Genomic DNA, 144,179 nt, shown 5'->3' on the forward strand with positions numbered 1-144,179 from the left:
TATAACAAAGAAAAAACTCTTTGATATTTTGTAAATTTCTTTTAAGTCAAGCCTAGTATATTAATATTATAAAATAATAATGTTTTTAATACAATATTATGATTATATCATGGAATAATATATTGCAAATGAGGTAGTTTTGAATAATTTGAACGCATTTTTTTCGAAATCCTGACGTGATGGAGAAAAACTAAGTACAGGGCTGTGATGAGCACCTTCCAATTACTATAGGAGACCTATTGAGCTTAAAACACTTTTTCATGACCTCAAAAATGTCGGCCTGGGTTATCTAACATATTGTTTTGTAGTAAGGTTTGCAAACAAGAGTCTTATTTCTTAACATTGTGTTTGAAACTCTTTTTCAAATGTCAAAAAAACTAATTTACTTTTTATAGTGTACTCTTAGGTGTCTATTTTTCAACTCCTGATTTTACAAATCTGTTCGTGATGGGCAACAACAGAGTTCAAATTCAAAATCAGCGTGCCCGAAGTAGTTAGCTGCAGCTCTCAAGTTAAAGTCAACAATAATAATATCGGCCTGTGTTATTTTTGGGTCGATCCATATTTAACAAATACCTAAAAATTGTTGTTATAATATTTATGTATTGTTTTACACAACGCCATTAGAAAACTATGGAAGATGGATAAAATCACAGTTTTACGCATCGAAAATTTTATAGCAGAGCACGGAAAACAAAATGTCAAAATGTAAGCGATGTAATTTGCAATGATATTTAAATTTTTTATTTATTCTTATTTTCTAATATAGTGGAAAGCAGCGTACGCCAGATTGTAATGGTCGACTAACTAAGAAAGGTAAATCGTGGCGGCGCATAAATACTATTTTTTTAAACTTTACTTGTTTAATAACCCCACCTATATCCATGATACTCTTTCATTTAATTAACGAAACTAAAATTTGTTATTCAAATTACACATATTATGTGCTTATCTAACCACAAATGAAAGCAAAGCAATCTGTCCCATTGATTTATTCCTTTCGCAAAACTCAACGCTGGTCGTCTCGCCGACTTAGGTATACCATGCACCAGTAAAACAAATATATTTTAAATTAAAAATAACAAATTCACTTTTTTATTTATGAAAAATTCCGTTCACATAATTTTTTGTTTGTTTTTTTTTATTTACAGATTGTGTGTATGTGTGTGTTTACTTAAACAAACAAAAGTGTTTATTATACCCTTGCAAAAAGAGTATATTAATTTTGGTCAGAAGTGTGCAAAACATAGAAGGTAGCATTTCCGACTATATGAATATATATATTCTCGACCGTTAGAGATACAGCGCTTGTATAGACTGCACAGTTTGTATATCTCGGGTTCAGCCGGATCGGACCACTATATCATAAAGCTCCCATACCAACGGCAAAGTCACGGACAGTGACTTTCCCCAATAACTTCGTTATTTTCTGAGCTATTGCTATTGTAAATTAATATTGGCTAGTTTATCAAACCTATAAACGATTGTGCCAAATTAAATCAATTTTTTCCGAAGAAAACGAAAAATGAAAAGAAAAACTTTGCTTAAGATTTAAAACTAACTATGTATATTAACTAATGGGAGAAAAAGAAGGTTGGTGGTCTCCACCAACATTCGCTGTCGGTATATATGGAGAGATTTTATGGAAAATGGATATAGTACAGTCGAATCTTTTATTTCTACTACAAAGTAGGTGTCACTTTCCAAGAAAGGGCCTTTTATTAAGGTATTTTCCGAAATATCTAAACATCTTCTGACATGGTTTCTTTTCGAATTTATTATGTATACGTCGATTCTGCAAATTGCTGCTGGCTTGTACTTCGTTTGAGTAAAATTTAATAAACATACTTGTGGGAGATCTGCACAAGGATGTACAGGCCCTTAGCATTTTCCTTTCAAATTAGCGAATTATTTCCATATAGGAACGAGATATATTCCACCATATAGGGCAGCCATAGGTTAATATAGTCCTGATCAGCGCCTGGTAGATAATTATTTTGACTCTACTGCATTTTATGCTTAGATTCTTCTGTATAAATGAAATGTCTATCGAAATAGAGAAATCTATTCAGTATAATTCCCAGGTACTTAGTAGAGTATCCTAAACCGCCTCCAAAATTTTTAACATTGTGGTTTCATTTTTATAATGGGGGTTCATCTTTAGCTGCCAGTGTTTAGCAAATCTAGCCAACGGATTCATTTGCATTCTTCATTTATCTTATTTATTGTATCGCCAGAATGAAAAATAACGATGTCATTAGCTTAGGCAATAATGTTATCAATCTTATGCATTGAGTCCAAGATATATATGTAGAATAAATAGTGTAGGCGCATTTACCGTACCCTGCTGTAAGCCATTATTTACAAAAAACTCTTAAACTAAGGACCTGGTTGGTGTGAACCTTGAGTTTCTTATTTCTCAATATATTGTCTATTAAAATCATTATATGGAGAGGAAATTTGAAACTCATGAGTTTCACTACTAAGCCTTGTATCCATACTTGATCGAGTGCTTTCCCGTTCAAATTTTGTATTCCAAGCCATTTATTGGGTGGATTGTTGAATTCGCGTGCTTGAATCCGAACTGTTTACCACTGATTAGATTTAGTTTCTCTATAAGTCTGTTTATGTTTATAATGACTTCAAAAATTTTACCTATGTTAGGAAACAAACTAATGGGTCTTCAATTTTCTAGGAAGTTTTAATGTGATTTTTTTTTTTTTTTTTGGATGACAATTAGTTTAGCCGGTTTCCATTGATTTGGGAAATATTAGTTGTTTAACATATAATTAAATAATGTACAAAACTCAAAGATATTATCAAGCTCGTTAGCCTCAATAAAATAAGAGTCTGTTTTTTTTAAAGCACTGAAGGAAATGATCTGTACGCCGCATCGACCATGCGGTGCACTTCAATGTTCGTATCAATCTGTTTTGCAGAGTGAAGGGATTGAACGTCTCGCCGACTATTTCAAATTTATAATAACAAATGCATTAATGTATTTATAAAAATTCTGTTTACATGCTTTTTCGAACACATCCAATCCCTTCCTATTTGGAAAACGGTTATATGCCCAACTCGGGTACTTTATGCCGATTTTAATCAAATTTTGTATTGCTCTATATTAAAATCAAATTTATTTATGCATAAGGTAGAAAATTACGTGAGGTAATCGGCGTATGTGGCGAAGGCGGGGTAAAATTTGTAACATACAACATCTGCCTTTACTAAGCGAGTATACATACAAAATATCATGTCTGTAGTAAAAATCTGAAGTCAACTAGATCACGTTACTTACTCTACATATAAAATTTTGCGGCTCTAGCTTTTACAGTCTCCGAGATCTAGGTGTTCATACGGACAGACGAACGGACAGACGGACAAGGCTAGATCGTATCGACTGTTGATACTGATCTAAAATATATGTATTTTATGGGGTCGGTAAAGCTTCCTTCTGCCTGTTGCATACATCTTGGCGACTTGGAAATACCATTTCACCCTATGCATAGCTATGGTGATTATGATAATTAATATAACCGGAAAACTGTGATACTTTTTGGACATCGCTGAAGCACACTACAACCAAAAAAAAATATACGAGGAAAAGAGAAAACGAACAACTGAAGTTTTAGGATTCTGAGCTATTGTCTTGAAATTATATAAATTATAATAATATTGGTGAGTTTATTACTCCTATAAGTGACTGTGCTAAATCTGAAGACGCTCCCAAAGGAACGATCGTCGAAAACAGTGACTTTTGTTAATAACTTCGTTACTTTTAAATAAATTGTCAAAAAATTTATATTTCTGAGTTTATCATAGCTATATGTACCTATTGACTGTGATAAATTTTATTAATATCAGACGACAATATCACATAGCTCCCATAGCAACAATCGCCGGTAAACAGTCACTTTGACCAATAATTACTTTATTTCCTATGGTAAGATTATAGGCAGTTTTTATCATAAACATAGGGCTTTAAAGATACGACGTTTTCCACTCTGATGGCTATAGGTAGGGAAAGATTGACAAATAAACTTGCAAGGTATGCAAACTTTGGCGGGGTCGAAGTTAGCCCCGGCCCTCTGGTTTTTCTTACAATATAGAATCCTATTTGATTCATCCATAATGGAAAGAGAAGCTATCAGTTATCGTGCCAGCTGATATTTCTATCAGTTTACAGTGAACCAAAAAGTGTGACCAAAAATAAGAAAGTTGTTATTTGTGACACCAGCATTTCATTTCGTAGATTTCAAAAACAAACTGCCTCGAAAATTTTAAAGATTTCTGTGACACCAGTGTGTTTGCCAAATATATTGTTATTTTATTATTTCGATTCAAACGATCGATATTATGATTGCGGATTGTATCAGTGCAGTTTTATTTTTGGAAAAACTACTCAAAGTGATTGTGTATTTTAAAGTAAAAGAATAATTTTCACCAGCTTGTTCCAAAATGTAATTAAATAAATGCTGACATTAGAGTGCACTTTAAAGCCTGTTATTAACACTTCTGCCCATTCTCTTTACATTTTTTAATTAAAGCCAAATTTGAGGTAAGAAATTCTGTCCTACTGAATGTGTGGGCCAATTAAAATGAAATTAACTAAGAAATTGTTGGCTGGATTGTTGGTAAAATGCATTGAATGAGTTTAATCGTAAAATAGCTTTTATGCTAAAATCGTCAAGAAAAACTACAATTTTTCAAATATTTTGATAGAACCAAAAATTCAGCCTAAAAGTATGCAAAAGAACATTATTTTGTAGTTTTAAAGAAATTGGGACAAATGCCGCTCTGAGGCAGTTTCATGTATGCAGGAAGTACCTCAGCTTGGTGCAAGCGGTGTAAGTCAAAAGTCAACGCACATTAACAATAAATTCTTGTAACACACTAAAAAGACTCAGCGACTACACCACTGACATTCAATTAGAACGCGTAACTATAATTAGAGGGCCGGGGTTAACTTCGATCGCGTTAAAAGTTGTATACCCTTGCAAATTTTTTGTTACTTTTTCCTTAATTATAGGCGTCAACGAGAAAAAAGATTTTACATATATGTATAAAAAGTCGAATGTTTGCGAAAGAACGGCCTATATTAGCATGGCAAATAAAGAAGTTATGTATCAAAGTCACTGTTTTCCCCCGATAATTTCAATGGGAGCTATATGATATTGTCACTCGATCTTGATTACAATTAGCACAGTCATTAAAGGCTATGGTAAACTGAGAAATATAAATTTTTATGACGATTGAGTAAAAAGTAACGAAGTTATTTACAAAAGTCGCTGTTTTCGACCGATCGTTTTTTATGGGAGCTATATGATATAGTCTCCCGATCTTGATAAAACTTGGCACAGTCGTTTATAGGTGTAATAAACTAACCAATATTAAATTTCAATAGCAATAGCTCAGAAACTGGTACGAGTATGGAAATTCTCCCATCGAATAAATGGAATTTACTTTGAAGCTAGCCTACTCTTCCTCGGCCAGGATAAGCAAAAAAGGATAACACACCTTGTGAGGATGTATATAGAAAGAAACAGGTGCATAAAGCACAAGCTGAATTCTTTCGGATGTAAGGATTAAAAGTTGACTGCCCAAAGCACGATACGGAAATACGAATTATGGAAACACGTCAATTAGATTTCTGGAAAATAATAAAATGACATGTTTATTGACAGCTGTTATTCATGAGAACATTAATAGTTTGCTGTTATCCTAAATGTTATAAAGAAGCTTCTGACTGAAGTGTATCCGCACAAAAAGTTACATGAACGGCTCACGGAAAGGACTCAATAGAGTATCAGTGTTTAAATTGGAGAGCTTGCCAAAAAAGCACAGGAATGCAAAATCAAGGACTACAAATGGTTCACATACACCACTACAATGAAAACCTTTATCCTTATCCTGAAAGGATTTACAAAATAGCAACTATAGTGCCGAAAGGAACTATGTAAATATTAATGATTATTCATGAGAATCAACAATAGCAAATATTGATAATTAACCATAAAAAAATAAATTTTTTTTTTTTTTTAATGGGTGCATAATATAAAAACATGCTAGAAAATATTTTCTGACTTTGGCCTTGTTTACAGCACCACGAACACCGAACACTCTTGGGAAACATTCATTTTGCAGCTTGAGGATCAAATGGTTGTAAAATTTTTTAACCATACACCCATAGGCTAAAATGGTATGAAATAAAGTCGCCAAAATGTATGTAACAGGCAGAAGGAAGCTTCTCCGACCCCATATATATATTCTTGATCAGTATCAACAGCCGAGTCGATCTAGCCATGTCCGTCTGTCCGTCGGTCAGTCTGTCTGTCCATCTGTCCGTCTGTATGAACCAGCAGATCTCGGAGACTATAAAAGATAGAGTCACCAAGTTTGGTATGTAGGCTTGTGTAGTAAGTAAATTGTTTGAGTTTATTTCAAATTTTTGCTACGTCCCTTTCCGTACCGTAATTTTATTTTCCGCAATTTAAACAAACTCGATTATCTCCGGGATTTTCTACCTCGTGCAATCAAATTTGGCATATATAAATTAGATAATAATATTCAGCAACATACACAATTTGATCGGACTAAAGATAGTCAAATTATGCATATCAACGTTTTTCCATAATGCCGGAGTTGGCCGTTGGCTGGTGGGGGCGCTAGTCATTAACAGATACTTAAAAAAGATGGGAGCTATATGAAATAGTGGTCCGATTCGGCTGAATCCGAGGTATAAAATCTGTGCAGTATATTCAAGCCTACATGAAAAACTTCAATCCAGACGTACAAGGAAGGCTTTTTGAATTCGTCTCGTCAAATATACTCACTTGCACACTTTTCACCAAAATTAATTTACTCCTATTGCAAGGGTATAAGAGTTCGAGACCTCCAGTAGGCACTACCTAAGCCCCTCTGGGCAATTTCAATGTCTCATTTTGTCCCTCACTGAATAAACCACCGGATGTTGAGTCCGGGCCCGTTGTCTTTTAGAGGGCGGTGAAAGCCCACTCAGTGGTTTTGTAATAAAAACACCCCTTAGGATTATATATTTATTATTAAACAGAAAAGCCTCTGTGATAGCTTGATAGCATTAAGAAACGAAATAAACTCTGTTTGTCTGTTTTAATTATAATTGAAAGGCTACAAAGAAATATTAAGTAATTGGAAAGATTCAAGTACAAGGATTCCATATGGACTATCGATGTTAAGAAAAATGCACATAAAATAATAAATACTGGGGTTGTTTTCTCTTTCAGTTTTTGCATCATTTCAACTACAGCGCTTCTTGTCTCGATTTGAGAGGTATAAAGTGCACACATAGATATATCGACAATTTTTCTTTGTGCCTACTTCTGGTATACATCAGGGCAGATAAGAGATATATGTATACGGGCCGTGTCGGGCTCGGGCGTAGGATAAAAGGTCGAAAGGTCCGAAACTTTCACAGGCCGAAAAAAATACTGTCATGACTTTTCCACTTAACAAACGATATGATGGCTAATAAAATATCAGACGTTTTACCCATCAAATCAGAATATATAACACCATTTTGAGTATGCTATCCTCCCCGTCCAAGGTTTCCCTGGTCTGCTATATTTAGTCTTGCAAAATGGGCATATTAATTTTGATCAGAAAAGAGATAATCCGTTATTTTAAATTAGTTGGTCGAGAAACCTTTTTACAGAACCACAACATGCGCTTCTTCTAACAGATTTTGAAAGAAATTACGTGTTATTTAAATAGCAGGAACAGAAGAGAGAGAAATTCGAAATAAACCTGATTACCATAGGTACTACAGGAGTCTTCGAACCAAATTTGAGGACTCTTATATGTTCCGTGATCTAGGTGTTCATGATCATTTTTAATGGGGTCGTTGACGACTTAAATGTACCATTTCACCCTATGGGTCTCGAATCCACGACCCCTTTTGGATAGACATTGTGGACCTGATCCTCCCATAATAAAATCGAGCTAATTTAGGACATGCCTCAGGCAAATAGACCTCGACCAGTGCCGACAAAACTGCTGGTGGGCTACTATTTTTGTCAGTCGCTACAAAACTGACGGAAAAGCCGACAGGAAAACTTTCATCAATGCCGGCAATACTGATAACTGACGGAGAGAATGGTACGGCTTCATCGGCACACAAAATATTTCGGCTCTCTTTTCTATATTTTCTTGAAAAATCGCGTTTAATGTTATAGCTTCGGTGACTTATAGGTAAGACGCCGAGTGGTCTTCAAGCAGCACGGCGGTGTAAGGGGTAGAGTTCCTGCCTTAAAGTGAAAATAGACGAATTAATTTCTGCCTTTACATTTTTTGTTGTGATATACATCATAAAAACATGAAATACAACATATCCAAAATTCATCCAAATTGATGATTCGCATACCTGAAGTTCCCATTGTTAGATCGTTTATTATTTGTGTGTGGGAGTAACTGAAAAACAAGGATATACAGTCCCGGTGTTCTTCTTCATTGTTTGCCTGATAATATATGTATGTATATGAAGTTTGAAATGTCATTTTGTATAGTTTGTTTAAATATTCTAATATCCTTATCTTTAAGTAAATAAATTTGATCAAAAATACCCTTTTTGGATTTTTAAATCATCTAAAGCAACTATAATTATATACAAATGTTAGATACCCGTTAACCGAATAAGAACCAAAATAGAAATCAACCAGAGGGCCGGGGCTATCTTCGATGTATACCCTTGCAACTTTTTTTGGTAACACTTTCCTTACCTATTAGCCATCAATGTGGAAGAACATTTTATCTAAAAACGCTTATGTTTGCGAAAGAATGGCCTACAATCATAGGAAATAACGAAGATATTGATCAAAGTCACTGTTTTCCACCGATCGTTCCTATAGGAGCTATATGATATAGTCACCCGATCTTTATCAAATTCGGCACAATCACTAACAGATATATTAAACTAGACTCTGGCAGAAAGCAATTAAACATTTGGTACAGATTTGTCAATATTTTTTTCCTACTTTTGCAAGTGGAACTTTTCTATAGTAGTCACAACTCTAATTTGGCATGATTTCGGAATGAAAGAAAATGATCTAAAGATCAATTTCTTTTATCTTTCACTTGAATTCCAGAAAATTAAAATTTAACTTATTCGCTGGATGAAGAACAGGTTGACCTGATTTTTAACGAGAAAGAACTCCTCATAGGATTAAAATTGATAAATTCCAATACTCTGGTGGTGTGCATTATTTTTACTTTCTGCAATTAAAATGAATTTGGTAGAAAGTATTTGTATTTGTGTGTTTTTATGATGAAGTTTTAAAGTAACCGTGATGAACAATGAGCTTTGAAACAATTATGATTTATAAAAATTCTATTGTGTGCAATAAGGGATATGCACACATGCTGAAAAGATGCTACATTTTCCATGCTCACTCATTTTTTGTTGCATCTTTTAAGGGCCATCTTAATTCATTGATGTATGCCATTTGGAACAAAAAACCGGTTTTGATATGTGGGACCACAGGGCATATCATCGATGACTACATTGGTAGTGTAGCAAAAATCTCTAGCGATTTCGGTACAGTTTGTTTTTGAAATCTCGCAACTAATATTAACATTATTTCTAAGACGTCTGCAACGGCTTTTTATTCAAACGCACCTGTAAAAAAACGTCCAAGCCTGGGCAGGCGACATTTACCGGTGAAAACAAATTGAAAGTTAAACCAGAGGGCCGGGTCTATGGTTTATATGGGAGCTATATGATATAGTCACCCGATCTTGATCAAATTTGCCACAGTCGTTTATAGGTGTACTAAACTCACCAATATTATTTAATATTATTTTCACAATAGCTCAGAAAATAACAAAGCTATTAAGAAAAGTCAATGCTCGTGACTTTGCCGTTTGTATGCTAGCTATATGATTTAGTGGTCCGATCCGGCTGAATCCGAGATATACAACCCCTGCAGTATATACAAGCCTACATGCAGAAGCAGCTCTGTAGCTCTTACGGTCTAGGGGGAGTTCGCGTTGATCCAGACGGACGGACGGACGGACATGGCTATTTGAATTCGTCTCGTCAGCTTTTAACGACTGTGCCAAATTTGATTAAGATCGGGTGACTATATCATATAGCTCCCATAGGAACGATCGGTCGAAAACAATGGCTTTTGTCAATAACTTCGTAACTTTCGTCGCCATTGGTATTAAATTAAACTTTTGTCAGTTTTATGTATCTGTTAATAACTGTGCCAAATTTGATCAAGATCGGGCGACAATATCTTATAGATCCTATAGGAACAATCGGCGAAAAACATAGACTCTGATTAATAACTTCGTTTTTTCCCATGTATGCCTTTGTTTCGCAAACATTTGACATTAAAGAAAAACGATAAAAAGTTTTTTTTTTACTAGGTAAGGAAAGAGTCACAAAATACTTGCGAGGGTGTTTTTTGTTTAAGTTTGTAACTTGAAGAACATTTTAAGTAAGTCGGAGGAAAACTGAGAATGTTATGGTACTTCAACTGATCAGCCTCCAGTAAAGATGTTCCAGTAAAAAACTATCAGGTGTGTCACAGAAATTGATAACAACCTAAAACCAACCAACCAAAACCAAAACAGTTTTTTGATCTCGCTGATTTTCCTCCAAAATTTGGATAATATTGCGCTATAATAAAGTGCTGTTAAAATAAACATTGATTATTTTGGATCGAAATGCATTCAGGCAATCGATAAGAATGTTTATTCTTATGTGAAATTGATTGTTTTATTAAATCGCCAACCTGCTGGAACTAGTACGTTGCTATAGAAAAAAGGAACCAGGTGGACAACAATGTCTTGATATTGGCCCGCCAGAAGAAGCAGAAACAGCTGCGAATAGTTAATAGTTATGCCGCCCTTCGGAAAAATTTGATTTTAAATAATTGAATTTTTTTATAAATACATATTTTCAAATAAGAATTCAAGATACATAAATGATCGAAGAGAACAATACAACATTTTTCTTGCTACCGCTCAATTCCGTTCAAAGACCCCATAATATAGCAGAAGTAATTCGAAAATACATATAACGTTAGTAGGTTTTGCTCTACAGTGGGATTAAATTTTTGTCAATGTCAAGTCAATTTCAAATGTAAATAATAGGGTTGTCAATTCAACGACTATATTGCGCGGGATTGATATTTAAATTTAACCGTTTACCAATTTCGCAAAGTTTTTCTTGTTTTTTTTTTTTTTCTTTTGGAACATGATTTGTATACTTCCATTTACGTAACGTATAACAACGTTAAATTCAGAAACAGATATATTTACTTTTGCATTGCGCATAGCTGATATCGGTAATCGTTTCTACTAATTTGCCAATCGTACAGTGATTCCATAAAAAGTTCCTAAATTAAAATATAATGACACCAACATTTGATGTGGTAGATTTCAAAAACAAACTTCCTCAGAATCAAGATCTGGTGAATGATCGTTCGAAAGCAGTGCTTTTATAAAAAACTTCGTTACTTTTGACGCGATTGCTGTAAAATTAAACATTTGATAGTTTGATATATCTGTTTATGACTATGCCAAATTTGAGCAAGATTGGGTGACTAAATATAGCTCCCAAAGGAACAAACGATAGTAAACAGTGACTTTGATCAATAATTTCTTTGTTGTGTTTATTTATATATTTATATATATAGTTCAAAATTATAATTATGCTAATGATACTTGAAGTGTCAATTAACTATATGTTTTGAAAAGAAATAATCCAGATTATTCATTTCTGTACAAAAAACTTTAAAATGTGATTTTTAGGTCTCTAAAATCCTGGGTTATGCATAAATGAAGAGTTATAAGTTGAATAAGTTAAATTTAATAGATCGCTTATAAAAATAAGTTTAAAAATATAAATTTTTTTAAATTTTCATCTTTCGTTGACAGCCCATAATATACGTATGTATATATATTTTTTATCATCACTGTAATACCAAATCTCTTTTCGGGGGTTATAAATTGTAGTGCCGAAAATGTACATAAAGAATTGTGTGTACGGTATTAACTTTATTAACTGTCTTTCATAGTAGGTTTTTATCATATATGTATTTATAAAGTCCAGGAAAAGCTTAAAAATATATTTAAACCTGCCATTACATACCATCTTAGAGTTTACATTGTTTGTATATATTACCCTAAGGGCCTTGACGATGAATAATATATTTTACATATTTTAAATACATATGTACGTACATCAATTGCTGAACAAAACAGATATATCGATTTACAAGTATTTGTTTGTGGCAGGAACCGTAATCATTATATGTAAGTTGTTTAAAAAAGTACATGATAATTTTTACACTTAATTTTTATACCCTTGCAGAGGGTATTATAAAATTGATCAGATGTTTGTAACGCACAGAAGCAGACGTTTCCGACCACATAAAGTATATATATTCTTGATCAGCATGAGAAGCTGAGTTGATATAGCCATGTCCGTCTGTCCGTCCGTCTGTGGGTACGCGTTTTACTCAGCCGTCTTAAGAGCTATCGGGATGAATTTTTTTTTTCGGGGGTTTTTATTACCCGGCAAAAATAAAGTATGAAAACCAACAGGATCGGACCACTATATCATATAGCTCTAGAAGAACTAGAAGAAACATTTTCATAAAAATCGAGTATGCTATGAAATTTACATATGTATGTATGTGATAATATTGGATATAAAACCCCATATCCCAAAATTTGAATGTGATCGGATAAATATAACACAAGTTACAGTCAATATAATAATCGGCTCTGCTCCCAGCTCTGCCGGCAGCGTCATCAACAGAGTACATGCATACACACATAGACGCAACGGTACATGAACTGTATGTGTATGTGTATGCGTGCGTTGCTTTGCTTTGGAAATGAGGGAAGAAGAAGAACAAATTGTAAAATAGAGAGTAAAATTGTTTTGTTTGTATGTATATTGACGAATTGAGTTGCAAAAAACAAATTTTGAATATGTAAAATTATTGTTACCAAGGACTGCAAGGGTATATAAACTTCAGCATAGCCGATGTTAGCTTCTTTGATTTTTTTTTTTTATATTTTCGTCAAAAAAGGTCATTAATTTTCCAACAAAATTTTCAAATTGATTAAAATAAAACCTACTTTTCGCAAATATATCGCTTAAGAATAGAATACAGATTTCACCATCAAGTTCTTCGACTCCAGGACATGTCTTCCGATCGGAGGTTCACTCAATGTCGTTTCTTTTTATAATGACTATTGTATGAATTTTTTAAGTGCAATTGGTTAATTTTGAGCTGCTTAATTTTGGTCAAATTACATTGCATATTTTTCCGGCTGTTTCCCCGTAAGAATTTCGCATATTAACTAATTATTTAATTTTTGACATTTAAATTTTCAATACATATCTATGTACTTAAGTATATATGTACATATGTGTTATTACACAAAGCTTATCGTTGGTGTAGTTTTATATACATATGTAAGTATTTATACTGAGTCTTGTTGCCTCGGATGAATCATTGCGAAATCTACGAATAAACAAAGAAATAGTTAGTATTATGTAATTATCATTTTATCTATATTCAGCATGCAAATGTAGAAACATTTAAGCACAAACCCAACAAAGTAATAACCGATTCTATGAGTCGTCCATTCGTATCTGAAATAAATACAAAACAAATGGTTTTATGGTTTACAATTGCAAAATATGTAATAGTTAAAAACTAATATTGAATTATTTTAGCTATTTTTAGTCCGGTCGCTGAAAAAAAAATCCGTTTTTTTCGAATAACGGGGCCTGTATAGTAAGTGAGATTGAGTCGTGGCTCAGTTCTGATAGTCTTCTACATACATATGTATGTAGGTATGTATGTACATATATGTTAACGTATTTTTATACCATACACCCATAGGGTGAAATTGCATTTTAAAGTCGCCAAAATGTATGTAACAGGCAGAAGGAAGCTTCTCCGACCCCATAAAGTATATCTATTCTTGATCAGGATCAACAGCCGATACGATCTAGCCATGTCCGTCTGTCCGTCCGTATGAACCAGTAGATCTCAGAGACTATAAGGGATAGAGCCATCAAATTTGGCATGTAGGCTCGTGTAGTATGTAAAGTGATTGTAATGTATATTTGCTTAATAAATGCCCCCCTTCCGCCATCGTAATTAAAAAAAAACCCGATTATCTACTGTAATTTTGTACCTTATGCTATTAAATTTGGCACATTTAAATTTGCTATTAATATCCAACATATCATTTTTATGTCCAAATTGGACAAAAATGCATTATAAATTTAAAATATATTTGTTTTACTGGTGCATGGTATTCCTAAGTCGGCCAGACGACTTACTTACTTCATTATGTTTACCTACATCAAATTTTGTGTAGTTTTCGTTTCTATATTTTGCTCTTGCTAGATTTATAGAATGCGCTCGTTTACCAGATTTAGGTAACACCTAATTGCACTTCACTTCGCAATGTGGGGAGGGTGCTCCTATTATATTAGGATAAAAGCGGTAAATAGACAATTTCATAAACGTTAAGTATTTGTTAAGAGCAAACTATTTTTTTCATTCCCTGTATGATAGTTCTACAGTGGCAGTTTAAAAAAAGTACAACGCTAGCTGAGCAGCTGCTTATGAAGAACGTGATAAAAGAAATATATGTGCATTCTTTCCATTTTTGCGACTTTAATATGCCATTTCACCATATACATACATATATGTACATAAACTTCCCAAATTCGGCCCATACATATCTGTTATTATTAATAGAAAATAACTAATAAGTTATTAGTAATAACGGTTATGTTTTGGGAATAAACGTTGAAATTTTGCATGTACGATTGTATATACTGCAGGGGTTGTATATCTCGGATTCAGCAGGATCGGACCCCTATATGATATAGCTCCTAAACAAACGGCAAAGTCACGAACATTGAATTTTGTCAATAACTTTGTTTTTTTCTAAACTATTGTTACGAAATTTGTTATTGGTAAGTTTATTACACTTATAAACGAATGTGCCAAATTTGATCAAGATCGGGTGACTATATCATATAGCTCCCATAGAAACAATCTGTGGAAAGCAATGACTTTGATCAATATCTTAGTTATTTCCTATGCTGAGATTGTAGTCCATTCAGCCTTTTGGTTTTATTTTATATTAAATTTTAATGTAAACTTAACATAAATGAAGAAGGTCGTCTCGCAGACTTAGGTACACCATACACCGGTAAAGCAAATATTTCAATTTTATAAAACAAATGCATTTTCACATGCTTTTTACAAGCATATCTTATTGTTAGTATCTCGCTCACTGAAGCATACGAGCACCCTAGCGCCCAAACCAGCCAACGGCCAACTTCCGCCTTTTTGGAAAAATGTTTATATGCATAACTCGACAATTTTTTGTCCGATTTTGATCAAATTTGGTATTTTGCTGGATATTAGTATCGAATTTGAGTGTGCCAAATTTGATTTGATTTTTGCATAAGGTAGAAAAATACGGGAGACAATCGAGTTTTTTAAAATTACGGGGGCGAAAAGGGGCGTGGCAAAATCTTTACACATACATAATGTGCGCATTTACTAAGCCAATATACATACCAAATATGGTGTCTCTAGCTTTTACAGTCTCCGAGATCTTGGTGTTCATACGGACAGACGGACAAAGCTAGATCGACTCGGCTGTTGATCCTGATCAAGAATATATATACTTATGGGGTCGGAGAAGCTTCCTTCTGCCTGGCGACTTTAATACACCAATTCACCCTATGGGTGTATGGTATAAAAACCAAAAGTTTTCTTATTAGGAACAGTTATTTTACTTTGATTACTAAACCAAATTGTTTTCGGAAGACGCACAAGAGCAAAGTAAAATTTTTTTAAGCTTAATGGCATTAATAAACATATTTAAAATGATACTACTAACAACATCCTTTTTATTTAGTGAGTTAGATTTAAATGTGGGACTGATAAGGGAAAGGAATAGTGTTAAGGCATAGAAACTAACCGAGCAACATTGGCTTGTATTAATGTTGAAATTTAAAATGCATCGGCATTTATTTCGTTCTGATCTGAATTTTAAAGGTGATCCGCCACGAGATAACGTGTTTCCGGCCAACCAAAGCAAACCACTACACTAGTGGAATAAAAATTAGGTGTAGGCCCGGTGAGTCAATAAGATTTTATTGTTTGTCAAGAGCCAACAAACATATGTATGTACATGGTGTAAAAGATGTGATATTTAGCCCGTAGGGCAACTCGACTATGATTAATAATTGTAAGGTACAGAATCGATAATCATCGAAAAGAAAGTACTTAATTTGGATTAATTAATTCCTTCAATAAATTCCTTCTACAAGATAAGCAATTTAATTTTCTTGGAGGCCAGCGAATCGAAAACTACAAAATCTGAGATGGATAATAATAAAGTTAGTAATATAAGAATATAAAATATTTGTTCAATATTTTTGCCCCTTTCGGTCAGATGCTTGTTAGAAAGTATGAAAAAATTTTGTTTATATGTTATTATAAATTTTAAACAGTTGTTTCACTCGGTGCGTGGTATACCGAAGTCGGCGAGATAACTTACTTATTTAATTTATTGTATACTTTGTTTTGCCCAAAATAGGTATCTTCTTATTTAGTTAGTGTTTATATTGTTCGTCTATTGTACTATTGTATTGTTTTATTTTATGACAGTTAAACTTACATTTCCCACAACAATTAGTTGTTTGTTCAGAATACCAAATTAATTACGAAACGAGTTAATATAGTCATGTCGGATCGCCTGGATCAAGGTAGACAGGGAAAGCAGTGCCTTTTTCAATAACTTCGTTATTTTCCGGGCAATGGTGACAAAAATTAGCATAAGGCAGTATGCAGTCATTAAGCTTTGATGAATGTTCCCAATTCGATCAAGATGGCGTGACTTACATACATACATATGTATGTATATCAAAGAAATTATTTACTGTAATGATCGGTCGAAAAATATTTTAAGTATTAAAGTCGCTGGACTAAATTATATGTACCTATATATAGTTGTCATTTTCACTTCACATGGATTATTTTTGAAAAAACTTATTAGGTCTTTTTCCAATACCCTGGACGTGTCTGTAAGCTGCGGCACTGGGTACGTAACAAAAAAACTCATAAAAAACCCTCAATATATTTAAGATCTTCGAAATAAACACTTCGAGTTGCATCGGTTCCCTACACTTTATGGCCACCTAATTAATGACGTTCCTGGGCTGGATCACTCGTTCTGAATGGAGCGGTGTCATGTTTGATTCCCTTTTCTTTTTGTTTTTTGTGTTTATTTTATTTTTTTTTTTTTTTTTTTTGATTTTTTGCTCTTGCGTTGGTGACGATGTCGTAAGTAAGGTGCCAATAAAAACGGAATTTACTTCATCTCCTGTTTCACATCTCTCAAAAGATTTCAGATGTGGGTCTTTTAATAATTTAACTAAATGACGTGTACAGTACAATGAGTTCTAATACGATAAATACTGTTAAAACTAGGAAATAATCGTGTGTGAGTGTGTATGTATACATACATGTGTGTGTCAGGCAAATTCATGATGCTTATCATTTCCATCGGCCATCAAGATGCCGCTCATTAATTTTAAAACAGGCGGGTTTTCAGAAAGAGCTAAAAAAAAACCCGAACCCAAATATATTGCCACGGTCATTCTAGTGTTGCCTCCGGTTCCTGTCTCAGTCACGGTGCATTTTATTGCGACCGTCATGAGTGCATAAATTAATTAAGTCGGTCGGAATGTGAACATGTCGACCTTTTGTCTGGCACTGTAGCAAGGTTTGTTGCTGTTTGGCCCGCACGTTGTCGATGGCAGTAATGGTTGACCCTTTTAGAGCCTCAGTTGGTTGCAGCCATCGTGACGAAGCGGGACCCAAGTTATTCAGGTGGCCATGCATGTGTTGGTGCTCAACTTTTAGTCCAAATGGTTGATACGATGTTGCAAATTAAAAGCCGCGGCTGGTCCTTTGTACAGGTCCGACTCAGACTCACATCGACTGAGTCATTTACATTTTGGTACTGCTAGTCTGATTATTAAAGATGCTGTGTGGGTGATAAATTGTCGTGTCGGTTTCGGCTAAAATCCAAACGACCGAACCCCCAAAAATGCTCTGTGTTACATTTTCAAATCCAACCGAAATGTTTGCATTTTCAACCCCTGCACCAGCGCAAGTGCCAGCTCGTTAACCCCTTGCTGTGTCGTCGGCTGGAGATTAGCCGACCTGCCAAATTTATTCCTCCCTCTACCATTGCTTGCTGCTTCAGCCCTAAGCAGCGCCAGCATCAACACAAATCTAATAGATTCCGATTGAGATTTAATTATTTCACTTAATTTTCTAGATGACTTGAAGCCGCCGACTTTGCGCTTAACTTTCATGTCGACGTCCTTTACCAAGTTAATGAAGCGAATAAATTTCTTGGCAATTATTTTGTGGACTGCCTTAATTGACCTCAAGATGTTAGCTGATGGACCGCAGTGTCTAAGCCGATCAACGTAGTCACATGGAATGACGTTGAAAGCAGACCTTTCCATTAATTTGTATGTTTCTTATTGTAAATATATGTATATTGTTTTTTTCACCATTTTTTCAATACATAATTTATTTTAAGGAATTCGCGGAAATTTTATTTAACGTTAGTTGTCCGTTAATTAATTAACAACTTCCCCTATCTGATAATTAATCTATCTATGCATCTGCAAACTATAGAATGTAGAAGAAAAACTTGCAGTTTTCACAAATCCCAAATCCTTGTTAACATATTTTGAAGTAGAGTGATAACTTGGCAAAACTTTCATTTGAGAGAAAAAGAATTTTCTGATACCACTGGCCTAAAGTCATGTCTGAGAGCATCTTTATTGCCGCTGGCACTGAATCGGTCTAAAAACTTGAGTCTGGACGCTTTGTTTATGATGAGTGATTGTTATGAGTTGTCAAAAAGGCATGCGACCAAACCACGCACATAGATAGAAACATACATATGTATGTACATATGTACGTATGTACATATGTAGTGGGGGTTGTTCAGCAGGAAATCCAGCAGGATTTGTTAGACTATACCGCCAACATATGCAAATATATTTGCTTTGCAGAGAAGAGGCTGAATTGAAAAGCTAAGGAGATGGTATAAGTAGTCAGTATGCAGTAGACAACGACAACCACCACGTGACGTCGGTGTCGTGTTTCCACCCTCTCTTTGATAAAAAGTTGCCAAAGTCGACGCTATCGTTACCGCCCCTAAAGAGCAGACAACCCTGTTCAGTACTTCAGACTTTCAGTCATACTGAGAATTTACTTTAATGTTTTGACAGTAAAATAAACATATAAAGTACTGCTCTTAACACAAGAGTTTGGGTGTGCGGATGCTTTTATGTGTGTGTGTGTGTTTGTGTGTAACTCGTAAATATTCAATCTCACATGAAGACTAGCACATGCCGAGAAGTGAGTGAAAGCACATAGATGTCAAATATAATTCATCATTCATAGAAGCATCAAAGCCAACTCCTGCCTACCCCAGCCCAACTCAAGCCGAACGGCTGGACAAGTGATTCCCCGGGGCCAAGACCCATCGGCGTTTGCAAACACAAAATCGCCGACAGCATCATTATCAGTTTTTGGCGAGTGTTCTTGTTGCAACAGCAGTTCCAAGTACCCAATAACGTGTGCTTGTTAAGTCAAATTTAGATTTGATCAGCGGCTTGGGTGGTGAGTTATAAGCCAATGAAGAAGTATGATGACGAGCCGACTTGTATAAATACCTTATCCAAACTTAATTAAATTTTCATTTAAGTAGGATTCCCTTAAATCCGGTAAAGCAAATACTTGCCATCCAGTTGACTTTTTCCAAAATAATTCTATTACATACACATAACGGTCAACACTGTCCTTGTTTATTTATTTAAAAATTATTTTTTTTATGCTGCTCTTTGTATTTTGAAATACTGATTTGGTTGCTTATGAATAATATGCAAATTGTTTAATACAAAATATGTATTTACACCCGTAATAGAGGTCCGCATCCGTATACTTAAACCTGCAAATGATACCCTCATGCTTTAATAAACTTAATAGAAACATAGAAACACATAGATATATGTAGTTTCGTGAAACGTAAGTCAATTACAAGAATCAACGATTCTTTTTTGATGTGTTTGTATGTCGAGCCGAGTTGACGTGTCTCTCTCAAGGTCTTGAAGTTAAAGCTTTGACGGCGTCACCGATTTTGACTTAACTCGTATATATTTTAGGGCAATCAAATGACATGACAAATTATTCTAAATTTTCCGAATACATCGAGTTCGAAGAATATATTTTTGGTGACTTATATGTAATAAAATGTGAAAAATTCAAGCAGATCGTGCTTGAATTAATTAATTAATCGTGTTCCTTAGCCTTTAGTCTCTTTAAATTAAGATTATTAGAATGTTGTATTGTAATTTTTGCTAATATTATGCATTTGCAAAAAAAAGGGAATAATTTAAGTTTAAAATGATGGACGCAAATTGATATTTCAAAACCACACTTTTCTTTAATGCCAATCCCGCTGGTTGATATGACACCACTTTTGGGGTAAATGGGTAAATACGCTAAGCTATAGGGCCAATGGAGAAATCTGTTGATCATATATATATATATATGTATATTTTGCTGTTTTTTTTTTGTTTTTCTATGCTAACATCAGTAGAGAGATTTGGAGTAGAGAACCACTTGGGGACATTATTTTTTACAGAAACGTAAAACATTTCGACATTTCGAAAGAAAAGCAATGTTTTCGAAATGTTGGAGGAAAAGTCGGACAATTTTAAAACTATCAAAAGACATTTCTATGATATCCCACAATTGCTTTGGGTTGGGTTAAAGTTAACGGTTTCTGTGACAACCCTGTATAAATATAAAAGCATTTTTTTGTCGCCACACATTGATTAAGAAAAATTATATTGAAATCAAGCCAGCTGAGTAATATTTTTATTTGAATTACTTTTGTACTTTTTATACCCTTGCAGAGGGTATTATAAAATTGGTCAGATGTTTGTAACGCACAGAAGGAGGCGAACCCATAAAGTATATATATTCTTGATCAGCATAAGAAGCTGAGTCGTGCGAATGCGTTTTACTCAGCCGTCTTAAAAGCTATCGGATTGAATTTTGTTCCTGTGCTGTTTATTACCTGGAACAGATCAAGTATGCAAATCTTGAGGATCGGACCACTATATCATATAGTTTTATATGAAAAGTAGGTGAAGCAGTTGGACTATCGCTATCGAATTCACACATATTGGATATAAAACCACAGATCCCAAAATTTGAATCTGATCGGACTGTATGTAAACCGTACGTGTATGCGTGCGTTGCTTTGCTTAGGGAATGAGGGAAGAAGAAACAAAATTTTTGTGAAAAGAGTAATAATGTTTTGTTTTTTTATTAATGAATTAAGTTGCAGAAAACAAATTTGAACATGTAAAAATATTATTGCTAAGGACGGCAAGGGGACATAAACTTCGGCATAGCCGAAGATAGATTCTTGATATTTGCAAATGGAATTAAGCATTTTCCTTTTGCTTTGGGTTTTATACTCTATTCGAAGGGTTTTGAAAGTATTAATTTCGCACTAGAAGGAATGCATTTTATTCACAAAATTCTTATTCAATAGCATTGTTTTTATTTTTAAAATATCTCTAATTTTCTTGGAAAATACAAATATATGGCCAATTGGCCTTTTCACAAAGAATTGCCGTTTGCATACGGAGATTGAATGATGGTTTAAAATCGCAGAGATTGAACTGTTCTTCACTAAACACTAGCAAGGCAAGCTGAAACATTTTTACCGTACTTTGTAGCCGAGGGTAGAGGAACAATTTAGTCAAAAGATTCTCATGACGTCCTTTTAAATAATTAATGCCAATTAGAGGTGAAGCTAACTTTGGCCATCACACTAATTGTAAGAATGGTTTTGGCACTGGAAAAGGTATTGTCCTGACGCAGCAACTCTCAGCACGGCCAAATCCGGATCCTGGACCTTCTGTCATAAATATTTTATTACATCAATTACGAAGCACTTAACTTTCATGAATTTAATACGAAAGATGCCGACGATATCCAACGCAGCACGACACAGATGCTCATTTATCTCATGTGCAAATGACAAACAATCAACACTCAACAGAATGAGCAATCACTTTTTCGTTGTTGTTTTATTCACTGGGACAAGTGTAAGCTGGGAAGTACCCAGACACACACATATTCTTATATGTATCATATCGTACCTCATACATGTACACTGAATTTATTTGTATTGATACCAAGTATGTGTTGAACAATACCAACCCAGAATATTGTAGGACTCCGGCTCGATGCGCAAGGGACTAGCAACCCTCAAAACTACCACAAAGTGCTCAGCAGCGGCTACGTCTTGATATCTATGTACCTACATATGTATCTCTGCTCGGCAAAGTATGGACAATATTGAAACGGAAGTGATTTACTTTCCGTCCCCGCACAAAGAAAAGAAAAAAAAAACAAAGTAAAAAAGTAAAATACGGGGAAAAAATTAAATTCGCATCAGGGACACAAGTGCTTAAGACCCGCCCGATCCCAGACCCCCAAACGGCAGTTCCCCTCGGGCTTTGCCATTAAAGGTCTGCCGACGCCGATAAAAACAATATCAATACACACACCCAACGACCACGTGAACGGGCTGAGGTCCTGAAATATCCACACTTATCCACATCAGTATCGGTGGACTTGAGCGCGTGCCACTGACGCACAATCACAATCCCCCATTGATATTCATGGTCGATTTTGGCGTGCCACAATATTGTATAAAGGAAAACACAAAACAAAACGGAACACACATAAATAAATAAAATTTATGGCAGCCAGTATCGATAAGCTACGGGCACCTTCTCAATTGGATTGTGTAATGTACAATATTGGATATGTCCGATTACGTCTTTCTATTGTTTACTTCAAACAGAAATGTATCAATCTTCGTATTCCCAATTATTGCTCTTTATTTGTAGTTACTTATTTATTACATATATTACATATATGTACATATACATATACATATACATATACATATACATATACATATACATATACATATACATATACATATACATATACATATACATATACATATACATATACATATACATATACATATACATATACATATACATATACATATACATATACATATACATATACATATACATATACATATACATATACATATACATATACATATACATATACATATACATATACATATACATATACATATACATATACATATACATATACATATACATATACATATACATATACATATACATATACATATACATATACATATACATATACATATACATATACATATACATATACATATACATATACTATATACATATACATATACATATACATATACATATACATATACATATACATATACATATACATATACATATACATATACATATACATATACATATACATATACATATACATATACATATACATATACATATACATATACATATACATATACATATACATATACATATACATATACATATACATATACATATACATATACATATACATATACATATACATATACATATACATATACATATACATATACATATACATATACATATACATATACATATACATATACATATACATATACATATACATATACATATACATATACATATACATATACATATACATATACATATACATATACATATACATATACATATACATATACATATACATATACATATACATATACATATACATATACATATACATATACATATACATATACATATACATATACATATACATATACATATACATATACATATACATATACATATACATATACATATACATATACATATACATATACATATACATATACATATACATATACATATACATATACATATACATATACATATACATATACATATACATATACATATACATATACATATACATATACATATACATATACATATACATATACATATACATATACATATACATATACATATACATATACATATACATATACATATACATATACATATACATATACATATACATATACATATACATATACATATACATATACATATACATATACATATACATATACATATACATATACATATACATATACATATACATATACATATACATATACATATACATATACATATACATATACATATACATATACATATACATATACATATACATATACATATACATATACATATACATATAATTATAATAATACATAATTTTGGCTAAGAAAAAACTTGATCGAGTTATGCATATGTTTTATAAATTGCATTCGTCAATTCAAGGAAAGGATTATTTTTAAATTTTTTTTTATCTATTTAATTATTTATATTTATATATGAATGTATGTATACACTGCACAATGTACAGAATATAGCTCTGTGCGTTGTGTTTACATAAATGTTGCATTGTACTTTTAAAATGTCCCAAGAGATTTTTTCAGGCGTTGAAGCGTGCCACCCCGGTTATGGACCAAAAAAATGCAGTGGTTTCCGGATCGACAACGCCCCGGCAAGGCAAGTCATGGGGTGACGCTGACGCGGCTAGTGGGGAGTTAATTCGCCAAAGTCAGTAACCTCATCAAAGAAGCGCTAACCGTCTGTCTGCTTGGGCGCGCGCTGTGGGGTGTCGTCTACCACCGCCACATTAAATTTGCGCCAAACGACGTGAGGCGCATATGTTTATAAGTCTCGTCGAGATTGAGTAGTCAAGGCATATGCAAGGGCATACTCATGGTTAACCAAAAACGAAACAGGACGCGTTGCGCATAAAAGCCTCGTGGTCACCGCTGCCTTTTGCCGCACTCTGCCTGTTAATGGATTTTGTAGTTGCCGCTGCCACCGTCGTATCCAATTGAAGGGTTAGGGTTGTGAATGCTTGGGTAGCCCGCATCGCAGCATGCTTTCAATTTACTTCCTCTTCCTCCACCAAACACCCTTCAGTGTCATTGTTGTTGTTGCTGCTGTGTTTGTTGCTGTGACTTACGCACCGTGAATGAATGCTGTTAGAGAGGCAGCCTTTGCTTGGGGGAAGTTTGGGTCAGGGTCTTGGTTTGGATTGTTGGGGTTTTGAGCGCACGCGACTTTCACACTAACGTAATAAAGAGCTCAACGACACTCAAATTGAATACGTCTCATGGTGTGAATGGCGTAATGATTTTCTATATGGAACTAGATGCGGATAATGGTACAACACCCACTCTCACACTCCCATATCATCCCTTCGGTCACATCCGTATGTAGTCACTCCTACCCTATGCAGTGGTTGTAGCTTGGGTCCGTGCCACCGCCTATGCCTGTACTTGGGACTGGGTGGTTTTGTTTTTGTTTGCGTGGTGATAGAAATTAACCCCTCAATTGAGGTTGAATTTAATTTGGCGCAAAATAGCAAGAGGGTGTATGTCTGCGTTGGGTGAACCGAGACGATGCTCTTTTAGTTCAGTCTGTGCAGTTGAAAATGATACCGCTGTTAACGTTAAAGGGCCATTGTCAAATTGTCTCTTATTAATTATGATGATGCGTGTTTCGCTTTCAAAGGGGTGGTGCGGAATGCAAATTTGCCTGAGTTTGGCGTCGACGTCTTTAACGTAATTTATTGCGGGATGCTGGCAAGGCTTAGAGTGAAAAGTTAATTCCAGAAGACTGTTCAGATGTCTGCATGAGGAATTTGAAGTCTAAAATGCCATGGAATGAGAATAGGGCAAGGACGCACAAGTCGACGAGGGGAATCAGGGGGAATCGATTTGGGTACAAAGCTATGTATGGCATGCAGGCAAAGTTTGCTTAATTTGGAATGGACAATAGCAATTGAAAGAACAATGCGGCACAATAGCTGCTAAGTAATGGAAACCTCACAGCCTGGCCGTTTTCAATATCGTTTCCTATTTTCATGCCCTCTAAACCTAGTCCCTTTAAAATAACGGTATTTATAAAAGAAATAAACCTGCTTTCCAACGTATAAGCATGTTAGTGGAAATAACTAATAACTATCGAATAGTAAGTATACACATGACAAATTAATAAAATACAATCATAAACCGAATCATCAGACTCAACAATTCCATTAAGTACCTATCAGAGTTAATAAGGCTTGTTAAAATACATAATTTAATTTAAAAAAAGAAATAATGAAACTTAAAACCAAAACTTTTTGACCGGACTTTTGAAAAATCACAGTATTGAGACAAAAAATAAGGTAAATGTATAAGGTAAATGTATTCTTGAGCACCATCAACAGCCGAGTCGATTTAGCCATGTCAGTTGGTCCGCCTCTCTGTATACTCTGTATTTGTACATCTCGGAGACTGTAAAGGATAAAGCCACCAAACTTAGTACGTAGATATCATCAAATGAAATAAAACTAATTTTCTCAAAGACTATGTTGTATATATAAAATAAACAGGAGTAACATTTTGTATGTATGCTGGCTTCGAATGCTCGAAGATTTTTGCCGTTTGAAAGTTTTGCCACGCTCCCTTTTGCCCCCGTAGTTTAAGGAAAGCTGCCTATTATTAATATTATTATACAGTTTTTGACAATTAATTCTTTTTATTGCCAATTTCAGGAGTCATGTTTACCTGACCTTTTTGATTGGAAACATCACATCGAGTGTCACACTAGCCCTGGTTTTTGATTTGAACCGATTCTGAGCCAAAATATTCCGCTTAGATTTGTTTGTCTTTCGGGCGGTAGTCTTCTGTAATATGGTGAGAACAATTAGAGTTATTAGTGGATATTCAAAATTGTTTAAAAATTTAATACATTTCTAAGGACCAGAATCAAAGTAGTTTGAAAACCATTTACAAATGAAACCTAAATAATTTAAGCAGATACGAAAGTAAGAACAGCGTTTTCTCATGTCAAACAAATAAAATTTAAATTTTTCTCAAATCTTTCCCTAGTAAGTATGTATACTAAACACAAAGGTCAGAACCTTTGTAAGAAAGTCGTCTCGCCGACTTCTGTATGGCATGCACCCAGTTTTAAATTCTTAAGGCCAAATGTAGGTACAATGTATGTATGTACATAAATTGCTTTTACATCCTAGCTAAATGCTACAAGCACTCTATTGTCCCCACCGGACAACGGGCAACTATGTACAGTTGTGTTCAAAAATATAGTAGCGCATCACCTTAAAAAATTTAAATTAATTTTTCGACATGTTAAACCTTAGAAATGGAATTTTTTTTTATTTTTCAAAGAATAGGATATAGAGATGAGAATATGACTAGATTCCGTTTGTTTTCCATTGGTTTTTATAATATTTTAATGACTTTTGCGAAATACACCAAAAAGTGCCTGTTCAAAATAATAGTAGTGGCTACAAAGGAGTGAAAAAAAAAAAACAGTTTAATTTAATTCAAAAGTGATTTTTATACCCTTGCAAAAAGGGTATATTAATTTTGGTCAGAAGTGTGCAACGCATAGAACGAAGCATCTCCGACCATACAAAGTATATATATTCTTGATCAGCACGACGAGACGAGTTCAACTAGCCATGTCCGTCCGTCCGTCCGTCCGTCTGGATCAACGCAAACTCCTCCTAGACCGTAAGAGCTACAGAGCTGAAATTTTGCACGTAGGCTTGTATATACTGCAGGCGTTGTATATCTCGGATTCAGCCGGATCGGACCACTATATCATATAGCTCCCATACAAACCCCAAAGTCACGAACAGTGACTTTTCTCAATAACTTCGTTATTTTTTATGATATTATCGTGAAACTTAATATTAGAGAGTTTACTACGCCTATAAGCGACTATGCCAAATTTGATCAAGATCAGGTGACTATATCATATAGCTCCCATAGGAACGATTGGTCGAAAACAGTGACTTTTGTAAATAACTTCGTTACTTTTAACGCGATTGCTTTTAAATTAAACATTTCTTAATTTAATATATATGTTAATGACTGTGCCGAATTTGATAAAGATCGGGTGACTATATCATATAGCTCCCATAGGAACGATCGGTGGAAAACAGTGACTTTGATCAATATCTTCGTTATTTCCTATGATTGTAGGCCTTTCTTTCTCAAGCTTAAGCCTTTTTAGATAAAACGTTCTTCCACATTGATGGCTAATAGGTAAGGAAAGAGTTACCAAAAAGTTGCAAGGGTATACAAACTTTGACGCGGTCGAAGTTAGCCCCAGCCCTCTGGTTTGATTTATTCTTACTTAAAAATGCATAATACTTTGTTGTATAGCCTTTTTTTCAAATTCCGGCATCGCATCGCCGTATCATTGACTCGATGAGGTCCTGGCAACGCTTTAAGAGGATTTGCGACCATGCTTCCTAATCTATTTGCCAAAGCTCAGATTTTTTTGAAGGATTTGATGTTGCCACAACCCCCTGAACAGCTCCCTATAAGTCCTCGATCAAATGAATTATTATTTCTTTTTGACTTACATAGTGAAACCCGTTTCCAGACATAACTTGGCTAATTATACCATCCATCCATAGGGTGGAATGGGATATTAAAGTCTGCCAAACAGGCAGAAGGAAGCTTTTCACACCTCACATACTCTTGATCAGTATCAACGACCGAGTCGATCTAGCCATGTCCGTCTGTTTGTCCGTATGAACTCCTAGATCTCGGAGACTATAGCCACAAAATTTAGTATATAGAGTTCAGGTTTATTTTAAATTTTTGCCACGCCCCCGCAATTAAAACAAAAGTGTTTTTCCTCAAAGATTAGCTGGGTCGCCATTTTCGGTGTGTATATTCGCTTAATAAACGCGCAGAATTTGTGTTAAAGTTTTGCTCAGCCCCCTTTCGCCCCCTTAATTTCGATTATCTCCCATACCTTACCTTATGCATACATAAACTAGACAACAATATTCGGAAACATACACAATTTGATCGGACTTAAAATAGTCAAGGTATGCATATAAGCGTATATCCATAGGGCCGGAGTTGGCCGTTGGCTGTTGGGGGCGCTAGGGTGCTCGTATGCTGAGTTGAACGAGACCCTGAGATATGCTTATAAAAAGCATATGAACAGAACTTTTTATAAATACACAAATGCATTTGTTATTATAAATTTCAAATATTTTTGTTTTTTATGATACATGGTATACCCAAATCGGCGAGACCACTTATTTACTTCATTTTAATCTGGCTTTAATCAAATATGGTATTTTAATTTTGGTAATATTTATAAGAAATATTAGCGGGCAATATTTAATTTAATTTTGATGTTTTTTTTTTTGATGTTGATGTTAATCAAGAAAATATATGTATTCTGGGACAGGTATGTACATACATACATACATAGGTACAACAACCAATGAAATTTGACGTCAGTTGTACTGTTGTCGAATCGAGCCAGTCTAATCGGTTGTTAAACAAATTAGCTTTAATCCAACCATCAACTTACAACTGCCCTCTAAGTCTAAACGTTAACTATAAATCCAGCTTATTAAGCATATATTTACCTAAGATTAATAACCAACCAGCAGACACCTTTAGTTGCAGGGTGCCAACACTCTGAGGCGCCACAATTTACAAAATCGCAGGAAGCCACCACAGCGAGCGATTCTCCTGGAACACACATTTTTCTTAGCCGTCTCATTCACTTGCGATATTTCATTTATATATTAAGTCTCTGTCATATTTCACGACTGCGGGCGCCAGCCTTATTGATGACTGCATTGCGAAGTGCATTTAAATAAATATAAAGCCGATGCTTTCTCGCACTCCAGCAGCCAAGGCACACTGCGATGCACAGCTGGAGCTTGTTATTGTGATGTATTCGGTCTGGATGGGTCTGGGCAAGCAGACGTTTGTATTTATACCATGCACCCATAGGGTGAAATGGTATATTAGGTCACAAAAATTAAGTTATTTATTTATTTTATTTGTAAGTTTATTTAAAATTTTTGCAACGCCCCCTTCTGTCCTCGGTAATAGAAGAAACATTTTTTTTTTCTCTAAAATTTAACTACCGCAATCAAACTTGGCATAACGATTTTTATGTATTATAATATAATTCATTATAAAAAATCTTTTTGGCCTTTGGCTGGTGCCCATGCCCTTGTTGGAGTAGGCGAGATAGTAAATACTTCCCATGCATTATGCAAAAAGAATTTGATATATTAATGTACATACATATATAATTCACTAATACGAATTTTTCTCATGGAGCATGGGATACCGAAGTCGACATGATTTAGTTACTTTATTTAAAGTAAGTATTATTTATCTCTTGCACTAGAAAGTTTAAAATTAGAAAACAAAAACAGAGTGCCGCTGCTGACTTCAGCCAAGCCGAAGTTTGTTTACCCTCGCAGGTTTTTTTGTTACTCTTCCCTTTACCTACCTAATCTACAAGATTAATGTATGCGAAAGAACGAACTACAATGCGGCGTATGTGGCATGCTATTTTACCGTATGTGTGTATGAGAACTATTTGATAAAGCGATCCGATTTTGTTAAAACTTGACACAGTCATTAATGGGTAAATTCAATATATACATACATACATTTTAAAGGGAATCGCGAAAAAATAACGAAATTATTGATGAAAGTCCGTTTTCGAACCATCTAGCCTGTTTGAGCTACATGATATAGTCATTCGATATTGATCAGAATACTACAGTCTTCAATAGGTATTTTAAGCTGACAATTATTATTATGTCAATAGCTTGAAAAATAACGAAGTAATTGGGAAAAATCTGTTGCAGATTTTGTTCATTGTATGGATGAGAGTTACATGTGTATGATATATCCGAGAATCATCATCTCCGTAGCTTTAACGGTCAAGGAGGAGTTCCCGTTGATCCAGACGAACGGAGAGACGAACATGGCTGTATAAACGCGTTTCGTCGTGCTGATCAAGAATATATATTCTTCTACGGCCATAATTAAAATGCCGATTGAACACATTACCTCTTCAACTATTCTATACTTATTGTATCCCTTTATATATTTTCCAATTTGTTAAGGTAAATTGATTTAAATTTTAGAAAAATTTGCCGAGCGAACAACAATATACATATGAAAATTTGGTGAACATTTTTTTGTAGAAGCGTCTCGACGATTGTTGCCACCGCCTATTAGACATACATATGCGCGCCTGCGTGACACATGGACATCAATCAAAGTTTTACCCGTTCCCATTACGTGTGTGGGTGGATGTGGAGGGATATGTGGCAACGTAGCGTTTGGTTTTGGGCGTGTATTGTATTTGTGGGTATATCGGCTGGGTTGCACGAGCATAAAAAGACATTTTGACAAATTTAAGTAGCGCCATCTACATTTGAATTTAATGGCTTTTATACTGCTTGTCACGATATTTCATCAGTCACTGTGCAACCCAACCAAGACCAGCGTAAAAAATAACAACACTTAATACAATGGCACACATGACACTGGCAGCCAAGGCCGGAACAGTTAATGTAGAAAGACGGCGGCGCAGTAGCGCGAATTTTATTTGATGTTATTTTCATTTGGAAATGAGTTATTGGTACTTGGATCAACCCCCAAAAGTATCTTTCAGCCGAAGGTTGCCGTTCAACCGCAGAACCAGAACTAGCTCTGTTTCCGCCCCTATCCCCGACATTGGCCAGAGCACAAGCCCAGGACGATGTAAGAACGATGGGTTGCTGTTGCCGGACTGGGAGTGTGCATAAATTTTTTTGGTGCCAAACAGTGCTCCCCATTGTTTTCGAAACCCCCTATTACATGCATGCGTTGATTTAGATAGCGATTTCCTTTTGCTCGTACGATTTGATTTATTTTATTTGTTTTGTATGACACCCGCAAGTGCTTCCCCAATGGTTTATTAATTTTGTAGGCGTTGCTAGCAGCGTCAAATGTTTATAGGCAAAATTGATTTGCTAGTACATACATACATACCTACTTATACACTAATTCCTCACAAACTGTTAATCAAATATTTTTGGTATATTCTTATAATAACGAACGGAACGAATGTTTGTGTGCAATTTGTTAAATAAGTGGTCTCTGCCTTTAAGAAGTATATCATAGTTAGACTAATTGTAGTTGAATGGTTTCCCCTCTAAATAAGCTAATCAAATTGCATTTGCCCGACCGTTTCTGAACCATACACCCATAGGGTAAAATGATATGAGGGCGTTTTCGTCATACACATTCAAACATAAAAAATGTTAGAACACGACGCTTTTTTAAATAAATTGTTACTTTATTACATCTTTATTAAACACTTAAGAGAATGTATGCTGTAGTCTATTTTTATACCATACATGCATAGGGTGAAAAGTTATATTAAAGGCACCAAAATGTATGTAACAGGCAGAAGGAAGCATTTCTGACTCCATATATTCGTGATCAGGATCAACAGCCGAGTCGAACCAGCCATGTCCGTCTGTCCGTCCGTATGAACGCCTGGATTTTGGAGACTATAAAAGACAAAGCCACCAAATTTGGTATGAAGGCTGGTGTAGTATGTAAAGTGATCGAGTTTAGTTCAAAATTTTGACCGTTGGCTGGTGGGGGCGCTAGAGTGCGCATATACATATTTGTCTTACTGGTGTATGGTATACTTAAGTCGGCGAGACAACTTACTTCATTTTTTTAATAACTGTGCCGGAGGAGAGGTGACAAAAATTTTAAATAAACTCGGTAAATTGCAAGCTAATGCCACTGTTTTGCTTGTCAGTCAATTTTTTTACGATCGCGTTTGGCAAAAATGATATACGTATGCTATCGATAGGAAATGCTTTTAAGGTTAGGAATCCAAAAGATTTGAAATTGGTTAATCATTATGGCGCCTGGAGGCGCCCAAAGTTGAGACATTTTTTGTAAGCACGAATAAAAATTAAAGATAATTTTTACAAGAGTACTTAACTTTAAAACAGAGTGCGATTTAAACAATCGATCTAGGTTCTTTGTTTTATGTTCTTTATTAGTAGTCTGTTGCATAAACTTTAATAATTACTAAAAGTTTTATTAACTAGAAGCGTTTAAACAATGCACATTGGCGTTGTTTGAACTTTGGTGGAATAGAACCAACGAATATCAACTATGGTTAGATGAAATATTTAACTATCAGTTGTATATGGTCTCCGTGTGCAAAGTAGTGCGATATAAAATCGTAAGCCATAAAACTAGTAACATTACCATATACATGACTATATACATATGTACATCCGCTTTATAAATATTGGATTTTACTTTACATGAATAGCCTGTGGAAATAGGTATTTCTAATTTTAGGTAATAGAAAATTGGGTTACTTCAAGTTCAATACACTCCTGATAGACGTGAATAACTGCTAAAAGACAACTTGCAAGAAAACCGTTATTTTATCATTTCGCTTTTGAGTTCTTCGCAAAAATACAATGATCGTACAGGCTGTCCTATTCAAGTGATGAGGAGTGTGCTTTTTGGATTTTCCTGTTTACCTTTATTGAGTTAATGACAGTTTTTGGGACGAGATCATTAAAAGGTTAGCTGCTATCCTAAGTGTTTTAATTGCAAGGAAATTATAAATGATGCTGAATTCCCAATATGCATCGAAAACAGCGGTCATAGGATTTTAGGTATCCGATTAAGCACAGTAACAGAAGCACTACAAATGGTTCAGATACACCAATACATTGAAATTTGTTTGCGTTACATAAAATTAAGACCTTTTTGTCGTGCTTGCAGCCTCTTTGCAGCAACTATAGTTCTGATAGGTCGAGTTTATTAGTTATTGATGTAAATGTTAATGATTATTTTTATAATAATTAGCAATTAGTTGCAAAAATTCAAAATTACTTAAAAAAATTGCAAACACATAAATTTTTTTTTTAAATTTTTGAAATTATGTTTAAAAATTGAATTGAAACGTTAAATAACGTTACATAGTCGTTTAAACAATAACAAAAGTCATTTGTAATGAAAAAAGAACAAATTTGCATTCTTTTCTTAACGAGAAACATGCCAGGAAATATTTTCTGACTTTGACCTTGAATGTTACAGCACCACGGACACCGAGCACTCTTGGCAAACATTTATTTTGAAGGCTGAGGATTAAATGCTTCTTAAATTTTCAAAATCGTTCTATTGGCCCCACTGTGCGCCGCAGTTCTTGAAGTTGAGGATGTATATGGAGAGTTCTTTAGTAGAAATTCTACATTTTACAAATAATGCTTTTCCTGTAAGTAAAAAGAGAGTAACAGAAAAATATGCAAGGAGGGATGAACGACTATTGAGTGCTTCGACTATAGTCGACTATTTTTAAAAATGGTGTCAACCATTTCCCCTTCGAATTATCGACTAGTCGACCTTTTCTATTCGACTATTTGCCCCCAAAAGTAAGCAATGAATTTCATTTTGGAAAACAAAAGTTGTGTTTTTATAACTTATTTACTTTAGCCGAATTATTGTTTAACCCTCTACCGCATACAAAGCCATATATGGCTTCTCACTTTCAATAATTTTTATTTTTTGTGTAAAACGGTACTTAGGTTTACCGTTTGTTATCAGTTATTCTCTTTGCACTATTTTCTGTTGGAATTCGATGTTCATAGGTTTTTGTGTTGCCTTATCGCAAGTTTCAATCAGTTTTGTGCAAGCGTCTCAAGCAGATGAACGAAAGTGAATTTTGCTAAATTTAAAACTTAATTTGCTCTACTAAAAAACACTTTTTGTGGCTGAAAAGTATTTTTTTTGTAAAGAATATAAAGTTTTCTTTTATAAAAAATAAATAATTTGAGCATAGGTAAGCATCACAAGTACTAATTCACGCAAAAACTGCGGAAGCCATATATGGCTCTACATGCAGTAACGCGTGCATGATATATATATTCTATGTACATATGGAATTTTTTCAGAAATGAATGCACAATCATTTTACGGTACTTTGCAATACGTGGATGATATCGATAATCCGCTTTTAAGTGAAGACGACAACACAGCCGATTCTGAAGACGAAGTTGTTGAAAATAAAAAATTCCTAGAGGAAGATGTTTATATTTCGGAGACCGATGAGAGTAGTTCCGATTGTGAAAGGCCGTGCACTTCGAAAGCAAAGCCAAAGCCAATGTCAAAAAAGACAAGAGCACCGATATGGAAAACTGGTCACTTGCCACCGTATTCGGATGAGAACTTTCCATTTGAAGGAAATATCAATCTTCCAACTTGTATCAGTGAACTAGAGTCACCGGCAGACTTTTTTTATTTTTTTTTTAACAACGATCTGATGAATTTCTTGGTTGATCAGTCAAATCTATATGCACTCCAAGTTGATATAAATAGGCCCGCTAATATTACTCGAAATGAAGTAGAGCAATTTATCGGCATGGTCATATACATGTCGTTAGTGCAATTACCATCTTCAAGACTCTATTGGAATACGACTCTTGGTCAAGAATTTATACATGGCACCATGAGTTGCAACAGATGGGAAACTATAAAACGTTTTCTTCACTTCAACAATAATGATGATATGAAGTTGGCAGGTGAAGCCGGGTTTGACAAGCTATTCAAGATTCGACCGGTGCTAGACAAAATCCGTAATCAATTACTGCTCGTACCTAAGGAAGAACATTTAGTGGTAGATGAGCAAATTATTCCAACGAAGTGCCGTCACCACTTAAAACAGTATAATCCAGCAAAGCCTCACAAATGGGGCTTCAAAAATTTTGTTTTGAGTGGAGTATCAGGCTTTGGCTATGATTTTGATATATTTGCGGGAGCCCAAAGTGATACATATCCGGACGGGGCCCCTAATTTGGGAGTAAGCGGAAATGTTGTATCAAGATTATCGGCAACCATACCAAAAGGAAAAACTACAAACTATTTTTCGACAATTGGTTCACTAGTCCCAAACTTCAAGTCTACCTTATGGAAAATGGCATATTGGCTTTGGGTACGGTAAGGATTAATCGAGTACCTAATTCAAAGATGCCAACTGAAAAGAATTGAAAAAGCAAGGACGTGGAAGCATGGTCGAAAAGTTACTAATATCGATGGAGTTCAGCTTGGCCTTGTCTCTTGGTTTGACAATAAGGTAGTAAACATTCTTTCTACTTACGTGGGAAGCAATCCTGTTTCGTCGAAAAACCGATTCAGTAAGAAAGACAAAAAGTATATAGACATCGACTCTCCTAAGGCAGTTGATGTGTACAATTACCATATGGGTGGCGTTGACTTACTGGATTCTTTACTAGGACTTTATAGAATTCAATTGCGTTCAAGAAAGTGGTATAAAAAAATTTTTTTCATATGATTGATATGTGCGTGGTTAATTCATGGATTTTATGGCGTCGTAAGTCAGATCAATACATGGGACTCTTCGACTTCAAGCTTTTAATAGCTGAGCACCTGGTCAAGGCAGGAAAAATGAAGAAGCGCGGACGTCCTGCGATGACTCCAACTTCATCCCCGGCTAGAAGCAGGGAAGGTACTCCTACCAGCATAAGAAAACACCAGAAAATTCCCTTGAATTCTGTTCGGGTGGACAATATTGGGCATTTTCCCACATGGAAAAGCAAAGGCAACTCTGCCAAAACAATTGTTCTTTCCGCTCATACACGTTTTGTGAGAAATGCAATGTATTTCTATGCTATAGTGACAAAAGAAACTGTTTTACCAACTTTCACCTAATTACATAGAAAGCCATATATGGCAAACTCTAAAAAGCGCTAAATGCATAGAAAGCCATATATGGCTTAATTTTTTTCCCCAAACTATGCCCCAAAAAAAAAAAAAAAGTCCAAATATATATTATCTTCACCTAAATAAACACATATTTACATAAAAAAATTTTTTTCTTTATTCTTTCTTTGGTCATGCAGTAGAGGGTTAAGACGCGTCGTCGTTATCGACTCTCCCATCACTCACAGCCGCGGTTATGTGAAATTCTTTTTACCACTTATTACCATAATAATTTCGAAGATTAAAATTAAAGTACTGTCACCTGATCGGGACGTCAGGTGATCGTCGAATTCATTCTTTCGTTCTTTTTTTATAATGAATAATGAATAATGGGTTACAAAAATAAATCGTTACTGCCTAGAACGTGGGATGCACAACTTTGCATCATGTCTTTTAATGTCTTTGGGTCTATATTGTAACCTTATATTGGTAAAGCTGCTGGATTGTCTTTTTTACCTAACGGGCGGCCTTCTCATGGCTCATACGCATGAAAAAGAAAGAGATTATTTTCTAATTTCTATCTAATTTTTATTCCAGTTTTCACTTTCGCACTTCAAGAAAATAAGTACTTACTTTAGTACAGTTTAGCAAATACAAATGGACAAAAGAATCAAATATTCCATACAAAACGGACAGACAGAAAGACTGATGCATGGTATACAAATATCCGAAACTCTTACATATGCAATTATTTTTTTCTTTTTAGTGTTTTAAATAAAATATATTTTTAATGAAGTACGTAAGTCGTCTCGCCGACTTCGGTATACCATGCACCAGTCAAAAAATATTTTACAGGCAAAAAATTGTTTACATTCCTCATAACAGTTGCTATCTCGCTCACTCTTACCAACAAACGAGCAATCTAGCGTCGCCACTAGCCAACGGTCACCTCCGCCCTTATGTACTGCGTAGGTGACTCTAGCTCTTATATTTTTTGAGATCTAGGCGTTTATACGGACAGACGAACATGGCTAGATCGACACGGCTGTTGATACTGATCAAGAATATATATACTTTATGAGGTCGGAAATGCTTCCTTCTGCCTGTTGAAGAAATGTATGCGTGCCGATCACCGTTTTACATGTATGTACATATGTATGTATATGTACATATGTATAAATATATGGATATGTCTTCATACGAAAGGTTAAGGGGATGGAAAAGGGAGATGAAAGTGCAAGGTGTAATGAAGCCGTCGCTAATACCCTTTTGGGTTTTCCAGATGAAATGAAAGACATGTACGTATATTCAAACACAGGTCATGGCTAAGTTTGGATGTTTAAATCTACCTACATATACATAAATGCTTGCCATCATTACTGATCAATCATGTCACTACCATTTGTTAGTTTTTGTAGAAAAACATTACAAATAAATAGAGTGCTTTAACTTTTGTGCATTCATATGTATGTATATACACATGTGTATATATGTAGATACGCATGTAACTTGATTTATTTATATGTATCTATGTACGTACTTACATACATATATATGTGTGTACATATTGTATTTCTACATACGCATACTTCTAACGCCAATAGGAGAAGTTGTAAGCGGTCTTTCCAAAGATACATACATATGTACATACGTACATACATACATACATACATTATTTGATGACTGATTGATGAAGTAGATGAATGAACAACCGAATTCCGTGCGCGGTCGACACATTAGATATTCATGCACATCCGAATTGATTTGTATTGTGTAGGATTGGGACTCAGTATCTTTGTACCGCCCACTCTCTGTTGCTGTCTGATAAATCACATATTTTCGCTGATCAAATCAATCTAATTGACATCACTCAAAATGATGGCGGAAAAGTTTCCACATTCGTTTTGCGAAAAATGCGAATAAATGAGTTCACCACTGAGATGTTCAGTGCTCCGGACCCATACTGGTTGCGTTGTTTTCTGTTAATGCTGACTTTGTTGGGCCGACAGTACGGCGTGGCGTGGAGAGTGTGGTGGTTATGGAGGGTTTCAGTTGCCTATGCGGCATGCAGTGTGATTTATTTTCATTCCAATGCTACTGCCACCCGAATTCGTTGGTCGCCTTTCTGAAGCTTGAATTGAAATGCAAATTCTGACGAATGTGTGCCCGTTCTACTGCTACGACGGGATGATGACAATGGGAGAAGCTGGTTGACGAATGACTTTGACAGCAGAGTAAGCGGTAAATGAGTGTGCCACCTAAAGCTATTCTCTATCTACATACTTATTCACCGCACATGTATAAGAACGTATGTATGTATGTACATACTTAAATACATACGTAAACCCCACCCTTCAGTACCGGTCGCCGCAAATTCCTCAGAAAATCCGAGGTAATTTTTGAGATGTCGCCTCGGATTTTCAGGGGACATGCCATACAAATTACCGGCGACATTTAACATTGTGTGTCCTAGCGCCTCGGACATTCTATCGATTTTTCGGCGACATGTCGACGGAATGTCCCCGCAAAATAGTGGTTGATTTTTCAATCGAATTAGCGGCGACATGTCGACGCAATGTCCCAGCGAAATTATACCTCGGATTTACAATCGACATTGCGGCGACATTGTCGATAGAATATCCCAGCAAAAATTTACCTCGGATTTACAATCGACATTGCGGCGACATTGTCGATGGAATATCCCAGCAAAAATTTACCTCGGATTTACAATCGACATTGCGGCGACATTGTCGATGGAATATCCCAGCAAAAATTTACCTCGGATTTACAATCGACATTGCGGCGACATTGTCGATGGAATATCGCCGCATTTTTTTCCAAAAATAAATAAAAACTTGACTTGATTTGGTTTTTTAACACGCATTAGTTTTTATTTAACAACATATATATACATTTAAATTTGTTTATTTTTATTCTTAAATATATTACATTAAATTTAAATATTTATGTATATTTACATTTTTCTTAAGTTTTTATTACTTTACATCTTTTGGCTTGTGCCAACCAATGTCTTAGCACATTCTCCGCCGGCTCATCCGGAATCGGATTTTGGATGGATTCTAAAAAGAACAAAATTGATTAGGGAATGAAAAATTCAAAATATTAATAACACTTACCTTTATTACTGTATACACTGAATTTGAAAAAATTCAACAGTTCCTGCCCCTACGAAATTTAATCGCGAATGAACAAAGAAACGAAAAGTACAAAGCGACGCGCGCAGGAGTTGGAAAAAACAATAACAACAATGCACTGACGAACGAAGTGAATTGGCGTAGACAAAAATCATCATGCTTTACTCTTCCAATTTTTTTTTTTTTTCAAATGAGAAATATATATATATGTATGTACAATGACGACATTAGCTCGTTCGGGTGCCTTCGGCTAACCTCAGCATGAAATGCGCTGGCAGAATTTTTTTCTGTCGACGTTAGTAGTTCGGAATATGTGGCGATTTTGTCCCCGGCGACATTTGGTACTGAAGGGCACTTACAGTTCTAGCACATGCACTCAAACATACATATATGGAGGCACATGTGTGTGTATGTATGTATACGCATTTGTAGTACCAACATATGTACATACATACATACATACATATGTGTATACCCTTCAGTACCGGTCGCCGCAAATTCCTCAGAAAATCCGAGGTAATTTTTGAGATGTCGCCTCGGATTTTCAGGGGACATGCCATACAAATTACCGGCGACATTTAACATTGTGTGTCCTAGCGCCTCGGACATTCTATCGATTTTTCGGCGACATGTCGACGGAATGTCCCCGCAAAATAGTGGTTGATTTTTCAATCGAATTAGCGGCGACATGTCGACGCAATGTCCCAGCGAAATTATACCTCGGATTTACAATCGACATTGCGGCGACATTGTCGATAGAATATCCCAGCAAAAATTTACCTCGGATTTACAATCGACATTGCGGCGACATTGTCGATGGAATATCCCAGCAAAAATTTACCTCGGATTTACAATCGACATTGCGGCGACATTGTCGATGGAATATCCCAGCAAAAATTTACCTCGGATTTACAATCGACATTGCGGCGACATTGTCGATGGAATATCGCCGCATTTTTCCAAAAATAAATAAAAACTTGACTTGATTTGGTTTTTTAACACGCATTAGTTTTTATTTAACAACATATATATACATTTAAATTTGTTTATTTTTATTCTTAAATATATTACATTAAATTTAAATATTTATGTATATTTACATTTTTCTTAAGTTTTTATTACTTTACATCTTTTGGCTTGTGCCAACCAATGTCTTAGCACATTCTCCGCCGGCTCATCCGGAATCGGATTTTGGATGGATTCTAAAAAGAACAAAATTGATTAGGGAATGAAAAATTCAAAATATTAATAACACTTACCTTTATTACTGTATACACTGAATTTGAAAAAAATTCAACAGTTCCTGCCCCTACGAAATTTAATCGCGAATGAACAAAGAAACGAAAAGTACAAAGCGACGCGCGCAGGAGTTGGAAAAAACAATAACAACAATGCACTGACGAACGAAGTGAATTGGCGTAGACAAAAATCATCATGCTTTACTCTTCCAATTTTTTTTTTTTCAAATGAGAAATATATATATATGTATGTACAATGACGACATTAGCTCGTTCGGGTGCCTTCGGCTAACCTCAGCATGAAATGCGCTGGCAGAATTTTTTTCTGTCGACGTTAGTAGTTCGGAATATGTGGCGATTTTGTCCCCGGCGACATTTGGTACTGAAGGGTATGTACATATGTATGTATACATATACGTATGGTTGTTTGACTAACAATCGAACTTACATTTTCATGTGCGTATCTTTTTTATGCCCCAAGCCATTTTGGTATAATAGAATCTCATTTATTTTCGCATCATTATTTTTAAGACGAAGATTTTCTGGTTAGGTCATTTGGAATGTTTCGATTAAGATTGAATTTACCCTCGGCGTACACCAGCAATATCGTACCTTTATTTTATACATAATCCTGGCCGCACCGTGAGGTGTCGTTGAAACAGACAGTCACCACAATATTGAAAATGTTTAATTTTTATTCCATGTTTGGATTCATTAGTTAGCCGATGTTGATCAAATTTTGAAGGACGATCGCACATGGCTACACAAACTCGTCTCGTCGTGCTGATAATGTTTTATCGTGCTTAATCGACAGTCCCGTGCCCAAAAGCAGTACAACGCACTTAGAATTTTAAATTAGAATATTAAATTTGAATCTGAATGTAAAATGTGCATAGTAGACCCTTTGCGAGCGAAACCTTACTGCAAAAGAAATAGGTATGTATTTTCAATTTATGAGACGAAATGAGTCTGTATTAAACTATGTATGTACATACAAATGTTTACATGCTGCAAAATGCGAAATTTGCGATAATTTAAATACATATTGAGGAAATCGTTTCTACGTCGAAAACGGACGTACGTAAAATTTGAAATTTGAGGTGTTTATACGGACGGACATGAACAGATCGGCTCGACTTCTGATAGTTACATATTAGAAATACATATGTACATATGTACGTATGTATACTTGTGGTCAGAAAAAAAATTGTGCGTGTTGGATACGTTTTGGCAACTTTTATTTACCATTTAACCCCGAGTGACCTGCCAATTTTATCTATTTTTCCAACAGAACTGTTAGATTCTTTGACTCTTAATTTGTTCGATTTTTTATACGTATGCAGCAAGGAGAATAACGAGGATGTCAGCAGAAAAGAAACAATAAAATGTTTGAACCTTTTCTATTTATTAAATAGACTGAAATGTTTTTGTTTCCTTTAAGCTAAATATGACGATGTTATACGGTAATATTTTGAATGTTCAGACACACATTCGACTCAAGCAGGTCCAATACATGTATGATATAACGTTAATGTAATTAGCCCGAAACATTTAGGTTTGCAATATGTTGTGAGTCCTTTTCTCTCGGGAATTGGAATTAATGCATTTGCATACGTTTTTAAAAGATATGTTTTTAAAAGATTGTATATTTTTTTAACTTATATCAAACACAAAAGAAAGTACGCAGCGTTAAAAAGTCAATGTTAGCAAAATATCAAAGAAGCTAAGCTCTTATGATGGCGGCGTGAAGTTAATTTGCACAGCTCCAAGTGGGGCTTTAAAAACGCCTTAATATGTATCAGTAATTTATTGCCAATTGTCCAAAATATTAAAATACAATCTAAAGTCTTAAAAAGAAAATGGCATTATACTAACAATGATGCACAAAAATGTTTGTTCGTAAAGTCGAACAATGGTCGCTCATAACAAATTTAAAATAAACGATCGTGACACAAATTAACACTTGCCCAGGACCGGACTGGCCCACCGGGCAAATGCCCGGTGGGCCCTCAAGGTAGGGGGCCGCTTTTGATTTTATTTTAACCAAGGTCCAAAACACAAAATTCGTAGTAAAAAATTTTCTGTTCGTATATAGAATAAACACAAGGCCTGGGCCCCAGACGTTTAGGGGCCCCTTCAATGTACTATAATTGTATAGTTGTATTTTATATTGTATTTTCCTACCAAAGCTATATTTTGGCAAGTCTGTGTAATTTTTCCATAATTAAAAAAACTTGAATCAAATTGAAGATAAACGAATTATTAACGCCTTTTCGTTACTTGAAAAACTGTTTTATGAGTGTTCAAATCTAGTAAAATTACGCCTTACGTAGAAGCGCATTCTTGAAAAAAGATAGGCAATTAAAAATGATTGATTGTTTGTAAGAAGTCGTTTTTCTTTTATTCACATAAACGATCATACTTGATGTAAAACCTAAAAATATGTACCTTTCATTTGCCTCGGAAATAATTTTTCAAGCATAGCATAATATAGGGGGCTCTTTAACTAGTATGCCCGGTGGGCTCTTAGGGTCCGAGTCCGGGCCTGCATATGCCCAGCAAATTAATCGTTTGATAAGTTTGTATTTATACCATACACCCATAGGGTGAAATGGTATATTAAAGTCGTCATAACAGGCAGAAGGCTTCTCCGACCCTATAAAGTATATATATTCTTGATCAGGATGAACAGCCGAGTCGATCTAGCCATGTCCGTCTGTCCGTTCGTCCGTATGAACACGCAGATCTCGGAGGCTATAAGAGCTAGAGCCACCAAATTTGGTATGTATACTCGTGTATTATGTACATATATAGAGTTAATTGGAATTTCGGCCACGCCCCCTTACGCCTCCAGGAATCACATAAAACTATTTTTCTTAAAAAAGTATAACAGCTAGACGCATCAAATTTGGTTTACATACTTGTTTAGTTAACGCGCAGAAACTGATTGTTCAAAGTTTTTGCCACGCCCCCCTTCCTATGACAGCTACCGACAATAAATTTGGTATGTAGACTAGCTTAACAGACGCGCAGATACTGCCAATTTAAAAATTTTGACACGCGCACTTCCGCCCCCACAAATTAAACAAAACTAATTTTATCAAAAAACTAACAAAGCTAAAGTCACCAAATTTAGTATGTACACTGGCTTAGTATGCGCGCAGAGTATATATATTTTCATATTTTGCCACGCCCACTTCCGCCTCCATAATTTAGAAAAAACCGATTTCCTCCTGTAGTTTTTTGACTATTGTAATCAAATTGAGCAGACTAATTAATCTTATCTATTTCTACCAAATATTATTGAAATCGGACTAGAAACATGCAAAATATGCGTATGAACGTATTTTACTAAGCGGTCCACAAGGCCAGAATTGGCCGTTTGCTAGTGGCGGCGCTAGAGTGCTCGTGTGTTTGTAGAGTGAGCGAGATAGCACATAGTATGAAGCATGTTAAAACAATTAAATAGACATACATACATATGTACATTTGGTTTTCGAAATTTATAAAAATTTGTTTCACCTGGTGTATGGTATACCCAAGTCGGCGATTCGACTTACTTACTTCATATTTTGATATGTGCGACCAAGTTATACGCTATGCAACATAATGATGAACAATTAGCTCAAGCCTTTGACATGGTTTTTTTAAAACGATCAAATAAACAACTACTGGTCCAAAACCTCAGCAGTTGGACCACCGGTAGCGTACAATGTTTAAAACCAGCTGCAACTGTTTTAGTAACTCTTTCCTTACTCATAGCCATCAAAGTGGAAAAACGTTTTATACAAAAAGGCTAATGTTTGCGAAAAAACGGCCTACAATCTTAGCATAGGATATAACCAAGTTATTAATCAAAGTAACTGTTTGAACCGATCGTTTCTATAGGAGCTATATGATATAGTCATCCGATCTTTATCTAATTCGGCACAGTCATTAACAGATATATTAAACTAACAAATGTTTAATTTGAAGGCAATCGCGTTAAAAGTAACGAAGTCATGTACAAAAGTCAACTCTGTAGCTCTAACAGTCGGAGGAGTTTGCGTTGATCCAGACGGACGGACGGACGGACATGGCTTTATGATCTCGTCTCGTCATGCTGATCAAGAATATATATACTTGCACACTTCTGACCAAAATTTATATACCGTTTTTGCAAGGGTATAAACACTTGAAAGGGGATAAAAATTTCGGACCTCTGGTTTTTAGGTTTTGGGTTTAATGTGTTTTGCGAGTTTTTAATAATTGCAGGCGTTATAACACTAGACATTATGATATATATACCTTGCATCCAAATGTGGCGCAAGACCTCACAACACGTCCCTCTTCGACGCTCGAAATCTTTTTCGTCATCTCTCATCCGTTAGTCATCCCTCTTTAATCGTTTTCTCTCACACCTTCACGTTCTCTTTTTGATCGTCGTCTCGCGTCTCGTTCGTTTTAGTGTGCAGTGGGCTTGATGCTCATTGCAAATATATCCCACATTCGGCCATTCTGATTACGCATGCAACCGAAATGATGGGTCATCTTCTTCGTTGTCTCAGTTTTGGGCTCCAGGGCTTCCTGTACTCTGCACATGAAGACGTCACTTTAGGCCCTTTGCACTTGCCTATTTTTTCGACATCGCATGAGTTGTTGTAAAAACATCACTATCGCAACTTAATAGGGTCCAAAATATCTTGGTTTTAATTTGAGACCACTGCCAAACTGTTGCTACCGGCTGATAATTAAATATCAATTCGTATACCTCTTACTTTCGTCAATATCAAGTTCATCTTTATCATCAATTCACAGAATCACTTTCATTTTCGAGCTATTCTATGATCTAATAATCTAATCGGAACAACATGAAAATCTAATACGAACGATTCATTGTCAATGAAAGCGGAAATGACGAAGTCTCTAATTGGCACAATCGTATTCGATTCACTGCATTTAAATCCAGTAAGAAACCCGTCAAAGTTACTAAATTTGTGTTGTTTCAAACGTTTTTACAAATCTTCATGCCTTGTTTTCTAAATTGTCAATGTTAATCACTTTACATGTTATTTCTTATATAGAGTTTGACCTTTTTGTGTTGGTTTAATTTGACTGTTCATCTCTCTTTTATTACATTCTTTAGCTAAACATAAATATGGCCAAATCCATTGCAATCAAAAATTTGAAATAAACTCGATCCATACTACACGAGCCTGCATACCGAATTTTGTGGATCTATCTCTTGTAGTCTCCGAGCTCTAGGCGTTCATACTGACGAACAGACGGATGGCTAGGTCGACTTGGCTGTTGATACTTATCAAGAATATATGTACATATATGTAGGAATTTATTTAATTTAATATATTTATTTATAGTACCTCATGGAAATAACTATATTTGCGTTGTCATTTTGGAAAAAAAATCGATGAAAAAGCAAATAAAAATTTTTGGTTTTTTAAATCTGTTTAGTATACATGTATTGCTTAAAAAATATAACTTTTTTTTTGTAATTATTCTTTAGAAACTTAAAATATTGAATTCACAAAGTTTATTCCATATGAGATAAGTATATGTGCAAAATGATAAAAGTGAAAAAAAAATAAGTAGTTTGTTTTCCCTTATTACCAAGCATTTGACTAATTCGACTTGGCATTGAATTTGACAAGTTTTGCAGAGTTGAAAGGTCAATTTCATCCCATTCTTTGATTAGTGCTTTTCTAAGGTCATTTACAGTGTCAACCTGGCGGTTATTTTTGTAGACTTTGCGTGATAATATTCCCCAAAGATCTTCAATTGGGTTTGGGTCCGGACTGATCGCAGACCATTCCAAAATAGGTATTTTCCTATCCTCAAAAAATTTTTTTGTGTTCCGCGCAGTATGAATTGGCGCGTTGTCCTGCTGAAAAGTCCATGTATCTCCGTATAGGTCTCCAGCAAACTCAATAAGCACCTTGTCTAACAATTCTATATAAATTTCTGCATTTGTTCTCGTGGGTATGAAACAGAGTGGAGACTTTCCAGCATATCCAAATGCTGCCCAAGTCATTAAAGATCCTCCACCGTGGTTGCGCTTGTGACATGTCTTTCCTGGTTGCCTTACATCCCGCCAATACTTTTGGAAACAGTCTGGTCCATCTAGGTTAAACTTTTTTTCGTCGGAAAAAATAACATTTTTGAATTCTTCTGACCAAAATTTATATTTCTGCCCTAGCGCTAGGCACGCGTTTATGTGGCGTTGCAATAGCCTGGGTACAGCCTCGCAGGAAGCATATGTAACCGTGACTTTCTTATGTAAAATCTGGTTTACCCGTCTACTGAATACATTGAGCTGCAGCTGACGATGGATTTCGGTACATGACTTCCTGTCTTCCACCGCCAGTCGCTGAATTTGCCTTTTTCAGATTTCAGATTATCAATATCGGTACGTCGGCCGGACCGCTTATTTTTCCCGTAATTTTCGGGATTTTTGAGGAAATTGGCCACTGTGTTTCTATGCCTATTAACTCTAGCAGCAATATACATATGTATGTTATGTTCTTTCCAGCTTCAGCCAATCCTGTGATCAGACCTTGGTCTTTGGGCGACAAATGCGATCCACAAGGCATTCTAACATAAAATCATATTAACAACTATATTCTTGAACTCAAATAAAATTTAAATTGTTCTAGTCATTTTCTAATTACAAAATTATTTTTTGTTGAACATACGCTAAAGCACAATATTAGCACAATGCACATATACATATGTACATACTTATTTCATAAGAAATCGACGATCTGCGTCGCAAATTTGAGATAACGGTAATAAGAATGAAGTTCAAAGAGAAGATGTGGAATATGTACACATGCTATATGAATGTATGAAAAAACTTGCATACTCCAAACAATGTACGGTTAGATTTTAATACAGTACAAGAGCAAGAAAAAAATGCACATATGTACATACATACATACATACATATACTTATTTCCGTAAGGTATTTTAGTTCATTTAACGTAAAACTATTTATTTGGATATTTTAATTAAGTTAAGTTAGCACTTAATTGTCTTTTCTTCTTTTTATCGTTTCGTCTTTCGTCTTTTATGCAATCGGACTCGGTTTATTAGGTTCGACTGCCACGTCTTTTGTCCTATTTGCCCCGCTCAGCAGAGATGCCAGACCCAATATCACCCTAGTACGCATTCGCTTCGAATACATCTTGGTCGTCTATGTCAGAGGGAACCCACGGCTTTATATAGGCAGCGCAAGTCGTAGTTCGCCTAGGACCGTCGTTAAACAATGTATCTTTGACGACGTCGTATGTATCTCTGGCCTTTACCATGGTAATGCGGTACGGACCTAAGTATTTGGGCTTCAGCTTCAAACCTCCTCCTAATTGGGTTCTTTTAACAGCTACTAGATCACCGACTTTATATATAGAAGCAGGTCTGCGACGTAAGTTGTAGGTCTTCTTATTTACTTATTGCCTACGAAGGATCAGCTGCTTCGCAGGATTGCGTAGCTCATCTTTGTTGTCGTTAAAAATCTGAATCATCTCATCATTAATTATTTCTTTCAGCTTAAGGTCGTCTTTTGTGTGCATCTTTACCATCCAATCAGTGGTTCGAACAGCATTGAATGTGTGCTTCTGCTGTAAGTTGAGTTAATCGCTTGCTGCACTTTGCCGAAAAATTTATACCATTTGCTAGGGGTCTTCTATTGAAATCTTAGACAACACGGATATAATAACAGCGTTAGGGCGTTTGACTTGTCCGCTGGCTTGTGGAAGACCAGTCGTAACTGCGTGAAGTTCTATATTTTCTGCCTTGCGATACTCCTTAAACTCGTCAGAATTAAACGTAGAACCTCTTCCAAAAATAATTTGAACTGGATTTCCAAAAATTAAGCTTTGTTGTAGTCTTGTGATTACTTCCTTCGTAGATGTCGTTTTCGTCGGGTACAACCAGCAAAATTTTGCGAAGCCATTGATAACTGCAAGAATGTGCTTATAGTGCTTAAGACTTGACTCTAAGAGTCCAAGAAAATCTATGTGTAACTTCTGAAAGGGCAGCTCTTTCTTCGGCAGTGTATGCAGTTCTCCTTCTTTTTTACCAAGCATTCAGTTTAGTGTTAGACATGGAATGCAGCATCTTGCAAAAAGGGTATATTAATTTTGGTCAGAAGTGTGTAACGCATAGAAGGTAGCATCTCTGACCATGCAAAGTACTTATATATATATTCTTGATCATCACGACGAGACGACTTCAAATAGCCATGTCCGTCCGTCCGTCCCTCTGGATTAACGCGAACGCCTCCCAGACTGTAACAGCTGCAGAGTTGGGCTTGTATATACTGCAGGGGTTGTATATCTCGGATTCAGCCGGATCGGACCACTATATCATATAGCTCCCAAACAAACGGCAAAGACACGATAAGTGCCTTTTCTTAATAACTTCGCTATTTTCTGAGCTATTGTCGTGAAACTTAATATTAGCTTATTACACTTATAAACGACTCTGCCAAAGTTGATCAAGATCGGGCGACTATATTTTATGGCTCCCATAGGAACAATCGGCGGAAACAGTGAGTCTGATTAATAACTTTGTTTTTTCGTATGTAAGCCGTTTCGCAAACTTAAAGTCGTCAAAATGTATGTAACAGGCAGAAGGAAGCTTCTTTGACCCTATAAAGCATATATATTCTTGATCAGGATCAACAGCCGAGTCGATCTAGCCATGTCCGTCTGTATGAACAAGCAGATGTCGGAGGCTATAAGAGCTAGAGCCACCAAATTTGGTATGTATACTCGTGTAGTATGTATGAAAATGTATAGAGTTAATTGGAATTAAGGCCACGCCCTCTTACGCCCCCAGGAATCACAAAAAACTGTTTTTCTTAAATAGTATAACAGCTAGAGACATCTAATTTGGTTAATATTTTCGTTTAGTTAGCGCGCAGAAAATAATTGTTCAAACTTTTTGCCACGCCTCTTCCGCCCACGGAATTTACATAAAACTGATTTTCTCAAAAACTACGACAGTTACCGACTACAAATTTGGTATGTAGACTAGTTTAATAGACGCGCAGAAACTGGCTATTTAAAAATTTTGCAAGGCCCACTTCCGCCCCCGAAAATTAAACAAAACTAATTTTATCAAAAAACTAACAAAGCTAAAGTCACCAAATTTAGTATGTACACTGGCTTAGTATGCGCGCAGAGTATATATATTTTCATATTTTGCCACGCCCACTTCCGCCTCCATAATTAAGAAAAAACCCATTTTCTCCTGTAGTTTTTTGACTATCGCAGATCAAATTCGGCAGACTAATTAATCTTATCTATTTCTACCAAACTAAAAAATTTTATTGAAATCGGATTAGAAACATGCAAAATATGCCTTTGAACGTATTTTACCACGCGGTCTATAAGGGTAAAATTGGCCGTTGGCTAGTGGCGGCGCTAGAGTGCTCGTGTGTTTGTAGAGTGAGCGAGATAGCACATAGTATGAAGCATGTTAAAACAATTAAATAGACATACATACATATGTACATTTGGTTTTCGAAATTTATAAAAATTTGTTTCACCTGGTGTATGGTATACCCAAGTCGGCGAGTCGACTTACTTACTTCATTTACATCTAGCGTGGTTATAAGGCAGTACTTTTTCCCGCCACCTTTCAATCGTTGCCCTTCAATCGCTTTCGCCGCTATGTTGACTACTGACGATAGTGCATGCAACGTAGATTTGGCCTTTCTGAACCCAAATTACATGCGCGAAAGGTTTCCGGCCTGTGAGATGGCGGTTTCCAGCCTTGTGCTGATGATTTTTTCCAGCATCTTCGCCGCAGTGTCAAGCATGCATAGCGGTCTGTAGCCAGAAGGATCTTCGAGCGGCTTGTTCGGCTTCGGAATTAGCACCAAGTTCTACTTTTTCCAAATGTCAGGAAAGGTGCACTCTTTTAAACATTTTGTAAATACATTGGAAAATTTTTCCGGCTGCAAGCGGGCAGCTAGCTTAATGGCTTTGTTCGGAATGGCATCGGGGCCAGGAGCCTTCTTGTCTTGCAGGTCCGCTGCTGCCAATAGCACTTCTTCTGTGCTTACCGTGCTGTATTGGCTTAATGTGGGACTCGTGTTCCTTGGCGATACCGTTGACGTACTTGGAGTACGTTGTCGTTTTTACGATATGCTTCATATGTTGTTTTAGCTGCGCTGTGATTTGTTTAAAATGCCTGGAAAACGAGTAAGCGACGAGATAATACAGCTGGTTTATTTTAACCATGCTAACGGAAAAACGGCAAAAGACTTGGCAGAAATGTTTTCAATCAAAATTCGCACGGTATACAACATTCTGAAACGGGCAATTGTCGAAAATAGAAATATAATTCCCACAGTCAAATTTGGTAAGTTGCCCGTAATGGTGTGGAGATGTATTTCATCCAAAGTACAAGTCCCATTTGTGCCGATCCTGGGTGATATATAACTGCAACAAAGTCCAGATCTTAATCCCATAGATTTCTGGGTATTTTTAAAGAAGAAAGAGGCTAAACGTAGACCGAAAAATAAAACCGCTCTTATAGAAATTATAAAAGAAGAGTGGCAAAAATTACCAGAGCAGTATGACCTTCAGCAACTAATTGGATCGATGCCGAGACGCTTACATTCTGTGACTGATGCCGAAGAAGGACACACCAAATATTAGAACTATATATCTTTTTGTTAACAGTTTTACCTTATTTTCTACTTCAGTTTGCATTTTTGCAAAGAATTAATTGACAGTTAAAGTTCTGAGTCGTTTAAGTCTTTGTTGTGTTGTTTTTTATTGTATACTTAAGTTAATATTAATTTTGTTTAGTTTTTATGAAAATATATTGATTTGTTTATAATATTAAGTCAAAAAATTCTTCCAAAATACATGAAATACCATAGTGAATAATTGTTTGACACCCTGTATTTACAAATCTATATTTATCGTCCAGTTATGGTCTTCCTTTGATAAATGCAATAACGAAATGTTTGCGAAATGGTATCCACCCATTAAAAACAAGGAAACCATTCCGAAAATTGTAAAGCTTGTTGAGCAGTCAACCCTTTAAAAACCGACGTCAATAAGGAGGAAATACAAATGGTTGTAAACGATCAGCAACCCTTTAAAATCGTCGATGATAAAGGGCCTTTGCTTAATTAATAGATCCCAAATTTTCGCTTCCAAGTCGTACATGCATTGCATTTGTGATGAAATGTTATTAAAACTGAAATGCAAAAAAAGCGCCGCCTGCTGGATGATTACGAATTGAAGTAGAAACTACACCAGCGAAATTATTGCAGATACAATTTATTCTATTTGTCAGAAATTCGGAGTAACCGATAACGACGCATCCATGTAAAAGGCTTGCGAGCTTTAAAACAAAAAAATTTCCTTGTTTTGCGCACTGTTTAAATTTAATTGTTGAAGAAACAAGTTGCTTCGGGCTATGACCTCACAACACGTCCGTCGTTTTTGTCGCGCAAAAACCAACTCTCTCTCGTCATCGCTTTCTGATCGTCTTCTCTCACACGATCACATTGTCTCTTTGACGATGATCACATCGTCTCGCTCGTCTTCGTGTACAGTGGCTGTTCATGCACACCCCACACAAATGTAATTGTTTGCAAACTTCATCCTTTAGTTAGTATAATACACATACACTATCGTTTTAATAGAAATTTCGACGTTGGTTTAAACTTTCTTGGGTATACCCATATGGCAAATCGTGTCTTTTGTAGTTAGTCGAGGATTCAAAATTCTATCTTCTAACAAAATTAAATTAGGTTAAAGCGAATAACCCCCTTGGGAATAAAAGTTTAGTTTGTGAGGATTGTAAAAAAGCTTTCGAAGTGCGAGTACTGGTAAGAGAGTCTACATTTGGTTGCTACATATTTGTTCAGGAAGTACCCGACACATTCAACAACCAACGCGGACGTGCTTTGCTGTGTATTTCCCTTACTGCTACTATCAGTGTCGTTGTCCTTTTGGTCTCGGTGGTCCAGTCTCCAGTAAAGATAAAGTAGTTGTTCAAGTGGCAGCTTAATTCGCATAAAATGAAAACACGCTGTCTACATTGTTCCTACAACTTTTCGACTTTTTTAGCACTTAAAATGGCTGCTAGACAAAGGCTTACCAAACGGTTACGATACAATCTATTGCTCTGGTCTTTGTGGACGTCTACATACACAAACATTCATTGTAACTAAGCATACGAACAATATTTCATGAAAATGTAAAGTTAAAATAGGTGTAAGTAAATATTTTAGACTTAAAATCGTCAAAGTTGTCTACATTAAAGCTATTTTGCATCTATGCAGCTCAAAAAGTTTTTTCAGTTAAAATATTAAATTTTTCTATTGTTACATCAGAGAAGCTAGTAGGTCACATTTTCAACATTTACCAAAGTCAAGAAATATGTATACTAAATGAAGCAAAAACACAAAACAAAACAAAACAAGAAGCATCATATGTAAAGTACTGGTTAAAACCAAACAGACATGCATCCACGCTCTGTTTAAAACATTTAGGAATATTTGTAACAACGGCACGATGTCAAGTGGCCAATGCCAAGCATAAAGTATAAACAATTTTCAACCCCCGAAAACATGGATTATTACAATAAGTAATCCAGGTACGGTAGGTAGTAAAACGTAGAACTTCGATGGTGTTGGAAACTCCATGTTTACTGACTCCATTTACGATTTTTTGTATGTACGTATATCATACAAAGTAACTATATCCTTTAGCTTAATATTCATAGTCGGAGTATAAACATCAAAAATTTTAAGCAAAAGCCTACTATTTAAGTGCCTTGAGCAATGACAAATTTTCGTTTTTAGCGATAATTCGTAACTTAATACGATCTTATAATTTTTTTATTTTCGTATTCGATGCGTTATAAATCAAAGATTGGTATAAGGTAAAAAACTTTTAAAATTCACACCCAGAACACAGAAATATTATGTTTTTTGTTAATATCTTTTGAAATTAAGCGGATTATTGTTAGACAAAAAAACAACTATTTTCAGAGATTTGCCCAATAAACAGCCATGCTTAAAATTCTAGATATAAGCAGCGACTAAAAAGAAAGAAGTGTTTAAAGTAGCAGGCAACGAAGTAGTGCCAGTTGTTGATAACCCTTGCAGTGATACGATATTAGATGCATTATATGCACGCTATAAGTATTTACTATTATTTATATTCACAAAAGTTTTGTCAGTCAGCTATGCTCAATGCTAAACTGTGTATTTATACCGTAGACCTATAGGTTGAAACTGTACATTAAAATCGTCAAAATGTATGTACCATAAAGTTTATATTTATTCTTGATCAGCATCAACAGTCTAGTCCGTCTGTCGCACCTAGATCTCAGAGACTACAAAACCAGCCAAGTTTTTTTCACAAATTTGCCCAACGCCTTCTGCCTTCTATACCCTATTAAGGTACGTTTCACAATTATAACGCCACCCATATATTTCAAATATTGGTCTAACGGTACAATTCTCGATGTTACAATGTTCTACCGAAATACTTTTTGGGACACAACAACAACATATACGAACTTTGGAATTAGTGGGATTAACGGGACTTTTTTGTTTACGAGAATTTTATTTTAAGCGCGTTTCATAATTATAACGCCACTTTCAATTAAAGCGTTTTTTTCTATAAATGTTAACAATTAGTAAGAATTTTATTTCAAAATACTTTAAATTTGTTTGCCATTTTTGGCAATAACATTGAATATTCTTCGTGGCATACCTCATAGTAAATTTTAAATTGTCTCTGGGTCAATCTCCAGCCAAGCCTCCTCTATCGCATTTTTCAGTTCTTGAACTGTGTTGAACTGGCGATTTTCCTTGTAGACCTTACAGACTAAGATGCCCCACAGATTCTCAATTGGATTGAGGTCTGGTGATCTCGATGGCCAGGACATAAGGGCGATATTCTTTGAGGCAAACCACGACTTCGTCTCCCTGCTGACGTGGATTGCGGCATTGTCTTGTTGGAAAATCCAGTCTCTATCCTCATTTTCATTCAAAAATGGGACGAGACTGTTTTCCAACACTTGGATGTAATCTCCACTCTTCATTCGTGATGATACGAATTGGAGATTCAGGCATCCAACTGAGGAAAAAGCTGCCCAAACCATCACGCTTCCTCCTCCAAAATTTCGCTTAGAGAAAACTTGTGGCTCTTTTCTCAGGTCATGCCAATATCTCCGAAAACCATCAGGACCATTCAAATTCCACTTCTTTTCATCCGAAAAGAAGACCTGCAATTTTAATCCTTGCAATAAAAACGAATTGGGTTATTATTTTGTGTGACTTACGGATGATCACTGTGTCTCCATATTTTGACGCCCAAAATCCATCCGAGCAAGTTTGTGTTTAGCTTTTAAAGCTGAAACGCAACTCATCAGCTTATTTTTTATAAAGTTGGACCTATTTAGTGTCCGCCAAACGGTGGTACGACTAACATTTTTATCGACTTCTCCTTGCAAGTCGTGCAAACTCTTACAAGTATTGCTAGCTTTATTGATAATTTTTCGCTCATCTCGGCTAGAAAGTAATTTCTTCCTTCCTGAGCGTTTTTTACAGCTATATATTTATAATTATGAAACGCGCCTAAAATAGAATTCTCGTAAACAAAAAAGTCCCGTTAATCCCACTAATTCCAAAGTTCGTATATGTTGTTGTTGTGTCCCAACAAGTATTTCGGTAGAACATTGTAACATCGAGAATTGTACCGTTAGACCAATATTTGAAATATATGGGTGGCGTTATAATTGTGAAACCTACCTTATACAGATTTTAGACATAGCCAAATCTGTTTTAGTCATTGCATAGTATTCGGAAAGGTTCATCTAGTGCAACGGAACATAAATATTAATCTGAAAGGTATATGTACATTTGGTCCTTGAAACTAAAATTTTATTTTCATTTCATAATATATAATTAAATTATAGTTCTGATAAATTTGATAAAAATTGGGTAACAACATCATATAGCTGTTATGTGACAACGACCGCAGAAACGCTCGATTAAAACGCATTTTATACCCTTACAGAGGGTATTATAAAATTAGTCAGATGTTTGTAACGCACATAAGGAGACGTTAGAATATCGCTATGTAGTTTACATATGTATGTGATAATATTTTATATAAAACCTGAGATCCCAAAACTTAAATCTGACCGGATAAATAAAACACAAGTTACAGTCAATATTAATCGGCTCTGCTCCCAGCTCTGTCGGTAGCGCTACCTACATAGTCGCAACTAAAGGTGGGCATGGGCCGAAATTTTCAACCCAACCCGACCCAGCCCATGGGCCGAAGAGGAAAATTTTACCCGTACCCGAAAGCTAAAAAAATTTTGTAACCCGAAACCAACCCGCCCGCCCGAAAAAAAAATTTAGTACAAAATAAAATTTTTTATTTCCTTTGTTTTTCTTCAAAACAGCACTTAAATTGCATTTTTTATAAAGGATTAATAGGTATACAAAAATTCAAATTTAAATTACATATTTTTGTAAAAAAAAAGTAACATATCGAGATTTGCGCTTGACAATATTGTGCGCCTTTCATTTAATATTTTCCCCGACGACGAAAAAAACTCTCTCGCTTGTGGCAGAGCTTCCAGGTATGCATAATATTTGTTTGGGCACCACTTGCAATAATTTCAAGTCAGTTGCCTGTTTCCAAAAATCTAAAATTGGCATGTTTGAACGAGTAGTTGTGGCAAAATATATATCAATTTCTAAATCTATAGGATTTTAGTCAAGTTTCATTTGTTTTGGTTGATTTTTGTCGAAATACTCTTGAAATTCATTATTGCTACATATTTGGCGAAGTGTTTTCAATTTTTGAGTCGTCATCTGTGTCGCTTGGATTTCATAAATTTCATTCATCATGCTTTTGACGGTCTCCAAAACATGTTTTTTTTTTCTTCAGGTAAAAAACTCAATTCTTTGAATGGAGGGTTTAAAAATAATCCAACTAAATGTACTGATGTACATAAACCTCGGCATAGCCGATATTTGATATTATTTATATTGTCTTCACGTGCAAGTGGCCATATGTGGCCAGAACACCACTAGCCTGTTTTGCGCGAACCCAATCAGAGAACTGTCGGCACGAATCGCGTGGGCAAGTCCGGGGCTAACTTCGTCGCGCCGATGTTTGTGTACCCTTGCAAAAAGGTTATGTATGTTTTGGACAGAAGTGTGCAACGCACAGAAGGAATCATCTCCGACAATATAAAGTACATATATTCTTAATCACGACGACGAGTCGAGTTGAAATAGCCATGTGCGGCCGTCTGCCTGGATCAGAACATACTCCGCATAAACCGTTAGAGCTACAGAGCTGAAATTGCATGTAGGCTTGTATTTACTGCACAAGTTGTATATCTCGGATTCAGCCGAGACCACTATATCATATGGCTCCTATACAAATGACAAAGTCACGAACAGTAACTTTTCTCAATAAGTTATTTATTTTCTAAGTCATTGTCATAAAAATTAATATTTGTTAGTTTCGTATAACTGTTGATCACTGTACCTAATTTGGTCAAGATTGAATGAGTATGTATATCATACAGCCCCCATAGGAGCGATCGGTCAAAACCTGTGACTTATGAATAACTTCGTTACTTTACATGCGATTGTATATTTGTCGGTAAAGTATTTTTAATAATGACTGCGTCAAATTTACTCAGGATCGGACGACTTTATCATATAGCTCCCATAGGAAGTATCGGTCAAAAACAGAGACTTGTGTGGTAATTAGACCCCTGTAATACCTACGGTGTTCAAGTTTATTTCCATTTTTTGCCTTGCCCCCGCAAATTAGATAAAACCGATTTTCTCAAATGCTATACCAGCTATAGACTAGAGGTGTTAAACTATCGATAGCACTATCGACACTATCGATGGTTGAGCACTATCGGGTCGACTCACTATCGATGGTGTTGCTCTTCCGATAGTAGTCGATAGTAGATCAAGTATGCGATCAATGGACTCATACATATATAAAAAAGTGTATTATATGACCCCAACGCACATCGGAAAAAGGTTATTGATCGAACTTTAGCGGAATTGATTGCCATAGATGTTCAGCCCTACAGCATAGTAGAGGATATAGGCTTTATAAAATACAGCAAAATATTGGACTGCAGATACCAGTTGCCAAGTCGCGCACATCTAACAAATGTGCTAATGATATTTTTAGCAAGGCAGGGCAAATTGTCTCTGACCGCAGAACACGGTTGAAGGAGGAAAACGTCAATATTTTATTATTCTTAAACCAAAATCTATGGATAAACTCTTCCAAAAAATTATAGTAATAGGTAATACAATTTTGGACATTTCTTATATCTTACAACATCGAATTAAACCATTTTTTAAATACTTTATTATAGTTACTTTTGCCTTGTGCACCATCGAGGCACTATCGATGGTACTATCGTCCACTATCGATGGTGATGAAAAAACTATCGTCGACTATCGATGGTGCCGACTATCGATAGTTTGACACCTCTACTATAGACATCAAATTTGGAATGTGTACTGGCTTAGAACACGCGCAGATAAAAATTTAATAAAAACAGTTTTTCCCGAAAACTAATAAAACTAGAACCACCAAATTTGGGATGTATGCCACGCCCACTTTCGCCTTCATAATCTAGAAAAAACCGATATTAACCAAAACAAAAATTCAGCAGACTTAGCCCTATTAATATCTACCGACATACCAAATTTTAAAATCGGATTAGAAACATAGAAAATATACGTATAAACGAGTTTTACTATCCGGTCCATAAGGGCAGAGTTGGCCGTAGGCTAGTGGCGGCGATAGAGGGCTCGTGCGTTTGCAGAGTGAGCGAGATAGCATATGCTTACATTGTAAAAACAATGTAATAGAAATTGAAAATATTTTACTTACTTGGTGCATGGTATACCGAAGTCGGTGAGACGACTTACTTTCTTCATTTACAGAAGAAAGAGGGGCTTCTGATCTGATTACTGGGTGAAATGTTTGTTAAGCATAAATACAGTCGTTTAAAGAAAGAATAATAAACTTTGTGGTAGGTCTATGGGGTTTAACTGGTTCAATAGCTCAGTAGAGTCTATTTTAAGATCGAATTGAAGCAGTACAGATGACGATAAGACTTTATAACTGAGTGTCGCTAAATGGGAGTTGATCACCAAATAATTGCCAGCGGAAGTGACTGTCACCGTCTAGGTATAGCCGTTAATATCTAGTTATACCCTTGCAAAAAGGGTATATTAATTATGGTCAGAAGTGTGCATCTCCGATCATACAAAGTATATATATTTTTGATCAGCACGACGAGACGAGTTCAAATAGCCATGTCCGTCCGTTCGTCTGGACCAACGCAAACTCCTCCTAGACCGTAAGAGCTACATATCTGAAAGGCTTGTATACACTGCAGGGGTTGTATATCTCGGATTCAGCCGGATCGGACCACTGTATCATATAGCTCCCATACAAATCCCAAAGTCACGAACAGAGACTTTTCTCAATAACTTCGTTATTTTCTGTGCTATTATCGTGAAACTTAATATTAGGGAGTTTATTACGCCTATAAACTACTGTGCCAAATTTAATCAAGATCGGATGAGTATATCATATAGCTCCCATAGGAATGATCGGTCGAAAACAGTGACTTTGTAAATAACTTCGTTACTTTTAACGCGATTGCTTTCAAATTAAACATTTCTTAATTTGATATATCTGTTAATGACTGTGCCAAGGCAACTATCGGCAGAGCGAGTGACACTGCGGCATAGCTTAACATCCTTCCCATACATAAGCGCATCGTAATATTTAAATTGAATTAAGAATGTAATTTGGTAGTGTTAGGTTACACATATTTTATCTGTATGATATCATATGATTTACCAGTGTTGTAAGACACTAGGAGGGCTAGTGTAGAAAAGCGATCACTTGATGTCGAGCCGTGGAGAGAAATTTAAAGATTGGTTGACTTCCGATTTTGATCAAATGTGGTATTTTGCTGGATATTAGTATTAAATTTAAGTTTGAAAAATTTTGATTGCACAAGGTATAACAATGCGGGAGATAATCAACATTTTTTCAAATTACGGAGGCGAAAAGAGGCGTGGCAATATCTCAACACATACATAATGTGCGCATTTACTAAGCAAATATACATACCAAATATGGTGTCTCTAGCTAGAATAGTTTTTGAGATAAACGCTTTTTTTAAATTGGTGGAGCGGAAGGGGGCGTGGCAAAAATTTGAAATAAACTTGATCATTTTACATACTACACGAGTCTACATACCAAATTTGGTGGCTCTGGCTTTTACAGTCTCCGAGATCTAGGTGTTCATACGGACAGACGGACGGACAAGGCTAGATCGACTCGGCTGTTGATCCTGATCAAGAATATCTATACTTTATGGGGTCGTAGAAGCTTCCTTCTGCCTGTTTCATACATTTTGGCGACTTTAATATACCATTTCAACCTATGGGTGTATGGTATAAAAAACAAATTATATTCTAACGTTTTTTATACCCTTGCAAAAAGGGTATATTAATTTTGGTCAGGAGTGTGCAACGCATAGAACGAAGCATCTCCGACCATACAAAGTATATATATTTTTGATCAGCACGACGAGACGAGTTCAAATAGTCCGTCCGTCCGTCTGGATCAACGCAAACTCCTCCTAGACCGTAAGAGCTACAGAGCTGCACGTTTTTTTTGGTTTTCTGTTTTTTTTTTAAACATGTTAATGATTTTTATTTTAAATAATATTTTATGTGAAGAGGATTAAAATATTCTTACACTATTTTAAGTTAAAGTGTCCTATTCAAGTGGTGCATATTTAAGACTCCACATTTTGTTATTTACTAGTTAACACTGATTTTTGTATACTTACAACTTTTGAACAATTTTGAAATTATCGTCAAATTAATGTAATAAAATAAACTTTTTTTAGAAAACAAAAATTATATTCATAGTTGGCTTGGCTTAGCAGAAATGAACTATAGAAAATCGACCTTAGATGTGTCCTATTCAAGTGGCGCGCAGTGTAACTCAAATTAATCTACTATAATTCATGCAGCTCTCTAGTATATATGTACATACAGTGGTGGTCAGCGTGTAAGCCCTTTTTTTTTTTGATTTTAAATTTGATTTTCTCGGCTCCTAAGAAACTTAATGAAGAAATTTTTTCAGTTATTTGTTGGTTATTGTATTTAGAATCTGACACGTAATTATTGTCATTCCAGCTTTCGACGTTTTTTCTACAGGTGCGTTTGAAAAAAAAGCTCCCCCAAAATGTTTGACAATAGTTTAGCCCGGTCATTTCAAAATCTTTAATATTATAGTTAGACATGTGTATTCTTTGAAAAAGTTGTAGATCTAGGTAATCTAAGATAAACTGCATACCAAAAATTTTCATTTTAGCCCCAGTATTTATTTTGGGGTCTATCGAAATTTCGGGATTTTGTATGTAATTCTTGAGGTCTCTTTGTTTGGCGACGTTTTACGATACCAATTTAAACTTAAGTATTATTTTCTTATTCTAAGTATGAAAGTGAATTGAATTTCCCGTCAAATGATACATGTTTCATAAAAATCCGACAAAAATTAGATTGATTTCACCGCCCATACTTAAAAAAAACCAGGTAAGCAAAATTTCCCATACATGCGTGCAAAGAAAGAGACGGAGGATGTGTGGGAAATTTTGCTAGTTCTAGTCTTTTTTTAAGTATGGGCGATGAAATCAATCTAATTTTTGTCGGATTTTTATGAAACATGTATCATTTGACGGGAAATTCAATTCACTTTCATACTTAGAATAAGAAAATAATACTTAAGTTTAAATTGGTATCGTAAAACGTCGCCAAACAAAGAGACCTCAAGAATTACATACAAAATCCCGAAATTTCGATAGACCCCAAAATAAATACTGGGGCTAAAATGAAAATTTTTGGTATGCAGTTTATCTTAGATTACCTAGATCTACAACTTTTTCAAAGAATACACATGTCTAACTATAATATTAAAGATTTTGAAATGACCGGGCTAAACTATTGTCAAACATTTTGGGGGAGCTTTTTTTTCAAACGCACCTGTAAAAAAAACGTCGAAAGCTGGAATGACAATAATTACGTGTCAGATTCTAAATACAATAACCAGCAAATAACTGAAAAATTTCTTCATTAAGTTTCTTAGGAGCCGAGAAAATCAACTTTAAAATCAAAAAAAAAAAAAAGGGGCTTACACGCTGACCACCACTGTACATACATTCATTTGTACGTTTGTACATACATAATTTTGCCTGCTAAAAAACTGCCACACTAATACTACAAATTTTGGATAGAATTAAGTATAAAGGTTTCAAAAATTAAACTTAGTACCTCCGGGTTTGTTTATATTTGTTAATTTATGTCTGATGATTTGTTAACAAATTTAGACTGACATAACTTTGTCCGCGTCTTCAAAAAATATGCGTTATCGTGTAGTTAAAGTTTATAAATTTTGCGGATAACCAATTTTATACCATGCACCCGTGGGGTAAAAATCGCAAAATTTGTGTAACAGGTCCCAAAAAGTATATATGTATATATACATATGTATATATATTCTTCACACCTTCACTTGTATAAGAGGTAACAATTGGCAGGGAAGGAAGGAAGCATCTTAGACCATATATCAGTATACATAGATATTCTTAATCAGCATATACAATGTATTGCGGACGTTGACGATACTATGCGCAGAACGTTCAAGTGGCCCCACGACACCAGGGCAAAGCCTGTTACGCGCGAGCCCAGCAGATAACTGCCCACCTCCCACCCGACCGACCGAGGGGTGCAGTCGTATATCGCACGGTACGAATCGCGTGGAAAATAGAAAAAACAGACAAACAAATAATACTATAGCTATCTATTAACTAAATGTGATAGGCTAGATGTTTTAAGTATATTAATAGAAAACTCTCAGCCGATTACCGGGAATAGAAGGTTGTAATCAGAGCAGAGGCCCCTAAAAGGTTCATGCATGGCATAATTAGAAGAACAACGACTAAGGGATAAAGGTATCAAAGGATGTCTACTCCGTCTACATGGTACCGACAGATTTACCTGAGCTAATAACTCGGGCGAGTCGATATCACCAATTAAGAGCTTGTGCATAAAAATGACACCAAGCATAATTCTACGGTTAGTTAGAGAAGGAAGGTTAATCAAGAGAAGTCTACTAAAATACGAAGGCAAATTGACATTGCGATTCCAGCTTAAACCACGAAGAGCAAATAGCAAAAACTGCTTTTGAACGGATTCAAGTCTAATCTGGTGCGACTCATATTGAGGTGACCAAATGCAAGTTCCATACTCTAAAATAGGACGGACAAGCGAAGTAAAAAGAACTTTAGTTGTATAGAGGTCGTTAAATTCTTTTGACCATCTTTTATTGGAACCCAGGACACTCATGGCCTTTGCGACCGTGGTGGAAATATGGGTGTTAAAATTTAACTTATGGTCCATAAGTACGCCCAAATCATTCATATAATTTAGGCGTTCTAAAGGACGTGTTTTTTGAAACTTCTTATAATATCGAGTCTTCACGTTTTTCAAATTGGATAACTCTCGAGAGAACCAGGGAGGTGTGTTAAGCCGCTCCAGCCTACCAAGAGGCACACAAATATCAAAGAGTGAATTCAGAGTATCATAAAAAAAACGAACAGCTGAGTTCATATCTCTACAATTGTACAGATAAGACCACTCGGTAGTAGTAATGTTTTCATTAAGGCTTACGAAAGCACCTAGTTAGAGGTAACTCATTTGAACCAAGTAATGGTGAAAGGAAGAGCAGATCAATTTTTTAATATAATGTAGGATGAAATTTGTCTTCGGGAAGAACAAATGGTTTGATCCTAGAACCATCACAATAAGAAGAGTCCAATACAAAAATAAGATCTAACGATTTTCCATTAGAATTTAGGACAGGGTTGACTTGGGATAAAGATAAGACTAGAAGGCCATCAATAAAGTCATGTGACATAGAGGGCAGCAACATGGTAAATTCATCTGTTGGTGACCATGCTAAAGCGGGTAAATTAAAATCACCTACAACTATGAGCATGTCTTGACTGGAAACTAAAGAGGAGACAAACTGAATTGCCTCTAAATGATTAGAGTATACCACCATGTCTGACGTTAACTTTCTTCGGAATATAGGCTATTACATCATCAGATGTGACAACAGGGTCTAGCCTAGAAACAAATAGATGTTTCTTTGGTGGTATGCCAACGAGAGGCCGCGGTCCCGAAGCGTCAGCCGCAGCAGTAACGTTGGACAAGTCACCTACTGCAGCAGTCAACTTGTTCACGGTAATCTCTTTTAAACTGCCGCCGTGTACAGGCGTGTTATTTAATGCACTCCGCAAAAATTGAGTGTAAAAAAGACCGCGTTTGCAAAAATTTGTGTAGGGCTCTCAGTCGCCCCAGAGACGCCTATTTACAATCATATTGCTATTAGATTGCTCTAATAGCAATAAATACTAAGTTGCAACAACAAAGTGCGTATTTTTTACAAAAGCCATGTCCACCAATTCGGGCCCAAGCTCTCTCGATCCCCAACAGCAACAGCTACAAGAACTAATTGTACAACAACAACGTGAGCGTCGACTCTCGGTCCAACGCAACAACGCGTACTTTTCGGTGGTGTCGCCGACCCCACTGCAAGCTAAGCCCGCAAAAAAAAAAAAGTGGCAATACGCCGAAAATAACCAAACCAAATGAACAAGTAGCACCCCTTAGCGGGAATCGTTTTAAAATTCTTGCCGATCAGCAAGATGATCAAGCCGGCGCTGTAGATAAAGTTAAATCGGCTAGACCACCCCCTTTATACATCCGTGGAGCCAACTGCAGCGCCCTGATTTCGAAGCTAGTAGAAACAGTAGGGGCAAATAACTTTGTTGTAACCCCTCTCAATAGGGGTAACATTAAAGAAATTAAATGTCAAACCCAAACTGAGGACAATTTCCGCATCATCGAAAAGTACCTCCAGACGCGTTGGTCGAAAAAGGGTTTGCGGTCAAATCCGTTGTCAACATCATCAACAGGAACAAAGTCGCACAGCCGCTCTTTAAAATCGAGCTCCAACCAGATGCAAAGCGGTCGAAGCCAAATGAAGTGCACCCAATCTACAACCTACAGCTCCTATTGCACAGAAGAATCACCGTAGAGGAGCCCCATAAGAGACACCAACCACCGCAGTGTAAAAACTGCCAGGAATACAACCACACCTCTAACAACTGCAATCTCAGGTCAGTGTGTGGCTGTGGCGAACATCATAAAGATGGCATTTGCACCAAGGACAGAAACAATGTCGCACTAAGATTATGCAGTAACTGTGGAGGGAACCACACGGCCAACTACAGAGGATGTCCTGTCTTCAAGGATCTTAAATCTCACCTAAACGGGCGCAATCCCCCAGCTGGACCAAAAATCACCGTCAACGCCTCTAAAACTACACCGGAGGTATTCTTCGCCAAGGCTGTTAGATCATCTAACATGCCTGCTACATACAGTCCTAGTGTATCCTTCGCTAGTGTGCTCCGAACTGGACAGACGGAGCCCGCAAAAGAGACCCCGTCACTCCACCATCTACAGAATCCGCAACCTAGCGCACCAGAGCTTGACCAGCAAACTCCAAGTGGCTTAGAAGCCCTATTGATCTCACTCAATCAAAACATGACCACTTTTATGACGTTCATGCAAAACTGTATGCAAGAACTGATGCGGAATCAAAACCTGCTTATCCAGAAGCTTATCGAGAATAAATAATGGCTTCCCTACGTCTATGTCTTTGGAATGCTAACGGCATCTCCAAGCACAAAAATGAACTGCAACTATTCCTAGACTCAAGTGAAATCGACGTTTTGCTGATTTCGGAAACACATTTAACATCAAAAAATAATTTTCAAATACCAAAATATACCTTCTATGCAACAAACCATCCAGACGGAAAAGCTCATGGCGGGACTGGTATCCTAATCAAAAACCGTATAAAACACTCGTTCCTCAACAGATTTGAAACACAGCACCTACAAGCAACTGCTATAACCGTCCAAACCAGCTGCGGCAACACTACATTGGTTGCCCTGTACTGCCCACCACGCTTCTCAATCTCTGAAAAGGAATTTACCGATTTCTTTAACACACTCGGAGATCGCTTCATTGCAGCAGGGGACTATAACGCCAAACATACGCAATAGTCAACCCTCTCAATAAGATGGATTGCGTCTCACCGGGTAGGCCTACTTATTGGCCCACAGATCCACAGAAAGTGCCTGACTTGATTGATTTCGCAGTAACCAAGAGGATTCCACGTAATCGGATCACTGCGGATACACTGCTAGATTTAACTTCCGATCACTCTCCAGTACTATTCACACTATTAACAAGACCTCAAGTACTTGATCGCCCATATAGGCTTACAAACAACAAAACAAATTGGCTTAAATTTAAAATGTACATGAGTGCCCACATTGACTGTTCGCCGAAACTGGATGCTGCAGAGGACATTGATATGTGCGTCTCTGCACTTGAGTCTATGATGGCAGCTGCAGCAAAAGTATCTACTCCACCTGCCTACACTAAACCTGTTGACAGGCCCACGAACCGGCGGATAGAACAATTAGTAACGGAAAAACGACGTCTAAGAAGAGAATGGCAGATTACTCGCTCACCAGCAGCAAAACTTCGCCTAAGGCATGCTAATCGCAACCTCTCCAAGGCGTTAAGACAAGAGGAAAGCTGGGCTCAAAGAAAATACATAGAAAAGCTCAGCCCAACCAGCACTAAACATCCTCTCTGGAAAGCCCACCCAACTTTAAGCGCTTCTGCAGAGACAATTTCACCGATAAGGAGTCCAACCGGTGGATGGGCCCGCAGCGACGAAGAGAGGGCATCCGTATTTGCCACACATCTTAAAATGGTTTTCCAGCCAAATCCAACATCAAACTCATCTGTACTTCCCCCTTCGAGCACACTAACGGATAGTGAGTACTCGGAACTCCAATCGGACGAGATCACTGCAGTTATTAAAAACCACATAAAGCCAAAAAAAGCCCCTGGCCATGACCTAATCACACCGAAAATGATCCTGGAACTCCCTATCATTGCCATACAATACATCTGCAAACTGTTCAACGCTATAATAAGAATTGGCTACTTCCCAAGAACATGGAAAAGGTCCACTATCATCATGATTCCTAAAGTGGGAAAGGACAAAACCCAGCCATCATCCTATAGGCCAATTAGTTTGCTGCCATGTCTTTCGAAGCTTTTTGAAAAGGTCCTGCAGGTCCGACTAAACTCATTTCTGGCATCGGAGAACACAATCTCTTCACACCAGTTCGGCTTCCGCGAAAAACATGGTACAATTGAACAAGTCAATCGCATAACATCCGAAATACGAACAGCATTCGAACTAAAAAAATACTGTGCGGCTGTCTTTCTCGACGTTGCCCAGGCTTTCGATAGAGTTTGGCTGGAGGGTCTGATGTTCAAAATCCGGCAAAAACTGCCACAGTACACCCACAAACTCATGGAATCTTACCTTTACAATAGGCAATTCGCTGTAAGATGTAATGGCTCCGTCTCGGCTGATTTTGAAATCAAAGCTGGTGTACCGCAAGGCAGTGTACTCGGCCCATTGCTCTACCTACTGTACACTGCAGACTTACCAACGAGTTTAGGACTTACAACGTCCACTTTTGCCGATGACACGGCAATCCTCAGCAGATCCAAATGCCCAATACAAGCCTCTGCAAAATTAGAGGAACACCTCAAGGTGGTAGAGGAATGGCTAGCAACCTGGCGTATCCGGGTCAACGAGCAGAAATGCAAACATGTCACATATACATAGGTACGCTTAGCAGAAGAAACTGTCCAGCTATAATGCTAAATAACGTACCAATTCCTCAAGCCGTGTATGTCACTTACCTTGGCATCCACCTAGACAGAAGACTAACTTGGCGCAAGCACATCGAAGCAAAAAAGTCACAGCTTAAACTGAAAGCAAGTAGCCTACATTGGATCATCAATGCTCGGTCCCCTCTACGTCTGGAATATAAAGTCCTCCTATACAACTCCGTACTGAAACCCATCTGGACTTACGGAGCCGTACTATGGGGGAAGGCAAGTACCAGCAATGTCGATATTATACAAAGAGCGCAGTCGAAAATTTTAAGATCAATCACGGGGGCCCCGTGGTATATACGGAACGACAACATTCAAAATGATCTAAATTTACCTAGCGTAAAATCTGAAATAGGTAGTCAACAACTAAAGTATTCTGCGAAACTGGATGCACACCCAAATGTTCTTGCCAATTCCCTTACGCGAACTAATAATAGAACTCGTCTTAAAAGAAATGACAGACCAACCCAATAACAAGTGATTCGGGCCGCCTGCAATATCCCCAGGATTTATCTTAAGTACTAGATTAAGAAAAATATCTCAAACTTGTTGTTAGGCTCTAATTTAAAAAAAAAAAAACTTGTTCACGGGTCCCTCGATAATTTTAGAGCTATCGGCAATATCCATTGGAATGGGTAATTGCCCGGACACATCGGACACTACAATTGGCGTCGTTTTTAAGAGATCATTCCCAGGTGATACCGGTAATTCCTTACTATTCCCATTCACAACCGGGCTCTTAAACGATATCAATTGCTGTACATTAGGAGTGGACGGTGCATGAGACCGGTCGGGGACGATAAGAGACGCTGGCGGATCTACAGATAAAGGAACACCCCAAGGACTGGTTTCGGAGACTCGTTCATAAGCGATAAACTTCTGAACTGAGTCTCCACCGCAGTTTATTAAAACCTGCCCTTAAAGTGTCAAAACTATCTCTAGTCCGCCTCATGAAAGAGCGCATCTCATTCTCGACCTCCCGGCAAGCATCACAGCTATATTTTAAGCCACCACCTTTAGCAATAGACTCCTTGATTCTGCCTGTGTAACCTGCACACTTAACGTGAACCCCATTATCACACAACCAACAAAGAATATAATCATGGGAGTCAACCGCATTAGTGGCAACTACTAAACTACTAAAAAAATACAAATTCTAAAGGTAAAAAATCTGTGTATAAGAATATACTGACCAGTTCTGACACAAGGGTTAATGTGCAGAGTAAGCCTTCACAACTAAAGAATTAAAAGAGAAAGAATACACAAAAACAAAAACACGTATCACAGAGTCGCGGGTAGGCAAAAGACGAGAGCGCGAATCAAAAAAGAATAGGGAAGAGCGGGAGAGCTCGTCAAATTGAACACATGCAACAACAATTTGTACGCAAAAGCGTGAGAGCTAGTTACAACGGTAAAGACAAAAGGCAAAAGAAATAAGCAAAACAACAACACCGCTAATGCAAGTATTGTTGTAAGTTTTGATTTATGTATATTTAAAGTTTAAACAAGAGCGACTGCATGAGAAGAAAATAAAATTCTTATGCAGAAATTATTATTAGGCCGATAATGAGATTAAAAGTTATAGAAATGTATTTAATCGCGAGAAAAAAATAAAATTTGATAAGCGCAAAAAAAACACGTCCGTCCTCTGCAACGAGTGAAAGTGAATGACGAAACGAGTTCAAATAGCCATGTCCGTCCGTCTGGATCAGCGCAAACTCCTTCTAGACGGTAAGACCTATAGAGCTGCATGTAGGCTTCTTTATCCTGCAGGGGTTGTACATATATCTCGGATTCAGCCGGATCGGTCTACTATATCATATACCTCCCATACAAATGGCAAAGTCACGAACAGTGACTTTTCTCAACAACTTTGTTATTTTCTTAGCTTTTGTTATGAAATTTAATATTCCTTACGGAACAGAATTGTAATAAAAATATCCGCAACTGTAGGTACTTATATGTACATACATATGTATGTATAAGTGATCGGCACGTAGCCACATTCGGTTTATAAAGCGCTGCGCCTGTGAGTTTCCGTTAGTGAGTTTAATGTTTTTATAACATGCATCCAATTCAGTGCATTGATGCGAAAAACTTGAAACGAACTTGACCGTACATACTACACGCAACTACAAACCAATTTTGGTGCTTCTAGCTCCTATCTCCTGTCTCCTAAATCTAGGTGTTCATATGGACAGACGGACATGACTATATCGACTAAGCTTCTTATGCTGATCCGTCTGTCCGTCCGTGCGTAGGCGTTGTACTCAGCCATCTTAAGGGCTATCGGGCTGAAATTTTTTTCTGTGCTTTTTATTATCTGGAGCAGATCAAGTATGAAATTTATCAGGATCGGACTACTATATCATATAGCTCTAGAAGAAACATTTTCACAAAAATTGGAGTATCGCTATGAAATTTACATATGACATAATATTGGATATAGAACCCCAGATCCCAAATTTGAATCTGATCGGATAAAAATAACACAAGTTACAGTCTATATAATAATCTCTGTTCTGCTCTGCCGTCAGCGCTGCTTGCTTTCTACTACGTCATACGTCATCAACAGAGCACATGCATACACACACAGACGCAACGCTACATGAACTGTATGTGTATGCGTGCGATGCTTTGCTTAGGGTTATTGCCAAGGACTGCAAGGGTTTATAAACTTCGGCATAGCCGATGTTAAAGTCTTCGATATTTTTTATAAATATGTATATATTTTCAAAAAGGAATTCAAAAGTTAATTTTGAATGTTGATTGAGAAAACAAAAGACCCCATAATATACATAGCACAAGTAGTTCGTAAATACATATGCACACATGTATAACGTTAGTAGCTTTTGCTCTACAGTGGGATTAAATTTTTGTCAATGTCAAGTCAATTTCAAATGTAAATAATAGGGTCAATTCAACGACTATATTGCGCGGGATTGATATTTAAATTTAACCTTTTACCAATTTCGCAGTTTTTTCTTTTTTTTTTTTTTTTTTTTTTTTTTTTTTTTGGAACATGATTTGTATACTTCCATTTACGTAACGTATAACAACGTTAAATTCAGAAACAGATATACATATTTACTTTTGCATTGCGCAACCCTATTGTCTTCAGCAACTATCGAAATAGCTGATATCGGTAATCGTTTCTAATAATTTGCCAATCGTACAGTGATTCCATAAAAAGTTCCTAAATTGAAATATCCTTAATTTCTGTGACACCAACATTTGATGTAGCAAATTTCAAAAACATACTGCCTGGAAATCTCTGTAGATTTCTGTGACACCCCTGCATATTCGCAAATTTTTGTGTTTCTATACGCTATATTCTAAAAGCTAATTATTTCGATACGCTAAATCATCCAAATCGACCACTGTGAATGGTATGAAACGACTCGAGTAAAGTAATACAAAGGTCCCAAAGATCATGTATACTACATACCGTTTGTTTGCCGTCTCGAGGTCGCTAAATAAAACCACAAAGCTTAATTCCTTTTTGATTCATCCAAATATATATTTTTATCCTTCGAAGATCGTCGTTAAGAGCTGTAACAACAGGAGTACATAAGTTTTTTTTGTGCATAAAGCAATAAACACATATTTTTGTACAAACAGTAATAATTTACACGTTTGACCTCTGATTTTTCCGACGTGGACTCTTAAACTAATTGTTTGAGTCAAGTGAATGTCTGCATAAATATTTTCGCGCAGTTTACTGTGTGCGTTTTGTAATTTAGTCTAACCCTTTTTATAACAAGGGTGAATGTTTTGTTGTAATGTTGTTCTTGCTGCAAAATAGTAACAACTGAAAAATCTGGTGTATGGCCACAATTATCATAGAAGTATTATAAATTAAACAAGAGGGCCGAGGCTAACTTCGACCGCGCCGAAGATTGTATACCCTTGCATGTTTTTTGCTACTCTTTCCTTACCTACATATGTATGTATATTCGTCAAAGTGGAAAAACGTTTTGTCTAAAAAGTGTAATGTTTGCGAAAGGACGGCCTATAAAGCAAATAACAAAGATATTGACAAAAGTCACTGTTCCCCACCGATCTTGATCGTTTATGTATACATAGGTGTAATTAACTAACCGATATTACATTTTATAGAAAGTAATTAAGTTATTAAAAAAATTCAATGTTTGCTATAGTGGTCCGATCCGGATGAATCCGAGATATATAAACTGTGCACTAAACATGTACAAGCCTACATGCAAAATATCCCGTAGCTCTAACGGTCGAGAATATATGTATGTACATATGTATGTATGTAGGGGAGAGTGGGGGAGAAAGGTTAATTCATTGTCCAACTATTGATCAAAGATACGTTTCAATATAATTTACCTTTACAAAGCTATAGCTGTTTTTTTGAACATACCCCAAATCAACGTTGTCAAAAATCGCGGGGCAAAGTGGCGCATCGGCGTTTTACAAGTTTTTTATATAGAATAAAGCGATTTTTGGAAAAAAAATATATAGTTTAATATTAAAAAATTGTTTTATAAAAAAAACTTTTGGTACACTAACAATGTTGATTGGTTTAGACTTTTATTTATGATTGTTAATTTCAACGTTTGTATGGCAGCTATATGATATAGTATTCTGATCCGTCTGATTCTGGCACATGTACTGTTTTTAAGAATAACTAGTTTATATATGGGACTTTTATTCAAATATATTATTTTAAAACGAAATATTTAAATTTCTAATAGTGTGCCATTTTGCCACACCCTTAGTTTTAGCATTTTAAAATAAAAACTGTGTGAATTTATTCAAATAAACAAATTACACATAATAAGTTAATACGTGTGGCAACCTGTTTTAGTTAATATTTATCTTCTTTCAGATCGTGCGATTATATTTCAAGATAATTCGACTGCGCCGGGTTGCCCCACACTCCCCTTTTTACTTTATATGGTCGGGGATGCTTCCTTCTATGCGTTGCCACCTTCTGCCTAAAATTTATATTCCTTTTTTACAAGTCAGAAATAGTGAATTTTCTTTGGTATGTATACTCGTGTAGTATGTAAATGTATAGAGTTAATTGGAATTTTGGCCACGCCCCTTTACGCCCCCAGGAATCACATAAATCTATACTAATTATACTTCTTAAAAAGTATAACAGCTAGAGACATCAAATTTGGTTTATATTTTCGTTTAGTTAGCGCGCAGAAACTAATTGCTCAAACTTTTTGCCACGCCCCCTTCCGCCCACGGAATTTACATAAAACTGATTTTCTTAAAAACTATGATAGCTACCGACATTAAATTTAGTATGCAGACTAGATTAATAGACGTGCAAATATTGGCTATTTAAAAATTTTGCCACGCCCACTTCCGCCTCCATAATTTAAAAAAAAACCGATTTTCTCGTGTAGTTTTTCGACTATCTCATTCAAATTCGGCAGACTAATTAATCTAATAATCTATTTCTACTAAACTACCAAATTTTATTGAAATCAAACTAGAATCATGCAAAATATGTGTATGAACGTATTTTACTACGCGGTCTATAAGGCCAGAATTGGTCGTTGGCTAGTGGCGGCGCTAGAGTGCCCGTGTGTTTGTAGAGTAAGCAAGATAGCACATAGTATAAGGCCTGTAAAACCAATTTAATAGACGAAATTTAAAATATGTATTTGTTTCACTTGGTGTATGGTATACCGAAGTCGGCGAGTTGACTTACTTTATTTTATTTGAGCACTTTTATCTTTATTCTTCATTATGTATCTATCGTTTGTATGTAAACTTTTACAAGGTAAAAAGATTTCAAAAACATTTTCTCACATTACAATCAATTAAAATAAAAAAGAGTCGGTATAATAATGCAACCCGCATAATTTGTAAATTATCGAATTTTCTTTGCCCACTTTTATAAGTCCTGTGGACACCGAGAAAGAGGATTAGTTTACAGTGTAGCCCAGCACAAAGAGAGCGCTAGAAAAATGTAGTTGTATGTGTGCACTTGCTTGTCTGCGTGTGTTGCTTTACACTGCGCAAAATGAAAGTTGACAAAATTTTGCCTCAAATCAAGAAAACGAGTACAGCAGCTAAACTGATGCAAGAGAAAGATAGAAAAACAAAGTAGCGATCAATTTTTTCATGTGTCATCTCTCAACAAAGCGACATAGATCTGCTTGCGTCGAAATGCTGAGGAAAACTGCTCTTGATTTTTTTGTGTGAGGACTTCGGCAGCCGTTCGGTTACACGCATACGAGGTGCCGAACATGTTCGTCCCCCGGGGGATATGAGTGTTGCCATTTCCGCTTTTTTCCCGTCAGATCTGGCTTATAAGCAAAAAGTGCGAGATGTTTGGCTGCGGGCTGCAGAATTTAAGGCTTGGCTCAGGAAGGACCCAACCGACGCCACACGGGCATATTGCAGTTATTGCAAATGCACCATTACAGCCAAACTACATAAGTGATTTGCATGCACATGGTGCTACCAAAAAGCATGCTGCATCAATGGAGGGCCATCTGCAGCAGAACAAAATACCCGTTCTGGCCCAACATTGCGCAATCACCTCCGTTGATCATTTAAGTTATATTTGTATCAAAAAGTTTGATGACAGCAGCTCTGCGTCGAAAATAAAACTACATCGTACAAAATGTACATACATATGTATATGTATAATTAAAAATGCATTGGCACCCCACTTTAAGGATGAGCTTTATAAAGACATTGGTGGTTCCAGATACAGCCTACTTTTTGGATGAATCCACAGACATTAGTGTCACAAAATTACTTGATAAGAAATTATTATATAAACATATTTATATGTACTTTTAATTGTTTAAAATGTCATTTTATATTAAGTTTGTTATAATTTGCGTACATTAATGTCTATACATATTTATATTATTCAAAATTAATGTTTAGGTGTGGTCATTAACTACTTTTCTGTATAACGGGGAGTAGTAGTTTGTACATTTTTAAGTTTATTTCAACTTGAAGGAGGAGACGCATTGTCAATTGCAAACAGTCTCAAAGAAGAGCTGAAACGTCTAAAACTAGACGTAAATAAATTAATTGGAATTGGCACAGATAATACCAGTGTAATGATTGGCAAGAAGAACAGCGTTTACACACATTTGCAGAAAGATGTGCCAAATCTTATATTAATAAAATGTGCTTGCCATTCAGTGCAATTGGCTGTCAATTACGCGTGTAAGAATTTTTTCCCTGACGATTTGGAATTCTTGGTTTACGAAACCTACAATTGGTTTTCAAAAAGCGCATTGCGACAGTCGTTGTATAAAAAAGTATACGAGTGTATTAATAATGAGAAGGTATATTTTGTAAAAATGAATGTGTCCGTTTTTTATGTGTACAGTGGCCGTCAAGAGTGATTCAATGTTTGCAACTCTTGCAGTTAAACAGCTGCTGTATGAATATAGAGCAAGCAAATGAAACAAAACTTATATTAAAAGTTACTTAGATTATTCTTAATAAAATAAGGCAAATTAGACGACGAAGGAGCGAAGACAACAGAAAAGCGAGATATAAAACAAAAACAACATGCATTGACTCACTTTTGACTATTCCTATTTTTAGGTTCTTCTTCAATAAATGCATCTTAATTTACAGTTATTTTGGGGAATGGTTTTTCGCTTTTGATATATTCATATTTGTAGACAAATTTGAAGAAGTAAAGTCTTTTGTAGTTTGCACCGGGTACCTAATAGTTGCAAAATTGATTAAAAATTCGAGAATGAAAAAAATTTCTAAACCCGTTGAGGACAATATAGTGTGCCTTTCAGAAAGAGCATCCTCTTCGCGAGCAAATTCCCTCTCTATAAGTCAGGCGACAGTCATTAGAGTAATAAAACGGCGTGGAATCAACAACCAAAATACATCCAACGGACGCCCACGACTGAGAACTGATAGTGATGCACGCCTAATGATCAGCCAAATTAAAAAAGATGGTCTTATGACACCCAAGGATGCTGCCAAAGCAATTGGTAAGCCGGTTAGTGAATCTAGTGCAAGAAGGGCACTTCGAAATATCGGCTACATTCCGATTGTAAAGAAAAAAAACGTCAAGGCACGTCTGCATTTTGCCAAAATGCATCGGTATTGGACCATTGAGGACTGGAAGAAGGTTATTTGGTCAGACGAGTCCAAACTTAACCGATATCAGTCCGATGGAAAGGAATACTGCTGGATAAGGCCGGGAGAAACCATTCAAAGGCGACATGTCAGCGAAACTGTGAAACACGGGGGCGGGCACGTTATGGCATGGGGATGTTTTACTTACTAAGATTACCTAAACATTTTGCAGACCAATCTTGGCAATTTTATTGACAGATGCGCTTATGGTACAACAGATCTTACATTTCAGCAAGAAAATGACCCTAGCATACAGCTAGAATTGTCCAATATTGGTTATCTAACCAAGAATTCAAGCTGATGAAGTGGCCATCACAAAGTCCTGACCTCAATCCAATTGAGAATTTATGGTCAATTGTGAAAAGACGGTTGGGACAATATAAAACAGCGCCAACAAACCTGGAGAGCTTATGGCAACGCGTGGAGGAAGAGTGGACAAAGATTCCTCAGGAAATTTTTCACAATCTTGTGGAAAATATGTCCTCTCGAATCTCCGCAGTAATAAAACATAAGGGACTTTGGACAAAATATTGAAAATTAGAAAAAAAAAGTTTCAAAAAAGTTTGAAAAAAGTCAAAACTGGCTCAATGGTTATTATTTTTGTTTATTAATTTTTGCTGAGAAGCTTGAACAATATCGAATTATTTTTTTATATGGATTTGTTAAGAATTTAATAGAAATAAAGTAAAAACCAGAGGGCCGGGGCTAACTTCGACCGCGTCAAAGTTTGTATTCCCTTGCAACTTATTTTATAACTCTTTCCTTACCTATTAGCCATCAATGTGGAAGAACGTTTTATCTAAAAAGGCTTATGTTTGCGAAAGAATGGCCTACAATCGTAGGAAATAACGAAGATATTGATCATAGTCACCCGATCTAACGATCGGTAACGAAGTTATTTACAAAAGTCACTGTTTTCGACCGATCGTTCCTATGGGAGCTATATGATATATTCATTCGATCTTGATCAAATTTTTATAAGCGTAATCAACTCTCTAATATTAAGTTTCACCGTAAAAGCATAGAAAATAACGGAGGTATTGAACAAAGTCACTGTTCGTGACTTTGGGGTTTGTATGGGAGCTATATGATATAGTGGTCCGATCCGGCTGAATCCGAGATGTACAACGCCTGCAGTATATACAAGCCTACGTGCAAAATTTCAGCTCAGATCCAGACGGACGGACGGACGGACATGGCTATTTGAGCTCGTCTCGTCGTGCTGATCAAGAATATATATACTTTGTATGGTCGGAGATGCTTCGTTCTATGCGTTGCACACTTCTGACCAAAATTAATATACCCTTTTTGCAAGGGTATAGAAATTTGGTTGACTTTGGGTTGTTTTGGTTTTTTCTGTGAACGCTCAAACGTCAAATTGCAAACATTGAATCATTTTTGACGGCCACTGTAGTTACTGTTTATATGTTTTAATATTTCAAAATCTTTCCAAGAATTTAGTTTTTACTAATGCCAAGTGATTGTTTATCTATATTAAGTGTGTAATGTATGTGTGATTGTCCCAAACATTTAAAATATTACAACAAATTAATTTGCATATTTTTTTTTACCAAAAGGCGCCGCTTAAAATTCCCAGAGTTTGTGACACTCGATGGCTGTCCATTAAAATGGCTGTAAGTCGTATTTTGGACCAGTGGCATGAACTTAAAACTCATTTTGGGATTGCTGGTATGGAAGAAAAATGCAAAACAGCAAAAATTTTGTACCAATTGTTTTCCGACGAGAAATTACATTTGTATCTTCTCTTTTTAAAACCCATATTGCAAGAAATGCAAAATGTAAACAAATGCTTTCAAAGCAATTCTGTAAATGCGGCGAAACTGCTAAATGATCTGGTCATCGCTATTAGGTCATTAAAAGATAAGATCATTCCGTCTAATAATGAAGTGGACATTATTGCTGACGATGAGTTCGAACACCATATCAAAACCGATTTATATCTCGGATATGAATTTGAGAAACAATTGAAAATAGTGAAAATTTCAGCTGCTGAAGAGACAGCAATAAGAGAATGCTGTGCTAGTTTTGTTGTGTGTGTGTGGACTTAGTCAAACAGCTAAAACAAAGGTAAATATTTTCAAAATTATATTTTAATTGTTATAAATAAATTTTCTTTTTTAATTTCAGGTTACCGGACAATTTAAATATTTTGCAACAGATTGATGCGTTTTCTGTTGAAAATATTTTAAATATCAGGAAAAAAGCATTACTCCACTTCTGGAGTATTTTAATACTCCGAATATAGACCTAATTGAAAGGCAATACAATCGCATTTCACTAGTAAAATGGGAAAATTCGGATGATACGTCCAAATTTTGGAGTGAAGTGTTAAAATATCGAGATTCAGGCGGAAACTATCAGTTTCATGAATTGTCTGCGGTTGCGCTTAAAATGCTTTCACTGCCTTGGTCCAATGCCGAAGTGGAGCGGGTTTTCAGCCAGGTTAATATTGTGAAAACAAAGATCCGAAATAGATTGAACGTTGATACGTTAAACGCAATTTTAACGATAAGGTACACAATTGAATATATATTTTTTAATTCGAAATTAATTTTTTCCATTTTAGATATGGACTGCACCGAAACAATAAGTGCTGCTTCGGCTATGAGCTACCAAGTAGCTGCCTTACATCATTAAAAGTAAGGGATTTCTACCCAAACAATGTGGAAGAGGAGTCCATTGACGATTTGCTTAATATAATGTAAAAAACAATATCATTTATGTTTAATAAACATACCGAATGTATGGTATATGTACATATATAAAATTAAATCCGCTTTTTTTCAACTTTTTTTTCTTGAAAGCAGCTTTTTTCAGCTTTTTTTTTTCGCTGTTCCAGCTTTTTTGCTCAAAAAAAATGACATCACTGGATATGAGTGCCGGGCTCTGGTTTACACTGTGCCAAAATTCAAGAGATCCAGAGTTCAAGAGAAGGGAGCAAATATAGTTTTCAACTATAAATGGGGGGGAAAAATCACAAAATGAGAACAAATTTGTTTATTGAATTTTCAAAAATTTTTAAAGCAACGGTTCGGTTTAAAGTTCGATACGGTATGTGCGAATTAATTCCCTTTTAAGTGCTAAGTTCAGTGCGTTTGGTACTCTGAACTGCATCGTAAAAAAAATTTTATTTTTTCTATTTACACATATGTACATACATACATATGTATGTATGTTTAAATTTAAATATTGTTACAATACTTGTGCAATTTGTAACTTTTGTAAGATTTAAGGCTACAAACACAACTGTGACGTTAAGGTTAAGCATGGACAGAAAAAACAACGGTAACTAGCAAGCGATTCGTCTTCAAATTCAGTACAGCAGCGTTCATCTTCGTATTCGTCACAGCGCGCACTATGCGTACAAGCGAGTGAATTCTTACGATTTGTTCTGCAGTGTTTTTCGTCTTCAGTTTCGTCTTCGTCTTCATCTTCGTCTTCGTCACAGCGCGCACTGTGTTTGCAGCCTAAGTGTAATGAGACAACCTGAATATATTTGACTTTATGACAGCACATAACAGCTGATAACTGTATTATCCCGCATGAAAAAAGTGTCCGTTCGACATGTCCGTGCGAAAAAGTTAATATTTCATATACAGTATGTCAAGAAACACTTTACACACATGAAAAAAAAAATTATTTTTTTCATGTTAAATAGAAAAATAACTACTTTTATGCATTTTAGCTCTTTTTTCTTACGCACCTGTAAAAAAAACGTCGAAAGCTGGCATGACAATAATTACGTGTCATCATCTAAATACAATAACCAACAAATAACTGAAAAAATTTTTTCATTAAATTTCTTGGGAGCCGAGAAAATGAAATTTAAAATCAAAAAAAAAAAAAAAAAAAAAGGGGCTTATCCGCTGACCACCACTGAATATGTACATAAATATATTAAACATTTCTGACACTGTCAAGAAAGTGTTTACACATTTCATTATACCCTTGCAAAAAGGGTATATTAATTCTGGTCAGAAGTGTGCAACGCATAGAACGAAGCATCTCCGACCATACAAAGTATATATATTCTTGATCAGCACGACGAGACGAGTTCAACTAGCCATGTCCGTCCGTCCGTCCGTCTGGATCAACGCAAACTCCTCCTAGACCGTAAGAGCTACAGAGCTGAAATTTTGCACGTAGGCTTGTATATACTGCAGGCGTTGTATATCTCGGATTCAGCCGGATCGGACCACTATATCATATACAGTCTGTCAAGAAACACTTTACACAGTGGAAAAAAGCTCAATTTTTTGACTTTACGTAAAAAAATAAGGGGTTTTGTTTAATTTAACTAATTTTTTTCAATGGTTAACTGTTTAATAGGTATTTTTAAATCAAATTATAAAAAACAGAAACAAAAACAATAAGGGTGAAACTTAAAAAACAACAAAAACTTAGATAACACATATTTGACACTGTCAAGAAACTCTTTACACACTTCATATATCTTGTTCTAAATTTAAAATGTAAAACTAACTATAGCTAATTTTTAAAAACTTAGTATTTCGTATGGCCCCCCTTAGCATTATGTACATGTAGAAGTCTTCTTTTCATAGAGTTGACCAAGTTTTGAATATAATCTAGGGGTATCTTTTGCCAGCCTTCCATTACAAAAGCTTTTAGCTGTCCACGGTTTGTTGGATTCCTTTTTCCAACCTTTTTCTTTAAATAGGACCACGCATGTTCGATTGGGTTGAGATCTGGGCTTTGAGGTGGTGTTTCGAAGACCTTTCCGCAGTTGTAAGCAGCCAATTGCGTACATTAAACTCCTTATGTTTTGGATCGTTGTCCTGGTAAAATTTAAAAGTTGGCCGATTTTCGGTCATAAAGCCAAATTTGGTTGCACTTTGGTGTAAATTTGACTTCAAAATTTGCAGATATTGCTCGGCATTCATGGTGTTTTCAATGAATACCAGTTCACCGACTCCTTGGCTGGATATGCAGGCCCAAACCATAACCGACAGTTTTCCAAATTTGACTGTTGGAATGATATTTGCTTTATCGTAAGCTGTAGAGACCTTTCGCCATACTTTGAGCGGACCTTCGTTGTAATACAACATTATTTTGGTCTCGTCGCAAAATATAACATCCTTCCAATACTCCTCTGGGTGCCTAAGCATAGTAAGAGCAAAAGAGAAGCGCTTTTCCACATTGGTTGAGGACAGCAAGGGTTTCTTACGTGCCACTTTCGAAGAATACCCATGCCGTAGAATGGCCTGACGGACCGTTTCGTGGGACACATCCACGTCACACTCTTCTTTAAGCTCCTTGGCAAGAGTTCTTGTCGAAATTTGGGGATTCGCTTTGATTTTTCGCATCATAAGGCGGTTTTCCCGATCAGATATGATTTGTTTCCGGCCACCTACACCCTTTGCTTCAAGTCTTCCCTCGTTTTCAGCGCGACTGAGAACGTTGTATATTGTTTTTCTCGACACGGAAAACATTTCCACTATTTCTGGAACTGATTTGCCCAACTGCCGATTGTACAAGATCAATTGGACAACATCGAAGCTTAATCTCTTTCCCGGCATTATTAATCAAAATTTTAAATCCTTTTTTCATGTGTACTCAGCCAAATCTCGCACAAAGTGAAGAATAAACACAAAAATTCATAGCGATTCTAAAAGCATAGTTAACGGTAAAGCCCCGTTATTTCTTAGAATGAGAGCAAAACCGATGAAGAGAACAAAATGTGTAGAGTTTCTTGACAGTGTCAAATATGTGTTATCTAAGTTTTTGTTGTTTTTTAAGTTTCACCCTTATTGTTTTTGTTTTTTTTTTTTATAATTTGATTTAAAAATACCTATTAAACAGTTAACCATTGAAAAAAAATTAAATAATTTAAACAAAACCCCTTATTTTTTTACATAAAGTCAAAAAATTGAGCTTTTTTCCACTGTGTAAAGTGTTTCTTGACAGACTGTAGCTCCCATACAAACCCCAAAGTCACGAACAGTGACTTTTCTCAATAACTTCGTTATTTTCTGAGCTATTGTCGTGAAACTTAATATTAGAGAGTTTACTACGCCTATAAGCGACTATGCCAAATTTGATCAAGATCAGGTGACTATATCATATAGCTCCCATAGGAACGATTGGTCGAAAACAGTGACTTTTGTAAATAACTTCGTTACTTTTAACGCGATTGCTTTTAAATTAAACATTTCTTAATTTAATATATATGTTAATGACTGTGCCGAATTTGATAAAGATCGGGTGACTATATCATATAGCTCCCATAGGAACGATCGGTGGAAAACAGTGACTTTGATCAATATCTTCGTTATTTCCTATGATTGTAGGCCTTTCTTTCACAAGCTTAAGCCTTTTTAGATAAAACGTTCTTCCACATTGATGGCTAATAGGTAAGGATAGAGTTACCAAAAAAGTTGCAAGGGTATACAAACTTTGACGCGGTCGAAGTTAGCCCCGGCCCTCTGGTTTTCAGCTTAAGTGACTACAAATCTCATTGAATTTAAGATGATTTTGGATATTTTTAATACTTTGTGTGGCCCCCGTTAGCATTAGCTACGTGTTGAAGACGTCTTTTCATTGAATTCATTAAGTTGCTAATGCAATCCTGAGGGATCTTTTGCCACTCTTCTATTATAAAAGCTTTCAGCTCAACTTTGTTCTTGGGATTCCTTTTTCCCACTTTTTTTTTAAGGAAGGACCACGCATTTTCAATGGGGTTAAGATCGGGACTCTGTGGGGTGTATCTATGACCTTGCCACAGTTGTAAAGCAACCAATTCCGGACATTAAACTCTTTGTGTTTTGGGTCGTTGTCCTGATAAAATTTGAAAGTTGGCCTATTATTATGTACGAAGCCGAATTGAGCCGCACTTGTGGGCAAATGTGTCTTAGGTACTGCTCTGCATTCATGGTGCTCTTTATAAATGCGATTTCATTGACTCCTTGACTGGATATGCACCCCCAAATCATTACGGACAGTTTGCCAAATTTCACAGTCGGAATTATATTACGCTGGTCCAATGCAGTGGATACCTTACGCCATACTCTGGGTGGTCCATCATTGTAGTACAGCATCATTTTGGTTTCGTCACAAAATATGACGTCTTCCCAATAGTCTGCTGGCCGATTTAGCATGCTGGTAGCAAAAGTTAAGCGCTTTTTTACATTAACTGCCGATAGCAGGGGTTTCTTCCGAGCCACTCTTGAAGAATACTTACATATGTACAGTCAGTTACAAAAGTATTCGTCTGTATTTATGCACGTTTTTACAGGATATTCAATAATAAATTCGGTAAATGTTTACTATTACTACTCGGGCCCAAAACCCGCTTAAACTACATAAACTACATTTGGTATCAAACGAAAGAGAAAAATTCCACGAGCACGACCTCACGTGCGCCTTGCGATTTATTTCGTAGTGTTTGAGTAATTAACAAAAAAAGTTAATATTTTTAGCGGGACTATAGCTAAATTCTTTGGAAAACCTGCCACGTGCCGGCCGACCAAAAAATTTGTCAAACAGAGAAGAGCGAAAAATTCTGGAAGAGAATAGGAAAAACCCTCATTTATCGGCTCCAAAAATTAATAGTGCCTTGTCTTCATCCTTGGGATCCAACGTATCTGACGAAACCGTCCGCAGGGTACTGAGAAGTAACGATCTACATGGGAGATGCCCTAGGAAAAAACCATTGCTTTCTTCTGTTAATGTGTCGAAGCGTCTAGACTTTGCAAAAACCCACGAAATCAAAGATTTAGCCTACTGGGAGCGTGTCATATTTAGTGACGAAAGTAAATTCAATATATTTGGATCGGACGGCGAGGGAAAAGTCTGGCGTAAGCCTTGTGGAAGCCCTGAAACAAAAAAACATAAAACCAACTGTTAAGCACGGCGGAGGATCTGTGCTAGTTTGGGGGTGCATATTGGCTCGAGGCGTTGGCAAATTGATTTTTATTGACGGAATAATGAATGCAGATATGTATTTAAACATTCTTAAGGATAATCTGCACTCCAGTGCAGATAAAATGGGCATTGGAAAAGAGGACTTAATTTTCCAACAAGATAACGACCCAAAAAATACTGCCTGGAAGGTAAAAATGTGGTTGTTGTACAATGTTAAGCAGCTAAATACGCCCCCCCAGAGTCCAGATGTCAACCCGATCGAAAATTTATGGGCCCACCTTAAGCTGAAAGTCCAGGAGCACAAGGTTTCCTCAAAAAAGGAACTAAAGGCAGTTTTGCTTGAGGAATGGTCAAAAATTCCAGAGGAGAGATGCCGCAACCTGGTGGAATCGATGCCCCGGCGTTTGAAAGCCATTATAGATAATAAGGGCCTGCATACTAAATATTAGAATTAGTTTTAGTATCTAGATTTAGGAGAAAATCTTGAAGAGACGAATACTTTTGTGGAATTTAATCTTGTTCATTTTTTGTTTTGTTTTGAAAAAAATTTGAAGTATTGTTTTTTTAATAAAGTTAAGTAAAATTGAGTTAGATAAATATTTTATTTACCCCATCCTGTGAAAAAACGATTGAATTTTTTATTGAATATCCTGCAAAAACGTGCACAAATACAGGAGAACCCTAGAGACGAATACTTTTGTGACTGACCGTATGTCGTAGGATGGTGCACAGTTTCATGGGAAACAACTAAATCGCACTCATCACGCAGCTCCTTGGCAAGCGATCTCACCGAAATTTGCGGATTTTGATAGATCTTGCGCATGATAAGGCAGTCTGCCCGTTGGTAAATTTTGTTTTTACGGCCACCTCCACTCTTTGCCTCAAGCCGGCCCTCGTTTTTGCCGCGATTAATTACATTGTATATGGTTTTCCTCGACACCGAAAACATTTCGACCAATTCTGGAACAGATTTGCCCAACTGGTGATTGTATAAAATCAATTGGACTACGTCAAAACTTAATCTCTTTCCTGGCATTTTAAAAATCAATTATTCAACTCAATTCAGTCAATTATTCAGCTCATTCAACAAAATTTCGCGACTAATTAATCTTATCTATTTCTACCAAACTACCAAATTTTATTGAAATCGGACTAGAAACATGCAAAATATGCCTTTGAACGTATTTTACTACGCGGTCTATAAGGGTAAAATTGGCCGTTGGCTAGTGGCGGCGCTAGAGTGCTCGTGTGTTTGTAGAGTGAGCGAGATAGCACATACTATATTGTCTGGACGTTGACGCGTACAATGCGAAGTACGTTCAAGTGGCCCATACGACACCAGGACATAGCCTGTTTCGCGCGAGCCCAAGCAGAGCGCTGTCCACCTCCCGCCCGACCGACCGTGGGGCGCAGCCGCATATCGGACGGCACGATCGCGTGGACAAATACAAATAAAACAGACAAACAATTAAAAATATGATTAACTACAGCTAATTACGAGCTAAATGTGCTAAAATAGAAGTTTTCACAAGGGAAAGAGAGGCTTCTGATCTGATTACGGGATACAGAAGATTTTAATCAGAACATGGGACTCGAAAAGGTTCATGCAAAGAATAGTTAGAGCTACAGTGTTTTAAGGATAGAGGAATAAAATTTCTAGTAGGTCTACGGGGAACAGGTAGGTTTAACTGGTTCAATAGCTCAGGAGAGTCTATTTCACCTATTAAAAGTTTATGAATAAAGATAGCACCAAGTATTACTCTACGATTAATTAAAGAAGGAAGATTGATTAAAAGAAGCCTACTGGAGTATGATGGCAAATTGACATTGCGATCCCAATTTAGACCGCGAAGAGCAAAAAGCAGAAATTGCTTTTGAACAGATTCAATTTTACTTTGGTGCGTCTCATATTGAGGTGACCATATGCAAGATCTGTACTCTAAGATAGGACGGATTAAAGAAGTATACAGAATTTTGGTTGTGTACGGATCGTCAAACTCTTTTGACCATCGTTTCACAAACCCAAGAACATTCATAGCTTTACTAACTGTAGCAGAAATATGAGGATTAAAAGTTAATTTATGGTCCATAAGAACACCTAAGTCAATGATAATATCTAACCGCTTTAAGGCAGTCTCGTTAAGATAATAAGTTGCTAAGTATGGAGTGCATCTATAAAAAGACATAACTTTACATTTAGAGCCGTTAAGGTTTAATAGGTTTGTTTCACACCAACTCTGAAGATCATCAAGATCCGATTGAAGTAGTCAAGAAGATGATATGTCTTTAAAACTGAGGTAAATGTGACACTACCAATGGAAGATCATTTATAAAAAGAGTGAATAGCAATGGACCCAAATGACTACCCTGAGGTACTCCAGAGGTCACTTGGATGGTCTTAGAAAATGAAGACTTAAAGAGGACCTTTTGTGTACGCTTAGAAAGATATTGAAGAATCCAATCTAGCAAAAGGCTGGGGATGCCAAGTGCGTTTAATTTATATAAAAGCAGAGTATGATTAACGGAGTCAAAGGCCTTGCTGAAGTCTTGAACCCTTTGATTGAGTGAGATGTAAATTCTAATAGGTTAGTAGTTGTCGATCTACGTTTTTTAAACCCATGTTGGGATGACGAAATGATTGAGCTACAAAAATGCTGCAATTGAGATGTTATTATTTTCTCAAATGCTTTGGGTATGGCAGACAATTTAGAAATACCCCTATAATTGGAGGCTTCGGACTTCTTCCCCCTTTTATGAAGAGGAATGATATATGATTCCTTCCAGATAGGCGGGAAGGCGGAAGATGTGACGGACAGTGTAAACAAGTTAAGTATTGGCTTACATAGGGCCTCCGCGCAAAACCTTAATACGCAGCCTGGTATTCCATCAGGGCCAGGTGCATATATTGGTTTGACGGAACTGAGCACGCTAAGAACCGAACTTTCATCAAACACAGGGTCTAAAATGCAATTAGACGATTGCAAGTGATGAGGATAAGGAGGATTTGCTTGATAAATCGAAGAGCAATAAGTTGTTTTGAAAAAAATCAGCAAACATGTCGGCAATTGCCTGATCATTGTCAGCTTTATTGTTTTCGAAAGACAAGTAAGACGGGTGCACCGATGTCTTACGTTTAACATTTACAAATTTATAAAATTGCTTAGGATCGCGAGAAAACCTGAGTTTACATCGCTGAAGATAATCCTTATAGCACTGTGAATTCAGCACCATAAAATTTGATCGAGCAACTACATATAGGGAAAAATCCGATGCTTTACCGGATTTTTTAAATCTTTTATAACATCTCGATTTTACGTTCTTCAAGTTACATAACTCACGTGAGAACCAAGCAGGTCTATCAGACCATCCTAGAGTCACACGCGGGACACAAACATCAAAGAACGACTCAAGAGTTTTATAGAAGACAGAAATGGCCGAGTCCATATCCGTGCAAGTATACAGATATGTCCAATCATTAGTTAACAAAAGTTTTTTAAGTTTAGTAAAGTTTGTCTTTCGAAAACATCGGGTTGGAGGCATCGAGTTATTATGTCGAGACATAACACTAAAAGGAAGGTCAATGGTTATATCCAGAGTTGGATGAAAGTTGTCTTCGGGTATAACTAAGGGATCAGTCCTGGAAATATCGCAGCAGGAAGAATCCAACACAAATACCAGATCTAGTGATCTGTTACGACTATTCCGGACAGGATTTATTTGAGTTAGGGACAACTCAAGCAGACCATCTATGAAACAATGTGACAAGGAGGGCAACAGTAATAAAGAATCAAATGGGAGGGTCCAGGCAATCTCAGGTAAATTAAAATCTCCCAGAACAACGAGCAAGTCTTTGTCAGAGAGATACGAGGATATAAGTTGAATAGCTTCTAAATGATTAGTGTATACTGCCAAGTCGGACTGTGGTGGAATATACGAACAAGTAATATAGGCAGAAAAAGAATTAAACGAAATTTTAACACAAACAAATTCAATCTCCTGATTGGAGGACTGGACAATTTGAGACGAGAACGCCGAGTCAACAGCGATCAAAACGCCACCACCATTATGGATAGTCCGATCATGTCTATATATTAAATATTTTGAGGGGAAAATTGAAGCATCGGCAATATCAGGCTTCAGCCAAGTCTCAGTAAAGGGAAGAATATGAAAGTCAAAGGCTATACTATCTACATAGAGTCTAGACAGTTTAGTCTTTAGTCCCCGTACGTTCTGATAGGCCAGAGTTAGGGACGAAATTAGTTTTTTGACTCGCCAACAGGTGCAGACGAGCCGGAAGGAACGTTGTTCACGTTGTTGAAACATGTAAAAACAATTTAATAGACATACATTTGGTTTTCGAAATTTGAAATATTTGTTTCACCTGGTGTATGTTATACCCAAGTCGACGAGTCGACTTACTTGCTTCATTCTATTTAAAGTGAACAAAATTATTTTGTTTCCATGTGTGTAAAGTGTTTCTTGACATACTGTATATATTAATATATCATTCAAGAATGATCCTTAAAATTTTTTTTTACGGTTAAATTATCTCTAGTTTTGCTCAAATTCTTCCTTATGCAAATGGTGTGCAAAGACTTCCGTTTTTTCCGTGCGATCTGCGTAATATTTTACAAAATTGAAAAAGATGAAGTAAGTAAGTCTTCTCGCTGACTTCGGTATACCATGCACCAGGTGAACAAATATTTTAAATTTCGAACACCAAATGTATATGTCTATTAAATTCGTTTTAACATGCCATCATACCATATGCTATCTTGTTACTCTACAAACAAACGAGCTCTCTAGCGCCGCCACTAGCCTACGGCCAACTCCGCCCTTATGGACCGTATAGTAAAACTCGTTTATCGGTATGTTTTCCGATTTTAATAAAATTTGGTATGTTGGTAGATATTAATAGGGCTAAGTAGTGTGCTAAATTTTGTTTTGGTTGACAGTCAAAAAGTTGCGACAGGATATTGGTTTTTTCTGGATTATGAAGGCGAAAGTGGGCGTGGCAAAAATTTTAAATATTAATAATCTGCACGAATACTAAACAAATCTAAAACTTGTTTTTTTTTTTTTTGATCTTCTGATATATACATGTTTCAAAAATGTACCTGCAAATTTTCATGTCAAAATATTAACAATTTCAAAATGTATGGGCCGTTGAATGGAGCTGTGAGCTGAGCTGCTGCGGGAAAACTTTGATCGCGTATTTCTCAAAACTACGATTTTGAAGCTCATGGAAGTCTTACAGGGCGCAAAAACAATATGTTACACATGTTCTTTAGAATATTGTGCATCCGTAGTAGAATTGGCGAAAAATATTAAAAATTGCTCATTTCCAAAAATAATTAGTAAAAAAAAGGCAAAAATCTATTTTTTTCCAAAAAGAGAAGCTGGGTCGGTATAGCCATGTGTGTCTGTCCGTTACTCAGCCATCTTAAAAGCTATCGTTTTATTCTGTGATTCTAATTATTTGGGTCGGATCAAGTATGAAACTCTCTATGATCGCACCACTATATCATGTAGGTTTATTCGAAAAGTAGGTGAAGCAGTTGGAGAATCGCTATGTAGTTTACATATGTGATAATATCTTATATAAAACCTGAGATCCCAAAACTTAAATCTGACCGGATAAATAAAACACAAGTTACAGTCAATATTAATCGGCTCTGCTCCCAGCTCTGTCGGTAGCGCTACCTACATAGTTGCAACGATACATAAACTGTATGTGAACGCGTGAGTTTCTTTGCTTAGGGAATAAGGAAAGAATAAGAAAAAAGTGTAGTAAAAAGAAAACAAATTTTGAACATGTAGAAATTTTATTGCCAAGGACAGCAAGGGTATACACAGAACTTAGCCCCGGCCCTCAAGTTTGTTATATGGCCATCCTGCTCCTCTCGAAACTGAAATAATGCGTTGCACACATGTACATACATACATATATAAATTTATCACATACATATGCACCTATATACATAAGTACATTTTCCACAAAGAACGCAACTTTAATCTGTTAAAACTGTATAATTAAAGCAATCTAAAAATTATTTTATTTTATTATTATTCTTATTAAATTTTAGAAGTAGTGAAAAACTCATAAACACGAGCGCGGAATCTCGCTGATTCCGCTAATTTTCGAATTGTCTTGGACAATAACATAAGAGCATTTCACTAAAAAAAGTAATATTTTGTTAACTTGTGTTATAAACATATTTGCAATTTATTACTTACATTTATTCGTCGCATATAATTTTAAACAACCCTAATGCAACCCTATTATGTATGCATACGTTAATATATGTATGTATACATATATATGCATTAAACATACATATATAATACTTGGAAGAGGCCACAGGAATGCTCGTCGCGTGACTTTGACTATAAATAAAAAAAAGGTTTGGTTAAACGCCATCATCGCTTTCAAAATTCCGTCTTTTTAAATAAAAAATTAGCATCGCAAAGTAATAATATTTACAAAGTCACTTTTGCACACAAGCTCCCTTTTTCCACATTCATCTACCCTTAGTTTCGGCAGCTACTCATCAAGCCATCATATTATAGAGTCGTGGTTTCGATGATAACAACGATAAGAAACCAATTTTCAACTGCAATGGAATTTGTAATGAGTTTTGAGCCCCAACAGGCAATGGAATAGAAATTGGAAAGCGTCAAGCACTTAATTGTTGAAGAACAACCACTATGTTCCTCCTAGTACACTATTTTGCCTACTCTGGCATATGTATTTAATTCAAAAACTTACATAAAATATAGTCTCACATAATATTTAAGTATGTGTTAACTGCATGCCACATGTCAATATAAGGTAGAGTAATCTATTGCCAGGTAAATGTACATATGCACATATGTATTACCATACACTTATGTGTTATATGCCCGCCCAAACGAATTTCATGCATTCTCATATCGTTTTACCGAGCTATTTCAATATCGCAATCACGAAGTTAATGGATAATAATGCCTGCAAAAACAGGCATTATTTAGTAAAACAGCCTAACTATTTCCCTCATTTGCTTTCGCATGGAAAATACCTCTTCGTAGGTAACAAGAAACGTACAAGTAAAAGTACCTTTTTTGGGAGGCAATGAAGTCTATTGATTTGTTATCCCGACTTAAGTGAGCAATATCTCGTACGACGGAAAATTTAATTTACTATCTCTGCTAGTTTAAGCGTAGTTATACTTTAAAATGAAGCAAGTAAGTCGACTCGTCGACTTGGGCATACCATACACCAGGTGAAACAAATATTTCAAATTTCGAAAACCAAATGTATGTCTATTAAATTGTTTTTACATGTTTCATAGTATGTGCTATCTCGCTCACTCTACGAACACACGAGCACTCTAGCGCCGCTACTAGCCAACGGCTAATTCTGGCCTTGTGGACCGCTTAGTAAAATACGTTCATACGCATATTTTGCATGTTTCTAGTCCGATTTCAATAAAATAATTTGGTAGTTTTGTAGAAATAGATAAGATTAATTAGTCTGCCGAATTTGAATGCGATAGTCAAAAAAATACAGGAGGAAATCGGTTTTTTCTAAATTATGGAGGCGGAAGTGGGCGTGGCAAAATATGAAAATATATATACTCTGCGCGCATACTAAGCCAGTATACATACTAAATTTGGTGACTTTAGCTTTGTTTGTTTTTTATAAAATCAGTTTTGTTTAATTTGCGGAGGCGTAAGTGGGCGTGGCAAAATTTTTAAATAGCCAGTTTCTGCGCGTCTATTAAACTAGTCTGCATACCAAATTTGATGTCTCTAGCTGTTGTACTTTTTAAGAAAAACAGTTTTATGGGATTCCTGGGGGGCGTGGCAAAAAGTTTGAACAATTAATTTCTGCGCGCTAACTAAACGGGTATACAAACTAAATTTGATGTCTCTAGCTGTTATACTTTTCAAGAAAAATAGTTTTATGTGATTCCTGGGGGCGTAAGGGGGCGTGGCCGAAATTCCAATTAACTCTATATATGCACATAATACACGAGTATACATACCAAATTTGGTGGCTCTAGCTCTTATAGTCTCCGAGATCTGCGTGTTCATACGGACGAACGGACAGACGGACATGGCTAGATCGACTCGGCTGTTCATCCTGATCAAGAATATATATACTTTATAGGGTCGGAGAAGCTTCCTTCTGCCTGTTACATACATTTTGGCGACTTTAATATAACATTTCACCCTATGGGTGAAATAATAAATGAATAAATGCCGTAATATAAGGCCAAACAGAGAGACAGAAGAATACATACAAAATTGAGATTTTAAATTGGGTCCAAATTGGATCCTGGGGCTAAATTGGAAGTTTGTGGTATACACTTTATTTTAGTTTTACCAGACCTTAATTTTGTTCTTATGACCCCAAAAAATTCGGTCAATTTTTAAAAAAAAATTTCAAAATGTGTTTTGTTTTTTTTGCTGGTTCCAAATTTTAATGCTTTTGATCACAATTTCCTTAAAAATTTTTTCAAAATACGTAAATGCATTTTTATACCATACACCCGTGAAATGGTATATTAAAGTCGCCAAAATGTATGTAACAGGCAGAAGGAAGCTTTTCCTACCCTATAAAGTATATATATTCTTGATCAGGATCAACAGCCGAGTCGATCTAGCCTTGTCCGGCTGCCCATCCGTCCGTCCGTCTGTCCGTATGAACACCTAGATTTTGAACTGTAAAGTATTTAAAGTCAAAGTTTGTATACCCTTGCAACTTTTTTTGGTAACTCTTTCCTTACCCATTAGCCATCAATGTGGATGAACGTTTTATCTAAAAAGGCTTATGTTTGCGAAAGAATGGCCTACAATCACAGGAAATAACGAAGATATTGATCAAAGTCACTGTTTTCCACCGATCGTTCCAATGGGAGCTATATGATATAGTCACCCGATCTTGATCAAATTAGGCGTAATAAACTGTATAATATTAAGTTTCAACAATAGCACAGGAAATAACAAAGTTATTGATAAAAGTCACTGTTCGTGACTTTGGCGTTTGTATGGGAGCTACATATATGATATAGTGGTCCGATCCGGCTGAATCCGAGTTATACAACCCCTGCAGTATATACATACATACATATGTTCGTGCAAAATTTCAGCTCTGTAGCTCTTACGGTCTAGGAGGAGTTTGCGTTGATCCAGACGGACGGACGGACATGGCTATTCGAACTCGTCTCGTCGTGCTGATCAAGAATATATATGCTTTGTATGGTCGGAGATGCTTCGTTCTATGCATTGCAAACTTCTGACCAAAATTAATATACCCTTTTTGTAAGGGTATAAAAATCGAGTTATGCATATAAACGTTTTTCCATAAGGCCGGAGTTGGCCATATTTATGTATGGAAAAAACTTATTTATTCTTAATTGTTTTTAGCCCCTGAAGACGATAGAAATGTCTATATTGGAAAATAAATGAAAAAAGGCATAAAATCTTGTGTTTTATTCATCGACCTCGACCTCCGGCTAACAAAAAGGTTTAATATGATCGGAAAAGCTTCTTCCCGTCTGATATATACGTCTTGGCGGCTTTAATACACCATTCACCCTCTTGGTGGTTGTCAGCAACAGTTGGCATCATCCCTCTACTGTACATCTAGAGCTGAAAAGGCTCTTACCATACATAATTGACTGAATAAGAAAGAAATGGAATGATAAAACTTCAAAATCTGATATATGTATATGGGTCAACAAAATTGGACGTGTAACCAAATCAGGGTTATCAAATAAATAAAACCTGTGACCACACTAACAACAAAAAACAAAGGCATATTAAAATTTTTTTTTATAAACATCCGTTTGTTAAGCAGTTGTTACAATTTCAAAAAACACAAAAAAAGTTTCCCTACCTACGGGTTTGAAGACAAAGAACCCTTTATGTAAGTCGTCTCGCCGACTTTGATATACCATGCACCACATGAACGAAATATTTAAAGTTTCAAAGATCAAATATATGTACATTAAATTAATTTTTTATGTTTGTTAAATTCTTTTGATTCAAGGCAAGCATGTGATGTCTCGCTACCAGACTACGGCCCACTCCGCCCTTTTGTACCACCTAGTGAAACACGTTTATATGTATGTACATAAGTATGTACATATAATTTAGATACTTATTTCTAGTCCGACTTTCATAAAATTTGTTAGGTATCTTTATTGTAGGTTTCGATTTGGGACGTAATTTTTGATTTGCGTCGCTTACACATTTTAGACTGCAACGGTTATTAAAAAAATAACAAAGAAGCTAACTTCGGCTATGCCGAAGTTTATATACCCTTGCAGTCCTTGGCAATAATATTTCTACATGTTCTAAATTTGTTTTCTGCAACTGATTTCATTAATATACAAACAAAACAATTTTACTCTTTATACTACAATGTTTTCTTCTTCTTCCCTCATTCCCTAAGCAAAGCAACTCACGCATACACATACAGTTTATGTAGCGTTGGGTCTGTGTGTGTATGCATGTGCTCTGTTCATGACCAATGACGTAGTAGGCAGCAGGCAGCGCTGAGAACAGAGCCGCTTTATATTGACTGTAACTCGTGGTTTATTTATCCGATCAGACTCGGTATTTAAGGTTTTATACCCAATATTATCACATATGTAAATTTCATAGCGATACTCCAACTCCTTCACCTACTTTTCGTTTAAGACTATATGATAGTGGTCCGATCCTCAAGTTTAACATATGTACTTGAGCTGCTCCGATAGCTTTAAAGACGGATAAGTAAAACGCATACGCACGAACGGACATGGCTATATCGACTCAGCTTCTCATGCTGATCAAGAACATACATATATACTTAATGGCGTCGAAAGCGTCTCCTTCTGTGCGGTTAAAACATCTGACCAATTTTATAATACCCTCTGCAAGGTTATAAAAATGTACCCTCGGCTGTGCCGAAGTTTATTTACCCTTGCAGTCCTTTCCAAACTCTTTTTGCACAGACAAAACCTTCCAAATATCATTTCCGTTTCTTTTTCTTCGTCCCCATCCCCTTTTACAAGCATTCCGCGATTGACACGCATACACACACAGTTTATGAAGCGTTGCGTCTGTGTGTATGCGTGTGTTCTGTTGATTCGAGGAATGACGTAGTAGGCGTTTGAGCAGAGCCGATTTGTATTGAATGTAGCTTGTGTTCCACTTGTCCGATCTGTTTGAAATTTTCGGATCCGATCTTTTATATAAATAACTATCATAATAGTAGATTTCATAGGGAGACTCTTTGTAGTTTCCTTCCTTCACCTGTTTTTCTTATAACTTCATAATATATCCTGACAATTTTCACTCTTTATCTCACCCGGGCTATAAGTAGCTCAAATAGCAAGTTTCATCCCAATAGCTAAAAAGATGGTGGCGTGAAGTTGATTTTCACAGACGGAGGGACGGACGGACAGACGGACATGGCTATATCGACTCGGTTATAGATGCTGTTCAAGAATATATAAACTTTATGGAGTCAGAAACGTCTCCTTCTGTGCGGTACAAACATCTGACCAATTTTATGCTAGTATGCTATCGCTCATCGAACTTAAGTCGCTATAACCGGACGGACGTTAGAAGCGATGTCGTTATAACCGGACTCTACTGTAGTTGCAGATGTAGCACAACTCACAAGGGAAACTTCAGGTATGCGAATCACCTACATTGCAATTAATAATTTCAAAAAAACTTGAAAATATAAATTCCAAACTGACTTGTTCCGGTCGGGAGTTTATCCAGGGTTAAATCAATTTCAGGCAGGACCTCTACCCAATATCCAGCCGAGCTGCTCGAATTTCTCTTGGCAGTCACCGAAGCTAACGCGATTTATTGGGAAAGTATAGAATAGTACGACGATATATTTTACACATCTAGTGCATGTGTGTAGTTTTACGCCTAAGCCGAAGGCCCTATTTGCCAGTGGTTGTGAAATATACTTAGGTTGATAGTTAACAACTATAAAATGTACTAATAATAATAATAATTATAGTAAATTTCACACAGACTCAAATGATAGTCTTTGAATGTTAAAATTACTAAATATAACTCGTCAGATGAAGCAACTAGTGACTAGTAACGGTTTATGTAATATGTTAACACAACGATCTAAATAACGATATGATACAATTAATAATTTCCTTTTAGATTTCGGTTGCCACCAATATTAAGAGTAGAAACCAATTACCTTTAACATCGCAGATCGAAAGTTTGTCACGTATTTGTCCAAACGCTAATTGTGGCACACAGAATTTCCCAGAATTCAAATAAAAATGTTCAACGTTTAAAGGCCAGCCAAACTGGGCGCACACACTTTCGGTTCACTGTTAAGAATTCTCATTCTCATATTCTGTACGGCTATACACACATCGCCCAATACAAATCGAAAACTTTCGCCACCTTTCGACATGGTTGATAGTTCGGGCGACGCTTTACACCTGTTCCTCTTTTTTGCGCGCCTACTCTTAATCATGATGTGCGCATTACGGAGTTTAAACGCATACTAGTTGGGTTGCATATTCACATTAACAGTTTCTTCAGTTAATGCCGACGGCGGTTGCCAAAACGGTGGTTGTGCGGAAAGCGATTGCGCAGTAGAAACAGGTTTTACTTGAAGTGTGAAAGAGACGTACAGTACGTGTGGCGGTACTCTTTTCAGATATTGCGTGCATGTTGAGCTGGGACTGGGAGTTTTACTGGAACAATGCTTCAGGGGAAATTGCTCCGCCCCGTTCTTTTCCAACCAAATTCGCCTTGCACACACTGCCAGATTACAGCACTTTTTATACCCTGTATCCCCGTACGAACGCACTTTAAATTTGTCACATGTACATAAGCGACAGATGAAATTAAGTATACACGATTTATATAAACATATGTATTTTGCAAATATACGTGCTATCAGAATCTAACACCTACACTTAGATCACCTAGTCACCAAATTAAGTATGTATTTAAATATAATATGTATGTATGTATATTAGGGCGGTTCTTTTTATATGGTGCAACAAAAAACGTCATTATCATCCACCAAATTCGGGTACTACAAAGACTAATACGATATTTTCACCAAGAAATCATAAGTCTAAAATGAATTCCTTGCCCGCTCTAAGAAGCCCCAAGTTTTGGGTTGATTTTAGTACTAAAAGCATTTAAAATAGATTCAAGAAATGTGCTCTGAGAAGCCTGACGATTTTGTGTTGAAGCTTTGGTAGTTTTGATTACACAGGCCGACATGATTTTTGCTGACATTAACTTAAGAAGTGTTTCCAACTAATTCGGGTACGCTGATTCTGACTGTATACTTGGTTTTTGTCCATCACGTCTAGATTTTGTGAAATCTGGATATCTTGGGTTGGAAAATAGGTACCCAAAAGTATACTATAGAAAATTTAAACAACAATTTTCTACTTTTTTAACAGATTTTAGAATATTCTGTGTAAGAAAATTAGTTCTTGTTTGCACATATAACTAATAAACAATATGTTACATGCAGCAGATTCCCATGATTCTTTAAAATTAAAAAGCAGACAATTCTTGAAATTCCTATAGCATACTTTTTGGTTCAAATTTTACTCATTATAGAACTAAATCCAGAGTGTAAGATATTATCTATTATAACAAAGAAAAAACTCTTTGATATTATGTAAACTTCTTTTCAATCAAGCCTAATATATTAATAGGATAAAATAATAATGTTTTTAATACAATATTATGCTTATTTCATGGAATAATATTTTGCAAATGAGGTAGTTTTGAATAATTTGAACGCATTTTTTTCAAAATCCTGACTTGATGGAGAAAAACTAAGTACAGGGCCGTGATCAGCACCCCCCAATTACTATAGGAGGCCTATTGAACTAAAAACACTTTTTCATGACCTCAAAAATGTCGGCCTGTGTTATTTAATACCTTTGAGTATTTTCAAAAATGCTAGACTTAATTCTGATTCATATTACTACAAGTATTTTAATTTCTTATTTTTTTAAATATCTTTGTAACATTAAAACTTTAGGCTCCTCATTTTAGCAAAAACAAAAATTGATCCAACAAATGTATGTATGTATATATTAAATAAACTTCATTTAAAATATTCGCAGTGCAATAGATAACTTTAAGTGCATTTTTGTTCATTTAAAATTTGTAACCACCATTCAGCACCAGTCACTCGACGAAACACAATTGTCTTTCTCAATTTTGAAACTAATGCAAATAAACTTGGCACTGAAAGTAATTTCTAGCTACATACCAAATTTGCTAAAAGTCAAATCAAAAATAACGAATTTACGATAAAAACATTTATTAACTGGTATGCCGTTAGTCTGTGGCGGCGCACAGTTGGGCCTCTGTTCGGATAGCGTTGCAAAAATACGTTTTTTCATGATCGCGTTTGAAAAATGATATATGCAATCGATAAGAAATACTTCAGAGATTATGAATCCGAAAAATTTTTGAAATCGGTTGAGATTCATGGGTGCTAGAGGCGCTCAAAGTTGAGACATTTTTAGTGAAAAGGAAAAAATGATAATTTTTAAAAAAAATCGCAACTTTAAAACTGAATATTGGGCGATTTCAACAATCGATCTTGGATTTTTTGGTTTTATCTGAAAAGTATGTTCTTTATTAATAGCATGTTTCATAAATTTTAATAATTACTTAAATAGTTTTTGAACTAGAAGCGTTTAAAAAATGTACTAAATATTGCCATTTTTTGAACTTTGATGGAATAAAACTAGCAAGACTCAACGAGTATCAATACCGGACTACATACACTAGGTAGGTGAAATATTTACCTATCAGATGTATATGGCCATAAAACTAAGGCAACCTATAAGGAAGAAGAAGAGCGCATGCGTATTGGCCTGTAGCTTCTTTGTATTTAAATGATAACATTGCGTAATGCTGTTTTGCAAATACTACCTGTTTACCTTTCTACAATGATAAATTGCTAATTACCTGTTTTGGAAAAAATGACAAGACTTATTATTGACAAGACTTGTTATTTAAGTTGATGAAAAGTTTGTCCTATTTTTGGGTTGGTCGTTTTTATTTCCGTTTACCTAATTGGATGTAAATATTAAGTTGTTTACCTAATTAATACAAAAAGGGTAATACCGAAACACGAATGATGGAAATCTTTCAAGGAGATTTTTTGAAAATGATGAAGTGACATCTTTTATAACAGGGGTTAGTCAAGAGATCATTAAACGGTTGGCTGTTATCTTAAATGTTATAAATTGCAAGGAAATGGTAAATGGTGAAAAATTTGCCGAATATACTTCAAAGACTGCTCATCTTTTGACTGAATTGTATCCGCAAAAAAAACTTACCCCAACGGTACATAGGATTTTGGCTCACGGAAAGGATTTAATAGAATATCAGTGTTTACCACTTGGAGAGCTATCCGAAGAAGCACAGGAATGTAAAAACAAGGACTACAAAAGGTTCAGATACACTAATACATTAAAAACTTATCGTGTTAGACAAAATGAAGACCTTTTTAACATGCTAGCAGCCTCTTCGGACCCACTTATTGCATCACTGAGACACGTGCGATCACGAAAGGATTTGGAAAATAGCAACTATAGTCCCGAAATGTTGAGTTTATTAGATACTGATGTAAACATTGAAAATTATTTTGAAGAAAATCAGCCATCAATAGCAAATTTTCAAAATTAACCTAAAAAAAAATTAAAAAAAATTTTTTTTTCTTTTTGTAATTATGTTAAAAAATCAAATTAAAACATTAAAAAATGTTACATAGTCGTCTAAAACAATGAAAAAATCCATTTGTGATTGAAAAAAACCGGGTTTCGATCCATTTTTTAAGGACAAACATGCTTGGAATTATTTTCTGACTTTGACCTTGAATATTACAGCACCACGAATACCCTTTTGACGAAAATTCATTTTGACGCTTAAGGTATTCTTTATCATATGCTTTTTAAATTTTTGAAATCGCGTTATTGGTTTAAACGCTATGATTTTTGCACTGCTAAATGCCAGAAGGCCCCACTGTGCGGCGCTTTAGTAGTGATTTGCTTGTAAGAGTGATCGAGGTACATAGCATTTCCTTGCTATGCAGCATGTAAACTGAATTTTAGGTACAAACATACACATTAATTATTTTAAGTTTGTCACGGTTGTTTTACTTGGTGCATGGTATCCAGACGTCAGTAAGACAACTTACTTACTTCTTTTTTGGCCAAAATTAATCTGTTCACATGCTGTTTATAAGCATATCTCGCTAGAGATAGAGCGAGAACTCCTACAACCATACTATAAGCACCCCAGTGCCGCCACCAGCCAATGGCCAACTTTTCCCTTATGGAAAACTAACTTGGCTATTTTTAAAACCGACCTTGATCAACTTTGGTATGTTGCTGCATATTAATTTCAAATTTAAATATAGTTTAAGTAGTAATCTAAGTGCATATATTGATACTTTATGCGGTCGGAAAAAGCTACCTTCTGATTGTTGCATGCATATTGTCGACTTTAATTTTCCGAAGGTCTCTGGGGTTCCATAAAAAAAAAAATAAAAAATATTTCAAATTTCGAAAACCAAATGTATGTCTATTAAATTGTTTTTACATGCTTCATACTATGTGCTATCTCGCTCACTCTACAAACACACGAGCTCTCTAGCGCCGCCACTAGCCAACGGTCAATTTTGGCCTTGTTGACCGCTTAGTAAAATACGTTCATACGCATATTTTGCATGTGTCTAGTCCGATTTCAGTAAAATTTGGTAGTTTGGTGGAAAAAGTTAATGCGGAAGTAAGCGTGGCATGAATTTTGGCGACTTTAATATACCATTTCACCCTATGGGTGTATGGTATAAGAAGAATACGTCTTAACGCCTAAATAAACCAGAGGCCCGGTATTAACTTCGGCCGCTCGAATGTTTGTATACCCTTGCAGGTGTTTTAAATCTTCCCTTCTCTATAGCCGTCAACAATAAACCAGTGGGCCGGGGCTAACTTCGACCGCGTCAAAGTTTGTATACCCTTGCAACTTTTTGGTAACTCTTTCCTTACCTATTAGCCATCAATGTGGAAGAACGTTTTATATAAAAAAGGCTTATGTTTGCGAAAGAATGGCCTACAATCATAGGAAATAACGAAGATATTGATCAAAGTCACTGTTTTCCACCGATCGTTCCTATGGGAACTATATGATATAGTCACCCGATCTTGATCAAATTTGGCACAGTAGTTTATAGGCGTAATAATCTCTCTAATATAAAGTTTCACGATAATAACATAGAAAATAACGAAGTTATTGAGAAAAGTCACTGTTCGTGACTTTGGGGTTTGTATGGGAGCTATATGATATAGTGGTCCGATCCGGCTGAATCCGAGATATACAACGCCTGCAGTATATACAAGCCTACGTGCAAAATTTCAGCTCTGTAGCTCTTACGGTCTAGGAGGAGTTTGCGTTGATCCAGACGGACGGACGGACGGACGGACGGACGGTTGACGGGTGGGTTTCCCCCGGGCCCGCGATACATCACAGTCGAAAATAGCGGATTTATTTGAAGTGAAGTAGGGGGCCCGAACATGGTTACCCCCGGGCCCTGAGTTTCTCTCTGCGGCCCTGTTGGTATGTATATATACATATAACTGACAAATGTTAATTTGTTTGAAAATCGAGTCCGAAGTACGAAGGCATTTTTAAAAGTCACTATATTAGACCGATTGTTCCCATGGGAGCTACATAATATAGAAACCCGACCTGAATAAAATTTAGCAGTCATAGATATCGATGCTAAAGTTAATAAAGTAAGTCGTCTCGGCGACTTCGGTATACAGGCAGAAGGAAACTATCCCGAACCCTTTAGGTAAATATATTACTGATAAGGAATACATATATGTATATACTCAAGAGCCGAGTCAATCTAGCCATGTCCGTCCGTCCGTATGAACGACTACATCTCAGAGACTATAAAAGATATATAAATATATATAAAGAATTATAAATTCAAGAATGTATGTACAATGTACATACATATGTACATACATATACATATATGTAGATATACAAACTGTGTAGCATATACAAGCATGATCTCGTTTCGTCGTGCTAATCAAGAATATATGTACGTATGTGTACTTTATGTGGTCGGAGATGCTTTCTTCTATGCGTTGCACACTTTTGACCAAAATGAATATACCCTGTTTGCAAAGGTATAAAAATCATCAAAAATTGTTTTTTCTTTATGGGAATACATATAACCTGTTCCTTTAGACGTGCACACACAAAACCTTTGACACCAGTTTGAAAGTCTTTTAACACGCCTGAACTTCCTGAACTTTAGTCGCAGAGACAAGCTTATATGTATTTTGCAGTCGCAGATTCTTTGGTCGCGTGTCACTGACTAACTTAATAATTGATGCGTAGTTGGCCTCCCTCTCTGTCTGTTCTTTCACGCAGCAAGAGAGTACGTAGATATGCAAAAACACCTTCGCTGACCTCTCCCTTACAGTTGCATCTTTTATGTAAATTCCACAATAAATAAAATAGGTGTCGAATCCAAAACGATGACAAAAGTTTCTCTTAAACTTTAAACTTTTACAACTGAAATTTAAACTAATTATTGGCCCTAAAGTCTTGTGTAATGCTGCTACTTACAGTCATATTCGTTACTGGCTCGCCGACTTCGGTATACCATGCACCAGGTGAACAAATTTTTTAAATTTCGAATACCAAATGTACAGTGGCTCACAGCTTATTTGATACAGCCTTTTTATACCATACACCCATAGGGTGAAATGGTATATTAAAGTCGCTAAAATGTATGTAACAGGCAGAAGGAAGCTTCTCCGACCCTATAAAGTATATATATTCTTGATCAGGATGAACAGCCGAGTCGATCTAGCCATGTCCGTCTGTCCGTTCGTCCGTATGAACACGCAGATCTCGGAGACTATAAGAGCTAGAGCCACCAAATTTGGTATGTATACTCGTGTATTATGTAAATATATAGAGTTAATTGGAATTTCGGCCACGCCCCCAGGAATCACATAAAACTATTTTTCTTGAAAAGTATAACAGCTAGAGACATCAAATTTAGTTTGTATACCCGTTTAGTTAGCGCGCAGAAATTAATTGTTCAAACTTTTTGCCACGCCCCCAGGAATCCCATAAAACTGTTTTTCTTAAAAAGTATAACAGCTAGAGACATCAAATTTGGTATGCAGACTAGCTTAATAGACTCGCAGAAACTGGCTATTTAAACATTTTGCCTCGCCCACTTCCGCCCCCCGAAAATTGAACAAAACTGATTTTATCAAAAACAAACAAAGCTAAAGTCACCAAATTTAGTATGTATACTGGCTTAGTATGCGCGCAGAGTATATATATTTTCATATTTTGCCACGCCCACTTCCGCCTCCATAATTAAGAAAAACCGATTTCCTCCTGTAGTTTTTTGACTATCGCGTTCAAATTCGGCAGACTAATTAATCTTATCTATTTCTACAAAACTACCAAATTATTTTATTGAAATCGGACTAGAAACATGCAAAATATGCGTATGAACGTATTTTACTAAGCGGTCCACAAGGCCAGAATTGGCCGTTGGCTAGTAGCGGCGCTAGAGTGCTCGTGTGTTCGTAGAGTGAGCGAGATAGCACATACTATGAAACATGTAAAAACAATTTAATAGACATACATTTGGTTTTCGAAATTTGAAATATTTGTTTCACCTGGTGTATGGTATACCCAAGTCGACGAGTCGACTTACTTGCTTCATTTTAAATTGCTTGTGTCATAACTCAAAAACTATAAAGAAAATCGAAAATCTTTATATGCCATTTTAAAGAGGACAACATCAAGTTTTCAAAAACAAAAACATTTATTTCAAAATATAGCTGTTCAACAGCAAAAACAAAAACAAAGCAAAATAACTCCTAAACTTTGTTCACAGCTTATTTGATACAGTGTTAGTAAAATGCTTAAATTTAATGTTGGTGCTTATTTTAATATTTGGTGTGCATCCCTTTAGCCTTAATAACATCCTGTAACCTATTTGGCATCGAATCCACCAACTTTTGGGTGAAGCTAGGAGTAATTTTGGCCCATTTTTCCAGCAAGTTTTTTTTAAAATTTTTTTTTATTGTCCATAGATTTTCGATGACATTCATGTCAGGAGACTGTGCCGATGGTTTCATAACATGGGGGCAGTTCCAAATTAGCCACGTTTGAACGATTCCGGCTTCGGGTCGGTATCTTGATAAAAACTAAAATTGTCTGCTATTCCCAGTTTTCGGCGTTTTGGAGCAGGTTATTCTTTAAAACATCGGGGTACTGCATTTTTTCCATATTTCCCTAAGCGAAAACTAAATTTCCGACTCCCGCTGCGGAAATACAAGCCCAAACAAAGCTTTTAAGTTCTCCTTTTGAAGCTCAGTGTTCGACTTTCTCCATACATACGTCATATGTACGTCATCCCGTCCGAGCCAAATATGTATAATTTGGACTCGTCCGACAAAATGACTGTTTTCCAAAATGAGCCTTGCCCAGTTCATGCTCCACCTCTGCAGCCAACTTTGGAGCAGATAGCTTGGGGTTAGCCCTAATTTTCCGTACAATATAGCGCTCGTCGGACTCATTGAAAATTTTATTTGGCGCTTTTCTGCCCTTATTTTCGATGCGATTTTCATGTTTGAAGCGCTCCATTATACATATGTATGTTGGACTGTAGAGGCACTTAAGTCCACCAGCTCTGCAGTTTTCCGAACGCTCTCTCCTTTCTGAAAATGATGGATGACCAGCTCACGCTTCTCGATGGTTGTACGTCGGCCCATTTTTAATCTCTTAAGTGAATTTTTTCCAAATCGGAAAAAAACGTTTTCTATATTGACCAAACATAGCAAAATGCTAGTTAGATTGAAAAACCCACAAATATGGTAATTTTACTTACATCAAAGTGGCTGTATCAAATAAGCTGAGTGCACTAAATTTCACGTCTACCCGTAATTGTTACCTTCTTCGCCAAAAACAGAAATTCCCGGGAAACCCATTACTTAGAAATAGTATTTTAAATACATACCTAGTCGACTGCATTCTCATTTGATCGATAAACCTGCTACTTTCGATATTAAAGAGGTGTAAAGACAAAAAATTGCCCTGTATCAAATAAGCTGTGAGCCACTGTATGTCTATTAAATTCGTTTTACATGCCCTCCTACCATATGCTATCTCACTCCCTCTCACAAAAACACACGAGCACTCTAGCGCCGCCACTAGCCTACGGCCAACTCCGCCCTTATGGACGGTATAGTAAAACTTATTTATCGGTATATTTTCCATGTTTCCAATCCGATTTTCAAATTTGGTACTTTGGTAGGTATTATTAGGGCTAATAAGTGTGCTGAATTTGGGTTCGAGAAAATCAGTTCAGGGGCGGAAGTGGTCGTGGCAAAATTACTATAAACTAGCCCTGCTGGCTCTTGTTCCCGATTAAGAATATACATACATATATACTCTATGGGATCGAAAGAGCTTCCTTCTGTTTACTAAATACATATGTACATTTTCCCCGACTTTAATATATCACTTCACCCTATGGGTTCATAATATTTCGCATAATAAAATCTCAAATTATTTGTCATATTAGCAAAATTCGAGAAACATTTAAAAAATGGATCAAGATTCTATTCTTATGACCCAAAATACTGTGGGACTATTGAATTTGGTCATGTTTATTTTTCGACCATCATAGTATTTTCTATTGTTGTTAATGTCATTGTTTGTAAACATGCAAACTATTTCTTACAACAAGTCATGTCCTATACATATGCTGGTATGGTATTCTCGTTCAAAATTTAAAATTTTACGGTGAATTGGAATCAACGATGTTATCATCAGTAAATCCAAAAATTGTTGTGACAAAGGCGAAAGTACTACTTCGAAGCAGTTTTGTGAAGTTAGTTTTTTAAGTTAAGCAAAAATTTCACAACTCTGTTTTTTGTTTTTGCATTTGGAACATATGTTGTACATACAATTTCGACAAATACTGGGGCTAAAATGAAAATTTTTGGACTGCAGTTTATCTTAGATTACCTAGATCTACAACTTTTTCTAAGAATACACATGTCTAACTATAATATTCAAGATTTTGGAATGACTGGGCTAAACTATTGTCAAAAATTTGGAGGGGCCTTTTTGCTCAAACGCACCTGTAAAAAAAACGTCGAATGCTGGCATGACAATAATTACGTGTCATCATCTAAATACAATAACCCACAAATAGCTGAAAAAATTTCTTCATTAAATTTCTTGAGAACCGAGAAAATCAAACTCAAAGTCAAAATGAAGCAAGTAAGTCGACTCGTCGACTTGGGTATACCATACACCAGGCGAAACAAATATTTCAAATTTCGAAAACCAAATGTATGTCTATTAAATTGTTTTTACATGTTTCATAGTATGTGCTATCTCGCTCACTCTACGAACATACGAGCACTCTAGCGCCGCCACTAGCCAACGGCCAATTCTGGCCTTGTGGACTGCTTTGTAAAATACGTTCATACGCATATTTTGCATGTTTCTAGTCCGATTTCAATAAAATTCGGTAGTTTTGTAGAAATAGATAAGAATAATTAGTCTGCCGAATTTGAATGCGATAGTCAAAAATCTACAGGAGAAAATCGGTTTTTTCTTAAATATGGAGGCGGAAGTGGGCGTGGCAAAATATGAAAATAGATGTACCCTGCGCGCATACTAAGCCAGTGTACATACTAAATTTGGTGACTTTAGCTTTGTTAGTTTTTGAGAAAATCAGTTTTGTTTAATTTGCGGGGGCGGAAGTGGGCGTGGCAAAATTTTTAAATAGCCAATATCTGCGCGTCTATCAAGCTAATCTGCATACCAAATTTGATGTCTCTAGCTGTTATACTTTTTAAGAAAAACAGTTTTATGTGATTCCTGGGGGCGTAAGGGGGCGTGGCAAAAAGTTTGAACAATCAGTTCTTGCGCGCTAACTAAACGGGTATACAAAATAAATTTGATGTCTCTAGCTGTTATACTTTTTAAGAAAAATAGTTTTATGTGATTCCTGGGGGCGTAAGGGGGCGTGGCCGAAATTCCAATTAACTCTGTACGCGTGCATAATACACGAGTATACATACCAAATTTGGTGGCTCTAGCTCTTATAGTCTCCGAGATCTGCGTGTTCATACGGACGGACGGACGGACGGACGGACGGACGGACGGACGGACGGACGGACGGACGGACGGACGGACAGACGGACATGGCTAGATCGACTCGGCTGTTCATCCTGATCAAGAATATATATACTTTATAGGGTCGGAGAAGCTTCCTTCTGCCTGTTACATACATTTTGGCGACTTTAATATACCATTTCACCCTATGGGTGTATGGTATAAAAAAGGGGCTAACCCGCTGACCACCACTGAATGCCATAACAGTGGCGGACACGAATTTAAGATATTTTTTTATACCATAAACCCATGGGGTGAAATGGTATACTAAAGTCGCCAAAATGTATGTAACAGGCAGAAGGAAGCTTCTCCGACCCCATAAAGTATATATATTCTCGATCAGGATCAACAGCCAATCGATCTAGCCTAAATGCGCACATAATGTATTTGTAAAGATCTTGCCATGCCTCTTTTCGCCCCCGTAATTTGAAAAAACTCGAGTATCACCCGTATTTTTCTACCTTATGCAAAATCAAATCAAATCAAATTTGGCACACTTAAATTTGATACAAATATCCAAAAAACCAGAGGGCCGGGGCTAACTTTGACCGCGTCAAAGTTTGTATACCCTTGCAACTTTTTTGGTAACTCTTTCCTTACCTATTAGCCATCAATGTGGAAGAACGTTTTATCTAAAAAGGCATATGTCATAGGAAATAACGAAGATATTGATCATAGTCACTGTTTTCCACCGATCGTTCCTACGGGAGCTATATGATATAGTCACTCGATCTGTATCAAATTCGGCACAGTCAATAACAGATATATCAAACTAACAAATGTTTACTTTGAAAGCAATCGCGTTAAAAGTAACGAAGTTATTTACAAAAGTCACTGTTTTCGACCGATCGTTCCTATGGGAGCTATATGATATACTCATCCCATCTTGATTAAATTTGGCAGTAGTTTACAGGCGTAATAAACTCTTTAATATTAAGTTTCACGATAATAGCACAGAAAATAACGAAGTTATTGAGAAAAGTCACTGTTCGTGACTTTGGTGTTTGTATGGGAGCTATATGATATAGTGGTCCGATCCGGCTAAATCCGAGATATACAACCCCTGCAGTATATACAAGCCTACGTGCAAAATTTCAGCTCTGTAGCTCTTACGGTCTAGGAGGAGTTTGCGTTGATCCAGACGGACGGACGGACTATTTGAACTCGTCTCGTCGTGCTGATCAAGAATATATAAACTTTGTATGGTCGGAGATGCTTCGTTCTATGCGTTGCACACTTCTGACCAAAATTAATATATGCTTTTTGCAAGGGTATAAAAAGTCTACGAGACGACTTACTTAATTTTCATTTTAGTTCTGATTTTCTTGGCTCCTAAATAACTTAATGGAATAATTTTTTCTAATAAATTAATTTAATTTGTTGGTTATTGTATTCAGATAATGGACCGTCAAAATGGTTTTCATAGTTTAATCCGTTTTTTTTCACAGGTGTATTTGAACAAAGAGAAGTCCGTTTTTGGGGGGCATATATTTAAGACTTTTTTCCAAAGTCTTAAATATTAAAGATAGACGTTTGATATTTTTAAAGAAGTTGCAGATCTAGCAAAACCAAGATAAACTGTATACAAAAATGTTTGAATTTCGATTTAGAGCCAATTGAAAATCTGAATTTTGTATGAAAATGTTTGGTCCTTTGGGCGAGGCTATTTTACGACACAAGTTTGTACTAAAGTACTTTTTTCCTTAATTTATATAAACCAATATCCTGTCGCAACTTTTTGACTATCAACCAAAACAATGAAGCAAGTAAGTCGACTCGTCGACGTGGTATACCATACACCAGGTGAAACAAATATTTCAAATTTCGAAAACCAAATGTATGTCTATTGAATTGTTTTTACATGTTTCATAGTATGTGCTATCTCGCTCACTCTACGAACACACGAGCACTCTAGCGCCGCTACTAGCCAACGGCCAATTCTGCCCATGGGGACCGCTTAGTAAAATACGTTCATACGCATATTTTGCATGTTTCTAGTCCGATTTCAATAAAATAATTTGGTAGTTTTGTAGAAATAGATAAGATTAATTAGTCTGCCGAATTTGAATGCGATAGTCAAAAAACTACAGGAGGAAATCGGTTTTTTCTTAACTATGGAGGCGGAAGTGGGCGTGGCAAAATATGAAAATATATATTCTCTGCGCGCATACTAAGCCAGTATACATACTAAATTTGGTGACTTTAGCTTTGTTTGTTTTTTATAAAATCAGTTTTGTTTAATTTACGGGGGCTGAAGTGGGCGTGGCAAAATTTTTAAATAGCCAGTTTCTGCGCGTCTATTAAACTAGTCTGCATACCAAATTTGATGTCTCTAGCTATTATACTTTTTAAGAAAAACAGTTTTATGTGATTCCTGGGGGGCGTAAGGGGGCGTGGCAAACAATTAATTTCTGCGCGCTAACTAAACGGGTATACAAACTAAATTTGATGTCTCTAGCTGTTATACTTTTTAAGAAAAATAGTTTTATGTGTTTCCTGGAGGCATAAGGGGGCGTGGCCGAAATTCCAATTAACTCTATATATGTACATAATACACGAGTATACATACCAAATTTGGTGGCTCTAGCTCTTATAATCTCCGAGATCTGCGTGTTCATACGGACGGACGGACAGACGGACATGGCTAGATCGACTCGGCTGTTCATCCTGATCAAGAATATATATAGGTACTTTATAGGGTCGGAGAAGCTTCCTTCTGCCTGTTACATACATTTTGGCGACTTTAATATACCATTTCACCCTATGGGTTGTAGCGTGCGCTAGTTTAAACTTTCAAATTTTTAAACTTAACGACTTTACGCGCCACTTTGCCAATAGCGATCAATCAATAAATAAAAATATTGGTATCGCTCGATCGATAAACGCATAATATGGGGATAGCGATAAATGAACTATCGTTTTTCTTGAGGTGGCAACGCGCTTCATTTTTTTGCTAGGCTTCATTTTCATTTTTAATTCTGAGGAGAAAAGTGTAGAATAAAAAAAGCTGTAGCCCAAATCTTTGGTTATAAATCATAGCAGGTATGTAGGTTAATTAGAATTTTTACCCCGCTGCCATCTGCATCTTACTCTATATCCTAGATTGGAAACCTTACTTTTTCTGGCCAATATTGCTGATAGCTTTCGTTTGGGAGGATTATTTTCTGGAAAACCGGCGAGTTTTCAAATACCCATTTCTGGTGCCGGAGCACGTGCATCCGAATTTTCGGTTGTCGTTGCCTTCTCGAATTGGCATTCGGACATTGAAAAGACACCGCCAACTAAACACCGGCAGTGCCACAACGTTTCTAAGTTAAGGCTTACGGTGCGGCCAAAGTGTCTCATTTCCCGAAAGGTGTCCTAACCTTCGGTGAACCGGATTTTTTGTATGGCAAGGTTTTAAAGGCAGTGGCCTACCTAACCTTCTGTCGCTGCTGACCCAGACAAAGTTTGTCTTTTAGCCAAATTCTGGATACTGCTTGCCTATTTAGCGCATTCCATGTGACCACCTCGAAAGCTCCTACAAATTTTTTTTAAATTAACCTCGTTTTGAACGAAATCTTTAAGTCCTGATATTTTCATTTCTGATCTTATTATTAAATTTTAATTCCTAATCAAGTTAAACGAAAAAAAAAAAAAAAAAAAAAAGGAAAGAATGTAAATAAGTCAAATATTGAATCAATTAAAGTCTCGTTAAGGTTATATTAAATAATTCAAGTCGAGAGTAACGTAAAATAGCGTAAATGTAAAAGCAAAGTGAGTGAACGGAGTTTAATGGTGGTCATAAAGCGCGAAGGAGAAATCATCATATAAACACCCTCCCACAGTGCATCAATGGAAGGCCTTTCAGCGAATAAACTATGGGGTAAGTGCCTAGTGTATTAAGCAGTATCAATTCGGCGACTTTCAACCAAGTTTTTGCGAACTATGGAGGATGGTAGTCAATTGGTACTCTGATTTGTTGATGTAATTTCTGTTTCAGCGTTTTGTGATCAACCAGATAGTTAAAAAAAAAAAAAAAAAATTGATTTCCGTAAATAATGTTTGACTTGAAGAGCAATCAAAAGCAATGAGTGAATTTGTGCGACTTGAAAATTTAAAATAACTTTAAAGAATTTAAAAACAAAAAAAAAAAAAAAAAAAAGATAAAAGAGAACTTGAAATAAGATGAATAATTACAAGAAAAAAGGTTAACTGGATTCATTTAATATTCCTTCTATATTTTTCTTATTCTATAATCTTCTACAATAATTAATAATGTGTAACTAGTAAGCTCTCTTTTATACTGCTAGTTTTAGTCCCTCTTATCCAATAGTTTAATTAACTTTGCGTTCCATTGTTTTGCAAGTCTGAAATTTCCGAATCTCAAAATGTTGAGTCATACCAGACCAGCTGTTTAACATTAGTCTGTAAATATTTCTTTAAAATTTATTGTGTACAACAAGAAATGCTTCTATCTGAAATTATAATGAATTTGAATATGATTGCTTAAGCTTTCTAATTAATTTTCCTAGTGATATGGGTACATGAGTTGATATCGATCAGTTTTTGGGAATCTTTACAAATGCCAATAAAGATTCATGGTTGGGAGGGTATAGAACTGATAAGGTCCATCTACATCTTGACCTCAGTAACCGCTAGCTTGTGAACAAAAGGATACACCTTCATTTCTTTGGTTTTTTTTTTTTATTAACATGAATTCCTTACTGTTTTCGTAAGTATTTTCTGCCAGTCATTCTATTTTCATTTAAAGTTAGTTTCAGTAGAGATCCTAATAAAATTAAATTTTATAATTAAAGGTAGAGATTCAGCAAACAACCCCCCCACCCCGCAAGAGCTACGGAACCAGAGGATCTCGAATCTGCTGCAATTCACCTACCGCCTTCTTTTGGTTATCGATAGCTTTGTCGTCGCTGTGATAGGAGAACCGATTATATAAAAATTATGGCGCGCAACGAGAAACCGAATAGGAAGGTTACAGGGTGTATGGTATAAAAATGGGCTTGTCTGGTGACACTTGATTCCAATTTAGCTTTGATTTTGTTGCAGTTCAACATATTTTCGTTTGCCAGCTTTCTCATAGTTTTGTATCCGTTCGTTGATAGATGGTATCGCCGCTTGGCGATACTTTATGCGATAATATTCGAGAGCTTTAAGTGTCTCGCCATGGTATTTCTATGCCGTATCATTTCTTAAGCAATTTAGCCAGGTGCATACCCCTGATCTGCCCTTGCTCCAGATCGGATAGTTCCGTACTAAGAGGCACTATGAATCGATACTACATATTTATTTTGTCACATTTCTTTACTGAATGATCATGTTGCTACTCTTAAACACACAAAAAACGTATTTTGCATATTTGTTTGTATATTTGTAAATCAATTTGGTATGAAGAGCTCGATTTTATTCGCTTTTTAAAGCTTACGGGACCAGAAAACGGGACATATTCAAAACAAACAAATAATTGTAAGGCTTTTAGAAATTTTGATGCACACATTGCCATTTTATTTGGGTATGTTATGTGCTTATTCTTGTTCTCTGTAAACCATTATCAAACCAACATTGCGCGAAAGAATTAAAGCTTGTTCAGTTTATGGACAAACATTTTCTCTATGTAATGTATTGTTGAAAACCGCAGCTATTGTTGAAAATATTTCAAAAGCATTTGTTATGTTATAAAATATTTACACATACATACACTGCGCGTCATCAGGATAGCACACTTCTGAATTTAATAGTTTTCACTAATTTATTTCGAAACTCAAAGAGTTAAAATTACAAAAAAAATTTTGTAATTATTGAAAAACTAATTGACAACCAAATTATACAAGAATTATTGTTTTTGTATTTTCAAATTTTTATACCATACACCCATAGGGTGAAATGGTATATTAAAGTCGCCAAAATGTATGTAACAGGCAGAAGGAAGCTTCTCCGACCCTATAAAGTATATATATTCTTGATCAGGATGAACAGCCGAGTCGATCTAGCCATGTCCGTCTGTCCGTTCGTCCGTATGAACACGCAGATCTCGGAGACTATAAGAGCTAGAGCCACCAAATTTGGTATGTATACTCGTGTATTATGTAAATATATAGAGTTAATTGGAATTTCGGCCACGCCCCCAGGAATCACATAAAACTATTTTTCTTGAAAAGTATAACAGCTAGAGACATCAAATTTAGTTTGTATACCCGTTTAGTTAGCGCGCAGAAATTAATTGTTCAAACTTTTTGCCACGCTCCCAGGAATCCCATAAAACTGTTTTTCTTAAAAAGTATAACAGCTAGAGACATCAAATTTGGTATGCAGACTAGCTTAATAGACTCGCAGAAACTGGCTATTTAAACATTTTGCCTCGCCCACTTCCGCCCCCGAAAATTGAACAAAACTGATTTTATCAAAAACAAACAAAGCTAAAGTCACCAAATTTAGTATGTATACTGGCATAGTATGCGCGGAGAATTTAGATATTTTCACATTTTGCCACGCCCACTTCCGCCTCCATAATTTAGAAAAAACCGATTTATCCTGTATTTTTTTGACTATCGCATTCAAATTCGGCAGACTAATTATTCTTATCTATTTCTACCAAACTACCAAATTTTATTGAAATCGGACTAGAAACATGTAAAATATGCGTATGAACGTATTTTACTACGCGGTCCACAAGGCCAGAATTGGACGTTGGCTAGTAGAGGCGCTAGAGTGCTCGTGTGTTTGTAGAGTGAGCGAGATAGCACATAGAATGAAGCATGTAAAAACAATTTAAAAGACATATGTACATTTGGTTTTCCTAATTTGAAATATTTGTTTCACCTGGTGTATGGTATATCCAAGTCGACGAGTCGACTTACTTGCTTCATTTTATTAAGCGGTCCACAAGGCCAGAATTGGCCGTTGTCTAATGGCGGCGCTAGAGTGCTCCTGTGTTTGTAGAGTGAGCGAGATAGCACATAGAATGAAGCATGTAAAAACAATTTAAAAGACATATGTACATTTGGTTTTCCTAATTTGAAATATTTGTTTCACCTGGTGTATGGTATATCCAAGTCGACGAGTCGACTTACTTGCTTAATTTTTTGAGATTTCAGATATTGAATGTGTTAAGTCTTCATATGCATCGTTTAAGCTTTCTCTTCAAGAGTTAGGAATTTTCCTTTACCCATATTATATTGATCCGACTTCAAGTTTCAAAGATAAGTGAAAACTAAACTGTATGTGCTAACCTGATGACGCAAAAATTAGCTGCACTTTTCCATTGAAAACAAAAGAAATAAGAAAAAACATATAACGGTACATTGTATTCGCATGCTTTTTTTGCCATTGGACACGTTAGAAGAATAGACACTTTTTCAGAATTAAACAATTATAGGTTCAAAAACGAAATAATCACGTTTCACAATTATGAAAACAAATATTGGACAATTGCCCGGTGACTCAATTTAGGCTTAAAAGAAATAACGATACAATACATGGCACACAACGTTATAAATTCACTTGTGAAATGTACATACTTACATACATACATATGTACATATGTATGTATAAGAATGCATAAATTGTTCATTTATTTTGGGTTTTTTAATATATTTTATCCTCCTGCTAACTTCCAAATGGCAACTTTAGCTATTGAATAGTTTTATTTTTAGAAAAAGAGTTCTAGTGCGGTTGTACATGCTACTATGTATATTTACATACTGAAGTTACTGAAACATCGGCAGTAGAAGACAACAATCGTTTAAGGAAACATGAGCCAAATAAAAAGTTTATTTGCGCACAAATTTACTTCGAAAATGGCAGAGATGCGCATCATTCAAACTGAATGACCATGACACAAGAAACGCCATGGTAACTGGATACCGGATGCAGATAAATCTTTTGGCTGGATACACAACCTGCAAACTTTTAAAGCAAGTGCGCATACGTTGCCAGGCCCAATCTCCATTGGCGATGTTAAAGCTCGATCGAAATCACAAGATAACAGGGCATCTTGGGCATCCAGTCAGATGTGTCACAAACGAAGTTTTTGCATTTGTTGTATACGCAAGAGGAAAGCAACAAGCGACTAAGCACACCTCTGCACCCAATCATGTTAGAGTCTACTTTTGCCCTGTAAATCCAATTATGGCAATGCTCCATTTTACCATACGAATGTTTTAACACTCCACCTCTCTTAACGCTGAAATGTGTTAATTAAATATTTAAATTATTGGATTTGTTTGGACCAGTAGGGCTATTCAAATATACAAAATATCTTACAGGATATTCTTTTTGTCTAGACTGTTTGTGGTTGCATTGTCAATGCGGACATCTGGGCCTGGAGTTGGTATCTATGGTATATATGTACATACGCGTTCTGTGCCGCCAGTGGAAACTGAACAACTGCGACACGATTTTGTGGCTAGAGCTTGAATTTATATTTCCTAAACTACTAGTCAGTCCAGTGCGGTCCTCGCAGTAGTCCTCGCTGTATTTTAACTTGGGTAAAGTATACTTATTCAATTCAGGATTAAATTAAGATGAACATTTTTATTAACATGTGTGAATGTGATGACTGGTAAGTTGCATTAAATAAATTAAATTTAAAAATTATACCTTTTAAGAGCATTCAACCGCCTAAAGGTCAATCCTAGCTCATTTAGGAGTACATTATTCATTCATTAGAGTGTATGTATTTGGATTGGACAACGACGTATACATATTTGTGCGTTCATATGTACATACGTACTTCAGCAAAGCATACAACTCCTCTTCTCCGATACTTATGCGTCCACAGGCAGCGGTGGCTACCGAAGCTGCTGCCCTACAGCGCCACCGCTGTAGAATGAGTTATTGCGCTTGTTGCCGATTTTATTGCCACAGCGCAGCCATAAAATATGGTAAAATATAGCGGTTTGTTGCTTTGGCTATTTTGTAGGCGAAAACGCATACGTCCACAGGTCCCCATAGACCTGTTTATGGTTCGGTGCCGGATTGTCGATTTACCATACTACGCGAATGTGGTCATGTTAAATGAGTACAGCGACACTTCCAGTGTTTTAATGTTGTTTTTCAAAACGTATGGTATAAAATAAATATTCATTTGGATAGTATGAAGTCAAATATTTCCAAATTATATCTAGAAATGTTTTAAACTATGTATAAAGCACGTAGCGTGTCACTTGGCCCATCGGGCTCTTTGCTTACAGAGTCAAGGCATTACAAAAAGCTAAAACATCCATCTTTCAATAAACACGATTTTCTTTGAGCAAGCATTTGTCAACACACTGCATAGCTCTTTTTTTGATGTCGGAATCTTAAAATTTAGTTGGAAGAGTCCATGTTTTGAAGAAGTAAGAAATCTGCAGAGCGAATAATTTGATTATTGGAAAAAAAGCCGATAGACTTAAAAAAGCAATGCCAATGCGAGATTTCTTCTCAAAATCTAAAAAAAAAAGTCTGAACATTATTATCTCCAAATCTAGTTGGAGCACGAGAGTCACCCAATGCGCTGGTTGTCCTACTACAGACCGCATAAAGCAAAGCTTGGTTTATGTTTTTTGCAGATGCAACACTGCATTGCAACTTTTAGGCTTTTTGGTAAATATTGTAAGAGGTACAAGGAAAGGACAAGGAAATTTGTATGTACAACTCGGCCATTCTGACATTTGGATCTCCTGATCACGTGATATAAACTTATTTGTATACATTTACATATATATATATTTTCTTATTATTAAGTAACATAGTAATTAATTTAATACTTTTATGATTTTTAATTTTTGATCCAGTGTCTTATATTTGGAATGCTCCGAACGCCCTGATTTGGGTTACGAGATTTTTTTAAACTTTTTCTATTCGGTAAGGTCCTTTGGTCTTTGGAATTAGTTTCTTTGACGTGCCAACTGTGCTATCAAAACATAGTCACCTTGCTTAAACTCTTTTGGTTCTCGTTTGCTTTTATCATAATAAGCTTTGTTGTAAGACAGAGCATTATTTTGAGCCTCAATTGCATCATTCCTGATTTTTGTTAATCTCTTCTGCGTGATATCTTGATTTACCAATTCTAGTTTCTCTTTTAATTCATCTACTATTTGCCCTCTTTGAGACGTTCCAAATAACATAACACTTGGTAGTTGTTTTACACTTCGATGCTGTGTATTGTTCATTGCATACTCCACCTGTTCAATGCAATCCCTTCTCAGGTTCAACTAGTTTTGCAATCATCGGGCCCAAACTTCGGTTAATTCTTTCTACCTATCCGTTTGCTTGTGGAGATCCGGTCGCGATTTGAACATGTTTAATGCCATAATTTTCTATAAACTCCTCGAACTCACTTGAAGTAAAACAACTACCTCCATAAGAAATAATACAATTTGGTTTACTATAGCTTCTAAAATAATCTCTAAGTCTTGACAAAACTTCTTTAGTACTGGTTGTTTTTGTCGTATATAAACGTACGAAGTTCGTAAAACCATCAACAACAACGAATTTATGCTGTTTTGCTCTACCAGCACTCACTGGCCCATAATGATCAATTCAATCAATTCAAATGGTTTATTGCCTTAAGGTATATAATGTAAGAAACCTTGTTCTTTTCCTGATCTTGGAGAATAGGCAATACATTTAGGACAGTTTTCAATATGACTAGTACATTTGTCTTTACGGTTTGCGAACCAGTAACTTTTATTGATTAAATCAGTCATTTTGTCTCTACCTATATGCCCTATTTCATTGTGGTACTTATACAGTACATGGTCTTACATATGTATTTTCTGGAACATAAAAGAGAAGTCTACCATCATTTGCTTTTCTATAAATCACTCCATTTCTTATCTCATATAATTTGTGTTCAGCCTTCTCTAATAATTTCCTTAAGTTTTGAATTTTAGGATCCTTTGATTGGCAAATTATTAGGTTATCTTCAAAACTTGTTGTTTCAACCACCATACCATTTGTACATCTGCTCAAAGCATCTACATGCTGCATTTTGATTCCGGGCCTGTAAATCAATTCATAATCATAGTTTTGAAGCTCTAAAGCCCATCTAGCTATTCTAGGATTAAGTTCAACTTTGTTTAATGTCAGTGTTAAAGAATTACAATCTGTCATGATCTTAAAGCGTTTACCTTGAAGGTAAATACGAAAAACAGGATATAGGATGCAACAATTTGTCTGCTTTTTTCTAAAGTAACACTGCTCCGAATCCTAAAGCACTGGCATCGCAATGCAGTTCGACATCATCCCTGTAATCGTAAATTGCTAAGACTGGTACATTTATAAGTTTTTGTTTGAGGAATAAAAAACAATTTAATTCTTTTTCTTAAAACACAAATTCTTTTCCCTTTTCAAAAGATCGTATAACGGTTTTGCTAAAATAGAAATATCTTTAATAAATCTACGAAAGTACAAACATAACAAAAGAAAACTTCGAACAGCCTACTTCTCCAAGTATTGGAAAATTTTTTATCGCTTCTATTAATTTATCATCTGTTCTTATACCTTCACTTGATATTTGATAACCTAAATATTTGATACAGGACTTCATAAATTCACATTTGTCCAAACTTAGCTCTAATTTATTCTTAGCTAATTTTATAAAAACTTCCTTTAGAGTTTCTAAGTGTTCATTTATGTCCTTGCTGGCGACCATGATATCGTCCATATACACAACTAACTTATTCTCTTTAATCATATCACAAAATATCTTCTTTACAAAACGTTGAAACACTGCTGGCGTATTTTTTAATCCCATGGGCATTCTTAAAAATTCGTATTGCCCTAACGGAGTGACAAACGAGGTGTACTTAATAGATTGCTTGTTTACATACACATGAAAGTATCCATTTTTAAGATCTAATTTGTGAACACCGTTTTATTTACTAATTTGTCAAGTAGGTCATCTATCAGTGGTAATGGATAATTGTCTTTAATTAAAACTTTATTTAGTTTTCTAAAGTCAATACACAAGCGAATATCTCCTGTTTTCTTTTTTACTAAAACGATTGGTGACGCGTACTCCGACTCACTCGGCTTTATAATTCCTTTTTTTTAAATAATCATCTAATAATATTTTCAATTGATCTTTTTCTGTATATGAAAGGCGTCTGGAAGAACAACTAGACGGTTTCGATTTTTCTAAATTTAATTTGATTTTACATCTAGTCATTGGCTCTTCTGGGATTGTCGCATTTAAGGAATAAATTTTAATTATTTGTCTTAGTTTACATTTGGTATCATAATTCAGTTTTTCGTCCCAATTATAATCATGAAAAGTCATTGACGACTTTTTCTAAGTCTTCCTCGATAAATTTTTTGTTTGAGTGAATAGTAAGTATTTCGTGTCTCTGCTCATTTAACGTCCTATCAGACTGTATCCTATTTGTTTCATCTAACTCTGTACTAACTGTTTTATTTAATTTTGCACAAACTACTTCGTCTACCTGATCATTAACTGTTTCTTCTAATAGTTTAATAACTGTTTCATCTAACTGTCTACTTACTATTTCATCTAATTGTTTACTTACTGGTTCATATAAATGTTTACTAAATGTTTCATCTAACTGTTTCATCTAACTGTTTACTATAGTTTAAGTTAGAATTATTTGTATCTCCTCTGTTTTCAGCATAGCTCGCAAATAACAATTGAGTGTTTTTTTCTTTACGCTCAATCTCTGAGCAGAAGCGAAACAGCTGAAAAAATTTGCTCCCACTCTGAGCAAGAGAGTTTTTTCTATTTTGCTTTCGTCTTCGCTTGAGCGTTGTTGTTAAGTTCTTCGTTTTGAACTCTTTTAACGATTCTCTTTTCGGGAGTAATATAATTTTCGCTCGCGAGTTGATACTCAGTGAGTGGGTGAATGACTGAATAAGTTAATTCAAAAAGTCTTGCAAACACTCTTTAAGGACTTTTTAAATAAATAATATTTACTTTATTTTTATTTTGGGTTTTTTTTTTTTGTTTATTTTTCTTAATGAAGGTAATAAGTGAAAAATATTTAATTTTTCTCCGATTATTCTTTTCTTTCTAGCTTCAATCGAATACTTGATTAACAATAGAAAAAATATTTGTTTGTTTTATTTAGTTTAGGATATACATAGTTGTAAACTATCAACCTAACAATTTTTACAAGCACTAGCTACTACGGCCATCGGCTTATACGATAACAACATCCATACACTAGTTTGGGATTCGAACCCGGATTCCCGTTGTTCAGTTGCCTTTATGACAGGGCCACTTAGACAAAATAGAAAAAATAAAAACAAAACAATATAAATGAATTCAATAAATATAAACATATTTCTTATTTATTTTGATTAATTGTTTAGCTTAATTAATAACAGAGAGTTTAAATTGTCTGCTCCTATTGAGCTCCGACGTTCACTCAGTATGAAATGTAGGGCTGAAAATGCCCGTTCTACTGAAACTTGCGTTGCTGGTGTAGGCAGCACTACTTGTGCGAGCGCAGTTAAATGTAACAATTTGAGCTTCACTTCATTGAAGAAATCTAAAATATTTGCATTCAATGGCAAGCGACCAAACATGACATCGAAGGCTTCAATATCACCATAAATCTTTGTCAGTTTTTCGGATACAGGCTATTTAGATTCTGACACTGTCTGAACTTCGTCCAAATAGTCCGAAAACGGCGAACTCTCTCCAGCTGAGGATAAATTAAGTGAATTTGAAGATAGTGAGGCGTCAAAGATATCTTCATATTCATGAGTAACATTCTCTGGAACATTTTCTGTTAAATGTGCCTGAAATAATAAAGCGATAATATTTAACATATTTCCTTGATATTAGTTTAAAACATGTATTAGTATTTGACAAACACAGTTTCATGAAGTTTTTCAGAACTAAGAGTACTAAACATAAAAGAAACAGGACAACAATTTGCGTCAAACTACATTATTAAGCTTACTTGTTTCAACTTGATTAAACGATACGCAATTTTCTTTAAATTTTGTTTTGCTAACGCTTTTTGATAAGGCGTCAACATACAATTTACCCTTGGGTCCATATAAACTGCCGCCAACAACACTTCATTTTCTAATAAATTTTTTTTCCCTAATTTTCATCTGAGCTTATAGTTTTTTTTTACGGTATTACTGCTATTTTCACATTTTAACTTTAATTTCATCCATAAAATAAAGAACTCACTATACACTAGGTGTGCGTCCTGAAGCTTTAAAGTCGCTAGATATGTTTCTGTGAAAGCGTCAATGTAAGTCTCCATCCACTCCCAATCAGCATCTACATATATTTCAGGAACTCCTTAAGATCAAATAATTTTGTGACCATTATATACATAGGTCGAATTCCATCGTGTTATAACATCGAGAGATGGGATGTTTTTTTTATTATCGCTTATGAAACGTCTATATATTTATGTATATGTTAAATTATATATTTAACAAAAAACGAATCGTTACTAACCTATTTGTTTCGTGCGGAGTGATTTGCACAACGTACGACAGCAACTAATTTTATCGCCGATCGCCTTCACCTGGTTTACATCAAGTACACACAACTGAAGAGTGTGTGCTGCGCATCTAACGACTTTTAATATTATCTAAATCAATGCAATCTAATTTTCGCATGATATTTTCAGCTTCCGTGTCATCGGAAAAAAGGGACTCCTCCGTGGATTCGTTTAAAATCTGAATGGCTTTAATCATATTTTTGCCATTATCAGATGTTATGCTGTGTGTATTAATTTGATATTCTTTAAAACCATTCATATCACAACATTTTGTTTTTTTTATGTATATTTACCTGAATATTTGAGATAAGGTTATTTCGTAGTCACGTAGGATTTCTAAAATTTGGTCTTTAATGTACATCCCAGTATGTGCATCCGCTAGCTGAATCATCCCTAGAGTTTTAATAACGATTTCAGTTTTGGATAGAGTCGAACGAATCAATTGTAAATTCACTCCAAGAATTACTCTGTCCATTCTAGCGGTTACGTCGATTTTAAGGGACACTAGCTTTCCCTTTGCTAAAGCTCTTATGTTTTCTTTAATAGCACGCTCCTTCGCAGACACAAAATTCATTATATTTCGCGAGGTTACGGGGTTCATGCTAAGCGAGCTATAAATCGGTTCCATAATTTCTCTGAACCCTTCACTATCCAGGAACAGAAATGGTTCCCCTGCACCACAGGGTGACAATTTTAACTAAGGAAGAAATAATTCCTTCTTCACTTGTGTGATATGATATTTTAATTTTTTTTTTCCCTTCGGTGTCCTCTGCATTGTTCCACTCATCGTATATTTCCGCATGTTTCGTTGTCAAATGTCGCTTTAAATTTGTGATATTAACTCCAGCCAATTTCGAACCACAAACATTACATATCGATTTATTGTCTTCCGGATCAAATTTAAAGAATTTATGCACTTTTTTATTTAGCTCTCGTCCCTTTTTGCATTTGCATTAATTCACAAACGCAATTAAAATATTTCGGAAATGCAGTAGAATGCAGCAAAATGTTATTGCGTCGGAATTTAATAAGCATCACTCGCTTAAAGACGTTTTGCCTCATTTCACTCATGCAAATACTCGCGGTCTAAGTGATACGAAAAAGAAACCAAAAAAACGATTGTTGTCCGAGCGCGTGTGAGATAAACGAAGAGACCATTATATAGCAGAGCCAGGCACTCATATCCCCCGGGGGACGAACACGTTCGGCTCGTCGTATGCGTGTAACCGAACGGCTGCCGAAGTCCTCACACAAAAAAATCAAGATGGATTTAGTTTTCCTCAGCATTTCAACGCAAGCAGATCTATGTCGCTTTGTTAAGAGATGACACATGAAAAAATTGATCACTACTTTGTTTTTCTATCTAGTAGCGGACAAAGAAATCAGGACACGCAAAAAAATGTTCGTTTTGCTAATTTTTTAAAAATTGTGATTTAAAAATTGTGATTTAACTTATTAAATAAATGTATTTTCTAACCAAAACAAATATTTTTAAGATTCCAGTGATGTTTTTTTTTTTTTATAGACAAAATCCTAAATTAAAATTACTGATAATATTTCAAAAACTAAGGAACACAAACAAATTTTTTTTTCATTCTTAAGTGAGCTACAAATTTTTTGAAGATATTATTTTTTGAATTGAATATTATTCTACTTAAAAAATTAAATTTCAATATTTTGTTGGACCTCCTTTGTTTTTTATTACCGTTTTTATTCGTTTTGGAAGTGAATCCACTAGATTTTATATTGTTTCTAGGGTTATTTCGTTGTACCAAAAAATTCTCCGACTTACGTCTCACGTAGGCCATACCATCGGAACCAAAAAAGGTTATTTTGGACTCATCTGAATCACGTCACGTCTCTCCAATCTTCTAAGGTCCAAGATTCGTGCTCTTTACCCCATTGTAGCCGTTTTTTTGCGCATTTGAGCGGTCAAAGCCGGTTTTTTTGCTGGTCTGCGCGCACTAAGTCCTGCATCCTGAAGCCGTGTTCGTACTGTACTATCTACTCCTTCCGACTGAACAAACTTAAATCTAATATCTTCTGCAGTTTTGAATCGATTGGCCATACTTAAGCGCTTCAGAATACGGGTTTCCTGGTTATTGGTCTTCTTCTTTCTTCCTGTCCCAGGATTTCGCTTCAGCGTTCCGGTTTTTTCAAAATTCTTTAAGAAATCCCTGACAAAGGGCTTTCTAAGCCCAACTTTAGCGGTTATATCGCGGAGGCCTAAATTTTCCGATCGTAAAGTTAATATGACGCCTTCATCAGATTCAGTCATTTTTGACATTTTTCACTTTTTATTTTTTTATACCCTTGCAGAGGGTATTATAAAATTTATCAGATGTTTGTAACGCACAGAAGGAGACGTTTCCGACCCCATAAAGTATATATATTCTTGATCAGCATGAGAAGCTGAGTTGATATAGCCATGTCCGTCTGTGCGTACGCGTTTTACTCAGCCGTCTTAAGAGCTATCGGGATGAATTTTTTTTTCGGGGGTTTTTATTACCCGGCAAAAATAAAGTATGAAAACCATAAGGATCGGACCACTATATCATATAGCTCTAGAAGAAACATTTTCATAAAAATCGAGTATGCTATGAAATTTACATATGTGATAATATTGGATATAAAACCCCAGATCCCAAAATTTGAATGTGATCCGATAAATACAACACAAGTTATAGTCAATATAATAATCGAATTGTTTTGTTTGTATATTGATGAATTGAGTTGCAGGGAAAGAAATTTCAAAATGTAAAAATATTATTGCCAAGGACTGCAAGGGTATATAAACTACGGCATAGCCGATGTTAGCTTCTTTGATATTTTTCACTTCATAAGCTAAGGTTATACCAAACTAGGCGGTATTTTAAAACGAAATACTTAGTGGATAACGCGAAAAAAGATCCAAACCGATTAAACCTTATTTCCATATTTTACGCCCGTTCAAAGTTTGCATACCGAGGTGTCCGGATTTCTATGTCCGCTACTGTAAGAGCCAAAATTCTCGCTTGCTAGCCACTTGCCATCCTGAAATTTTCTTCTAGCTTCAGCTTTCGACATTTTATTTCCAAATGCCAAGTAAATTTGGTTGGAATACGTGTCGCACTGCTGTGCAGCCACTGTTGTGCTTTACCCTTTAGCTTGGCAATAAACAGCATCCGAATGCCTACAGCATCCAAGTTATATATTTGCACAATATTTTGTATCTGGGAAATCCACGTGCGAGCACAAGTCTTACCATTATAATCCATAGTGACTTCCTTTGGTAGCGACAGAGCTGCTGCTGGTGAATCCAAAAACTTGTTTACCATTTGGTTGGGTCGCTGTTTAGCACTACTATACTTGGCGGTGCCACTGCCGTTGTTGACATTTCCAGCGCTGCCACTGCAGTTGTTGTTTTCCCCAGCGTTGCCATTGCAGTTGTTGTCTTCTCCAGCGCTGCCACTGCGGATATTGACGTCATTAATGCTGTCACGGAAATCGACTGTGAACAGTGTTGCCAGAAATTTAGAGTCACCATAAGCTAGATTTAAGGAAAAAATAAGCTAGAATAAGCTAAATATTAAAAAAAAAGCTTAAAAATAAGCTTACTATAAAAACACTTGGTGTATAACATTTAATATAAATTTTATTTTATTGATATATATCAAATTATATTAATGAAATTATGTCATCAATTTCATTATTTGTTTCTTCATATTTGTCAGAGCCTTTAATTAAAGATAAGTACTTTACAGGTACTTTATAATTAACACAACATTTGCTGAAGAGGATTTAGCACCGCAAACTAAACCACCATCTTCATCTGTTGAATTCAAAATATGAACTGATTTTATTAACAAACGTCTTGTGTATATAAATGAATTCTTAGACTCTAGGAGGCGACAATTGTTCTTAAGAATGCTTATTCTAATGTTTATATTTCATGCACAGCGTTGGCGTTGATATTGCGCCGTTGTTATAATCTTAAGTGCTTTTCCACAGAGTGTGGACGCATGTTTTGTTTGGTTTTTAAGCAATATGTACTTGATACATGAATCTTTATGACATATTTTTGTTTTATGTTTTGTATATTGCTTTGTTCAATTTGATTTGGTGAAGCCATTTCAGATGAACACGATGTTTATTCTTAAACATTTGCAATGACGGAGTAATCCGTATCTGTAAAATGAAAAGGAATATATTAAATATACACTAAATAGCCAATCATTTCAAAAACAAACTTTATACGTAAAATTGCGTTCAAACCTTAAACATTTCATTAATTTCGCAATTTACTTTTATCGATGTTAACTTGGCTTAATACGCGTTCAACATCAGCATTTGACCAAGGAAGCGATAGAATGTGTATAGTAAATAATGCTAGCTGCCGAAAGTGTTGTTTCTGCCAGCATCCTTATAATTAAGGACCTCGCTTATTCGCACGTAGCATATTGTGTACGGCAAGAAAATCCATTTTCTTCAAAACTTAATTTCAGTATGATCAAATGTTAATAACGAAATATACATAACTATAAATTTAGTCACAAAATTGCACAAAATACCAAAAGTCACTGAGAAATATTATTTTAGTTTGATTTAAAAAAAAATCTTTATGTAGAAACTTTTTACAACCAAAATAAGCTTTTTGAATTTTAAAATAAGCTAGATTTCAAGCTATAAGCATTTCAACCACTCTCCAAGCTATTTTATTTTGAAATAATCCAGATCTAGCTTAAAATAAGCAAAAATGGCAACACTGACTATGTGATTGCCACGTGCTCCATCTGAAACCTCGATACACAACCTTTGTAGCATCATTTTGGTTGCAACTGTACCAATGTTGCAGACTGATCGTTAAATGCTTCCATTTGTTCTGGTTGTGCGCTGATTTGTTGTGAGACAGCTTGAGTCTCCCCTTCTTGCGGTATCTCCGCATACACATGTTGAGCTAGGGGCTGATCACGGCTTCCCTCCTGCTCCGCGTTCTCAGCTTGCTGATATTCCGGTAGACTTCCACGCTGCTCTGGAGGAATTTCAAGCAGACGGGCAACAATTTCGGCTTTGGTGCCCGTTGTTGGCTGACCTAGGCTATGTAGCCACTACTTCAAAAGCACCACAGAACACAGATTATAATTGACTTCGTTCATGTCGAGTAAGAACCACTTCTGAGATTGTAAGAGGGACAATAGTTTATTCTTTTATTAGTTTCACTCTCAAATTACAATGGATGGGTTAATTATTTTCCGCTTTTAATACACGTCCGTTCTCTGCGAGCTTTTCAGAAGGAAGAAGGTATCCGAGTTGTCTCTTTTTAGAAGTCATCGATATCACAGTGTTGATATCGATATCACTTTATCACTATGTATTACCGGTTATCGCTTATACAATAGGGTTATTTTATAAGTAGACAAGGGAATTTATATGTAGCCTACTACAATATTTACTTAAGCTACTCGAGATTTCAGTGTTTTAAAATGGAAAAATCGGCTAAAGTTAAATTTCGGTGCTGTCAAACTTTATTATACCATACACCCATAGGGTGAAATGGTATATTAAAGTCGCCAAAATGTATGTAACAGGCAGAAGGAAGCTTCTCCGACCCTATAAAGTATATATATTCTTGATCAGGATGAACAGCCGAGTCGATCTAGCCATGTCCGTCTGTCCGTCCGTCCGTCCGTCCGTATGAACACGCAGATCTCGGAGACTATAAAAGCTAGAGCCACCAAATTTGGTATGTATACTCGTGTAGTATGCAAATGTATAGAGTTAATTGGAATTTCGGGCACGCCCCCTTACGCCCCCAGGAATCACATAAAACTATTTTTCTTAAAAAGTATAACAGCTAGAGACATCAAATTTAGTTTGTATACCCGTTTAGTTAGCGCGCAGAAATTAATTTTTCAAACTTTTTGCCACGCCCCACATAAAACTGATTTCCTTAAAAACTATGATAGCTACCGACATTAAATTTGGTATGTAGACTTCCGCCTCCGTAATTTAGAAAAAACCGATTTCCTCCTCTAGTTGCCCTATCGCATTCAAATTCGGCAGACTAATCTTATCTATTTCTACCAAACTACCAAATTTTATTGAAATCATACTAGAAACATGCAAAATATGCGTATGAACGTATTTTACTAAGCAGTCCACAAGGCCAAGCCACGTCCAACTGGTAAACAAAATACCATGCAAATTTGGGGTGCCTTCTAAAAAGTTTCTCCAGCAGTGTTTCATGTTCTCCGGAGGAACTTGAACTTAATTTTTTCTGAAACCAGTTTTGTTGCAATATCCAAAACGAAAACTATAAGAATAGCAATTGTAAGAATTGCCTCGAAGATTCAAAAGAACAATTTATTTCTTAGCTTATTTGGGTACGTTGGAGCATGAAGTTAAATGGCCCCAATCTAAATTCTAAATCTAAATAATAAATACATTATGAGGCAAGCCTGCACTATGAGGTGCAAACCGTTTTATGAGCGCTTAAGTCGCTTTTTAAAAGTTTGTAAAATCGATATATTTTTATGTCGCTTGAAGATAAAATATCAATACACATTTCTGCATACTTGGTTTTCAAATTTTTTTAACACTGGTGATAAAAACGTTATGAAATCCAATGCTGAGAACAAAATGAATTTCCTTCTATTTAATGCAAATTGTTGCTTGACTTTGAGTGTGTATAATATTTAAGAAAAAAATGTTTACAACACGTAAAAAGAATTAAAAACCAGAGGGCCGGGGCTAACTTTGACCTCGTCAGAGTTTGTTTACCCTGGTTTTTTTTTTTTTTTTTTTTTTGGTAACTCTTTCCTTATCTACAGCCATCAATGTGGAAAACCCGTTTTATCTAAAAAGTCTAATGTTTGGAAATAGAATGGTCTACAATTTTAGCATAGGAAATAACCAATATATTGATCAAAGTCACTGTTTTCCACCGATTGTTCCTATGGGAGCAATATGATATGGTCACCCGATCTTTATCAGTCATTAACAGATATTTTAAACTAACAAATTTTTAATTTGAAAGCAATCGCGTCAAAAGTAACGAAGTAATGTTGATATTGGCGAATGTTAGGAACATTTTGTGAATTTTTTCAAAAATCTTAATCTTAAATTTGAAGAATTTGAATCAAACAGTGCAACGTGTAAAAAGTACTATGTAAGCTGCGCGCAATAAGTAAATGGGACACTACCTTACTACCTATCCCAACTAATATAATATAAATATATTTCAGCCCATTAAAATGGAAGAAAGGTTAGGGCAAAATTAAAAAATTTAATTTATTATGCATTATAAAACACTTTAGAGTCCTTTCAATGAAGGGGAATTCCGTCCATAAATTTTTAAACAAATTTCTGGTCACATGGACTTGTTTTGGGGCGCGCAAATCGCGAATTTATTTTATTGGGTCATCAGAACGTGAGTTTCTGCAATTTCGCTAATTAAGATCTCCACATCACACAGTGCCACAAATCTTCCACGCTCTCCATCGGAAAAGAGTGCAACAAATATAATAAAACCTAAAAATCAATTCTTTTTTGTTAATTTTAAAAGATTGAAACAAATTTGTTTTTTAAAGTACCAATTTCATGTGCCTTTCTAACCAGAAATGACAGCAAAGCAATCTGTCCCATTTACTTATTTCGCTGGCAAAACTCAACGTTGGCTTCTAAAAATTAATGTAACTAGAAAAGCCAGTAATACTTTTTCACAATTTTTTGGTCATCGCTGAAGATCAATACAACTAAAATATAGAAGAAAAAGAGAAAACGAAAAACTGCATATTTTGGACAAAATAATGTGATAAGTCGAATTATTAAGCATACTTTTTTGGGCAAAAACAGTTTTTTGATGGTTTTGAGTTTTTGAAACCCAAATATTTTTATGCCAATTCATAGATATAATTTCAAATCACAGTTTTGTATACTAGGTTTTTCAAATTTGTTTAACACCGGTGAGAATAACGCTGTCGAATTCAAGAGTTGGGAACAAACTGAAACTGCTTTCAATTGGTGCAAATTGTTGCTTAACTTTGAGTGTACATATGTATATACCTTTTGAAAGAAAAAGCAGTTGGTTGCTTCAAGTGTCTATATTACTTATGCTGATAGTGACATTGATCAGCTTTTAGAACTTTTTCTAGAGTTTTCTATAAATCTTGGCCCTAAATTTGAAGAAAATATTAAAAATCACAACGAGTGCATAAAAAGTATTACGTTTAATGAAATACTTAGCATACTTTGTTGCGCGAAATACGATTTTTGACCGTGGAGGCGAGATGCCATGCCCATATTGTCGAAAAACGTTTGAATAGTATGCTGTTTACTCCAAGTAATACAATAAAAGTACAAATTCTTGCTATATATATTTTTGTATTTGAATGGAAAAAAATGTCAAGTTCGATATATCACGTGCAAAAGTTCTTAAAATTTAATTTTAAAAACTAATTACGATTTTTTAATCAAATAAGAATTACTTTTTATGTGCATGAAATCAGAACACTTAAAAAACGCATTCGTATATTCCTTCAAGTTTCGATGAAATTGGTCCTTGAACTGTTCGATTTGAAATCGACTTCTGTATTACTCCGAATTACTTAGTTTTTTTATTTTCTAAAAAACGAAGGCTTCTCGAAATTAAAATTTTGCAACTATGGTACTAATAAAGAGCTATAAGTGTTGAATTTTTGATATGGGGCTTACATACCCTTGCATAAAATTATTTACATGTTTGTAACGCAGAGAGAGAGACGTTTTTGATCCCATTGAGTACATAAATTCTTGATCAGTACGACGAGATGAGTTTGAATAGAAATGTCCGTCCGTCCTTCGGTCTGTCCGGCCATCTGGATTAACGCACACTCCTCCTAGACTTTTGCATGTAGGCTTGTATATAATACACATTTTGTATATCTAGGTATATCGCTCCCATACAGACGGCAAAGTCACAAACAGTGACATTTCTTAATAACTTCGTTATTTTCTGAGCTTTTGTCGAGAAATTAAATATTGGTAAGTTCATTACTCATTTTATATAGCTCACCTAGAAACAATCGATGGTAAACAGTCACTGTTTTCGACCGATCGTTCCTATGGGAGCTATATGATATAGTCATCCGATCTTGATCAAGTTTGGCAGAGTCGTTTATAAGCGTAATAAACTCTCTAATATTAAGTTTCACGATAATAGCGCAAAAAATAACGAAGTTATTGAGAAAAGTCACTGTTCGTGACTTTGGGGTTTGTATGGGAGCTATATGATATAGTGGTATAGTCCGATCCGGCTGAATCCGAGATATACAACCCCTGCAGTATATACAAGCCTAGGTGCAAAATTTCAGCTCTGTAGCTCTTACGGTCTAGGAGGAGTTTGCGTTGATCCAGACGGACGGACGGACGGACATGGCTATTTGAACTCGTCGTGCTGATCAAGAATATATATACTTTGTATGGTCGGAGATGCTTCGTTCTATGCGTTGCACACTTCTGACCAAAATTAATATACCCTTTTTGCAAGGGTATAACAATTAGGAACAGACGTTATTAGCTTTAAGCAAAGCCCTTCGTTTGTTAATTACACAGGCCGACATGATTTTTGCTGACGTTAACTTGAGAGGTGTTCTTAACTAATTCGGGTACGCTGATTCTACTGCATACTTGGTTTTTGTCCATCACGTCTAGATTTTGTGAAATCTGGTGATCTGGTGTTGGAAAATAGGCACCCAAAAGTATACTATAGAAAGTTTAAACAAAAATTTTCAAGTTTTTTTACGGATTTTAGAATATTTTGTGTAAGGAAATTAGTTCTTGTTTGCACATATAACTAATATACAATTTGTAAGACGCAGCAAATTCCCACAATTCTTTAAAATTTAAAAGCAGACAATTCTTGAAATCCCTATAGCATACTTTTTGGTTGAAATTTTACTCATTATAGAACTATGTATATCCGGAGTGTAAGATATTATCCATTATAACAAAGAAATAACTCTTTGATATTTTGTAAATTCATTTTCAATCAAGCCTAATATATTAATAGGATAAAATAAGAATGTTTTTAGTACAATATTGTGCTTATATCATGGAATAATATATTGCAAATGAGGTCATTTTGAATAATTTTAACGCATTTTTTTCGAAAACCAAGTACAGGGCCGTGATCAGCACCGCTCAATTACTATAGGAGACCTATTGAACTTAAAACACTTTTTAATGACCTCAAAAATGTCGGCCTGTGTTATTAGAGCAGCCTGGCTGAACATGTGCTCCGACTTCGTCGAATTAGCAGGAACGTATAAATATTTTGGAATAAGATTTTTAACATTACGAACACTTATGTCCTCGACAAGTCCTCAATATTTTTCTGAACGAATTGGAAAGGCGATTGGCGCTTTCGTAGTGGTGTTGGTTGCTCTACTGGATGGAGTGCGAAATCTTTTGCAGATGTTTTTGAAGCAGTCAATTTGTCTTCCAAAAGTTTTTCGGAAAACGCAGCGTTGGTTGGAGAACGGAAGCCTGGTTTTTTAAATCTTGGGTCTAGCAAAGTGGCATTCCCGAAAAAGAGCCCTCTTCTTATCTAGACAGCCTCGTTGCAATGTTTTCCATAAAAAATATCAAACAAACAAAAATATCTGACAAAGCCACAAAAAATTTTCTTGCGATAGATGAAAAGATGGCTGAGTAAAACGCATACGCACCGACGGACGGAAGCACAGACGGACATGGCTATATCAACTCAGCTTCTCATGCTGATCAAGAATATACACCAAAACAACAGTTAGGCATCGTGGCATGAGCATAATGTTATTTGCATGCTTTTCTTGCAATTCCGTTGGCCCTACCCAAGTAATAAACGGAATTATGGATAGATATGTTTATGTAGATATATTACGAAATACAATGTGCCAGTTGAGAAATGCCTATAAAATGGACATTTCAACAGGATAACGATCCGAAACATACCAGAAAGCTTGCTAAATATTGGTTTGCATCCAAAAAGATCGATGTTATGCTATGGCCACCTCAGTCCCCAGATCTTAATTTGATTGAGTCCTTATAGGGAGATGTTAAGCGGGTTGTGGCAACATCAAATCCATCAAAAAAAGCTGAGCTTTGGCAAATAGTTCAGGAAGCATGGTCGCAAATCCCCTTGAAGCGTTGTCAGGACCTCATCGATTCGATGATTCGCCGATGCGATGCCGGTATTTAAAAAAAAGGCTATACAACAAAGTATTAGACATTATTAAGTAAGAAGAACTCAAAAAATCACCCTTGAATTAAATTAAACTGTATTTTTTTTTTTTTTTTTGACTCCTTTGTACCCACTACTATAATTATGAACAGGCTCTTTTTGGTGTATTTCGCAAAAGTCATTAAAAAATTATAAAAACCAATGGAAAACAAACGGAATCTAGTCACTATTCTCATCATTATCTTCATTTTTCTATCATATTCTTTAAAAAGTATGAAAAAAAATTTAATTCTTAATGTTTAACATGTCGAAAAATTAATCTAAATGTTTTAAGCACTTTATGAGGTCGGAAACGTCTCCTTCTGTGCGTTGGAAAAATCTATCCAATTTTATAATACCCTCTGCAAGGGTATAAAAATGCACAGGCTTATAGACCCAAACTATCCAATTCGTCTGCAAACTTTGCTGCCTCGTGCGTTTCTAGAATTCGCTCTATTATGTGAAAAGCACTGTTCCTTCGAGTAGGAAAATTTCTATCTCGTGCAATCAAATTTGATACAGTTAAATTTGATACTAATATCCAGCAAAATACAAAATTTGATAAAAATCTAACGAAAAATAGCCAAGTTATGCATATAAACGTTTTTCCATAATGCCGGAGTTGGCCGTTGGCTGGTGTGGGCGCTAGGGTGCTCGTATGCTTGGTTGAGCGAAATACTAAGAAATACTTGTAAAAATATGTTTCCATTAATAAAAGAAAATAGCAACAAAAGAAAAAAGGAACAAAAATCACTATAGCTTTTCATCTACTTTGTAGTAAAAACTAATACTTTGTGGCATCTATGACCGCTCCCAAGCTTCTATTCATCGACTGCACCAGGTTTCTGACATATTCCACTGGGATACTTTGCCATTCCTCCAAAACAATGGTTTTCAACTCAGTTTTGTTCTTTGGATGCCTCCTGGCGGTTCGCTTCTTCAGATAAACCCACAAATTTTCAATGGGGTTTAAGTCCGGGCTTTGAGCTGGAGTATCCAACACGTTTTTACAGTTATAAAGTAGCTAGCACCTCACAATATTTGCCTTATGTTTTGGATCTTTGGTTGATAAACATAAAGGTAGGTTTACCATTGGCAGAACCCAAATTTGTTGGCACTGGCTACTAAATGTGTGCGCAAAATGGCCAAATACTGTCCAGCATTCATGGTGTTCTCAATAAAGCAAAGATCTCCAACTCGTTTGCTTGAGATGCACCCCCAGGTCATTACCGAAAGCTTTACGGTCGGTATTATATTTTCCTTCTCGAGGGCTTTTAGAGGCTTGCGCCACACTCTAGTGGGGACATCGTTATAATACAGCATCATTTTGGATTCATCGCAAAATATCACATCATCCCAATTTGGCTGATTTCCGTGCATTCTAGCTGTTTAAGAATAAACATCGTGTTCATCTGAAATGGTTTTACCAAACCAGATGCACCAACGAAATATCCAAAACATAAAACAATGAAGTAAGTAAGTCGACTCGCCGACTTGAGTATACCATACACCAGGTGAAACAAATTTTTTTAAATTTCGAAAACCAAATTTATGTCTATTAAATTGTTTTTACATGTTTCATAGTATGTGCTATCTCCCTCACTCTACAAACACACGAGCACTTTGCGTGGCAAAAAATTTGAACAATTAGTTTCTGCGCGCTAACTAAACGGGTATACAAACCAAATTTGATGTCTCTAGCTGTTATACTTTTTACGAAAATTGATTGCTGGGGGCGTAAGGGGGCTTGGCCAAAATTCCAATTAACTCTATACAGTTACATAATACACGAGTATGCATACCAAATTGGCTCTAGCTCTTATAGCCTTCGAGATCTACGTGTTCATACAGACGGACGGACGGACAGACGTACATGGCCAGATCGACTCGGCTGTTGATCCTGATCAAGAATATATATACTTTATGGGGTCAGAGAAGCTTCCTTCTGCCTGTTACATACATTTGGGCGACTTTAATATACCATTTCACCCTATGGGTGTATGGTGTGAACACTTTCTTGCCAAACTGTATGCACCCTTTCTCAATTTATGCACTTGCATGTATGTATGTATGTATGTATAGGTAGGTAAATAAGTCAATGCAATCTTGTTGAGTACGTTTTTCCTTGCTTTGTACATATGTACATCTATACAAATGTATATGTCTGTGTATGCATCAACCCCAGCTGGAAAGAGTTGTCAGATGCTGCTATCTTTGGTGCACCGTTCATAAAACTCTTTGTACCACATTGCACCGATGGTGCAATTGTTTGGAAAACCCCTAAACATGTTTTGTGTTAATTTAAAATGTGGCTCAGCTCGATTGCACCAAACAAAACACAAAATTAATGTTGACATTTTCCACTCTGTGGATAAAATGGTGGCTTTTGCATACGTACAGGCAAAAATGCATGAAGTGGACTTTCAGGATATGAGAGTGGCAATCAGAGTCAGTGGCTGGCAGCAGTTGCCATCACTGGTTCTGCATTTTGCAAAAGTGCAATTGACTGCAGATGCTACCGTAATCCAAATAATTTTAAAATTTTTCTAACTGGGAGCATTAAATTCTTAATGACTTAAATTTCACGGAAAAGACCAAATTAAATTTTTGCTCCAGCTAGCGCAAACTCGCAACCTTTAAACGCGTGACCTCTTATTGTTGTCACACACAGGATAAAATGGTATGTTAAAGACACCAAACAAGCACCTGACAGGCAAAATGAAGCCGATAAACGATTTTCTTTCCCAATTCTCAAACCATCGCCAAATCCATTTTCAATTGTAACATCTATTAAAAACAAAGAATTTTAATGACAAATTTGTTATACACATAAACGTTATTTATTACTTGAGTAAGTAAGCGAAATGACAAATGTTTGCAGTGCACCATTTACGCAGTTCTTGGTAGATGAGTTGTCTAAGTGGCCCAGTCAACAAAATACTGGTTCGAGTCACAGGCTACTGCATGTTTGTAGTTTTAGGTCCAGGACAAAGGCCATAGTTGCACTAGTGCTTATCTCCTATACTGTTAATAATTATTATTATAATAAAAGAATTTTAAATACACTCATTTGTTCTTAACCTGAGAGAGCCGGTTCTAACTTCGACCGCGGCAAAGTTTGTGTACCCTTGCAAGTCTTTTTTACTCCTTATCCCGAAAGCGGAAAAACGTTTTATCTGAAAAGTGTAATCTTTGCAAAAGAACGGCCAAAAATCTTACCATGGAAAATGACAAAAGTCACATTTTACCACCGATTGTTCCTAGTGGAAGTACATGCTATAGTCATCTGATCTTGATTAAATTTGGCAAAAAAAAAAAAAAAATTCATAAAATATATATAAATTTTATGAGAATATCGTAAAAATTAACGAAGTCATATGTCTCTGTTCGCGACTTTGCCGATCGAGTGGGAGCTTGGTGCTTCTTTCTGGTGCTTCCTTCTTTGCGTTGCACACCTCTGACCAAAATTAATATACCCTTTTTGCAAGGGTATAAAAATTAAAATAGTTGTTTCACTTGGTGCATCATATATATGTATATCAAAGTCGACGGTATGACTTTATTACTCTATTTAAAAAAAAAAATTAAACAAAGGGCCGTGTTTAACTTCGAATGTGCCGAAGTTTGTATACTCTTGCAAGTTTTTTTTTTTTTTTTTGTTAATATTCCCATCCCTACAGCCGTCAACGAGAAAAAAGGTTTTACTTAAAAAGTCGAATGTACGCGAAGGAATAGCCGCTAAGCCTGGGATGTAGCAATAAAAGTCACTGTTTTTGACCGATAGTTTTTATAAGAGCCATATGATATAGTCATCCGATGTTAGAAAAATTTGGTACAGTCATTTGTAGGTATTCGAAATAATAAATATTAAATTTTCACACAAAAGCTTATAAAACAACGATGCGAAAAGTCACTGATCATGGCTTTGTCGTTTGTATGGGAGCTGCATGATGTAGTGGTCCTATCCGGCCGAATCGTCGTGCTGATCAAGAATATATATGGTCGGAGATGCTTCGTTCTATGCGTTGCACACTTTTGACCAAAATTAATATACCCTTTTTGCAAGGGTTTAAAAATTCTCTGATTGCAGTCTTTTAAGTTTCCACAACAATAAAACGTGAGCTTTTATACACACATTCTGGATTCTAAACATACTAAATATTTACTAAAATAACAAAACACGCAATCCTTAACGGTCGATATCCCATACTCCAAATACAACAACTGTTAAAACAAAACAATTTGAAATGAATGGATTTGAAATTATATTTACATGCTTTTTATCAAGCTCATACTTATTTTAGCATCCGTTCCAGCCATTGGCCAAGCGAGCTTGCCCTTAGCACCAAGCACGCGGAGGGTAACAGGGTGAAGAATGATTTTCCGAGCTCGACTTACCAAGTCGATCTACCCATGTCTGTCTGTCCGGTCGTCTATAAGACAGTAAGAGATAGAGCGACGACTTTTTTTTGCAGTATTGCAGATTAACAGAGCTAAGGCCACCAAATCATTTAAAATTTTTGTCATGCCCACTTCAGCCCCCCCAATTCACTAGGTGGGCCATTGACTGGTTGCAGCGCCAACCTATTTGTCTGTTTGTTAGATCCAAACAATTGGACGTGGGTCATGCAACTGCAGCCGTCCAGTTGAAAGAAGGTTTTGGCTAAAGTGGCTTACGCTGGAGCATGTAGCCTGCTATTTTATTGACTGTTTGTTATAGTTTTACTATTTTCATCAGATTTGTCACATTTGTTGATAGATATATTTAACAGACAAATATTAAACTGGAAGGTCCACAATCGCTTAGTCACTCTTTGATGAAATTTGGTACAGTCTTTAATACATATGTACATAGGTAAATTAAACTAAATTTCGTCTCCGTAATTGTTCGATATAAGATGGTGATAACAATTCTCCAACAAAAATCATCCTAAAGATATGGAAAGCACGTGTTTTCATTATTCATACTTACATACATATATTTTTAAAAATGTTTATGCTTTCTTTTCGAATTATTAATTACATTTTTTACAGAGACAAGGGCTTGGTAATTCCCCATTTGATGTAATGGCCATTAACGTGGGAGCGGTCACATTGAACAAATTCTTTGAAAAGACAAACAAACATATGTATGTACATATATGTATATGTACATATGTATACTCACATCGATACTGTCATACACATATGTACCTACATATATACAAATACGTCTTTACATACAATCTGTCATTAATATAAATTAAAACAATAAATCGTTTTTCATGTCGTAAGTGAATTATGGCACATATTCGGATAGTCAATATAACATAATAAGTTGAATCCGATTAAGGCATCATTAACATAAAAAACATCAAAGAAACTGTAAACTAAGCCAACATCCCTAGATATGTAAATAAATAATAGGAACTATCTACAAAGAAATTACCTTATTCTAGTTACGACTCGGAAAATATTCCATTTGTACGTATATTTGACATGTTTCTAGTCCGATTTTAATAAAATTTAGTAGCTTGGTAGATACTAGTTAGCCTAATTGGAGTTCTTAATTTAAATTTGATAGGCAAACAATTGGGAGTTGCAATCGGTTTTTAAATTATAAAGGCGAACATTTTCATAATCTGCGCGCATACAAAACATCTTCATACCAAATTTGGGGGCTGTGGTTCTGTTGGAAAATCAGGAAGCTTTTCCGAACCCATAAGTACAGTCGAGTCTCGGTAAATAAAAATGGCAAGGGAACAGGTTTCCCATTTAACCCATAGGGTGAAATGGTATATTAAAGTCGCCAAAATGTATGTAACAGGAAGAAGCATTTCTGACTCCAAATATTCTTGATCAGTATCAACAGCCAAGTCGATCTAGCCATGTCCGTCTGTCCGTCCGTATGAACACCTAGATCTCGGAGACTAAAAACGATGGAGCCACCAAATTTGGTATGCAGACTCGTGTAGTTTGTAAAGTGAACAAGTTTATTTCGAACTTCTGCCACGCCCCTTTCCGCCCCCGCAATTTAGGCTCGTGGCGACGCTAGCGTGCGCATATGCTTGAGTGAGCGAGATACTGAGTTATGCTTTTAAAAAGCATTTGAACAGAATTTTTATAAATACATGAATGCATTTCTTGTAATAAATTTAAAACATGTTTGTTTTACAGGTGCATGGTATACTTAAGTCGGCGAGATGACTTACTTACTTCATTATTTATATTTTGGCTTAGAAAAATATATTAACTTTTTTCGCACGGACATGTCGAACGGACATTTTTTTCGATGCGGTAATACAGATAAGTTTTCTCATAAAATCAAATATATTCAGGTTTTTTTCTTTACACTTAAATTTTTTAAAAAAATTAAAAAAATTTTTTTTATTTTGTTTTTTTCCCCCATTTATAGTTGAAAACTAAATTTGCTCCCAACTTTTCAACTTCTCTTGATTTGATTTGATTTGATCGGGTGCACACTTCTGACCAAAATTAATATACCCTTTTTTCAAGGGTATAAAAAACAAAGAGTTTCAAGATGGTTTAATTTTTTGCTCTTGGTTGACACTTTGGCGGAAATGCCCATATACATACATATGTATGTATGTAAATATGGATATCTCTCTTAGAAATATTGGATCTTTATTGTCATGATAAGTTCCTAGTTGCGTAGGTATATCTAATCCTAGGTAAAAGATAAGTGGGTTACTTTAAGTTTAATACATTACCCTTTTACCTTCATTCGGTGCAAATCAGAACTGGTACGAATATGGAATATCTTCGCATTTGCATTGGAAAATCAAGTGTAAATTACTTTAAAGCTTGACTTGGCTGAATTGTATCCGCAAAAGAAAACTTCCCACAACTGTCCATAGGATTTTGGCGCATGGAGGAAACACAGAGTATAAGTGTCTGCTATGCCTTTTTACTAAAATGTTTTCTTATTCTTCCCTCATTCCCTAAGCAAAGCATTTCCTCGTGCAATCACATACAGTTTATGTAGCGATTCGTCTGTGTGTGTATGCATGAGCTCTGTTTAATTGTAAGACCAATGACGTAATAGGCAGCGGGCAGAGCTGGGAGCAGAGCCGATTTATATTGACTGTATCTTGTGTTCTATTTATCCGATCAGATTCAAATTGGGATCTCAGGTTTTATATAATATATTATCACATACATATATAAACTACATAGCGACACTCCAACTTCTTCACCTACTTTTCGTATAAAACTATATGATATAGTGGACCGATACTAGAGATACTTCATCTTACCCGGGTTATAGGTAACTCAAATACCAAGTTTCATCCAAATACTTCTTAAGATGGCTGAATAATTTCTAATAAGGAGATAAAATGCCTGATATGCTGTAAAACATTAGTATCGTTTAGCGAACAAAAGCTTAGTAAGTTATGGAATGAGCCTCCAGCTACCATAACTGACACCGTTGCTCCTTTCATTCATATCTGTCGAAGATAAAATTTCATCATCGTTTCGAGATCTATGTTTTAATCGTAACACGCAACCCCTAACAATAAAGGTATTTTCATGAGAGTCCCAAAATTGAAAGCCCTCACCAACACACCAAGAAACTTTGCAAATTTGATTTGTCGAGTGTATGACGACATGAGTCCGAATGCCGTGTTCTAGCAATGATTTTTCGTTCAAATTACTAAGTAGGGCTCTCATAATAACTTTGATAACCCCTTCTTTAAGGTGTTCGAAATAGCGAGGCACAGTGTATACACTTTTCTGGGACTCGAACCAGGATCATTGTTGTTCAGTTGCTTAAATATCTGGGCCACTTAGGCAACTCAGCTACCGAGTACTGCATAGTAATAGTAGAGCATACTCAAGCAACTCAAGTATTTATACCATGCACCCAAAGGGTGAAATTATATATTCAAGTTGCCAAAATGTATGTAACAGGCAAAAGCAAGCTTTTCCGACCCCATAGTGTATATACATTCTTGATCAGCATCAACAGCCGAGACGATCTAGCCATGTCCGTCTGTCCGTCCATATGAACACCTAGATCTCAGAGACTCTTAGAGCTAGAGCCTCCAAATTTGGCATGTACACTCGTGTAATATGTACGGTCATAGCCACACCCCCCGCAAATTAAAGGAAACCGATTTTCTGAAAGACTAAATTAGTTAGAGACACCGAATTTGATATGTGTACTAGAATAGTATGGGCGCAGATTTTGTACATTTGGTCTTCGAAATTTCCAATTTTTGGTTTCGCCTAGTGCATGGTATACCGAAGTCGGTGAGACTATATACTTACTTCATTTTGCACAGCAACTCCAATATCCGAGAGAAATCAATACAGTTACAGTTTCTGGGAGAGCATTTGAGAAAAGTTAAGTGGCTTTATTGTTAATATAAATATTTCAGTTAGCAGATTTACACACACATTTATTTGCATTTGTGGATTTTTTTAAATGACATTACAACACATCCGGATTGTTGCCTATGCCAGTCATTAACTCTACAATTATTAACTTACAGATATGGCATACATATATTTATTTACACTTTTGTATCACAGATAATAGTTAATAAATAGCATTCTATTGACTCTTAACATTATTTAATTGAAAATACTGATGTCGAAATATTATGTTAGTATGTTTATATGAAGGTTCGCCAAATATTCCATTAATGCATGTTTCTAAACAGTTACATATTCATATATATGCATATGCGTTTTCCTTTAGTTGTATAGTTAGCGGAAAGTTCCACTAACAGTGATTTATAAATTGCAAAGGGTTTAGTTAAATGAGTTACAAGTAAATGAACTTAGACATTGCATAGTACAGTAGTTGTTACTCATAGCATTAAAAGCTGAATTCTTACTCTGATAAATGTGCTCCAAACGATCGCTGTGTGAGTTTTCCGTGTCATTAATCTCAACGCCGAATGACGTCAAACTCTATACACCCATTCCCCATTCCCCACCTTTCCCGCCCCACAAATCACTTATACTAATAACGTTGTCTCTCAGGCATTGCCAAGACTGCAGCACAAGTAAACAGAGCACCCAGGGAAAGACGCGCCCTCATAATTTACTGTTTGAACTGTGTGTTTGCGACGTGTGGCTTTGTGAGCGTTTTAGTTTCAGTTGAGGAGTGTAAATATGCTAATTAACATTACAGTAAAATAATTAACAATATAATAGAAAAAAAAAGTTTTATTGCCATACTTATGCTACGTTTATTGCAAAATAATTAGTGGGGGTTATCGCTGTCACCTCTTTAATAATTATAAGTTTGCACAATTTCTTTTGGGCCTGTGTATTAAGATGTGTGAAAACAGTTTTCTATTTGTGTATGTTGCTACTTGCAGTTGATTCAAAGCCAACTGGTACACATTAGGAATCGGGTCGGCTCCCCGCCAGGTAACCGCTGCTGTTTGTATAGACATTACTCCCTCCGTTACTGTATACAAAGTTTGTCATTGATACTACGGGTGCTGTTCCCGGAGCGCCAAGTGACTGACCCGAGCAGCTACTGCTATTGTTGTTGTTACTATTAGCGTTGTTGTGATGATTGTTCAGCTTCATATTTGGAGGAGTCTGTGGTGGAGTATCGGGCTGGATCTCGGAAAACCCCATTCTTGTCGGTAAGGGAGGAAGTGGATACGATTCGCGGTGAATGTTTATGGTAGTAGGAGCCTTGTTGGTGACTGACACCACTGTCGGCCCCGACCCCGGCCCAATGTGCATTCCCATTGCTTCGGTATACACCGTAGGTATCCGCGAATATGGCGATGCGGCGGCGTAACTGTTCATCATATTCAGCGGCGAACTTAGATTCACTTGAGGCCCTATCATTGTATTGTTCGAATGGATAGCTGACGTCTGAGATTGAGGGGGGGCTCACCATGTGGTGCTGGTGCTGTACTTGAGCCGTCTCTGGCTCTGATGTTGACACTTGAGTTGGAGGATAAAAATTCTGGCCAAGATATACCGTAGGAGGTGGAGTTTTGCAGGCGACTGTGTCGGCCACACTCCAGATTTTGGGCTTGTTCGCCGGTACTGGTATGCCACAGTCTCTGCTTAGCGGGTTTTTTTGAACAGCGTAATCACTAGCGTCTTCTTGACCATATCCAGAATAAAAGTAGGGAGCCGGCATCGGGTGCTGGTGATCCGGTGGCTGTTGTTGCTGCTGGGCATGCGCATAGGATGAATACGTTGAATGTATTGAGAGCGGATTAAAGTGGGCAGAGCCATAGGATGCAATACCCCGCATTGGCATCATATTTGTATTTGCCGATTCTCGTTCTGCTCTCTGATCGTCGTTTACCTCTTTTTCTACCTTTCCAAGCTCCGCTTTAATATGCTGATTGTTAGGATCTGGTGATTAGAATTTTGGAACGTGCAGCGAACGCCCAAATAAATTTAATTATTTCAAGTCAAAAGCGGAAGTCCACAAGTTCTAAGAGGACTAAGGAACTTCGACGCAAAAGCTAGCAGCTGTTACAAAGAAAAACCCTTGATGTTGCTGGTGGGCGTTGATGCGTACAACCCTCGAGCACCAAAACAACGGAGCAACAGAGCAACTTAGCAAAGGAAAAAGCTTTCAGTTACAAAATATTCGAGTTTCCGCCAACTACAGTTGACGCTTCTCTGTTTGCGTTTACGTTTACTATGACTGTTCTCATAGGCGGGAAATATAAGTATATGTGTGTATATGTATGTATATATAAATGTAACATGTAGCCCACAGACTGAAAGCAAGGCCACTTCTTTAGAGTTTTGTATTGCGAAATACAGGCGCAAGGCCACTTTGCCAACAACGTACTGTGTACTTCCGGGGGAGGATGACGCCTTTTCTGTCAGACAAATAAACGGACAATGTCATCGGGCAGACAAAGATTGTATAACATTCGTTTCGCCACATAAATTCTATTTAAAAGCCTACTGCCACAAATCTACAGTGGGGGCGGACAAGTCAAAGCACATTCCCAAAAGAACAACATGACCGAAACAAAAAGAAATTAGCCTAGGGGCAGACACCGGGGCATTTGATAAGGTCATTGACAGAGGGCTAAAAACTAGGCAACTGCTTACCAAATGTATCAGCTGGTAGTTTCGGTCCATCGCAGACATCCTTGTCCTTTTCGTCGTCGGACATCAGGTTATCATCGTCAT

The 144,179-nt window shown here is 36.0% G+C and overlaps 1 protein-coding gene and 2 long non-coding RNA genes across 4 annotated transcripts in view; all 3 read right to left on the reverse strand.

Moving 5' to 3' along the window:
• Window positions 1-11,797: 11,797 nt before the first annotated feature.
• Window positions 11,798-96,380, reverse strand: LOC137586440 (uncharacterized). Of its 2 annotated transcripts, XR_011033787.1 has the most exons (5): window positions 96,313-96,380; window positions 71,533-71,636; window positions 26,730-26,843; window positions 13,610-13,651; window positions 11,798-13,520 (listed from the first exon to the last, which is right to left on the reverse strand). It is a non-coding gene; the product is annotated as an uncharacterized lncRNA (long non-coding RNA). The 2 variants fall into 2 exon arrangements; XR_011033788.1 differs by having other exon boundaries at window positions 13,505-13,651; window positions 26,725-26,843.
• A 19,066-nt stretch (window positions 96,381-115,446) lies between these two features.
• Window positions 115,447-116,123, reverse strand: LOC137586447 (uncharacterized). Its single transcript, XR_011033790.1, has 3 exons — window positions 115,956-116,123; window positions 115,620-115,838; window positions 115,447-115,539 (listed from the first exon to the last, which is right to left on the reverse strand). It is a non-coding gene; the product is annotated as an uncharacterized lncRNA (long non-coding RNA).
• A 25,239-nt stretch (window positions 116,124-141,362) lies between these two features.
• The window catches only part of caup (caupolican), a 10,731-nt gene continuing 7,914 nt past the window's right edge, over window positions 141,363-144,179 (reverse strand). The window contains 3 exon segments of the mRNA XM_068302425.1: window positions 141,363-142,899; window positions 142,901-143,381; window positions 144,099-144,179. The exon segment at window positions 144,099-144,179 is cut by the window's right edge and continues 242 nt beyond it. Coding sequence (XP_068158526.1) covers window positions 142,398-142,899; window positions 142,901-143,381; window positions 144,099-144,179 — 1,064 coding nt within the window. The 3' untranslated portion in view covers window positions 141,363-142,397.

The sequence above is a fragment of the Drosophila tropicalis genome, unplaced genomic scaffold (genome assembly GCF_018151085.1).
Source record: "Drosophila tropicalis isolate 14030-0801.00 unplaced genomic scaffold, ASM1815108v1 contig_993, whole genome shotgun sequence".
In the NCBI taxonomy this organism is placed as follows: domain Eukaryota; kingdom Metazoa; phylum Arthropoda; class Insecta; order Diptera; family Drosophilidae; genus Drosophila; species Drosophila tropicalis.